Consider the following 144,179-nt stretch of genomic DNA (forward strand, 5'->3'; position numbering starts at 1 on the left):
CATAGGGTTAACAAATCCCCTGGACCGACTTGATTACCCATCCTCGGGTTATGGTTGGGTCTGCAGACGATGTTGTGATGCAGTTGTCTTTACCTAATGAGTATGGTAAAGATGGTAGCGGTGATAAATGGGGCAAGCATCTTGTCGATCTTTTCCTTGTAATCCACGAACACCGTAGATTGCTTGCTCAGCTTTTAAGAAGCCAGTGTCAACCATTTCTTCAAACAAACACACATAATGCCCTTGAAGAGATATAGCCCTTTGAAAGAGGCGACTTGTTGTTTGAGCATCTATCTGTTGATTTGGATTGAAGCTGAGGTTGGGCAAATGGTCGTCAATGGTGAGGGACACTCCAGGATGACTGCTGAGGTGCTTCACTGTATCTTGCACTTTCCTTGAGTGTTTTGTCATAACTGCTTTGCATAATTGATACATGTTTGTCCAAGGCTCTGATGAGTGTTTCTTGGCTTTTCCATTTGATTTTAGAGTTTCTATTGATTAACGGCCAATTGCGAGGAGCATATGCATTATCTGGATCATGATGATTGGCATCCCACCGGTAGCGACGGGGCACCGCATCAAATGTGGGATGCATGTGAAAGGAAGATGGAGCCTGCATGTATTCGAGGAGGTACTTTTCATTGAGCAGCTTTGGTCTACACCAAGCAGGCTATGGCTCCAATTTCATGCTGATGTTTGGAGTGATTTGTGCTTGGCAGATACTCATTGAAATTCCGGAGAGGTCCCATCCTCCTCTTGACTACATGTTTGGGTATTGCCTCCAAAAAGCACCAATGGGATTACCGCGCATGGGAATCCTATCTGTATCTTGTTGCAACTTCCTTGTGGGTGTGTGAATTGGATTATCAAATTCATTCCTCTTGCAGATCCCTGTCACTTCTGGTAGGCATTGACAGCTTTAATTTTGGATTCTTCTAGGAGTTGTATCACGAGGAAGTTGCTAGTGATTATTGCAATAAAGGTAGGAGTCTGGCTACTACCCGAAGAGGGGGGCTTCCCATCAAGCATTTATATAGTAGTATTGCATTAACCTTAGCCATATGAGATTTGCATGCACTGAGAGATAGAACACATTCCTCTCATCTCTTCATCCATGTGCTGGCATAGATCTCAGAGAGTCTTTGTGCTTACTGGTCTGGTCCAATCAAGACCATATACTGCATGTAACATTTTGATTTGCAAGTGTTTCCAGAGTATGCGTATTCTTCCTTCAAGGTGATCCTTTTGCTAGAGGTCTGCAACAAGCTCTTGATATATTGTAGTGATGCCTTGTAGCAAAAGATCTTGTGGTAACCCCTCCACATCGTCATCGGCTTGACCCAGTAGTTGAATTTCCAACTTGGAAATTATTGCTTTTTTATTTTGCCACTCCATGCACTTATCTTTATACTTACCTAATGTGGAGGTGTATGGCTTTAGACTATTGAATTGTTGAGTTGCTTTTGGATGCCCTAGAAATTGATAATTAAGCATGCGGAGTTGGACTATCTCTTGTTTTTGGGCATCCAATTCTGCTTTGGTGTGCACAAGTATCTCTCTTGATGCCATGCATTCCTTCTCTAATGCTTGAAGTTGACATTCACCCTCTTTGAGACTGTTCTGCAACTCATTATTTGTGTCTAATGTGGCATGGAGTTGATCCTCTTTAAGTAGTAATCTTTCATTTTAATTGCACCAATTCCTTCTTGATATCATCACAAGTGGCTTGCATATGGGAGAGGGATAACTCAACATTTTCCTTTTGGTTCAAGGCATCAGATAGCTGTAGGTGTTTATCTTGGAGAGAAACCGTGGCTTGTAGGGCATCCTTTCTACTTTCTGCTAGAGCATTTTGTGTAAGGAGCTGTTCCTGCATTTGTTCTGCCATGCTTTCCTTGAGCTTCATAATTTCAGTCTCGGCACTTTGGATATTATCGCCAGAATGGGAATTAGACCCTCCACCTACTCTCAATGTGGATAGTATGGAAGGGCAACAATCCGAACAAACTCCAGATAATGACAGTGTGGAACTCTGCCAAAGAATACTGCAACTCAGCTCAGTCTTGCTCCCACAACAGAAGGACTCGAGCGTGGAAATCCAAGAGGATACCATTCCACATAATGACTTTGCAAGAGAGCCAAATAGCATACCTCTCCAGGAATCACAAGTCGCCAATGTTGACGACTCCACGACTCTAGAGTCACAATCCCCAAATGTCTCTAGTGGCACCATACAATAGACTGTTCTTCAAGAAATAGATCAAAATTCCACATGGGCACATGGGAGTCAACTGTATGTCCAATACAAGCAAGGCCATAGCACATTGCAGATCATACAACATCACAACCAACAGTTACAACAATGGTCTCTATTATTTGACCATGAGCAGGAAAGAGAAATGGAAAGACATATGCTCCCTCCTCCTTTCTACACCCCATCTCCCCTTTTCCCCCTCCACCTCCACCTCCACCTCCACCTCCACCCCCCATCTCCACCATCTCTCTACCTCTCTATACACCCCATCTCCCCTTTTCCTCCTCTATCCCCCACCTCCTCCACCCCCCATCTCCATCACCCTCCACTCTACCATCCCTCCACCTCTCTCTATACGCCATCCCCCCTTTTTCTCCTCCACCCCCCACCTTTCCCCATCACCTGCACCTCCACCCCCTCCTTCTCCACCTACCCCCTCCACCCCCCACCCCCTCCACCTACCATCTCTCTACCCCCCCATCTCCATCCCCCCCCTCCACCCCGACCCCCCCCTCCATCTCCCCCTCCAACCCCCCCCCCTCCATCCCCCCCTCCAACCCCCCCCCCTCCCTCTCCCTTCTCTCTCCTTCCCCCCCCCCCTCTCTCTCTCTCTCTCTCTCTCTCTCTCTCTCTCTCTCTCTCCCCCCTCTCTCTTTTTCTCTCTTCTCCCCCCCCCCCCCCTCTCTCTCTCTCTCTCTCTCTCTCTCTCTCTCTCTCTCTCTCTTCTCTCTCTCTTTCTCGTTCTTTGTCTTTTCCCCCTTCTCTCTCTCTCTCTTCCCTCTTTCCCCCTTCTCTCTCTTTCCCCCTTCTCTATTTCTCTCTCTTCCCCCCTCCTCTCTCTCTCTCTCTCTCTCTCTCTCTCTCTCTCTCTCTCTCTCCCCCCCCCCCCACCCCCTCTCCCCCTTCTATCTATAAGGCCTTTGAAGGTCTTGGCTGCCCTGCCAGCCAAGTGCAGCACCCGCATAGAGGCAATACCTGCCAACCGCAGCAGCGACGGTTGCTTCACCAATAATGCGACGACGATGCCCGCCAACAGAGGCGGCACTCGCCCGTTGCCTGGCCACCTGCTCTACTAAGGGTCTTAAGGCCCCATAATCCTCCCCCCTCCCCCCCTTCTCCACTGCTACCCCCCCCTCCCCTCTCTCAAAAAAAGGAAAGAGTATAAATTAACCTTTAAAAACTAACTTTAGTTAGGTTAACTTAGTTTAGGTTAGTTGACCACTGGTTAGGTTAGTTGTCCATAGGTTAGGTTAAGTTAACTATGGATCAGTTATAGTAATTAACTTTAGTTAGTTGGACTAACTATAGTTACACTAACTGATATAGTTAGATAATTAAGGATTAGTTATAGTAACTGAGTCTCAACTAGTAGTTAGCTCACAATCCTAGTTAGGACAAAGGTTTAGGATCATTCACACTTGGACCTAAGGACAAAAAGGCCCCTAAATCTTGCCCGTTTGGGACCTAAATTGGATCCAGATTGAACCACAACTTCACACATGGAACCATTGAGCTACGAGAACTTTTTCCAGCCAATCCCACATGATTTAGGTATCCATAAAACATGTCAATTTGTGCCCTCGTGTGGACCCCTTTTTTGTACTAATTCACTCATAAGATTTCGTCGAGACCTCTGATAGACAAACCATCTGCACCGGCACATTTTCCCACTCACGTGGAACAATCCTATGCATGTTTTTAACACAACAGTCCCTACGACACTAACGCATCTCTAACCCCCCTTATAATTTTTAAGTCTTTTTACCATCGTTTTCAAACTCTGATAGTCGCCTCACATAGGCACTAATTTCGACCCGCCGCTTGCTTATTTTTGACCATTTTTAGGTCCACATCACTGATAAGGCTTCAGAATGGTACCTTGACCTTCTCATAGAGGAGAGAGCCACATGGGCACTACTATCTGACCAATTCTGAAGAAGATTCCAAACAGAAAGGCTGCACGATGACCCCACATTACAACTCGGTAATATATATATGCGCAAGAAAGAAAAGGTCTGAACATACATGGGAAGAATGAAAAGATTAATAGCGAAATGTGATCCCCATTCCCTCATAGCATGGTTCATCTTTGGCCTGAAGAAATCAATTCACAAGGACATGTAAAAAGCCAGCAATTATGCACATTTCAACGACGCTCATGAAACTACAATTGACATTGAGGATGGCATGATCGATTCTGACAGCGATAGTGATAGCTATAAATTAAGTCAACACGACAAGAAATCCTCAACGAAGGGAAGCACTTCTCACCACAAAGATCACACCACTGAGGATAGAGTGGAAGCCATGGCCCTAAGAGTAAAATATGAAATGATGCAGGCCATTAAGCAAAAGCTACGTGTCTCTCAACCACCACAGTACCTGCGGAGAGAAAATGTTTGGTGCCCACACTGTATGGCCAACCATACATCCAATGAATGCCCAATCTTATGGAACATACTAAACCCACCAGAAGTGGCTCAGCCCCCATGCTTATGGTGCCCCATTTGCAATGCTGCACGGCATGATGTAAATACTTGTTTACACAATATGAGGGTAGCACAACCCCGGCCCCAACAATACCAACAATCGCCGTAAATCCCAGTGTACAGACAACTGGGACTAGCACCTAATGCACAAGTGCCACATCTTAACCCACTCCCGGTGAGAACACAAGTGCCTCAACTAATGAGGAATCTCAATCCTCCGCAATATCCACGGGATCCCAATCTTGCTTCAGTAGTTCCGGTGCAACAACTCCAAACTGAAGAGCTGGAACCTCACTATGAGTAAGAAACAGAGTACCCTATGTACTACATGGATGGTACCAAAGGACTAGTCCCGGTGTATGCTAATCAAGTAAGGCCCACCACATATCGAACATCCATCAAGTGTTTTGGTTGTGGAGAAAACCACCGCATAGCAGAATGCCCACACAAGGGTAACCCCATAGGGAATGCGGAGTTGGGCATGCTTGCATGGATTGCCCACCACTAAGAACAAAGCCTCAACCAACCACGGAAGTAAAACCTGAAGTACCCCTGGGGATGATAAGTGTGGAAAATCACAGTGTGGCAACACAGATGTGGAATCACACCCAGTCTTGATCATAACAAGACAACAAAAAGAAGTGGCATGGCAAAAACTCATATTCGCTCAAAAAGCAAAGAGTCCTCTAGCAAAACAAGCCATGCCAATCCCACAACACAGTGAGACATGCCTAGCACATCCACGAAAAGTGTCACCCATGGAGCCATGGAAGAATACCCCAATGCTGAAACTGAAAAGACGCGCTACCAAGCCTTGAAGCAATGGGTTCAACAAGAACAAGAAAAATTTGAGGCAGACAAAATGGCAACAACATAGGTCAGAGCACCATCAGCACCTAGCATTGACACAGTGATTGATCCCAACAACTTCCAAGAGATAATAGGGCAACATGCAAAACATCCCCAATTGGGTGGCACCACACTAGCAAGCTTGATAAGCTGCCCAGTCATGATGCCAATTGGGACCTTACTAAGAAACTGCCCTACAGTGTGGGAAAGTTTCAAGGGATGGATCCAATCTTCACAATACTTCCCCCCACCTGAAGAAGAGGAAAAGGTAATTTTGGTAAAATTCGGTGCTCGTGATGACAAAAAATGTAACCATCCTGTTGGAGCATAAAGCCTTTGGTCAATACCCGGCAATAATGGACGGTGGAGCCAGAGTAGACATTCTAGCAAGAGAGCTATATGAAGAATTGGGCCTACCTCCAATGTAGAAGGCCACATTTATTATCCGCCTAGTTGACCACACGAAAATGAAGCCATTGGGTATTATCAACAATGTGTCAACAAAAATTGCTGGAGTAAGATTCACACTCAAGTTTACTATCTTGGATCTTCCCAAGGGTACTACAGCATACCAGATATTGTTGGGAAGACCATGGCTTCAGGAAGCGTCGGTACTTCGCACCGATAGGATCAATAGAGAAACCGCTGTCAAGATAAATCTGGCAACAGGGGAAATCAAACCCACTATTCCTAGAAATGTTGAAGACACTTTTTCCACTACACCCATCCCCTATACCTACCAATGCACTAAAGCCCATAGAAGGGGATACACAAAGTGACATCAACAATTTGATACAGACGTTGGCTACAATAGACAATTGTAAAACAACACATCTAATGTTGCCAGATGTGGATGCCCAAATGATACAACTAGAAGCACCAATGTGGGACGATGAATCAGAAGTAGTGGAAATGCCAGTCTTCATGATAGGCGTCGAATGGGATAGTGACCCTGAGTCCATAATAGAAGGCTACGGTGCCAACATAGAGTGGGATCTGGAAATAAAAGCTAATAATGCAACCTTAGAAGGCCAAGTATTTGACAATGACTTGGTAATCCTACCGGCACTCATCGCCATTGAATATCCCAAGGTCGACCCTCCAGCACAATCCAATAGCAATCGGTCCAGGAAAAAGAAGGAGGGTGTACAGCGCCAAAAGGCCAAGATAGAGCACTTCAACGAATTTGAAAGAATGCAGACCAGAGTGGTTGAATTGTAGTTAACTAAGCCCACAAAAGCACTTGAGTCCCCAAATTTTAAATGGGATCCTAAAGGGATTGAAGGTGTTTGTATGGCTGAAGAACCACTCCTTGGGGGTGAGACTCCTATTGAAAATCCATCACTAGTCTCACAAAGCAAAAAGCTTAGAAAGTTCAAACCCAATGTGAGAATGAAGAGTGAAATGATGAATAGTGACAAAAAAGAAGAACAAGGGAACACATGCGAATTGGACCAAATATCTTCAACTGGAGCTAGCAGCCAAGCAAGCACCTTAAAGTGCCATGAAGGCCTAAGAGAAGTTCCCGATTACTTCAAAAACTGCACTAGAGGAGAAGCAACAATAGCAATGCCTAGACCAGTCAGGGAATCAGAGCTCAAAGAAACAGAGAATATTGAGGATACCCTAGTTTATGAAGGACCAGCCAAGACAAGGAAACTGAATCTTGCCTTGGACGGTGAAGAAGAAAAACCTGTGTACATCGGTGAACAGCTCACTGTAGAAGAAGAAAATGAATTGAAAGCGTTGCTCATGAAATATAGAGATTGCATGGCTTGGTCCTACAAAGAAATGAAAGGGATTTCCCCAGAAGTTGCAGTACATACCATACCAATAAGGGAAGGATCCAAACCAAAGGTATGTTGACCTCATAGGACAAATCCCAAGTATGGCACCCATGTCTATGAAGAACTAGAAAAACTACTAGAGGTTGGTTTCATTTATGAGATCGAGCATACCGATTGGGTGTCACCAATTGTGATTGTTCCTAAGAAAAACAAGAAGCTCAGAATATGTGTGAATCTCAAGAACGTCAATGTAGCAACAATCAGAGATCATTATCCCCTACCATTGATCGAAACAATTTTAGAAAGGTAGATTAGCACAAACCCCGCACAGCTCATGTGGGTTATGGTACCTATTAGATTGGAGGTATGATGACCTCCTTCTAGATATCCTACAAAATTCCTATATTATTAGTGCATTAGCTTCTGGAGGGGGCTATTGTTACTCTATAGAGTGGCTCCTATTTATTGCCATAATGAATGATAGGTATGGCTCTTTTCACCAAGTGTTTTACCCACAACATTTGGTCTCACCCGATGTCCATTTACGATGCAAGAATTGCATTCCTTCTCGAAAATCTACCTCCAGTTATTCCTCTGCTGAATCTAGTTGCCTTGCTGGTTCCAGTTCCGTTGCTGGCCCCAGTTTCCTTGTTGCCGCTATTGTTGGTATTGTTGTTCAGCCTCTGCTGCGTTTGCAACAATAGCGAATGAATTGGCTCGCATTTTACCGAATTCCACTGCACCGCTTGGTCCTAATTCATACAGGCATTGGGATTGTACCAACATACCTCAATTGGTTGACTTTTCTTGCAGATTCCACACTACAACTGTGGCCAGTTCTCATCATCCCCAAACTTTGCAGCTGCTCCTCCATGAGCTTCTTGACTTTCGATGATGTAGAAGTCGTTGTCAGCCTTTTGGCTTCCTTCTTGGCCTTCTTCACTACTTTCTTCTTCTTTTTTATTTTCCTCTTCTTATCCTCATCATCCGAGTCACTATCGAACTTTTCGTATTCATTGTTTGTCGGAAGCCATCTCAACTTTTTTCTTCTTTCATTTTGATGACCCAATACTTCTCTCAATGTGCTTGGCTAAATCTATCAAGGAATTAAATTTGTTTGCACCTACATGCAAGTTTATGTCCCCAACAACTATTCGAATATTTGGTTTCAACCCTTTGCATAAATATCTGTAAAAATTTATCATGTCATTTTGATCATCAACCTTGAATTAGGCCTTAAACCCCACAAGATCATCAGTGTTACCGGGGTTCAAGAGTCCGACATTCTGTTTGGGTATTTTGTCTTATGCTAGCTCAATAATTACTTACCCATAAAGGGAGTATCTGAAGCTTCCCATTATTCCAATTCATTTTTTAGCTATGAATTTCTTTAAGAAATTTTATTCAAAGGATTCCTTCTCAAAAATCTTGCCACTATTTTCTAAAGTCATCCAACATAATAGGATTTACTTCCCAAAATAGGATAACTTCAATAACTTGCAACCCTAGTGGAAATTCCTTCAATTATGATAAATTTTTTTCTGCTTCTAGAGGAAGGTGTGCTCAAGACACCTATATCCATATCTTCCTCTTTGTTGTTGCACGTAAGAGCTTTAAAGTACTCGAAAAAGTTCTCTTTTTTTTATATTTTTAACATAGGTCTCAAAAAAATAAAAATCCATGGAAATAAGAATTGAACCATAAAGTAGATTTGGTATCTAAAGTTATGAAATTTGATGAGGACGTAGGAGGTGACTTGGAATGCCACAATCTAACCTCCACTTTCTAATCTTCTTTAAGTCATCTAATGAATCCTCCAATCATATGACACCTCGTAATATTAGCTTTCTTTATAGTTTGTCATGTGCTAGTTCAACAGATGTTTATCCATAACGGTAGTATCCGAAGCTTCACATGCATTTTTAAATTTACTTTTGCTTAACCAAATTTATTCAAAGACTCCCTTCTCAAGGATCTTAACAATATTTTCCGAAGTCATCCAATTCTAATGGAAGTTCTAGAGGAAAGTGTGCTCAAGGCACCTCATCCATATCTTTCTTTTTGTTGTCGCACATAAGAGGTCTAAAATCCTTGAAAAAGTAGTCACTTTCAGATATCTTTATTGTAGACCCCTCAAAGAGAGAAATCAATGGAAATAAGTATTGAACCATAAAATATATTTCTTATCTAGGGTCATGGGGAGGGGGGGGAGGCTTTGTGGATGCAACCCATGTCTCATTGCCACTTCATGGTCGTTTGATTGGCCCAAACTTTATCCTGAGACATGAAACTCATTTAAGTCGTTAAAGAGATGATATATCAATACCGCTTTTTGGTTCATACATATCCTAGAGCATACAACAATGACACAAGGTCTCTCTAAAAGGAACCCATCAAAATCACACTTGAGTTCACGTAGATCTGTTATATGTGGCACACAACTATATGTGCTAAGGGAGAAGAAAGGAAATTCCTTTCTTGTCGGGCATATAAGGAGATTTCTATAGTGTTCAGCATGCTTGGTGACATCTCCCTCAGCTATGCCTTTCTCGTAGGGCATATAAGGGAGATGTCTATAGCGATCAGCATGCTTGGTGACATCTACAAAGGAATCATTGTAGACATCTCCCTTCTTATTCACAGGTTCAAAGCCCCCCCCCCCCCCCCCCCTCTCTCTCTCTCTCTCTCTCTCTCTCTCTCGCTCTCGCTCTCGTATAATAAATGCTCCCTCATCCCCCTCCCCCTTTAAGATGTCCTTTCCTCTTAAATGCGTGATCCCTCCCCAATCCTCAATCCCATGTCCCTCCTTTCATGCCCCTATCCTCCATAATTCATTGTTTTATCCGTCCCCCTTTATACCATAGTTTAATCATGGCCTTGGCCTCTTCCTTTTCAACCCTCTTCCTTTCTCCAAAACTAATTAATAGCAATTTCCCATTTTCATATGATGGGACACCTATTTGGTTCGCAACACTATCAGATTTTTCGTATTATCTCTGCTATGATGTGTGCAAAGGCTCTATATCTTAGGAGTACATGATGTTCAATTTCTACCTCCCCTATAGAGCATATTTTGAAGGATCTTTCACTGTTGGGGAAAGAACGAGAGAGAGAGAGAGAGAGAGAGAGAGAGAGAGAGGGGGGGGGGGGGGGGGACAGAGAAGGGTATAAAGCAAAGGAAAAGGGAGGATTACGAGAGGGGAGGCAAGTAGAGAGAGAACAAAGGAAAAGGCAAGATTAAGAGAGAGTGCAAAAAAAGTGTTAGATTTTTTTTCACTCCTAGTCACAGTTCAAAATTTTTGCTTTAGGGTTCATTTTTTGAATTCCTACATTCTCTAAACTTGTTGTTGTTAACAAGTTATCCATCACCTGCACTCCTTCAATAGCATTATGGAGCATATGCGGTTTGTGTGCGGCAACAAGGACTTGTTTGTCAAGGTTGGAGAAGAAACACATTCCAAAGCGAGAGTGTGCTATGCTCGGCATTTTCTTTGACAATGCATAGTGTTAGGGTAGCTCACAACATTGCTCAACGAAGCTCAAGTCCTTCTCTTATGATACCATGCAAGGAGATATAATATAAAAACAAAGTGCTTTATTGTTGAGCATTCTTTGTCCTTGCAAATGCAAGTAGAAGGTGAAAAGGAGGTGGGTCACGGTAAACAAAAGATTTATGACTTAGAAGATGATTCAAATCATGATGTGAAGGACCATTCCAAGAAATCTAGTTGCCTTGCTATCGTACAATTAGAAAAAAACAAGCCTGGCAAGTTGGATGCTAGTTTGGCATCTCATTTGTGGGGTAGCTTTTAGTTATAAAAATGTGAAATTTTTGTTGAAGTAAGTCTCCTTTCAAATTTGTTTGGATGACGAAATTCAATTTTGTAGGCTATCAAGGGCGGGCTTTATTAACTCTAGAATTTGTCTCTACAAGTGTATTGCTTTTGGCATGCATTGCTTTTGGCGTGTGTTGCTTTGGGTTGGAAATAAAAATGCAGGACTCACAACAAACTTTTATGAAATCCTACTATTTGTGGAGTTGAAGAGGGGAGCAATGTTCGATTATGTTTAGGGTGAATGTATAGCTAGCCACTAGGTATATTTTTATAGGATTAAAAACTCGCAACAAAAAAAGTGGCAAAGTGCCAAGGCCCCAAAGAAATGACCACCAAGAAGCAAGTACAGCAAAGTTGATAAATATTTTGCTAATTTTAAATACACAAAATCCTATGCAATCTACTACAAAGTTCAAGGGGAAGCTATCACCATTCAACAAGTATGTAGATGATCTAATATTCATAGGAAGGAAACAATACTTCATTAAAAATTGAAACCCAGATCTACTTTCATATTTTAAAAGGAAATCTTCTTATGCATTATTGTCTCAGAATAGAATTTGGAGAGATGTAGAAATAACCTTCTTGAGTCAATACAAATATGTGGAAAATCTGAAATTCCATATGTAAGATACAAGATTCTAGCTACACCTATTAAATAAAATTTGAAATTTACAAGATACAAGATTGCAGGTATGACTCTCAAAATAGGAGCATTAGAAGCTATATGGCTTAGAAGAATTTTGTCAAAAATAGAATATTGTGATGAAACAAAGCCAACTACTATATACTGTGATAATTTTAGTCATCTCAAGCCCTAGCAAAGAATCCAGTATATCACTCAAGGACAAAGTATATTGATTTTAGAGAGCATTTCATTCATGAAATAATGCTCAATTGAGATATCACATTGCAACACAGTGAAAGCAAAGATAATGTTGCATACATTTTTACCAAATCACTTGGAAAAGGGCTTTTTAAGAAAAGTTGGCGATAAGCTCTTGGTTTGACTCAAAGGAAGGACATCCCCATAAAGGGGTCATGAGGAAAAGTGTTGAGGAACAATCTCAACATTATGGCTTATATTGTGGATAAGCACTAACCCATAGAGTGCCATGAAGGATTCAAAATCCTAACCCTAAAGGGTTTGTATATATTCATTCTTTACAACTATTCTAACGTACAATTAGTCATTTGTAGTATGTCCTCTCTCTCTCTCTCTCTCTCTCTCTCTCTCTCTCTCTCTCTCTCTCTATATATATATATATATATATATATATGAGATAGAGAGAGAGAGAGATGAGCAATAGGTGTAGAATTCTATTGGAATAGTCAATCTTATGATCTCATGTACCATTGTCACATTATACGCAGGTTGTTAGTATGTTAGTAGCATGGTCGACAAAAGACTCACACTCTGTCTCTGTGCCCTGGCCTCCTCAATGACAACCTTGAGTGTAAGTGATCAAGAGTCCATCGATCACACAAAAAATGAGCCTATCCCACAACCCTGAGCCCTTGCTTCTTGGCAAATTGCCTAGCCTTTGTATCAAACACCGATGCATAGATCATGGACATGGCATGCCCAATCATAATGGTCCTATAGTTTTTTGGACTCATGGAGTCCTTTTCCTTGTGAATGGGAGTTGATGGTATTAATAGTCCATGTGTGGGGAAAGCCTAAGCACATTGCTTCATTAAAAATATTTTCCAGGATCGGGGCCAAGGTTCTATTTCATGGGCAATAAATTCATTGCACATTAGGGGAATCTTGGACTCAAAAAGGTCCTCTTGGATTAGGGGCTTAAAATTTTGAATTAAGCTCTAGGCCAATGAGAAGACTCAAGCATTGAAAAAATGGGGTTTTCTTCCCTCTCCTCATTGGTGGAAACAAATGGTCCCCACTCCAAATTACTTGAATTACCAACATTAAGGGGTTTTTTAACCCTTAGGAGACCTCATGGTTTTGTGTACATCATTGGATAAGATCTAATCCAATGGTTGTAGATGGTTTAGGAGCACATGGGTAGGTACCACTAATGGTGGCTGGCGCTTGGCGGCTAGCATATAGCATGATCGTTGGATCGATAGAAGATCTCGTAGCTCAAATTCGGTGCTATGCGATGGCCGTGCGATGTATATCTCCATCCGATGGTGGAAAATCAGCGTGAAGCACACACCGTTGGATCAAGGCTAGATGGCGCATGCCCTTTCAAAGCCCTCAAGTTGCCATGGCCATCGTGTGTGCAAAACTCATTGGACCATTAGATCTAAACTATAGATCTACTGGCTACAGATAGGCACATTATGCAAGCCATTAGATGTGGATTGTGATCTATGGCTCAATATAGGCGCTACTCATCGACCTTTAGATGGAGCTCTTGATCGAACGGTGATGCATTTGATTCCTTATCCACCATCCGATTTTTCAATGAGTCCATCTACACCGTTCATAATTTCAACAATGCATTTAATAGAGCTTACCATGAAAATTTTCCCCTAGATAAGGCTCAAGCTTAAGGACATTACCCATTCCTTAATCACTCCCTTATGAGGCCCCTTTTGAGCCCAAAGTTCCCCTAATGTAATCCCTCACAATCTTTAGCTTGGCCATTATGAAGCTTCATGGCTACATGCTTGACACCACTGGCTATGAAAAGAGAGCAAGAGATAGGACAAGGCACGTGCAAAAGATCATGGCTAGTGAGAAATATCCTACAATGTGCACACATATGCGTACCATAGTCTAGGTGTCTATGAGAAAGAAAGAAAGAAAGAAAGTTTATTAAAGTCTTCGAAAGACCGATGGGTCTATGAGACTGTGAAAATCCTGATACAACAAGCTGTGGTAGTGGAGCTACTAAACAAGTGTCCATACCGATGCAAAATGGCAGTACTAAGTCCTAAGTACAACATAGTCATGTCAATGGTTGACTATATATCAATCTCATCATCGTCATCAATATCATCATCATCGACAGCAGCAAGATATCAAGATGGATGAGGCAGTGGAGGCATGAAGTTGGCAATAGAGTGTTGTCGGCCACTCAAAGGTGCGGTCCTGGCACGTCTCTTGGTTGTAGCTCTGCATCTGACAAGGGCTACTGTGGCCCCCGTCAGTCAAGCTCCAAAGCTTATCACTCAAGGACCTTCTACCAGAAGCCTTTGGAGCCATTACTGAACAAAATGTTTATTAAGTCCTCGTTCTTGCAGACGAAATCTTGCTTCCTCTTATTACGAACAAGATGACGACACTCGCGCATCATCTCTGACTCACTCAAACTCTTATACTTAGTCTCAACGAATAAGAGTTGGTAGCAGCAACAAAGAGCCTTACACTCATCATCATATTAGCTATTGTAGGGTACAGAACTAAGAGGCGTTAGGTGGGTCGAGCGAATCATGTATGTGAATGTGTGAAGGATAGCCTCATGAACCAAGCGGGTCATCAAGGCACTTCAATCCTCCAAGAGTGGTAACTAACATCAGTATACATGAGTAGTGTAGAAGGTTGAGTGAGAGACTACATTCGAAATGAATATTATGATAAGTGGTGTGAGTAAGTGGTGTCGTGGGTTGTGTCATGGGGCAAGGGATGGATATAATAAAAAAGTAAGTGTGATCTATTCCCAAAGGGGGTGAATGTAGGGGATCCCATGCAGTAGTCAACTGCGCTGAAGCCCCCACCATGTGGAAAACAAGTCCGTCCACCTGAGGAGGGCCATCGATCTAGACCATTACCTATGATAAGTGTTGGAATATGAAGCCAAAGTGAGTCTAAAATGAGTATTCTAGGTGGTCTAGGTGTGTTTTATAGTCTAGTGAGTCCTAGACATGCCACATGTCATATTGGGAGCTATCCCATATACACTATGGCTTTCTAGAGTCTAGTGTCACACTATATAGTGTTATACTTGTCTATGGTCTATTATATCACTCAACATTAAGCTATCTACATGTGAGTATTTTGGTTATCTTTGCCTAGCACTTGTTCTTTTATTTTCCTTTCTATTTTGCCTTTCATTATGCTTTCCATATTTCCATTCCGTTCCTAGCTAGCTACTAGGTCTCTTCATATGGTATCAGAGCTAGCTTTCCTCAAGGAATGAGGAGGCCTTGAAGCCCATCTTAGACCTATGGAGAGGCTACTCTAGTTCCACTCTCTCTCCTTGTGAGTTCCGTGAGCTCTTCTCCTCCACCTTGAGCTCTTCTTCATCAATGTCCTACTTCTCTTCTGCTCGCCATTCTTCATCTCCGTTTGCTCGTCAATCAACTTGTTGCTAGCTGTCAGCGCCTCTGCTCCATCTGCCTATGCAACAGCCCGCCTGCCTACGCCTCTCTTCTTCTTGCCTACGCTACCTCATTTCCTTGCCCGCTGCCTACTCTTCTGCACACACCTGCCAGTTGCCTTCTCTTCTACCCGTTGCCTTCTCGCTGCCTTGTCTCTTCCTGCTACTCCATGCTGCCCACGCACATCCTGTTGCTCTTCTGCCTGCCTCTCTGCCCACCATCCTGCTGCTCCTCTGCCCACCTTCTCTCCGTATGGTCAGCTTCCCTCCGCTGGCCAGCAACAACCCACGCAGCTCTAGCTCTAGTAGTTTCGCCATCAATAGAAGCCATTCCCGCTTGTTGAGCTCTCAGCGAGGGGCATCTCTTCTTCAATTCAACTTGTCTATAGCCGAGGTGAATCTCCACTTTCTACTATTGAATTGCAAGTGAAGATGCTTCCAACATGATGTAAGCACTCTGACACTACTCCAACACACTACACTATAGTGACTTCTCCGATTGGTGCATTGCTTCGAGCTTGATGTGAGCCCCGATTACTCCTTAACTTCTTTGATCACCTCTCCGAGTGCTCGTGGTGCCCGTGGTACACACTGATTGGCTCCTTGAAGTGCTTGTGACACCTCCGACCTCTACATCGACTTTTAGGTGACTCTATCTTCTATTTTGAGAGTCATGCAATGACCACTCCATGCAGCTACCCCATGGACTTCACCGACACATCTTTTGGGGCATTCCTACCTAGCGCTTCATCGACATCGTCATCGACTCGCACGGATGTGCACACATGTGCATTAGCTACTTAGAGGACATCTCTTACTCCTAGGAGATCTATTTTTATTATTCCTACAACTTGATGTATTTTGGGGTCCTCTGCCATGGGTAGTCTCCCTAAAATGATATGTATTGAGTGTTTGGTTTTCATTGAGTCTAAAGGTCCTCTGCCTTGGATAGTCCTCCTAAAAAGATGTATTGGTTTTTTCATATTTAAGTGTGTAGCTTCCTAACGTGTCCTGTTATGAAGCCAAGGGGGGATGTACTTTGGGAGCCATATGTATTGGCTTTGATAGGTCTCGTTATCAGGCCTGGCCAAGTTTCAGGTTGTTGATGTATTCCTAGACCTATGAGCTCGTCATGTAGCCATGCTATAACGTGAGCCTCTAAGCATGTTGAGTTTCAAGCCATGAGAGTGCTTGGATCAACCTCTGAACACGCTCAGACTTTAGCATCTAAGTTACATGGGGTGCACAGTTTGATGACTGTCATTGTCATGTTATGTTCTTGGTTCCATTTCAGTAGTCTCTCACCTTGCCTTCATCGGGGGGTGTTGAAATATGAAGCCAAAGTGAGTCTAAAATGAGTGTTCTAGGTGGTCTAGATGTGTTTAATAGTCTAGTGAGTCCTAAACATGCCATGTGTCATATTGGGAGTCATCCCATATACACTATGGCTTTCTAGAGTCTAGTGTCACACTATATAGTGTTGTACTTATCTATTGTCTATTATCTCAGTCAACATCAAGCTATCTACATGCGAGTATTTTTATTATCTTTTTCTAGCACTTGTTCTTTCATTTTCCTTTCTATTTTGCCTTTCATTATGCTTTCCATATTTCCGTTCCGTTCTTAGCTAGCTACTAGGTCTCTTCAATAAGATCATGTATCCTACCCATGTCCAAGAATGCATGTCCATATGATGTGACACCTATCTGCAAAAATTCGGGACATACCTCTTCCATCTAGATCAACCTCTGCTAGTAGGATATAATTATCACGAAAATCCAAAAGTGATACCTGACATGTACTTGTCCTCGTGTTGAAGTCACCACCAAGGAGAAATTTCCCACGGCTTGAGAAATCCATGATGTTGGGTATAGGGTTGTGTATGATGATGTCGCACTCTCTAAAATGTGATTTCTAAGGGGAAAGTAGCATACTACGATGAACAAGTCTTGTTGAGAGGCATAGAGGATCTGAATCATAAAAATCTAGAATGTATGTGTGTCTCTCTACAAAGATTGTCCTAATGAGTATAGTACTGCCACTCCTCTTAACCCACTTACTCCATCTATCTCCCTCATCTCATCCATGTATGCTCATCTTTGTATGTCAACTCCCATGTGTATATCCACTAACAACCGGTAAAGGGCGCTCTGAGCTCTGGTGTCTCTGTATAAAATGCTATGTCTTGTCCAGTGTAAACTCCAAGAAATTCCCTGAATCTAACCATAAGGTACCATCATCGTTCTAGATAGTAGAAGACAAGGTCTCGAGTTGAGTCTTATAGACCTCTACCTGGGGGACTACCAGATGCCTAGCTAGGGCCTGTAAGGAGTTCCCCACTACGAACCACTGCCCACTTATCCTTCTTTGATGACCCACGTCTCACAGCTGTATCAAGGTATGCCTCTCCTCCACCTAAAAGGGTATGCTAGAAACATCAAATTCTCCACCATATTTTGCAAGAAGTTAAGTGACACGTCTACTTAGAGCACCTACCTTATCAAAAGCCCAAAAAAGTAGAAATATACCGATTTCGCTCAAGGGAACCAAAATGAGCTCTAAATTTTCCTAATGAATGCGGGGTTGCTCAATTAGGATCCCCCCCCTACATGCCAAGCCCCCTCAATCCCATGCTCTGGGGACCCCAAAATGGAGGCCACAAAACTAGTCGCATCATCAACCAATGTACTATATATGCAAGGAATTCTTGCACTTTGATGTTGAGAGACTTGTTGACTTTCTATTGCTATTCCAAATGGTGGCCTTTACAAGATTCTATTTTTCGATAATCCAAATCTGGATGTTCTACAATGGCTGACTTCGTAGAGGCTGTCTGGGCCTCTACCTTTGATTCACTGCTCGAGGCCATCGCTAGGACCTAGACTATGTATGACGCAGCTCCAATGTAAAGCGAGTCAGCTCCGTCTCACTTGTACTTAAGCGGTGAAACTCTAGCATGATGAACTCCCAGGTGTCGAAGGGGATTGCGTGCGCTTGAAGGGATGCGAATGGAGCTCGTATGAATGGGGGCTAAGCAACGAGGGGTGGCTAAATAAAATAAGGGAGGATGTGGATACAATGGCATGAGGTACGGTGTCGCTCTCATGAACGGCTTGCAAGGCGAGTCCAATAGTGGAGGGGAATGGTGGTTGGTTGAGGCTTAGAGGTGACGAGAAAGGGGCATACTATTGGGAAGTACGAGATGCCACCCCCAAAGATTGTGACATTAATGGTAATATGCACAGGTTGAAGATGGTGTCGTGGTTGTCAAGGTAGATGTGGTGGTACTTCCCTTTGGCATCATCGTGCTATCAACTTGAAACTGGCTAATGGTTACTGCATTTGTTCAAGCCATCAAGTCATAGTATTTTTGTTTCTTCTATTTCTTAAGCTTCTCTTGTTCTTAGCTTCATCCCCTTTAGTCATCTTGTTTGTCATCTCTATTCACCCCCTTATCGCCCTATGGAGGGCAATAGGACACACAACCCTTTGTGTCATCCATTTTGAGTCGCTGAAATTGCTTTATATTTTTTCCTCTTGCTAACTTAATCTTATGACATGTTTGCTTTGAAGAATAGGTGCTAGGACTTCTAAGCTAAGGTGGTTTCAAATGTAGGAGCTAACCAACGCCGCTAAATCAAGTACTAGAAGTCGCAACCAAAGCAACCTATTAGCGTTGCTAGAATGCTTCGACCAAGGGTATACACGTTGAAGCACTATTTTGTACGAGCTATAAAGGTCATGGGCTAGAGTAGGTGCTGTGACTAGAGCGAGAGTTCAAGTAGACTACCATGTGTGTCAATGATCATATGGCAAGTTCGTGATGTGGCACTGGCAAATTGGTGACATGATACTGCCACATGTCAATGATGCTATGCCAAACACGTAGATGATGTGGTGCTTCCATGTGATGATGTTGTAGGAGATGATGTGGCCCTACCACAAGGGCAAGTCGAAGACCGTGACAAACAGAGCGAGCAACAAGGGGGAACGAAGCTAGGATAACACACACATGATGTGGTAGGTGATGATGTCACCTTACCACAAGGGCAAGTCAAAGACTGTGACGAACGGAGTGAACAAAGAAGGGGGAATGAAGCTAGAAACACACACACACACCCACCACAAGGGCAAGTCGAAGACCGTGACGAACGAAGCAAACAAAGAGGGGGGAATGAAGCTAGGAAAACACACACGCGTTGCACAAAGTTTAACGTGATATGATGGGTAAGTTCAAAAGTTTGAGACATGTAATCAAATTCATAGCACCCACCTTCTTAGAGCAAGCAACCTTCAGTATGAACAACCTAAATGTAATGTGTGAGCTCTTGTGAGAGGCTTGGATAGTGTGAAAAGTAGTAGTTACTCTTGGATAGGTACCCAAGTACATACACATGTAAAAAGAGTAATTGAGAAAGAAGAAGTGGTATATGCACTTGCTGAAACATAGAGACCACAATCAAGTAAGAGCAAGTTGTTGCAAGTGCATTTATGGCACTAAATCTATTCTAAATATGGCAATGGGTCATCAAATGCAAAATGAGTTGGAGGAAATAACCCATGACAAAGAATTCTATTCTCAAAGGTTCTACACGATATGAAGGCATATGGAGATGTTAACCTAAGCTACCAAATAGTTCAACTCAGACATTTGATATATCAATTCAAGAGCATCTATCCATATAATGTTCAAAAAATATTCATTTAGGTCAATCAAAACATTGGAAAAACCCTAGAACATCTATAGTTGTGATGATAGGTATAGAGGATATCATTGTACCACATTGTACATAACTAGTATATATGTTGAGTCATTGATCAAATAATCAAGATTCTCTTTGATAAAAGAGACACATAATGTTAAATCAAGATGGTGTGAGAGATAGTACATTATACAAGCTAGCAATGATGTAACCTGGCAAGACGATATGTACAATTCCTCTTAGTGAAGCAAATTTGCAACATCAAAGTCTTGGACATAAATTTCCAAGTCCATGTGATTCAACAAACCCAAGGGCCTTATTTAAAAACACTACCATAAGTACTTCACCTAACTTTCTCACCAACTTGTGACATGTCAAAAACTGTTAATGTTAGTGGATCAATGTTGGCCCCTTTACAAATGTGGCCCCTCAAGCGTGAAAAGATCTACTAGCTACTTGCCCTTCTTCCTTTAAATGTTTAACCTTACTAAAATTGATCATTGACCTCTTTTGCCAACTCATGGTGATGGTAGCATATTGATATGATTTCATTACCTTATGCTTCTTGTTTGTCCATACCTAGGTTCACAACTTTAGCTTCTCAGTCAAAACTCTTGGGCAAGACTGGGGGCTCTACCTTGCACGCTTCATGAAGCAATTCACAACATTTCTTATCAAAAGCTATTGCTGTAAAGCATGTTGTTACACTTCCACTATACCACATTGAGGAGTCCTCACAAGCTTGAGATCTCAAACTTCCTTTAGCATCCTAAAGTACCCTCCTCTTCATGTTACTAATTCTCTCCAACTTTAATACTACTCAATACATCTCATCCTTACTCGTATTGCATACATCACAAAATATGCCTCTCAAATAGCCTTCAATACTAACTTGTGATGTGTCTTACTCAACCCTTCCCTTGCTTTTTGCTTAGTGCCAATCATAGTTGAAGCCATGTTGAGCCTTTTCCATGCGTGCAAAAGGATAAAACGAAGGCATTGTTTGCAAAGAACTACAATTGCAAAGCCATAAGATTAACATGTTAGTGTATTCTACCATGACATCAACTTATATAATACTCTACTCTACTCTACTCTACTTTACTCTTCCTTTATGCAAATAAATCTCCAACTTCCAAAACCAATAAAACTTCATTTTAGAAAATTTCAACAAATGATTTTAAAACAAATGCAAATACTTATCAAAGTGGATGATGACAACACCACCACCAATCATCTAATAGTTTTGCACCATATTTTTTGTGCTCCAACATACCATAGAGGTAAAATCTAACACATTCAATGCCACATGATTTCATTATTTACTAATCATGCATATTTGCTTTTAGCCCATAAGATTTAAGCCTTTAATCCTCTAAGTTTACATATGATAGCCTATATTTTATAAGTTGATATACTTACAACAAATCCTTACATCATCTCCAATATAAGTGTCTTGCTTGCAGGGTTTGCTAGAAGTCAATTAATTGAAACTTTGAGACAGCATTTCAAAATTTTCTTTACAATGAAGAAAACCCCATACGCTACCATAAATAGAATTATTTACCTGAAAGCTTCGCAAGGTTTAGAGGTAACATTCAAAAAAGAGCAACAAAATTAACATGTAGATGGCAACCATGGGCAACCAACACAATCAAAAAAAGCTACTTAAATACATGGGCAACGAAGAAACACATGCCACAAACTACAAGGTTCTTGCCCAAGGTGAGTCTATGGTTTTAGATGATAAATCCACTAAAGTTCACATTTTAAACAAATTTGTAACATAGCATATGAAGTGTGCAAAGGAAAGGAACATAATAGGGTTCTAGCAAGACATTATAAAAGAAAAGGGACCTCTGGTAGTTAAGACATGAAGGCATCAAACTAACTAAAGCTAGAAGATCTTGGGAGGAAGAAATCTTGACAAAGGTAGAGGCCTATTGGTTATATAATATACAAACCCATTCATTTGAGAAGTGTGAGAAGTAGAGAAAATTTGGGAAGAAAAGTTGAGACTTTGAGCAAATTAAGCTAAAGGGAGCAAAAGCTGGATCCAAACTTTAGAGGGTCAAGGGGGGGATAGGCGCTCCAAGGTCTTCTTCAAGATTAATAGCATAAACAAAAGCACACCATGATAAATTAACTGAATAATCAAGAGGGTTCTGTAATTGAAGGGGATATAGAATTTGTGAAAGTTTGTAAATAGAACATTTTACGCCCTAAAATAGAGAACTAAAGCGAAGATCAAATGCCATGAATCAATGTATTGATTCTATATTCTCACAATTACAAAGGATTATAATAAGACCACATGCTCTCCAATGAAACTAGAGAATATCAAAGAAACCTCGCTATACTCAATAATGGCAAAGCCCTAAGGGCCAATGGCCTCCTCCAAGAATTCTATACCAATTGCTACAATTTTGTTGGGATGGGCCTAACCAACATAGACAATGTCACCTAATGCAAGGGAATCAACAAACAAAAAGTGAATAAAGGGATCATCACCTTGATACCTAAACACAATAACCAAAATCTCAGTCCCAACATCTACAAAACAATAGCAAAAAACATCTCCCTAAGAATGTCCCATGTCCTCAAAATATTAGTAGGAAGTCTCGATCCCAAAACAGATTTCTTAAGTGCCATATCTTAGACAATGTCTTTTTTGGTTTGGATGGAATTAACTAGGCCTTAGAAACCAAATAGAAAATTTCTTTTATAAAGAAAGATTTATGTATTATGTAACCCCACGATCGGCTCACAAGACCAATGAGCATTTTTCAAGGGTTAAAAAGGCTGAAAACAAATGAAGAAGAGGTGTGGTAGCAACATGAGAAAGACCTAGTCCTAACTTAGAAATGGAAAGGTAGATGGGGTTCAAAGACCATGCTAGCTTACTCAAAAACATATGGTGGACAACGTGAAGCAAGAAGCACAATCTCCACAAATAAGTGCATTGAGAGAACAATCAATAAAGTCACGAGTCAACAAGATGTCAGTAGAAATGGATGCACATGATTAAACCTCTATGTTAAAGCAAAATAGAAGATAATGTAGCCCATAGGCAAACTACAAATTGAGGACTTCACATCTCAGCTGAGACAATGTGAGACAATGTGAAACTGCATGTAGTGATGATGCAAGCACAATACTGGCCCTAAAAATACATATATAAGAGCCTTCAACAACGATATATGCTAGTTCATCAAATCCCACTAACAAATCAAACACTATCAGACCCCATCCATAATTGAATGCTGAAGTTCTGTTGTTAGGAACTATTGTTGAAATATCACTAGATAGTCTCATCTAAGGTCACAGGGCAAATTGAATGGCAATACGCTCATTGGCCTTGATCAAGTGAGATAAACTTTATGTAGCCTCAATAATGAAGCCATTGCTTTTAATCATTCACTCGTTCAGATGCATACCTATATGTAGTGCTACCTCGCACATCTTCCCTAACCTAAGAAGCTAAAAGCCATGAATGTTACCAAATCTAATGCAACGGTCAACCAAACAATTTCTTAGCAATAATTATTGAACAAATCTTTGACACGATGCCATTCCATCAAGCATAAATCTTGTTTTTTTCTTAGTTCTTTGTAAACGATCTCCTTTAGCCTACCACACAATTATGCAGCACTTGATGCCATTTCCACTACCTAAATATATAATCATTCCAACCCTGCTTTGATCATAGTCACTGCAGCATTAATATTGAAAGTGTTAATAGACTCAGAATTTTGGTTGATGTTATTTTTAAACCATATGCTTTCATTGAAATCGTATGATTTGTCAGCTGAAAGAAAAATAATGGTAGCACAGTTATGTTTGCCTGCAATTTGAAAACTCATGCAAACGTAAATACCTACTAAAATTTTACACTCAACCAGAATCCTAATTCTAGTCAATCTAGATTTTGAATGCATGGGTTGTTTTACACCTCTTGAGGTGGAACAGCCGGAAAACCATGTGTACGTTTTAATAAGGATGTAATATCAGGCAAATTATGTACACATGAAGCATGAATAGACAGATCCCCAACACATTATATCGTACCATCAAGAGAACAGAGAAAAGCAAGACCAAAACACACATACCTTTTCCACAAGCTGTGTCTGACTTGTCAGCACGTTATAAACCTTGCCCTGCCAAGTGACCATTTACTTGGGAGAATCATATGCAGAAGTAATTCCACCATCGATAACCAGGCTTGCACCTGTCATAAAGGAGCTATCAGATGAAGCAAGGAAGAGGGCTGCTTTAGCCACCTCTGCCGCCTCACCAAACCTCCCCATAGGAATGTATTCCAATAGTCTCTGAATCTTCTCATTGGTGTCTAAGTGCTACAGTCAACACAACACAATTAGTTCCCCAGTATCATCAGAAGTATGGGAAATGTAAACATTGCTACAAGAACAAGAAACCTAACACTCCAAACACTACACAACCTGCATCAGGAGATTAGTCAGCAGTGGCCCAGGGCAAAGTGCATTTACACGGACCCCTTCACGTGCATGAAACACAGCCAATTCACGAGTAAGAGATAGTATAGCCCCCTTACTGGCGGTGTATGCAATCTGCAGAACACAATAAACTGCATTAAGATCATTCTGTTTCAAGGGAAAACATATACCTTTGTAAGACTATAATATATCCAATAGTACAAATTTAGATTTTTTGTTGTTCTAAAGTCCAAATCCCTACACAGAAAATAAAAGGAAAGAGCATAAAAAAGAGGTAACAAAAAATTTTGAAAGACAAAAGGAAGGCATACTTAGCAAGCAAAGCAACACTTATGTCATCATTAGTGCCCAAGCATAAGCAGCTATACTGGGAAAACACTGTTAAGTGGCTTTCTTAATATTACCAACCTTCTAGCCTCAACCTACAGAGGCAAATTCAAGAAATGAAGGCATGCATTTCATTATTGCTACATCCCTGGCATTCCCTGCCATAATGCGATAGCTCTCTCTCTCTCTCTCTCTCTCTCTCTCTCTCTCTCTCTCTCTCTCTCTCTCTCGCGCACGCGCGCGCATCTCGGAGGAGGGATTCATCATCAGGCCCTAGTATCTCGAGGACAGAGGACTCTCACATGCATTGAGGATCGCTATTGGGCAGATGCGGGTTTCATCCCATCAGTTGAGGATTGAGACAGGGAGAGCAGCACGTATACCCAGAGAGCAGCGAATATGCATGCTATGCACACTGGGAGTGACTGAGACAGAGGAGCACTTTCTCTGCGCCTGCCCAGCCTACTACGAGATCCGAGGGCGATACCACTGTCTCTAAGGGTCCACTATCACAATTGATCCACTTCCATGACCAGGTCTACGTTGGGCTTTCCCTGCTTGAGATGCGCCGACATAGGGAGACCTTGCTACAACAGATCAAAGAGCAGCAGGAGGCAATCGAACCATAGGACATAGAGGCTGACCAAACACAGCGGCAGGTCACAGATTTCTATGTCTTTGAGCCACCTCCAGAACACAGTGGGATGGAGGAGGGGGAGGAGCTCAACGATATGCGGGCAGTCTGGATTTCTGAGAGAGTGATGCAGAGGCCACCAACAACACGGAGGGTGACTAGAGCACCCTCTATTGAGGTCAGACCTAATTACATCTTTCCTCAGAGGAGACTGCCCGAGACGAGGGGTCACTCTGAACATAGCTCAGCGAGTTCATAGATGGAGACCACGCCCCTCCCCCCGGCACCACAGCATGAGACCACCTGATAGGCGCAGATCCGAGACATTTTCGCCGCTCATAGGCGTGCCACCACAGCGCCGGGTTTTGGATTATGAGTCCCAGGTCTAGTCTCAGCCTAGCCCCGGTTTCCGCCATCTCCGTGATATATATTCTGTATTGGATTTTTCTTCAGCTATTGAGCTTTTTTTTAATTCAGCATAGTACTCAGCAAGGGCCTTAGCGTGCCCTTTGCTCCAGCCCTTTGTGGCTTGTATGGGTTTCTTCCCTTTCATGAGTTTTGCACTTTGTCCCATAGGCCCGCGAGGCCTTCCGCGGATGTTAAAATCAATCTCTCTCTCTCCCTCTCTCTCTCTCTCTCTCTCTCTCCAGCACCCTTATGGGGGAGTGATCTCTCAGCGGCAGCTTACAGCTGGTATACCAGACTTGCTTGGACTGCCCTTGGCTGCAACAACACCTACAAATAATCACAATGGGAGCTGATTGGATGATTAGTTAAAGCTGCTAAGAGGACGAGACGAGGACGAGACAGGTAAACCAGTAAACGGCTACTGTTATTGGGAGCTGTTGACCAGGAGAGCTGTTGATTTAATTGCTGTAAGAGACTAAGACAGATGTTTACTCCTAGAAGGACCCCCCATGGGACATTTTGTCCCACTATCCCAGTTCAACAGGTCATCAAAAGAGCAGATATATGAGCCAATGCTCAAATTGCCGAATGAAAACCCACTACTAATCTAAGAGGTTAGTCAGTTGAAGGACAGCATGAGGGAGATGTCGTAGAAAATGCAAGCCACGGTAAGTAAAATAGAAATCGGATACGACAAGATCAGTAGCATGGAAAGAATAAAGAGCAGAAAATGCAAGAGCAAAAAGTGCAGGGGGAGTCAGATCAGATGCAACCCCATAAATGACAAAAAACAAGATATCCACAATACTATTGATGATATAGTCAACAGCAAAATGGATGAGATAACCTTCATGCTGAGAGAGCAGCAGGAGCAGCAGGAAAAAGCCCTCAACCTCAGAACTGTGGGGGCAGAGGAGAGCGAGGACAAGGACATGGAAAAGGGCTCACCCATATCTATAAAAAGGCAATGCATATTTCTGCAACAAAGTGGCAGGATGCCTTCAAAAAGGGGACAAACCAAGGCACATAATTGTTCAGACACAGTCCCGCATCAAAGTGTTGAACCATCAGCACCACCTCAAGTGGCACTCTATCTGGATAAATGAGGATCTCACACGAAGCCAATATGCCCACAAGCTCAAGGATCTTGAGAAAATAAAAAATGCAAAAAAAGGGAGGAGAATGCATACATTAAGGGTGGGAAAGGGGAAAGCTATCATCACGCAAAGAGGCAAGGGGGGAGGGAAGCATACATAGGAACTCCAGACCCCCAAAGTATGGAACATGGGAGGATAGACATTGGACAAGGCCATCGCATGGAAGAGGAAATAACAAAACTGACATACTTATAGTTTTCGAGACCTGCAAACATGAAGGAAACAAAACTAGAAAATAGAAGGTTTTCTAAGAACATCAATATGGAACACCAAGAGACATAGCAGGACGAGGATTTAGGGGGATAGCATGCTACAGCACCGCATCAGGAAAGACAGCTAAGATCATAAAGGACGATCCACACTAGCAATATATGTGGTTAGCGAGAGTGACAAAGGAAGGAAACATTAGATTGGTAACATGCTATTTTGCACCCCTACAATCACCCATCTACAAACACAATAATCATATATCAGAAGAAGTACCTCTCATGCATTTGAGGGAGGACATAGCCACGTTTTCAAAAGACCATCCAATTATTTTAGCAGGGGATTTCAATGCAAGTATGGGCTCAATGCAAGGCATCATCACAATGGAGGGAAGAGACCCCATATGGACGGAAGAGATACAATATGAGAATGAGGAAAGGAGGGGCTGGAAAAGGGCATCAAGAGGCACATGGGGAGACTAATCCTCACCCTATGCGGTTGCTTTGGGTTGCAAATATGCAATGGCACATCATTTTTCAAAGACACGGGAGATTATATATGCAAGAGTCAACCGTAATTGACTACGTGATAATAAGCCAAGATGCAAGACATACATTGGAACACCTCAAGATTGAGGAGGACAATTTGGAGTTCCACCACAAAGCAATATCACTAAGCCTCAAAAGAACAAAGTCAGCTGCAGAAAACCAGAACAATATTGCACAACATATTAAAAGCCTCACATCTATGAACATAAATTAGAAATAGAAATCTCACAATTATAGATGTCTTCTACACGCCAAACAATGGACAAATTTATAACAGAAACACTACAGAAAACAGCCTATAAATGCTTTACAAAAAGCAAAGGAGGAACAAAGGCATGCCTAGGATGCAAAATAGCAAATAAAGCATGGATAAAAGCAAACACAGCTGAGAAAGAGGGTAAAGCTAGAGCTTACCGACAGAACCAAGAAAAGAAGTTTTCTCAAGAGCAAACGACTTGAGAGTGTCAAAGAGCTTAAACAGAAGCCCAGAAAGTTTTTCAGAAGAGGAAAGCGTCATGGGGTGTCACCACAATGTAAATATCCTAAGTCAAAGTACAGTTGACCATTTATTTGATCTTAATTAAAGAATGTTATATGTGTTAATTACGGTCAAAGAGTTATTTTAATGGTCAAAGGATTGACTACGGTCAAAGATACTTGACTCCAGTCAAGTAAACCTGACTACGGTCAGAGAATGTTGACTTTGGTCAACAAGACTTGGCATGCGCCAAGAGGGTTAACCCCGGTTAACCAAGATGTGCCAACTCCGGTTGGAGAGACTTGGCTATAATTAAAGCGCCTTGACCTTTGGTCGAAGCTCTTTAATTATAATCAAGAGTGTTGACCTCGGTCAACCAGAGAAAATATATATATTTATTTATTTATATATATATTTGTTTAGATGTGCACATGTGTTCAGTGGGGACGCCCACCGTGACTAGGATTAGTCTACAGTGTGTTATTTGCATGCAAAGCGCTAACAATTAATGGGTACCATGGTGGTGCGCTTTAATTAATTGTTGCAGGTACTAGGAAGGATTATTTTCCTAAGCGAGATGGGAGCCTGACAAGCACCTAGGAAGCGGTTCGTGTGACCGAGAGCCTGGAAGACTCCAGAATGGCCCTAAGTGGCTTGTAATAAGAGTTAGTCTAGATTTTAGACAAGTGGCATGTTGCCAATTTGAATGGGGCTTGAAGCTCTTGTAAGAAAGAGAGTTCTTTTGACGTTTTATGAGTGAGACTTACGAGACAGCTTGAAGCTGAACTTTTGTAACAGTTTTTCTGAAAGAAATAAAGACCTTCGGGGGGGTCCAGCCCGACAGTTTGTCCTGGGCCCTAGTGTTTGTTCAGAGAGAGAGAGAGAGGGAGAGCTTTTGGAGAGTTAATTTCAGTCGTGGAAATACAGTCAAAGCTGTTTCGTCAGTTCGGATTGTATAAGCCATAGATATTGTATCACCCTTCGTCGAATACGGGTTGTATTGCTGGTTTTAGTGGTATCAGAGCGAAGGTTCATAACCTTCTCAGGTTGTGACGATTCAGCACGAGAGAGAAGATCCAACGTTGCCCCGAAGAAAGGATGGCGTTGCCCAGAGAGGTGGCAGTTGGCAGGCTTGGGGCTTCAAATTGGACGGGGCAAGACCAGACATCGATGAACGGATTACAGGGACTGATCTCTGTACATCGACTTTCACGCAAAGCATGAAGGTGGACACGCCTTCGCGATGGGGGATTCCGAGTTTGTGGTAAATGTGTACGCCCCTGTTGCGCCACTATCGGGGGTCCCGTGAACATCCGACGGACGGACAACGTGAGGTATCATCCGCTGTCTAACAGAGCTGTCGACGAAGACCTTCAGCGCATTTCGTGAAGGCTTAGATCGATCAACAAGGCGCAGGCGCGACGCGCGAGGATTTCCTGCATAGCCAAGGTTTGAAACCTTTGGCTGTGCTGACGTGGCCAGGGTGCCACCTAGGCAGACACGTGGCAGGCACGCGTGGGTGCTGACGTGGCAGCATATGCATGGTGATGACGTGGCAGTACACGTGGCCTCCAGCTCAGAGCTGACGTGGCGCTGACGTGGCGCAGGACATGTGGTGCAGGACACGTGGCAGAGGTCTTGCAAGATGCTGACGTGGCAGCCAGCCTGGCAGACCCGTGGTTAAGTTAACCCGGGTACAGTTAAACGCTGGTTAAGTTAATCGCAGTCAGTTAACTCTGGTTAGCTGAACCAGTATCTAGCTAGTTCAACTCTGGTCCAGTTAATCTGGCCTAACCAGATCAGTTTGCTTGGTGTAACCAGAACCAGTTAGTCTGGTTAGACTAACTAGCAGTCACTCCATCTGGTTACTGTTTTCACAAAAAAAAAAAAAAAAAAAAGAGACAGTTGCAGAGACAGTTTTGGCTATCAATTTTCTCCTGCCTGTCAGGTTTTTACTGTCAGAAAAGTAGCAGAAAACCAGAGAAAAGCAGAGAAAACAGAGATTTGCAGAAAAAGGAGAATGCATGCCTTTGAGCAGTAAAAAGAGGGAAAAACAGATGCCTTTTGAAGCCATCTGCAGCAGCCAGAAAAGGGCAACATAGTTGATGATGCTTTGGCAACTGTGTGGGTACATGCCTTGAACTGACAGCCAGTACTGGCATAGATTGTGAATGCAAAACACCTCTTGTTGAGGTACCTTTTCTGTTGGAAAAGCAAAGGTAGTGTGCATCAGTTACTTGCACTGTGTGAGAAATCTGCAGATCTCAGAATATGGATCAATCACCTATCCAGTGGGATTTTCAAGATAGGGATGTGCATCCAAGACAGAGGAATGTGCTGCAAACTCAACAAGAATTTGAACAAATGGTACGCACTCGTATACAAGAGCTGGAAAATCTTAAAAGGGATCCCAGGGCTCAGCATTTGTTTCCAGCAGAGGCTATGCCTAATCCAGTATATGACGTGCCAATGCCAGAGGCACACTCCCGTGTACAGTCTGAGAGAGAGAGATCTCATAGATCTCATAGGAGACGGTCCCATAGTAAAAAGAGATCGAGGCATCGTCACCGATCTCCTAGTCCATCACCGTCTACCTCGAGTTCGACTTCTGTGTCTTCTTCTTCCTTATCAGATAAACCATCCAGGAAAAGAAGGAAACACGAGAAGTCTGGGAAGAGAAAGTCTTCCAAAGCGACCAAGGAATTTAAAGAGGGAGGAAAATCTGTCAAGTTTATGACCTACAATGGACAGTATGGTCATACAGACAAAGCATTGCAGTTTATCAGACAGTTTGATGCTGCATTTGGTACAGAGAAATTTTCAGAATCCTCCAAATTAAGAATGGTCAGCTTACACTTAACAGCAATGGCTAGTGCATGGTGGAGTGCACTGACTACAGATGGGTCAGCCCCAAGAAAGTGGAAGGGCTTCAAGAAAGCCTTCTACCAGCAGTTCATGCCTAAACAGTTTAGAGACCATGTTCTTCAAGACTGGGACAGCTTGCACATGGATGCAGGAGATACAGCGGATGGGTACAACCAAAAGTTCTGGGATGCTTATTTGCAGGTTGCACCGTTCAAAAAGATCTCCAAAGGTACCCAGATGAGGAAGTACAGAGCAGGTCTCACTCCAAGAATTCAGGCAGTAGTGAATGCTTTGGGGGCAAAGAATATTCAAGATCTTATGCATTCAGCCTCAGTAGCGAGTCTTGTACCGCTACAAGATCCATCTACAGTGCCATCCTTGCATGCAGGACGTGCTGATAAAAAGAAATCTGATTTTCAAAAATCAGAAAAGAAAGAGTCCCCTAAGGCTGAAAAGAAAGGGTTTCAGTCTCAGAAGCCGAGGGGTACTCAGTTCTCAAAGACCTATAAAGGCAAATCTAATTTTACCCCTGAACAGATAGCGGAATTCCGTAGAGATGGGAAATGCTTCAGGTGCGGTAAAGAGGGGCATGTGGCTGCCCAGTGCCCAGAAAAGCCTTCATCATCGAAGGGAAAAGAGGCAGAGAAGCCACGAGGACCGCAAAAGCCAATGGCGGGGGGTATTCCTGATATACTGGGTCATGCTTTGAACCCAGAAGAACGAGAATTGCTGCTATCATGGGGCAAAGTTAGAGACCAGCAAGCGCTGATTTTATTTGATCCAGGGGCTACTGATAATTTCATATCAGAGGATCTAGCCCTGAGGCTGGGAATAAAGACGGAAGAGCTAGGCAGGGCTTTGGATGCCGATCAAATGTTTTGTGGGAATCCTGTGCCAGTTACTCCCTTGATAGGGAAGCTCCGTCTTCATATTCAGAGTTATGTGGATCAGGAAGACTTCTTCATTTCTCCACTGAAACATTATGATGTAGTTTTGGGGATGCCTTGGTTTCATCGCAAGGCAGTGAAGTTGACTCTTCCTGAAAGAGTGCTGGAATTTGTACATAGGGGGAAAAATCAGCGTGTAATTGCCAGGAATAAAGGGGACACTATCCCCATTGTATCTGATGTTTCATGCGGTAAAGCAATAAAGTCTGCAATTTCTGCGTACATGGTTTTTGTAAAAGAAAAAGAGACTGATATGCATGCTGAAATGAATGATGCAGACAAAGATAAGTTTCAGTTTTTGGTAAACTTTAAAGATTGCTTTTCTGATGTTTTGCCAGGGGAGTTACCCCCAGAGAGACCAGAAGATCATCAGATAGAGTTAATGCCTGGTAGTGAGCCACCAAACAGACCCCCTTATAGAGTCAGTGCGACTCAGAGAGAGGAGATTATGGCTCAAGTACAGGACTTGCTGTCCAAAGGCTTGATTCAGCCCAGCTCGTCTCCTTTTTGTTCCCCTGTACTGTTAGTACAGAAGAAAGATGGTTCATTCCGTATGTGTGTTGATTATCGCGCACTGAACAAAATGACCATCAAGAATAGATTCCCTATTCCGCGTATTGATGATGTCTTGGATCAGTTAAATGGAGCTTCTGTTTTCAGCAGGATAGACTTGAAGAGTGGCTACCACCAAGTGAGGATACAGCCTCAGGATGTGCATAAGACAGCATTCCGCACAACATTTGGGTTGTATGAATACTTAGTGATGCCTTTTGGATTGACAAATGCTCCAGCCACATTCAATAGAATGATGGATCGCATCTTCCGGAAGTACAGGCATTTTACGGGTACTTTCTTTGACGATATCTTAGTTTTTTCTAAGACAGAGGAAGACCACAGAGAACATCTTGCTATAGTGTTTCAAGAGCTGAGAAATCATCAGCTCTATGCAAACAGCAAGAAAAGTGAGTTCTTCTTGGAAGACATCCATTATCTGGGGCATATAATATCCAAGAATGGGATACAAATGGATCCAGCGAAGATCCGTGCCATTCAAGAATGGCCAGAGCTGAAAACTGTGCATGAAGTTCGAAGCTTTTTAGGCTTGTGTTCTTACTACAGAAGATTTATCAGACATTTTGCTGATATCGCAGCTCCATTACATGACCTCACTAAGAAAAATGCAGCTTTCACATGGGGATTATCACAGAAGAAAGCATTCAATACACTCAAGGAAAAGTTGACTACAGAGCCTATTCTGGTAGTTCCGGATCTGTACCAGTCTTTTGATGTGGATTGTGATGCTTGTGGAGAATGTGTTGGGGCTGCATTGCATCAGAATGGTCATGTAGTAGCCTATGAAAGCAGACGACTTCGGGATGCGGAAAGATATTTAGGAATCTATGAGAAAGAGTTATTGGCTGTAATTCATGCTATCCATACATGGAAACACTATCTTTTGGGTGCAGATTTTACTGTCAAAACAGATCACCAAAGTCTGAAATACTTTTTGACTCAGACCAAGCTTTCAGAGAAGCATATGAAATGGGCAAACATGCTGTCAATGTATCATTTTCAGATTGTCCATACTCCAGGAATTCGGAACAGAGTGGCAGATGCCTTGTCCCGAAGACCCCAGGTCAATAATGTAACTATTGCTTATCATCAGGACCTGGAAGGCATGAGGGAACAATATGTTCATGATTCTGATTTTGGTGAAATTTTACAGCAGATGCAAGAAGGGCAATCCACCAGTCACTATTCCCTGAAAGATGGGTATTTAATGAAAGATGATTGCCTATGCATCACCCAGGAGATGAGGAAAAAGATTTTGGAGGAATGCCATGCACCTCCCTATGCTGGACACAGAGGAATTACAGCAACAACTCTAGCTCTAGAGAGGTATTTCTTTTGGCCAGGAATGCGGAAAGATATACATCAGTTTGTTACTGAATGCCTTACGTGTCAGAAAATGAAGTATGATAGACAGAAGGCACCTGGCCTACTTATGCCTCTTCCCGTGCCTCAGGCACCATGGGAAAATATTACAATGGACTTTATTTTTGATTTGCTGAGATCAAAGTCAGGGAATGATGGGATTTGGACTATCATTGATAGATTCAGCAAGCAAGCTCATTTCCTTCCGGTTCGCAAAACCATAAAGGCAGATCATATGGCTAAGTTGTTTATGGCACAGATCTTTAAACATCATGGTATGCCTAAGTCCATTGTTAGTGATCGAGATCCCAGAATGACCAGTCTATTCTGGAGAGCTTTATTTGATAACATGGGGACGAATCTGAATTTTTCTTCTTCTTTCCATCCCCAGACAGATGGTCAAAGTGAAGTAGCAAATTCTACCATTTTGGATATGCTGAAATGCTACGTGGGTGACCAAAGTTCAGACTGGGAAAAGTACCTACCGTTAGTAGAGTTTGCTTACAATAATACAGTACATAGCTCTACAGGGAAAGCCCCTTTTGAAGTCATATATGGGAAGGTGATTTTGCCACCTATATTGAGGACTAAAGATGAAATATTTGCCGCTGATCAGTTTGTAAGAGACCTCCAGACAGCTTACAGCCAAGTCCGGACAGCAATTGAAAGGTCTCAAGAGAAACATAAAAGGGCTGCAGATAAACATAGGAGACAGTTGGATCTCAAGGAAGGGGACTGGGTACTTTTAAAGTTTGAAAAAGCTAGGCTCCGCAAGTTTAAAGGCAAACAGAAAGTGTATGCAAAGTTATCTCCCAGATACTATGGCCCTTTTAGGGTTACAGAAAGAATAAATGAGGTTGCATACAGATTAACATTGCCAGAGCATTGGAGGATTCACAATGCATTTCATGTGAGTCTTCTCAAGAAATTTCAAGGACCAGAGCCTACAGAACCAGTATCAGAAGATCCACCAGAAGTGGATGAGCTGGAGGAAGTCCTTCAGCCAGAGCAAATTGTGTACCATACTGTACGTAAAGGCCCTCAGGGTAAGGAATTTTACAGGTATCTTGTAAAATTCAAGAATTATACGGCATTAGATGCCAAGTGGATGGACGAAGACATGTTATCCGATCATCCACAGCTTTTGGATGTTTACAAGGAAGCTTTTCAGTTGAGGTCAACTGAATAGAAGCCGAGGGGATGTCACCACAATGTAAATATCCTAAGTCAAAGTACAGTTGACCATTTATTTGATCTTAATTAAAGAATGTTATATGTGTTAATTACGGTCAAAGAGTTATTTTAATGGTCAAAGGATTGACTACGGTCAAAGATACTTGACTCCAGTCAAGTAAACCTGACTACGGTCAGAGAATGTTGACTTTGGTCAACAAGACTTGGCATGCGCCAAGAGGGTTAACCCCGGTTAACCAAGATGTGCCAACTCCGGTTGGAGAGACTTGGCTATAATTAAAGCGCCTTGACCTTTGGTCGAAGCTCTTTAATTATAATCAAGAGTGTTGACCTCGGTCAACCAGAGAAAATATATATATTTATTTATTTATATATATATTTGTTTAGATGTGCACATGTGTTCAGTGGGGACGCCCACCGTGACTAGGATTAGTCTACAGTGTGTTATTTGCATGCAAAGCGCTAACAATTAATGGGTACCATGGTGGTGCGCTTTAATTAATTGTTGCAGGTACTAGGAAGGATTATTTTCCTAAGCGAGATGGGAGCCTGACAAGCACCTAGGAAGCGGTTCGTGTGACCGAGAGCCTGGAAGACTCCAGAATGGCCCTAAGTGGCTTGTAATAAGAGTTAGTCTAGATTTTAGACAAGTGGCATGTTGCCAATTTGAATGGGGCTTGAAGCTCTTGTAAGAAAGAGAGTTCTTTTGACGTTTTATGAGTGAGACTTACGAGACAGCTTGAAGCTGAACTTTTGTAACAGTTTTTCTGAAAGAAATAAAGACCTTCGGGGGGGTCCAGCCCGACAGTTTGTCCTGGGCCCTAGTGTTTGTTCAGAGAGAGAGAGAGAGGGAGAGCTTTTGGAGAGTTAATTTCAGTCGTGGAAATACAGTCAAAGCTGTTTCGTCAGTTCGGATTGTATAAGCCATAGATATTGTATCACCCTTCGTCGAATACGGGTTGTATTGCTGGTTTTATGGGGATACATGATACAATTTGTCAAGGACCTCTATGAAAGAGATGGGGCAGAGAATGTCAGCCATGATTTCTAACCAAAGCAACAAAGGACATCATAATAGAACAAGATGTGGAAAGAGATCTGAATAAGCTAGCAAACGAGAAGACCCCAGACACGCAAGGATTAGTGGCTGAGATTATAAAATGGGGTGCAGAGTTTACCTTCATGCCATAACGCTTGAATCCTATGTGCCTAGACTTGAGTCTCTAAAAAACAGGTACCATATGGCATAGTGTTTTCACCCTCACCCTATGAAGAAAGTAAACAGGAGTCTCCCTTGGATCCAAAACAAAAACTTGCGAATCTTTGCATAAGCTGGTGTAGGCAGAGCATTCCAAGGAGGCATATTGTGGCATTTCTACATCTGGTGGGGATGGGCACTTACAGGTGGACAATTGCATTTATGGAATAGCTGGGATTAGAAAAGCTGCTGTTGAGGAATCATAGAAATTGGAAGAATTGCATCAATTTGACACATGATATCTATCTTCCAGTTTCTTCACTGCAAACATGAGTTGATTTGAAATACGGGAGCCAGTCTTCCTACTATGAATGCCATTCAAAGGATTGAAGTATAATGTCCGAATGGAGGCATGTGAAACTGATAAATCATATTTGTAGCTAGGAACTAGTCATGAGCAGTGTAGAAAACAGCTGATGGATGTGTCACCTCTATAAACAAAAACAATTCTTGTTATAATTTCACAAAATATTTTTGAAACTAGAGTAGCATCATTTGATGGGTTTAATTATGGAAAAACCAATAATGAAACAGAAACGTATTGGCCATACAAACACAGCTTCCATCTCAGGCTTGCAGCCATTTGCAAACAGTTATATGCTCGGTTGAAAGCCCATTGCAGCAGGTCTACATGCTCAGATAGCAGCCTTGTGCAGCCAACTCCTATGCTGAGCCAGCAGCCAGTTGCAATCAACACCCATGCTGAGCTAGCAGCTAGTTGCAGCCCACTACCATGCTCAGTGGCAGCCAGTTGTAACCAGCTGTATGCTCCACCAAATTCAAGCTCAGTTTGCTGCTAGATCCTCTCTGCTTTGCAACATCCAGTCCACATGCTGAGCGAATGTTAGCCCAACTTTAGCTCAGTTAGCAGCCCAGCATTCAGCTCAATTGGCACAACAGTTGGAAGATGCCAAAGTTGAAATGTGTAAGAATGGAATCTCTTAGTTTGCATATGAATGAGTAGAAAAATTCATGCTTGTGTTTTTCTCCAGAATTTTGAACATTCTTGCACAACCCATGTACTTGCTTAGAGAGACTATAGGCTAAGACTAGATAGCCGAATGCAGTTAGAGGAAGGTTGGCTTTGGGTTGGAGGAAGGTTGACCAGACTTGGCATGGAAGTGTAGCAAATTTAGTGAAGAGAAAATGGGGTAATGAGTGATTGGCCTGTACATTTTGAAGTGTGTGTGCACGCGCGCAAGAGAGAGAGAGAAGAAAGAAGAAAGAAAGCTTAATATATCAAAGGCTTAAAAAGACCAAAGGGTCTTACTGAGAGAGGGAGAGAAGGAGAGAGGAAGAGAGGAAGAGAGTCAGAAGACAAAAACGGGTCTATGAGACTAAAAGAAGCTCATACAATGAGCTGAGGGGTGGAGCCACAAAGCAGGCATCAGCACCCACAATGAATACAAAAGAAAATCCATAATCCTGATCATAATGGCGTCGGCGCATAAAGAGAAAACTCTCTGAGCCCATGAAGTGGAAGCCAACAAGAGTGTCAACCCTAGGAGGGGGGCGTCGCTGTGTGTGGCTGCTGTCGAGGCATAAACCCAATGATAGAGCGCCGGTGGCTGTCAACATGTGCAGCCCGCTGTAGTCTCCTAGCTGTAGCCCTGCGGCAAACAAATGCCACAATCACTACTGTGGGGCATGCATCTGGTACAATGAGCATGGAAGGAAGGTCCCCTAATGTGCTTTGTGCCTTAGTACACTGACGGGTCTAGTGTGTCTCTGACTCTAGCCCGGGTCCTCGCAACCACCGCCTCCATGAGTCTTGCTGGTCAGTGCTGTCTGGCTCTAAAAACTCAGTGATCATGCTCTGAGTGGAGTCTCACTATGTATCCTGATCTTCCCTACATGCCCTGAGCAACCGCTCCCTTTGTCGCACGGCCTTATGGAGAAAGGCTGCCAAGCATCTCTGGTTTGGGTAGTTAGGAAGCTGGGTAGGGATTTGAAACCATCTGTGAAAGGCAGTGATACCAACCTCTAATCTCGTAGTACACAGGGCATCTAAAAGCCAAATGCACCTATGACTCGATCTCTCAGGCATCACAAAAGGCCCAGATCTCTGTGGGTATGCCCTCCGCCCGACCTCTCAATACGCAAACGGTGTAATGAGACTCCAAACTGCCCAATTGAAATAATCATGGAGTGGGGGAGGTGGATTCGTGTGTATCCTAGTGGGTCGATGAAGCCCTCCATTGAAATTCGTAGGTAGTGGTCGCTATAGAAGCTTAGCTTCATAGGGAGCTCACGAGGTGCCAACCAAGTGAATGTGTGTAACTGTAGGAGATCCTCTCGGATGACCTAGTTCACCTCATGATATGTGAGCGGGATAGAGGGTGCCTCAACACCATACTAGAAGGGAGGTAGCATGTCTATGTGAAGCCCCAGGCTCATTAAACCATCTACATATGCGTGCATACCAACACCTTAGGTCACCCTCTGCTACTAGTGCCATGGAGGAGGATAAAGCCAACCAAGGAAGCCTACGCCGCCTTGTGGTGCAAGATCCATACTGCCTAATGCGGAAGAGATATTTGATGACCTGGAATACTACACCGAATGGTAGTGGGGATGCCCCGAACTCAGCCAAAACTATCTGATGTGGGACCAAAGGCTTCCTGCAAATCATCCATGAAAGCATGAGAGCCTAAAGCCTCTAAACTCGAGCCCACTCTATCTCTGGTAGATTTGGTCCCCAACAAGGGCTGCCATACATGCTTGCTGGTCGAGCCAGAGTCCAAGAGAAGAGTCTGAGGGGCCTGAAGGGGGAAGAAGAGCTTGAGGGAGAGAGTGAGAGAGAGAGAAGACTCAAGGTGTGCGGGTGTGAAGTGATGAGCCACACCACAAACTCATTAGTTTTATTAGGATTAGGTTTTACCCTATGACTGTCTTAAGACAGTCATAGGTGTCCTATCTTTAATAAAGGGGTGGCAATGTGCCTTTACCCCAACAACCTCCCACCTAAAGGCCAATGTGCCTAAAGGGGAGAAAAGAATAAAAATTACAGCAATATACAGTTACTGTATACAAGACCATAAAATAAGAATGGTCTCATCCTAATCCCATGATGTGGCGGCAATGTGCAAACCGCTCTGTAGGCAAGCTCTTAGTGAGCAAATCTGCAGGATTATCATCAGTATGCACTTTCACAAGCTCAAGTCGCTTGTCTTCCAGTACCTCCCTGATGAAATGATATTTCACATCTATGTGCTTGGTCTTCTGATGAAAGACCGGATTCTTTGCCAACATGATAGCACTCTGACTATCACAATGCAAAACTGGCATATCTCCTGTAATGCCCAAATCTCCCACCAGCCAAGTAAGCCATATTGCTTCCTTGCAAGCCTCAGTGGCTGCAACATATTCAGCTTCAGTGGTTGACAGTGCAATGCATTTCTGCAACCGAGACACCCATGATATAGCACCTCCTGCAAATGTGAAAATATAACCAGTAGTAGACTTCCGGTTATCTGCATTCCCTGCATAGTCTGAATCTGTAAAACCATGCACCAATGCATCCTGCCTACCATAGCATATGCACAAGTCTTTGGTACCCTTGAGATACCTCAAGACACCTTTCACTGCTTCCCAGTGCCTCTTGCCTGGATTTGCCATATACCTGCTGATGACTCCCACCGCAAAAGCAATATCCGGACGAGTGGCAACCATGGCATACATCAAAGAACCAACTGCAGATGCATACGGAATTTTGGCCATTTCAGCCTTATCATCATCTGATCTGGGGCTGTCCTTACTGCTGAGTTTTAAATGTGGAGGCAACGGGGTACTAATAGACTTCCCCCCCTCCATTTTAAACCTCTGCAGTACTTTGTCAATGTACTCCTTTTGTGACAGAAACAAAAGTCCCTTGGACCTGTCACGAGTAATCCGCATACCAAGAATATGATTTGCATCACCCAAGTCTTTCATGTCAAAAGACTTATGCAGTTGTTTCTTCAAAGCACTAATCTCATGCTGAGATTTACTGGCAATAAGCATGTCATCCACATATAGAATGAGTAGCATCAAACTGCCATCCTTTGCCCGTTTGGTGTACAAGCAATGATCGGTCTCACACCTATGATACCCTTGGGACTGCATGAAGGCATCAAACTTCTTGTACCATTCTCTTGGCGCCTGCTTGAGTCCATACAAGCTCCTCTTGAGCTTACACACAAGCTGCTCTTTCCCTTTAACAGCATATCCCTCTGGCTGACTCATATAGATCTCATCATGGAGATCTCCGTGAAGAAAAGCTGTCTTCACATCCATCTAAAATAAATCCATGTCGTCATGAGCAACAAGAGCTAACACTGCTCTCAAAGTAGTCATCTTGACTACAGGGGAAAAGATCTCATCAAAGTCAATGCCCTTCTCCTGCTTAAATCCCTTGGCAACCAATCTGGCCTTATACCTCGGTAAAGCATTTGAATCCACTTTGACTTTGTAAACCCACTTGCATGGCAAAACCTTTCTGCCTGCAGGTAGCTGCACCAAGTCCCATGTATCATTTTGAAGTAGGGAGTCCATTTCTGACTGCATGGCTTTCTCCCACTTCTTTTTCTCTGTTCTTCCCATAGCTTCCTTGAAGCTGGAAGGCTCACCACAATCTGTCAGCATGATAAAATCAGCCACATTATTGGCTCCTGGAACAAACCTAGCAGGAGGCCGTTGTACACGGGTGCTCCTCCTAACAAAATGTTCCGGATTAGGCTGCTGTCCAGCCTGTTCGTCATACATGACGGGTGGCTGTACCACCATATCTGGCTGTTCTACAGCCCCATCTGCTGGCATATCCAGTGGTGCATCATTGGCAAAATTATCTGGCTGATTTTCAGCCTGTATACCCTCTTGAACAGGGTTATCTGCAGCAGGCTGCTGCTGCTGCATATAAATGGGCATTCTTTGCTGTCCAACATCATCATAAATAACCCTCCTGTATTCCACAGGTTGCATGGGTTCCTTGTGTACACTATCCTCTTTAAAGATGACATCATTGCTGCGTATAATCTTCCGTTTAACGGGATCCCATAACCTGTACCCCATTTCACCTTCGTCACCATAACCCATAAAGATGCATCTGATAGACTTTGGATCCAGTTTGGTGCGCAGTTCTTTGCGTACATGAGCAAAGCACTCGCAGCCAAATACACGTAAGTGCTTGTATGAGGGTGGCTTGCCAGACCACACCTCCTCTGGCACTTTCAACTCCAAAGCCTTGTTTGGCGACCTGTTAATAATGTGAACTGCTGTTTGCACGGCTTCTGCCCAAAAGCCATGGGGTAATGCAGCATAAGACAACATACATCGAACCTTCTCCTGAATAGTTCGATTCATACGCTCACTTGCACCATTTTGAGATGCATTATGAGGGGCTGTGAGTTCCTGTTTGATGCCCTTAGCTTGGCAAAACTGCACAAAAGCATGTGACACATACTCACCCCCATTATCGGATCTGAGGCATTTCAGCATGCGACCTGTCCGATTCTCAACCTGAGCCACAAACTTCTTGAAAGCATCTAAGGCGTCGCCCTTATGCTTCAAGACATAGACCCACACTTTGCGTGTGGCATCATCAATGAAAGTAATAAAATATTTTGCACCCCCTAGTGATAACTGTGGCATCTCACACAAATCAGTGTGCACTAGATCAAGCGGTGCTCTATTCTGGGGAGTTCTCCTCTTATGAGGAGTCACAGAATGCTTGCCAAATATGCAATGATCACAAGTAGGCAAATCTGAAAAAGAAAGAGATGGCAAATAACCCAAACGTGATAGTTCTTGCATTCCTTTAACAGACATGTGTCCCAACCGGCTATGCCACAATGAAACCTTTGGCAGCTCGGTTATGGCAACAACATGATTACCCACACTGGAAACATAAAGAGGGTACAAGGTATCACTCTTAAAACCCTCAGCCACTACAGCCTGGCCATCAGTAATCACCCATTTGGAATCCCCAAATGTGGTGTGGTAACCACTGTCATCCAATAAGCCAGTGCTAATCAGATTTTTCTTGATTTGCGGCACATGGCGGACACCATCAAGCATGAATATGCGTCCATCAGGAAATACTATTTGTATACTGCCAATCCCTGCAATCTGACATGCATAGTTGTTCCCAAGATGAACAACTCCATGAGTACCTGTGTAGGAAGTAAACCACTCCCTATGAGGAGTAACATGAAAAGAAGCACCTGAATCCAAGAGCTAGGTGTGCATGTCATGACCATCAATAACCAAGGCATGTGCTGTTACAGCAGAAGAGCATAAAACATCATGTATGTCACTGTCACTGTCCTCTGCTGCAACATTCACTGCATCCAAGTCATCTGCCTTGGCCTTGCCTTTGCCTTTGCTTCCATTGCCTGCATCCTTTGTTTCAGCCTTCTTGGCTTTCTGATCCCGTATGAACTTGAAGCACTTAGACTTCACATGTCCCTTCTTGCCACAATAAAAGCATTCAATATCCTTTTTGCCACGGGACTAACTGCGGGATTTGGACTTACTAGCAGATCTCCCCTTCTGCTGAGTCCTGCCTCTATCCTGTACCTGCAAAGCATTTGAAGACTTGCTGCCCGCATTATTCTTCCTGCTCATCTCCTCCATAAGGAGAGAGCTCTCTACATCAGCATAAATAAGAGTGACATTCGAATTTGACAGGGTGGTCTTGAAAGTGTCCCAACTCTCAGGGAGGGTACACAGCAAGAAAGTAGCCTTGAACTCCTCATCAAGGTTCAACCCCTGTGCAATCAGCTGTGTAAAGATGGCATTGAACTCACTCAAGTGTGAGGTCATAGCTGTACCTTCCTTCATGCGAAGATCAACCAGCTTCTTCAACCAATAAACCTTACTGGCTGAGCTCTTTTGGGCATACAATTCTTCTAGCCTTTGCCATAGACCATAAGAGGTCTTTTCAGCCTGAACATTGAACACAAGAGTGTCTGAAATAGTGAGCATGATAGCTGCCCTTGCGGACAAATCAAGCTCTTCCCAGTCATCAGCTGCCATGTCAGATGGCTTGACACCCTTCACCCTTATGGGCTTAGCAATCTTCTTTAACAGAAGTACATTCAAGCACTGTTCTGCCCATAATGCATAGTTGTGTGCTCCTTCCAGTTTCTTTATGTTCAGAATTGAAGAATCACTTCCCCCTGATGCCATATCAGATAAGGAAAGTACCTGACTCCCTGGAAGTAAAAAAAGGACTGAATAAAAATTCTGATTTCTCAGAAAAAACCTGCTCTATCAAGAGCCAGAAGCACTCTCAATGGTGCTGTTTTTTTACTGTCAGGAAAATCTGCAGCAAAACAGTAAATGACCCTGCAAATACTGTACCTTCTGACACACTGTACCGTGCTCAAAGAGGCATAAAAACAGTAATTTCAGACTGCTGCAGCTGCTCAACAAGTGCTTAACAGTGCATAATCATCTGACAAAGCACAAAAACTGCTGTAAACACTGCTGTACTGACTGTACTGATCACTTCTCCCACCTCAGATGAGGTATTGCACTGAGTTAATATGCATAAACCACTTGGCAAACACCCAAAAAAAAAATGACACTTCAGCCTGTCACAAAACCTGCAACAGAAAATGGGATAAATCCCAAGCAATCACCCTTCTGCCAAGGGGATAAAATGCATCTGAAGATCTCTGTCGGTGACCCAAGTGCTATCAAACAGAATCTGGGCAAAAGCCCCTTGATCTGACACCTGAACCAAGTGAAGAACACCTCAACACTGAGGTAGCATGCAATATGAAAATCTCTCTGACAAAATCATCCACCAGTGTAATGCATATACTGCCCTGTGTAGAAATGACATACACAAATCCCAACGTACAAACACTCAATGAGGAACCTTTTGAGCACTGTCAACGATGGACAGTTAGGGACCGAGTAAACTCGATGCGCCCTGGCCAAGCATGGCTCAACTGAGGTTGTCTGAGTGTTGCACAAGAAATGTGACCTGCAAGAAAATGTCACCTCGACACTGCGGAAATCGAGGCAAATGTGTGCTCTCTGGCACCACACTACCTCAAGGCATACAAAGCATCCACTGTCAGGCAAAAGCCCTATGATCTGCTCACCCAAAAACTGAGATTCAAGCCCAGTAAAAGCATAAAAGTCCTCTGCAAAATCAAGGCATTTCCTTCACGAAAAACAGATAACTGTGCAATCAACCACACACTGTGGTTCTCTTCACCTCAAGCATGAGGTGAATGAAAGTACTTGCTGTACTTTCAGGATAACACAGTTTTGTGAACTGAAAAAATGACCCTGAATCAAGAGGAATGAAGAGCAGAGTGCTCTTTCTCCTCTCTTTCTTCCCCAAACAAAAAATGTACCTGTTGTACTTTCGTACTTGCTGTACTTGTGCAAAAGCAAGATCCAAGGAGAAAAGTATCCTTTGACACAGATCCCAAAAAAATATGTACCTCCCTACTGCAAAAAAAAAAAAAGGAAGCAGCTCCCTGTACCTGCGCTGTGGAGATCCGTACGGATGTACGGTTCCTGTACGGAATCCGTACAACAGGTACGGATGACCGTACCTGAGCGCGCGCTGCGCGCTCTGGTTCCGCGCAGCCTGGTGCTGTGCACAGGCTGCCCCTGCGCAGACTAGCAGCTAGCAGCTGCTATACAAGGCAAATGCCCGCGCTCAGCTCGATGCCCGCGCCCTAGCCCGTGACCTGATCCGTGCCCGCGCCCGTGCCGTTGCGACCTGTGCTGCGCGATGCGCAGCCGCCCTGCCTGCAGATCTGCGAAGCTCGTCCGTACGGATGTACGGACGACGTACGGCACTGTACGGCGCTGTCACCTGCTCTAGGTAGAGGTCGAGGGTGGTTAGGCTAGGGTAGGGAGTGGAGTAGGAGAGGTAGGCTCTGATACCAGTTGAAGGGCCTGAAGGGGGAAGAAGAGCTTGAGGGAGAGAGTGAGAGAGAGAGAAGACTCAAGGTGTGCGGGTGTGAAGTGATGAGCCACACCACAAACTCATTAGTTTTATTAGGATTAGGTTTTACCCTATGACTGTCTTAAGACAGTCATAGGTGTCCTATCTTTAATAAAGGGGTGGCAATGTGCCTTTACCCCAACAGAGTCTTGCTCTAAGGGTCCAGGAAGTGAGAATGAAAGCACTGTAGCTCGAGTCTACCTAGCACAGTGTACCCTTGCTCAAACGAGCCAGTAATGCTGGTTGCATCGTAAAGCGAGCCTTAGAGCAGGACCCCTAGGTATGTGTAGGATGCAACTACCTCCACTGGCAACCCATCCAAGGTAAAGTGCTCTCTCTATGCATGGCTACCCGGGATGTGTTGAAGATCATAACCTTGGTTTTACCAAGGTTGGCCTTCAAGTCATGTGTATCCCAAAAGGACTCTAGTGTGTCTCTGTGTAAAAGATTATGTCTCGACATGTGTAAGATTCTAAGAATCTGACCATAAAGTACTCTTGCAGCTTCAAACACTGCAAGTCAAGCTCTCGGAGCTCTGAATCTCATAGACCCCGCCCCCCATGAGGGAGGGCCACTAGATGCGCCAGGTGCACAGAATCGAGGGCGTCTCTAAAGTGAACGATGACATTGGGGTTCATCCCAATGCACCACCAGGACCCGAAGAATGGAAGTCATGAAGCCAATCCCGTCATCCATGAAGTGGTGGCTGTTCAAGGTATCCCACGTACTCTAACATTGAGAGCCTTACTAGCCCTCTAATGCTGCTCCAAAATGGTGGCTGAATCCACCCACCTAGAAGTCTCTACAATGGCTATTTGCATGGTGGCTATCTATGTCTCAATGGCCTCTATTGCTGGCCCACTCCACACGGCTATCGCTGCGGCTGTTGTCTCCTTCCGGAGATGTGATATCTCCTGGCTCAGGCTATCAATGAGATGGCCTTGCTCTACCTCTCGTCTACGAAGGCAGTGTATCTCTAGGAGAACATCCCAGGTTTCTGATGGGATCAAGTGGCCATGAAGTGTATATGGGTGTTGTGTGAAAGGGGGCTGGACGATGGGGGCGGAAATAGAGAATGATGAGGGAAAACCAGGAGTGTGGGTGTGGTGGAACTGACTGAGGGGAAAGGTGGCTGAATGAGGGCTAAGAGTGACAGAAATGAGCATAGTGAGACGGACTGAGAGGGGCTCCCCCTGATCCAAATACTGATGATGACAATGATGTTGCAAACTCTCACGCTGCCCCTAACATTGTCAATAGCCGCGCAATCACTGCTGCAGAGGATATCGGTGATGACGAAGGTGATCCTGAGGATGATGATGGTGATGTAGAGCCTGATGTGGAGGCTGATGTGGAGTATGAAAATGTTTGGGAAGAAGTTTTGTTGTCTGCCCTTTGTGTGGGTGTGTTGTCAACGTGTAGGCCACTACGGTTGCTACATTTGTTCCGATGATATGATGCGATTGTATTAAAGCCCTTTTGAGACCCTTCAGGATCTATTGGACTTCTGACCACTATTAATTAATAGTGGTATTTTACATCCAATGAAAGAAATCTTTGCAAACTTTCTATGTTGTGAGTACTTGCTTGGCTAGCTTGTGTGCTAGCTCGAGGACTTTGAGACCACTAACAAGAGCACACACAATAGAGGCCCAGCCGATTGCTACTCTACTCAAAGGAGACCATCCGAGACGAGGTGTCACCCTTGACATGGCCCACAGGATACAAAGACCACGCCCCCGCCTCAATGAGAGACGGCTCGCCAAACGCAGATACGAGACATTTTCACATCTCATATGTATTTGGAGCACTAGGTTTGCATGCCTAAGTTTTGAGATTAATAGCTTAGCTTGGTACTCATCAAGGACCGGGCTTGTATGAGTTTACTTTCTTGATTGTACTTGGTGTCATAGGCCCGCGAGGCCTTCTGAAGATGTTAATACAACTCTTCTCTCTCTCTCTCTCTCTCTCTCATACACACACAAACGCCAGACACACACATATCAGACATGTATGTGCTCATGTGCAGTGCATGCAGATAGTGCATATTTGGAAGAAGAAAACCGAGCATCTAAGAGAACCTGAGGTGAAGCAGACCCAACAAGAGCAACAATTGAAGACACGTTGATAACTGAACCACCACCAGCTCTCTTGATAGCAGGGATGCCATATCTACATCCATAAATCGTTCCCTGGAATAAACAGAACAAGGAATCATCAGCAGCTCTCAACTCATCAAAGCAGTAAGAAAATTAAGCTCTCATGCTGCCATCATTAAGCAATCCATACCCCCTTCCCCTCTTGAAACCACAGGAAAAGCGAAGGACCCCTAATCTGATCAGTTTGAAGCACAAGAAGCTTTTTGGAATTTCACACATTCTACATGCTATTTGCCAGACTCAATGGTAACTAAAGAAATGAGGAAAGAAGAGAATAAAAAAAGAATACAAGGAGAAACAGGGCATAAGAGAGAAAATAAAATGCCATGATTCATTAATATCCTGAGGCTGAAAAGAACCTATGGGTCAGCCAAAAATATGGCCTACAATAATTTAAAAAAGTTATAGAAGAACTGCTTTTCTACCTCATACATGATTCACATACGTATGTCCAGTGATGGACTACACACCTAGTTAGTTCTTTTGTCACGGGCATCCACATGACCGTGGCCATGCTAGCTAGTGCCAGCGCAGGCAGCCAGGTCAACAGCCACGCAGGATCACGGTTCCTGCCACAGCAGTACCTAGACAAGCTCCAGAGTCAGTTCTACAAGCTACGCCAGGGAGACACCGAGACAGTGAATCATTATGCCAATAAGTTCACTCAGGTGTTTATACGGTTGCAGTTGGAGGATAGTCAGAAGCTGAGCAAATTTCTCCATGGGCTGCCTACAGACATCCAGTGGTATGTCAGAAGTTTCAGGCCACGGGATTATGAGTGTGCATACGAGCTTGCTCAGAATTTTCAGCTCATGCACAAGGGTCAAGGATCCAAGCAGGTCAACAATAAGAAGTCCCACGATTCCATGCCAAGTGATGGTGGGAATGGGCAGCAGAAGAAGAGCTATATAGCAAAGGACAGAAACGGCTATGGCGGGTACTTGGATACAATGACGAGCACTCTATGCCAAGGAGAACCGATGCTTCCATTGTCATGTGCCGGGCCACAATAAGAAAGATTGCCCACATTACGAGATGCTTTTAACAGCAAGAGCTGCATCAAGTGGTTCAGCAACAACTTCAACAACCTCAATAGTCATTGAGGAGCTTGATGAACAGCTGACTATAGGGACAACCTCAGTAGTCATCCAGGAGCTCGAAGCTCAATAGAAGGGGGAGCCTCGTCAATTTCCCAATATGTTTCAATTTTATGGACAGGTCGGTGGTAAGAATGTCCTTATCCTGGCAAACTCAGGCAGTTCCGAGGACATCATCTCCCACCAAAGCAACTCAGAAGGCTCAGTTGCCTCTTACGCCAACGGAACCAATGACCTTAATGTGCATTTCCAGGGCAGCACATAGAGAGCAACATGCAGGTAGCTTCATCCACTTTGAAGATCTCAGGGTGGGTACACAGTCGACCACTCAGGGTCGCACCTACTCAGGCAGTGGACGTCATCTTGGGAGCACGATAGTGGCACCAGTTTGAAGTCCGACCAGATTATCAACACCAAGGCTTGGATGTCGAAATCCCAAGCCATGGGTCCAAGTTCAACTATTGGAGTAAGGGTGTTCCACCTCGACCTTTGATATCAATCATTCAAGGGGTTCGAGATGGATTATAGCAATACAGTATATTACAGCAAGGCACAGTATTACAGCAGGATACAGTAATAGGATATAGTATTGCAGCAGGCAACAGGGTTACACCAAGACCGGGATGCCTCTCTCAAACCCAATCTTTCTCGGTCCCTATCACCTATATGCACCGAGGAAAACCATAGGGAGCCTCATACTGGAATATTAACCCACTACAAATATCTGTACTAGAAGTTAGCACCAAATCTAGGCATTCAGTACCTGCAAATCAGGATTCATGAGTTCAGCAACCATTTTCGGATTCATGAACTAGGTATTCGGATCAGGATTTATCATCCAGGTATACCATAGACAGTCACCTCCGTCAACACGATAGGAAGCCCTTTTATACCCTAGTTCGAGATTCAGAAGAAGGGGATGTCACGGGCATCCACACGCCCATGGCCATGCTAGCTAGTGCCAAGGCAGGCAGCCAGGTCAATGGCCACATAGGCGTCCGTACAGCCATGCAGGCAACCCTGCGCAATCAGCAATCAGCACACAGCCAACGGACAGTCAATGCCACATCATCGCAGGTTTAAAAAACACAGTTGACTTTTTGGTTAAAAGTCAACACGCGCTGACTTTTTGGCCGCCATTGACTTTTTGGCCATCTTGGCAACCGGCGTTGACCAGCCGACCAAGGTCAAAGGTCAGCATTGACCAACTCGGCCACGCTGACCTATCAGCCTATAAAAGGGCAGCCTTTGGCCCTCATTGATCATCCACTCCTTAGGCCTTCAAGCCTTTAGAGCAGAGAGTCGGGCCTCCCCGCAGCAGACCAGCAGGGTAGCCTCAGCCTCTTCAGGGATCTAGTGAGGATTCACCTCCTCTAGGTAGTCTAGTCTTCCAATTTTGCAGTGAGGGTTTCAGCCCCTTCATAGAGTTGTATTCAGCCCTTTGGGCATTCATTATTCAGTTGTATCTATTTTCCTCTTCGGAGGTCCACTACATTCTCTCCCTCTGATTCTATCACTCACATCCACAGCATCACTTTGTGTATTGAATGCATCTTTGCAGTTGCAGTTAGTATTGAGCAGGAGAAAGAAAGTGAGGATAGTCTATCTCCCGCTACATCTTTACTCCAAAGTAACTCTTAAATACTTACTACCAATGCCAGTCCTTCAGTAGATGTCTAGCCAACTCTGCCAAACTTGCTAAGAGTAGTGTATATCCACTCATTAGACACTTGCAGTCCCGGTTTATCCGACAGGGTTTTGTATTGGCAAAGTATCAAAACCTATTTTGAATCCACAAAAAGCAGTAGAGTGCATTCTCTTTGCTCCTTCTGGTAAGGCTCTCAACAGCAAGGTAAATCATGACTCTTGAATGTTGCGATAGTAGGCCAAAGTTTGAGCCAAGTTAGTGAGGCTAAAACTAATATGGCTAAGGGTTTTTCTGGGCCTAGAGAGGGCTTAAAAGAATACGGGGAGAGGACTATAAAGCGCAATTCACTTCTTCTTACAAGCATCTCCATCATATCGTTGTTCAGCCACATAGCACAACTTGGAGCAGCATACACGTCTCCAGATCCAAATAGAGAAGAGATAGTGTTCTTTACAGGCAACAACAGCTGCCCTGTTTATAATGGGGAGTACTGAACGTTGTCCAAGCAGAGTAAAAAGTAAGAAAGACAGACGAGAAGTTTTATTCCCGCCTTCGAAAAACTTAAGGATCTATAAGACTGACAGAGAGCCAGAGAGGAAGACAAAAATAACTACCCCTTGTCCATCGGGACCTGCAACATGTCCAGTGTTCCATACATCATGGAATGCAAGTGCATGAAAAGCTAGGCATTGAGCAGTAGCCTAAGAATGCATTCATGCTGTAGCTTTGTCAAGCAAGTTTGCACCTCCATTGCCTCTTGGTCACAAGCCAACAAGCCTTTTGTTCCTCTAGCATCACACTTCAACTGAATGCTGGCCATATAATTGGTTAATCCTATTTGAGACCCCCGTCATCCCCACATGAAAACTTCATCGTGAACTATGGGCATACAATGGGTGACTGTTGAGAAATGAGAAACCGTGCAGTGGATAAAATCAAATTGCAGAGCCTCGCAGTTGAAGAGCATGTACTGCCAAAACTTAATTCTTATTTATACATTAAAATCTCAGACGTCAAAAGGTTCTGGTTGAATGTGTGCACTGTGGGACATGTAACTGAAAGACAAAATTACTAACAAAAAACAAAGATGCCTATTATGATCGTTTTGAAGAGCGATGCTGTAAGCAAGATGATGCCTGGAGACTGATGGCATAGTAATAATGATGACAGAAAGCCCGTGACAAAGTATTCTCATATTACCATGCCCAGCAATATACATGTGGACAGCTCAGAAAGAATGCTACGCATGATGATGCTACATCTGGGCAAGTGTGGCACCAAAGTGCACTCATGCATGGAAATTTTTTGCAATATGCAAGCGATACATGGCAGGATGTTGGCTACACCACGAAATACAACATTCAGTCCTTCAAAAATCTGTTAGTGACCAGCTCAGCTTGCCTTTGGGTACCTGTAATCAGCTGCCAGATAAACTTTATCGATGAAAGGCAACCTAGAGTTGCAGCCTTCCGTAGATGTTTTTTTTAAAGAGCCTTTCTGTTTGACACTTATACCCCAACTCTATTTCAGCAAGGTGTCTATCAGAAAGCTTGGCCTCAAACTGAGACAGACAAGATGCACTACACAGGGTCTAGATGCAACACCTTGCCAGTGCTGGACTGAGGACAGATATCTGGTAGACATCTAAAAGACATGTTGACAATCTGTAACTTGAATCATTTGGCTCATAAGATTGGAATATAGCTTCAGCTCATATAAAAAAGAACATGAGGGCGATATCATGTATTATTGGAATGCACTTGGATGATTATGCCCACACTTGGTGTGAAAAAATGAGTTCACCATGCAAAACCATGGTGTCCAATTTTGTGCCTCTCCTTGTTTTGATGGTTACCTACAGCGATGACTTGCATCGATATGGACAGAAGCATTCCTAGCGTGCAACCGCCTGTCCTGGATACTTGGGGACACATAAAGAACTGCTAAACCTTCTGTACCCAAATACAGAAGACACAATGAAATTTTTAACTAGCTGCCATGGGAAATGCATCAAAAAATAATCAATGCTTCCAAAATGGTTCAAAATGGGGAACGATTGACAAGGGGAATTGCAAACCCTCCAAGAAGACCTCTAAGCAGCAGCAATAAACAAGGCTTGGCTGACGCTTTTTACATTCTACAACTTGACGAATCCATTGGTTGTATATCCACCAAACTGGTTGCTGGCACCTGCTATGCAGTTAAATTCCTTACTATTGTCTGAAGACAGCTCACTGCTTTTGGATGAACTCTGATGATGTACAAAGGTTACTCAAGATAATATAATATATCTTTTTCCTGCCCCCCCAAAAAAAAAAAAACTTACTACAATTTCTCTCCAACTCCAAACACTTGAGGAGTCTCTTGACAATTTTCCTAACAAAGTTCGTTTTACCACCACGAGCCCACAGCATAATATGGCTGAATCTTGCTTATCACCTCCTAGCAAGAGGAGGATGAGGACGGAGAAGGGGGCGAGGATGGAACCACACATGACAGGCAAAACAGGATCATTGTGTAGGCTCCGTGGACCAGCGTGCTCTCTATCTCTCTCTCTCTCTCACACACACACACACACACAAAATAAATTACAAAAAAACCACTAAAATTCTTTCTCACTCCTCTCCCCCTCCTCCCTTCTCTCCTCTTCTACTAGTAAAGCTCTTGTCTCTCACCTACCCCTTCCCCTCCATTACAAATGTATCACTATATGAAAATCTAACAGAATCCAGTCAAAGTCAAACACACAATCAGGTTTCTTAGAAAAGCTCATTATGGTATGTAAACTATAAACCAGAACTTTGAATGAAAAGAATGAGCTTTCCACAATATATTGAATATTCTTACAATGTTCATTTACATGAATATTGAGAAGTAGCTGAGAGTGCTAAATATGGCCAACTACAACAATTAATTTATACGGACCACGAATTCGATCAAAATGAACAACTCCAATCACATGATTTGAAGAATTTCTCGCCACACCTTGAGATTTACAGCTAGTGTCTTGTCTATAACGTCATCAGGTGTAGTGATTGAATCGTGGTCCATCTTGTCCAAGATAGCAGCATTATTAAATACAATATGAAGTGCTCCAAATGTATCCTGTACAACAAAAATTCAAATAGCATTATTAAATACAATATGAAGTGCTCCAAATGTGTCCTGTACAACAAAAAGATATATTCAAAAAATAAGAGTTTCTATGTCTCATATCCGCATAAAATAGCAACAAAATATGTAGCAAACATGAATATCATCTCTTTGGGAGATACAAGTATCAACGTCCAAAGAAACAAGAAACAAGGACTCTTGCAAAATGAAACATGGACATGAACATGATGTTGCATCTTTTGTCATTATTGACAAGAATGGCTTCCTTCTTTTTGTGACAATGTGGATGTGTGTGTGTGTGTGTGTGTGTGTGTGTGTTGTTTAGGGGGGCCGGGGGGAGTCCGCACAAGTGTATTCATCTCAACCCAAAGGAGTGCAAACTTTACAGAACAAGTTGAAACATCCTTTACCAAAACAATACAAGGCAAAGGAAAAGCTCAACTCCGCCAATTAGACCAATGACCTAGCAAAAGGGAGGAATTAGTCAAAAGGAAGGTGGCAAGACACCAATCTCAAAGGACCTTAGAGAAAGACTCTCAAATCGTACTCCATGAATAATTTCTGGAACTGTCCAAGGTTGGAGTTGAAAAGTCAAACAATCTGCAAAAAGAAGACCCACATACAACCTATGGAGATTTAAGCAACAGCAACTTGCAGAATTCGAAGCAAAATTAGCAGGCGTCGAGTCTCGACCACATTTGTGAGGCGTACACATGCATGTCCAAAGAGGATGCAACACATCTTAGTTGCTGAAAAACAGTGCCAGGTGCTGGAATCTGCAAGAAAATACTAAGGAAATCAAAGAAAATAATCATCTTTTGTCACATGTAAATTCCACACTTTTTTTTCCCCTTTCTTGAAATAGACTTCTATTAAGTATGAAAGAGACAACCGAGACTGGAAACTCAAGGCATATATCTAGATGAATCCAGGAACATGCCCAAACTCATCCTCTAAAAACACAACATAGTGCAGTTTCAATCTCATGATAGTCACTCATTAGGTTGAAAACCATAAACTCCATCACGCACAGCAGGGACTAGCTACTATGACATCCCCACTGACAAGAAACTCAAGGCATAGATGCATCATGCAGGGCATGAAAACCCCATGGTAATACACCACTCAGAAATCCTGAGCAAACGAGAAACCTGGTAAGGGCAAAGATTGTGGCTGGAAATGCTACCCTGCCTGTGACGATCTTAGAAAAGAATTCTCCTAGCCGAAGCAGGCCTAGATGATCCGTGCATCCTCAACCAAATAGCTATCAAGATGTGTACAGTATCTGTTCAGATACTGAACGTGGTATAAGTGTGTGGACCTGGATGCCATCAATAGCCTCTGTGCATCTATGGGCCAGGCGCTGATGCTCACTATAATGTAGAGGCATCTATGGGCCAGGCGTTGATGCTCACTATAATGTGTCCATTGATGCATGTGCATGTCTGTACTAAGAGGCATGAAGTCGACAGAACTATACGCAATGGTACCAGAACCATGATAGCCCAAACGGAATCCCGACTCTCATAAAATGCCTTAAGGCCAATAATTGAAGCCAGGCCATGAACCCCCATGCAATGAGCAGAGTGGAGAAGCAAAACCTGCCCATAAGTTATGCTATCCTGGTCTAAATTATCCTGACCTATCTGCACTTCCAAAGGCAAGACTGAATAGACTCATCAAATGATAAGCATCATGGACAAGAGGGATCAGCTCCAAAAATACTCCGCCGATTTATTGCAATCCTCCATGAATGGAGAGCCAAAAGAAAACTTTTATATTCCTAAGTGACTGGTCTTTTCTAGGTCAGCGCCAGTGGAGTACCTTGTGTTAGGGTTAGTGTTTTTTACTCTGATGATCAAATCATGCTTCAACGACCAGATGGCTCCCTTTTCTAACAAAGAATTGAAATTGCAGGACGTTAGGATCAAGTGTCAAGTTTGCAGACTCTTTGGGCATTTTGCTCATAGAAAAAGAGAGGCCCAAGACGAATAAAAGGAATGCTCCTCCCTCTTCTCAACAAGGTCCTTCTATGGCTCCTGCTCCTCCTTGTCAGAGATGGAGGATAATCAAAGATGACAGGTTTGTTGTTCCTGCTCCTACAGATCGAGAGAGACTCCTTACCTCAGAAAGGTGCACAAACCAAGAGGTCAGCTAATCTTGGAACAGCAGAGCATCAGTTTGTGAGAGTATATGGCTTTGCAAAATACTTGCTGATTTCAGATCCAGCAAACATCCCTACTCAGAATCTTTGTGATAATCAGAGTTGTATTGTAGTAACCATGCTTGTACCAAACACATTGATATTCAGCATCGCTTCAGCAGAGAGAAGGAAAAGGATGGACAAGTACAGATAGAATTTTGTCCTATACAGGACAATCCAACAGATATCTTCACAAAAACTCTACCAAGAAAAAGATTTACACAAATAAGGATAATGTAATATCTCTGCACAAATTTTGTCTCACACAAATAAGGATAATGTAATATCTCTGCACATTTTATTGCATATCATTTACGACGATAGTCTCGCATTCAGAGCATGACTTTTCATGATTCTCAGTTGTAATTGTATACATCTGAATTGATGGCTGGATAACCCTTTTAGAGAGCTTTCATTTGATATGCATATTGTACCTTGCATCATTAGGGCTTGGCACCTACTGCCACGTGTCAGTAGGAGATACATCCTAGATGAGGGTTTTCATTTCAGCCCACTATAAAAGGATGAATCCACATTTTATAATCATTCTACCATTTGCACTTTGGGAATCCAATTAATCACTCTTCCATCACCACTTGTGCTCATTCATTTTTAGGATTTCATGTTCTAAGATTCTATAGCATGCTCATCCTCATTTAAGGAAGAGTTTGGAAACTTTGCACATGAATGATAAGATGGAGTGATCATTTTAGGTTGACTCTTCAGATAGTAGCCTTTTTATTATTGTGTGTTTTCCAGACATGATGACATCAGTCTAGAGTATAGACTTGTCATTCTATACTCTAGTATCTACTATTGTGCGTTTGAGTCTCGACAGTAAATGTGACATTGTTACATATTAATGGCATATGATATATCTCCACACTTATGATTCAAAGATTTGAGATTTATTTATCCAATATCATGTAACATGTTGTAGCTAGTAGCTTCTAGCTTCTATGACATGTGTATGCTGCCATTATGCATAACGCATGCAGCATGCTTCATTATTATCATTTATGAAATTTTATCATATATGTATATACCTTTGTAAGACTAGAATAAGTCCAATCATACAAATTTAGAATTTTTGTTGTTCTAAAGATCAAAAATCTACAAAGAAAATAAAAGAGAAAATGAAAGAGAAGAAAAAAGCGGTAAACAAAAACTTTTATGAAAAGCAAAAGGAAGACATACTTAGCAAGCAAAGCAACACTTATGTCGTCATCAGTGCCCAAGCATAAGCAGCTATACTGGGTTTCTAGATATATGTATAGTTTTTGGAAAGAAATTTTTATAAATACCAATCGCACATCCCTAACGTACCTTATACAGCACCAGTACCTGTACTGGTGCCATACAAAATGTTCCATTCAGATCATGCAATCATGGTTAGAATTAGCAACCAAAGCAAACAACCTGTATGACGTTGGGACACGAAAGATCAAAATAAGCAGAGATCTTCTCTTTAGAAAGAGCATACTTTCATTCTCTTTAGCAACCATCTGCTTTTAGGGTAGATGACACTGAGTCACTTAGCTCACAATTTGATACCTAAATAAGTAAATAGGCTTATGGAACTACATCATGGACGTCTAATGGCTTAAGGCTCTAATACTCTTATTATGAAATGGCTATCAATCTTCAGCAAGCCAGTTCTCTTTTCCAGAAATTCAGCAACCCCATTCTAACCATTGAATAAGCAATTCAACTTTCTAGTAACAAAACACTTTCTGGCTTTGCAGTAGGTTTGCCAATAGCCATCATACAAGCACAAGTACATGTTTTGCAAAACAAACTTACTGCATAAGCTTAAGCCACAAGTTACACTAAAGCAATGAGCTACGCATATTGTCAATGCACTATGTGACCTCATATGGACCATTTTTGTCGATACACATACTTGCAATGAGCATGTTGATTGATCAGTCATCTTGGCATAGGCTAGGACCACGTGTAGACATTTCATGGCCATGTATAGCAGGTAGATAGGCAAAAAGGCAATTCATGTTGGATATGGCTACAGATAGTGAAGTTGAACATTTCAGTCAGCCTTGCCAAAGCTTCTTTTGCCTTTATTTGAGCCTGTGTAAGAAAACCTCATTACCATAATTATATTTCCTTGAATCTAACCATATGCCTTCATCAGGGAGGAGCTACAATATCTCCTGTTAACATTTTTCATCTTGTAGATTGCAGTTGCTCGACTATGCAAAGACCATTTGTAGCATGATGGGCCTACTTTAAAATATTACACAGCTGGAAAAAGGAGCTAAGTGCCATGCCATGGAACTATTTATGGGCCCCCACATCACGGAAAATATTCAATGTAAACCAACCTATTGCTATTATCCTCCCCTTGATCAAATTCCATGTCATAGAAAATCAAGTGAGTTTTATATAAAAGATCATAATAACACACTGATATGTGTATCGTACGTGCATGTGCATGTGCATGAGGCTATGCACGTGCGCAAGTGTCTGAATGTGTGTGTGCGCACGTGCGCACACACATGCGCACGCGTGTGCATGCATACATCAATTTCTATATGCCCATAAACTTCCTCAACAATCTATACAGTAAGAATCAATGACAAAGCATCCCATTCCACAAACTTGAAGCAGAATCAAAAACATCACATCTAAAAATATGCTCAAGCCTATCAAATCAATTATGGAAATTATCGCATGAGTACCTCGGCCTTTGAAACCATAGCTGCCACATCTTCTGGTACTGCTACATCACCACAAAAACCCACACATTTGCCACCAAATTCCTTCACTGCATCTGCTGCCTTTGCAACAGCTGAAATGCTACTATCTGCAACCACTATCGAAGCTCCTTCTTGTGCGAAAAGGAAGGCAGTATGCCGTCCAATGCCACTGCAAATACATCATTATATTAATGCTCTCTCTCTCTCTCTCTCTCTCTCTCTCTCTCTCTCTCTCTCTCTCCTCCCTAGGTGGAGAGGGTTCAATTCTGGCTGACCTGATGGCGCAGATACTGCTGTACGCAGATGACATAGTCTTCATATCATCCTCCGCAGAGGGATTGCAGAAACATCTAGAGGCTTTGGAGATGTTCTGCACAGAGAGAGAGATGACAATTAACCTTGGGAAAACCAAGAATATGATCTTCAACACCTCGCAAGCAATGTCCCGTCGCCATAGCTTCACATACCGAGACAAGCCAGTGGAGATATGCAGTCTTACACATATTTGGGGGTAGTGTTCACCGGACCAGGTTTTAAGATGATCCATGCAAGTACGGCACAACTCACACGAGGACCGGGTGCTCTGGCCCGACTATAGAAGCGGTGCTTCCAGGCACACTTCCATGACCCTCCAACGGTTGGCTTTTTGACACACTAGTGAGACCGACTGCCATGTATGCAGCACTTTTCTGGGGGACTGACATTTCAGCGACAGAGTGGAAGAAAGAAAAAGAAAGAAAGAAATTTTATTAGAGTCTTCGGAAGACCGATGGGTCTATGAGACTGAAAGAAAACCTGATACAAATCACAGTAAGGGTGGAGCTACTGAAACGAGCATCATCACCCGTGTTGAATCCTAAGTCTGATCATACATAATCATATACATCTGGATGTAACAATGAAAAGAAAAGGACTGAAGCGGAGCGGAATCCTCCGTATGTCATGTCGCCCTGGCTGGTGCATAGCCGGTGATGGGACGCTGGTGCCCGTCAAGGGGTGTCGTGCGTCTCGGTCTCCTGGACGAGGCTCGACGCAAGACCAGAGCCACCGTGACTCCCATGGGACGTATCCCGGGTCTAAACAATGACGGGAGGTCCCCCAGGGTGATCTGTGTGTCCCCTCGATGTCTCGTGTGTCGTGCTGCGATCGTCGGGTCAGGGACTCTATCACCTCTGCGGCTAGAGACTAAACGATCAATGTCACTAGATGGGAAGAACTCTGTGATCTTGCTCTGAGAGGTGTCTGATGATGTGGCCAAGCCCCGTCGCCTGAGTAAGTACTCTCTATGTCGGACTCCCTCGTGAATGAAGGCCACGAGGCATCTCTGATCTGGGTAGGCGAGGAATCTGGAAAGGAGCTCGGAGCCGTCTCTGAAGAGGCAATGGTAGCGACCTCAGATTCGTAGTACACTGGGCACCTAAAAATAAAATGCTCCTCCGACTCAACCTCCTAACAATCGCACAATATGCATAAGCGATGCTCCCTAGGAATCCCCTCTGCTCTGCCGCTCTCTATGCGGAGGCGGTGTGATGATACCCGAAACTGTCCGATGCCGTAGTGAGTGAGGCATATGAAGCTCATTGTACCCCAGTGGTGTGATGAATCCCTCCTCCGAAATGCTAAGACAATAATCTCTATAGAAACTCAGCTTCACTGGAAGCTCCCTCGGCTCCAACCAGGTCCTAAAGGGGTGTAGCTGCAGGAGATCCTCTTGAATGACCTAGTTGGTATGTGGCCCAATCGGGATGGTGGGTGGAAGTATCGGAGGGGCATCTAAACTGTACTGAAAAGGAGGTATCCTATCGATGTGGAACCCTAGTCTCACAAACCATATGTGAGTCCGTGCATACCAGCATCGCTCGTCTCCCTCTGCTGCCAACTTCATGGAGGAATCGAGAGCCAACCATGGCAACCTTTGTCTCCCTGATGTGTAGTCCCCATATGATCTAACCCGGTGTAGATATGTGATGGTCTGAAAGGCTGCATCTAGCTGGAGTGGAGAAGCACCAATGGAGAAGCACCAAACTCGGCCTAAATGATGTGATGTGGTACAGACGGTTTCCCCCGGATCATCTGTGAGAGCATGAGGATCTGCAAGCGCTCCACTCGTGTCCACTCTATCTCTGACATGTCAGGCCCCCAACAAGGGCTGCCATACATACCGGCTGGTCGGACCAAGGAGTCGAAGAGAAGAGCCTTGGTCCGAGGGTCCTGGAAGTGGGAGTGAAAGCACTGTCTCTCTAGCCGAGCCAGTGAGGCGTATCCCCTGCTCAGTCTAGCCTGCATCGCTGGTCTCATCGTGAAGATCGGGCCGGAGAAGATGACCCCCAAGTAAGTGTATGAGGATACAATCTCAACTGGTGACCCACCCAAAGTAAAAGTAAACTGCTTCCGTTGCATGTTTGCTCGAGAGGTGTTAAAGATCATGACCTTGGTCTTGCCAAGGTTGACCTCCAAATCATGGGATAAACAAAAAGCCTGCAGTGCATCCAGGTGTCGCTGGAGCCCCTCAGGTGTGGACGACAAGAGTGCCACGTCATCTGCATAAAGAAGAATCCTGATGATGATCCCGGCAAGTGAGCAATTGGTCCCTCCGAACGTCCCCATGAAAGTCTCAAGCTCATCGATGTAGAGGCCAAACGGGGTCGGTGATAAGGGACAACCCTGTTTGACCCCTATGGTACTCAGGATCTCATCTGTCCAACCTGCGCCTGTACGAACTCGGCCTGAGACTCTCTCATACAGTGCCATGACTGCCCAGATGATCTCCTGATCAAATCCCAGTGTCTGTAGGCGTGTGATAAGACGAGCTCGAGGTACTGTGTCAAAGGCTTTGCAGAAATCCACAAAGCAACAGTCTACCCTCTCCTTACGTGAACTGGCCTCCTCAATGACACTCCTGAGTGTGAGTATGTGATCCATAGTCCCATGGTCTCGCCTGAAGCTGGCCTGACCCTCTGCTCTGAGCCCTCTCATCTCTGCGAACAGGCTAACCGATGCATCCAATACAGCTGCATAGATCTTGGACATCACATGTCCAATCATGATAATCCTGTAGTTACTCGGGTCCATGGGATCCCCTACCTTGTGGATGGGGGTGATGGTATTGAGTGTCCAAGTGCGGGGGAAGCCAAGGCAAGCAGCGTCAACTACAGGTGATTATGGGATCTAGGATGATTCGAAGTAAGCCCTCGGTCCCCCATCAGATTATACAGGCAGAGTTCGCCATGACCACTCTCCAGGTGGATACCATCTTTCAGACAGTGACTTTCCTCCACATAGTCTAGGCCTTACCCCAGTGGAGATTACCAAGACTAGCATTGGAGTCTTCTAGGCGATTGGTAGAGACTGGTGTTGATACAGCATGGTACGCACGGGTATCCACATGGTTTGGTAGTCACGGCATTCAGATGGGCAGACTTCCCCCCTTCCAATACAGAATGCACCACCCGAGTTGAGATCAACTGTATCATACGGTTGGACGTCCTCCAGCTCCATACGTCTAAGGCTTGGGGGGGAGAGGAGTTCCCCACCAAGATCCAATTCTACCATGACCTTTTCTTGAGGGTCTCGGAGTATGGTCTCATCATCAAACCGCGATACCTCAAGGATAGGAAAGTCTCACATGCATTGAGGATCGCCATCGGGCAGTTGCATGTCTCATCACATCAACTGAGGATTGAGGCAGGGAGAGCTGTAGGCATACCCAAGGAGAAGAGGATCTGCAGACTATGCCAAATGGGGGAGGTCGAGACAGAGGAACACTTTCTATGTGTCTGCCCAGTCTACTATGAGATCCGAGGGTGATATCACTGCCTCTTTCAGGAGGGGCATGGCTTTGGTCCACTTACACAATTGATCCATTTCACGACTAGGTTTGTGTTGGGCTCTATCTGATTGAGATGTCACAACAGAGAGATATATTGATGCAACAGACCAAAGAGCAGCAGGAGACGATGCCACAGGCCACCGAGGTCGACAGAGTAAAGACGCGTGTTACAGATTTCTATGCATCCGAGTCAGCTACCAGGGAGGCTGAGGGAGAGGAGCTTGATGAGATGAGAGCATCATGGAGTGAAAGTCTACGCCATGATGCTCCCAGAAGACAGACACACACTCCACATGCGACACGGAGAGGGACCAAAGCAAGCACGATCGAGGTCTGGTCTATTTCAGCCCTCCTCAGAGGTGACCACCAAAGACAAGGCATCACCCTTGACATAGCCCATCGGATACAAAGCTTGAGGAGACCACGCCCTCCATCGCATAATTGAGAGACAGCTCGATAGACACAGATAGGAGGGCTCCTCACATCCCATCAGAGAACCTAGGCTATACTAGGAGTATTAGTTCTGCTATTTTGCTACTCTTCTATTTTGTTCACTGGTTTAGCACTTTAGCTTTCAGGAAGGGCCTTAGTAAGCCCTTTGCTTCAGCCCATAGCGGCTTGTATGAGTTACTTTTTGGTTTTGCACTTTGTCTCGTAGGCCTGCGAGGCCTCCTGAATAGAGTGCTGTCGGCCACTCAGAGGTGCGGTCCTGGCACGTCTCTTGGTCGTAGCTCTGCGTCTAACCAGGGCTACTATGACCCACGTCGATCGGGCTCCGACTCTAAATAAGGAGGGGATGTCCCTAAGTGTGATCTATGTGTCAACTCTCTGTCTAAGATATCGGGTCACAGTCATGTCGAGGCCTCGTCTCGTGGAGGTCCATGTGATCTAGCTAAAAGAACTCCGTGATAGAGCTCTGAGAGGAATCAGCCGAGGAAGAAGTCTGCTCATGTCTCCGTGCTCGGAGTATCCTCTCACGGTGTCTAAGTGCCTCATGAATGAAACCTGCCAAACACCACTGGTCTAGGGAGGAGAGAAAACAGGCCAAAATCCCATAACTATCCCTGAAGAGGCAGTGGAAACGCCCTCGGATCTCATAGTACACAGGACATCTGAAGATGAAATGCTCCTCTATCTCAACCTCTTGCATGGCACACAGTGTGCATATGCGCCTCTCCCTGGGTAGTCGCTCTGCTCTGCCGCTCTCAATACGAAGTCTGTGTGAAGAGACCCAGAACTGCCCAAGAGAGATCCTCAACGAGTGGGGTAGGTGAATCTACATGTATCCAGGTGGGTCAATGAAACCCTCCGCTGTGATATGTAAGAAGTGATCTCTGTAGAAGCTAAGCTTCTCTGGGAGTTCACTCGTCCCAACCAGGTCCGCAATGTGTGTAGCTCTAGTAGATCCTCACGGATAACCTGGTTGACCTCGTGTGATAAGAGGGGAGAAAACGGAGCATCCATGCTGTACTAGAAGGGAGGTAGTCTATCCATGTGAAGCCCCAATCTCTCAATCCATCTCTCTGTACGTGCATACCAGCACCTCTGGTCTCCTCCTGCTGCAAGTGCCATAGAAGAGGATAGAGCTATCCATGGTAGCCTGAAACGCCCCGAGGTATAATCCCCATATTCCCTAACTTAGTACAGATACGTGATGACCTGAAATGCAGCATCTAGCTGTAAAGGAGGTGACCCAAACTCAGCCTGAATGATCTGGTGAGGAACGGATGACTTATCACGAATCATCCGTGATAACATGAGAACCTGTAGCCGCTCCACACAGGCCCACTCTGTATCCGGCAAGTCTGGCCCCCAACAAGGGCTGCCGTACATCCCCGCTGATCGAACCAAGGAGTCAAAAGCAACCCCTTGGTGCATGGATCCTGAAAGTGCTAACGGAAGCACTACCTCTCTAGTCTGGCCAATGAAGCATACCCTCTACTCAAGCGTGCCTGCATCGCGGGTCTCATAGTGCAGATGGGTCCGGAGAAGATAACCCCAGGATAAGTGTATGATGAAACTATCTCAACAGATGACCCCACAAATGTGAACTGCTCTTGACGCATGATGGCTCGAGATGTATTGAAGATCATGACCTTGGTTTTACCCAGGTTGACTTTCAAATCATGAGACTCACAAAAGGACTGTAGTGCATCTAGGTGTCTCTGAAGCCCCTCTGCTAAGGAGACAAGAGAGCCACGTCATCTACGTAGAGCAAAATCTGGATTAGCGTGCCCGCAAGAGAGCAACCTACACCCCCCTATGTCTGCATCACTGTCTCAAGCTCGTCAATGTAGAGGCCAAACAAGGTAGGCGACAAAGGACACCCTTGTTTGACCCCGATGGTGCTCATGATCTCGTCTGTCCATCCGGATCCTGCCCGAACTCTGCCTAAAACTCTCGTAAAGTGCCATGACAGCCCAAATGATCTCTTGGTCATAACCCAAGTCCTGTAGGCGCCGTATGAGGCGGGCTCTCAGAATCGTGTCAAATGCCTTGTGGAAATCCACAAAGCAACAATAAACCCTCTGCTTCCGTGATCTCACCTCCTCGATGATACATCTGAGCGTGAGAATGTGGTCCATGGTTCCATGATCACGCCGAAATCGGCCTGTCCTACTGCTCTAAGTCCTCGACACTCTACAAGTCTGCTAACCTCGGAGTCAAGTACTGATGCATAAATCTTGGACATGACATGCCCAATCATAATGGTCCTGTAGTTCTCCGGGCTCATGGGATCCCCTGCCTTGTGGATGGGTGAGATAGTGTTAATGGTCCAAGTGTGTGGAAATCCCAAACAAACAGCTTCATTAAAAAGCTTTGCTAAGATCGGGGCTAGGAGGTTAATCCCATATGCAATGAACTCAATGCATAGCCCCTCATGATCCTTCGCTTGGCCATTATGAAGTTTCATTACGGCATCCTTCCCCATCCTCTAGTGAAGAGGGTGCAGGATGTGGGACAAGGCATGTGTGAGAGGTTAGGGACTGGCTGATTTGGGATGTCATAAAGTGTGCGTGCATAATCAAACTAGATCTGAGTGTCAGTGAGTGGTGGAGGGGACCGTCCTTCTAGAAATCTCCCCCAGAAGTCCTTAGAGTTGTTACTAAACAAAATTTCAGTAGCTCCTCCTCGTTCCGACGAACGAAGTCTAGTTTCTTCCTCCGTACCAGTCTACCGTATTCACGTAGCGTATCTGGTGCGCTCGGAAGACTATTTTTGGTTTTGAATCTGAGTTGACGGTGTAAAGCCTTACACCCATCATCGTACCAACTATTACAGGGTACGGTTCCAGGGGGTGGTGGGCAGGTGGAGCGGGTGGTGTAGGGGAAAGCGTGAATGGCAGCCTCATGTAGTGAGCGGGTGACAAGGGCAGCACGGTCCTCTAAAAAGGGTATGAAGTCAATATAAGCGAGAAGTATGTACAGACGGCCAGAGTAAGAAGGTGAGTGATCCCGATCAAAGCGTATATCGTGGTAGGTGAAGTAAGCACTGAGTGGGGTGGAAGGTGATGTGCGAAGGGAGGTGGAGATGCTAAAGAAAAGGTATACATGATCAGCCCCTGGGGGGAGAGGTGCTACAGTGAAGTCAGTAATGCGAGATGTGAAGACAGGGGATCCCATGATGTAATCAACAACACTGGAGCCCCCCCTCATGTCGAAAGCATGTGAAACCACCTGAAGCGGGCCATCTGTCAAGACCATTATAGATGATGAGATCATGTATCCTGCCAAGGTCTAATAGGGCCTACCCATAAGATGAGAATGGAACTCGCCTGTCAGCCAAAACCCGTAGCATACCTGCCTCCTCAAGGTCAATATCTGGCAGTAGAGTGGAATCATCTCTAAAGTCAAGAAGTGCTACCTGACGGGTCCTTGTCCTCGCGTTGAAGTCCCCCACTAGGAGGACTTCTCCGCGGCTAGAGAAGTCAACAATGGACTGATAAAGGGCAGCAAATGGGGATGTCTCATCATCACCTCGGATATCTCTGGCAAAGTGGGAGGTCTCAGGGGGGAATAGCAAACTGCGACAAACAAATCCCGGCTGTCCATGTGTCGAATCCGGATCCAAAGAAATCTGGAATGTGTATCTCTCTGCTCTACTGAAATGGTCCCCCGAAGTGTGGATCTGAAAAGGACTGCAACTCCACCTGAACCTTGAACTCCTCTTGTACCCCTCGTCTCATCTCTTTTTTTTTTTTTGCCGAAAAAACAGTGCTGATTATATTACTTCGAAAACAAGATACATGAGGTCAGCTTTGCAACTGACGGGACTGCGTTCACAAATCGGACGCAGCTAAAAGGAAACAAAATATAAAGCTCTCTCTCACGGAGGGATCAGGCGAGTGTGAATGAACAGCCAGAGAGGTGGTGAATAGCGCCACTGAAGGCCCTGCGAAGTATGCTCGAAGAAGAGGCCCTGCGTATCCCAATCACGGAGGAAACGTCTCCGCTTCTCCCGGCCAGCCCGGGAATCTCCCTGTATCTGAAACCGGCCTCTAATCACTCAGAGGGCAGTGGAACTAAACCTTTAATCACTTCAGCACTTATTTACAGCTCACAAAGCATATATCACAACCATTAACCATTGCATGATCACCATTTGGCATTTACCCATTTGTTCACAAACAAAACCACTGAAAAAGGGATGGAGGCTAGAATGCCCCTGCTCAACAGACATGGACAAGTGCACCCGATTGGCCCCAAACACCGTGGCGCCCCTTTCGGTATTTCTTTATATTTCACAGTGAAATGATTACAAGTTGCATCTGGGAGACCTTCCCTGCAACTGAGCACGCAGCCCCAATTCACTAAGCCTTCGCAAGGCTTTCAAGCATATAACACCATCACATAAGTGCACTTAACCCGTAGGCTCAACCCAAAGGCATTCTCTTTTCCGAGTGCAATTCCATTGGCTGTCCAGATGCAATCACACTGCACCCCAGCTGCACTCTCCTTGAGTGGTTTCCAGATGGCATTCACAAAGCTTTTCAAAGCTCCGAAATAAAATCAGCAAAGTACCCAACCGAAGAATGACTCATGTAGCACTGCCTGGGCACCTGTGAGCCAAGAAAGAGGCGGCACACGAGGCCAACCAATAGCTTATGACAAAAAGAAATTGCAGTAGCAAAATCACAACTCACCAAGCCCTGAAGACTCGAACCAAGTCCTCAATCGCCAAGAGGACATAGTAGCCAATGCCCAATTGCATTCTCAGCCAAAGAGGAGTGCAAAGGCATGAAGAAAGAGCATTTACAAGAGCCGACCAGCAAGAATTCCACTGAAAAATGCGAAAAGAAACACTTCTGTCGCGAAGAAGTGGGAGTTCTTGGGCTCAAAAGAAGCGTGCTTCAGAGAGGAATGCATTGAGAAGGTTTTGGAGAAGTTTCATCGCCGGAAAGTCCTCCAAAACTGAGAAAAACCAGTCAACCAGCACGTCGGACCACTCGAAATTCAACAGAAAGCTGTAGCTTTGCAAGAGGAGAGGCCCAGGAGGCGGTAGAAGCAAAAAGGTCCAGAAAAAGCCACTTTTGCAAATTCGTCCAGCAAAAGAAGTGCTCAGCTCTGCCCGTTCTACCAAACGCACGGAGGGAAAAGCATATCACTACGAAGGGGAGGCAGAGGGGAAGCCATCGGGCCAAACGGAAGTCGAGGAATCCAAACGGGTGAGGAGTTATGAAGAAAAACGGAATTCAGCTGAAGGAGGCTGAAAAACCAGTCCAAAATCTCAACAAAGGGAGAAGATGAGAGAGAAAACCACACATGTGAAGTTTAGAAGGCCCAGGAAGGTCCAGGAATGGCAAAGGAGCATGTAGAAGGCACTAGAGCCACCTGGAACTCTAGGGGGGCCACTGAAGGTACATGGCCCTCTAGGGGGCCCATTAAAAATGCCACGTCATCATTTCCCAACAACCACTCTTTTAATTCCTTGGAATGCCTTTGGGCCTAGGGATTAATTACGCTTATGTGCTAGGCACCATGCCGCGTTTAATTACACATTATTAAGCCCACGCTTGGACTTTTAAAACCAAAGTTGTCACGGTCTTGTAGTACATTAAAGTACCTAGAATTTCACGCCCCCGTGACATACCCCTCTCTTGAAACAGCAAACCACAGTTTGCTGCCCCAAAACACAGGAGCGAGCATGAAATATAGCATAAAAGAGTATACAAGAAAGCCGCAGCTATAGTATACAGAGACAGTGAAAATATGGCTAGGAGAGGCATGCATCCATCCATATATACTGCTCAAAATCTATGTGATCCTCGGCGATCAATAGTGAAGATGCATCAATATCATGAAGTCTCACAGCAGAAATACTGTCAGCTCAGTATCTCAGATGAAACATACAGTGTCATCAAGCGACCTCATGAAATCACGGTGAGCCCGTCTGTACTGAGGGAGTGGAGGTGCTACCCCCCTCTCGAACATCAGGTAATGCTCCAGACGCTCGCTCTGCTGAACTACCTGTAGGAGCCCGGACCGCAGTCGGCTCTAATTGGAAAGCATCAAGGTAAAGCTGCAATATCCCAGGTGAATCTGCCAGTTCACCTTCCTCCATCCATTTCGCATCAAGTGATGGGTAATTTTGAAATTTTACCAAGTAGCGACGGATAACTTTACCCTTGAGCTTTCTATCTCTGTGTGCCAGAATCTGCTCTGGGACCAGAAGTTCATCCTGTTCTTCCACTTCAGGCTGCACCTCATCAGGTACATCCTCGGGAATATCTCCATGATATTGCTTTAATAAGCTCACATGAAAGGCATTATGTATCTTCCAATGCGGAGGCAACTTCAGCCTGTAAGCTACCTCGTTTATCTTTTCAGAAACCTGGAAAGGACCATAGTAACGCATGTTCAGCTTTGTGTACAACCTTTCCTTGCCTTTCTTATTTTTCAGCCTTGCCTTCTGAAAACGCAGCAAAACCCAATCACCTTCTGTGAATACCAATTCCCTGCGGTGCTTATCTGCTGCTCTTTTCTGCTTGTCTTGACTTCTTTGCAAGGCATATTTGATCTTCTTGTAAGCCTCTTCAAGGCTTTCCACAAAACGATCAGCTTCGAAGATTTTCTCTTTTGTATGCAAAATGGGAGGTATCTTCCTGGCACCTTCCACTATTTCAAAAGGTGCTTTACCTGTGGATGTGTGCACCGTATTATTGTAAGCATATTCCAGCAAAGGCAAATAATGCTCCCATTTGCTTTTGTGGTCTGAGACATAGCATTTAAACATATCCAAGATGGTAGAGTTTTCCTGCTCCGATTGTCCATCAGACTGAGGGTGAAAAGATGACGAAAAATTCAGCGTAGTGCCCATATTTTCAAACAGTCCTCTCCAAAAGAGGCTGGTCATCCTCGGATCTCTATCACTGATTATGGATTCAGGCATCCCATGATACTTGAAGACATGCTGCAAAAACAATCTGGCCATTTGATCTGCTGTAATTTTCTTTCTTACTGGCACAAAGTGGGCTTGTTTGCTAAACCTGCAAATTATTGTCCACAATCCATCATGTCCAGTAGGAGTACGTGGAAGATCAAACACAAAATCCATAGCTATGCTTTGCCATGGTCTATCAGGAATTGGCAAAGGGTGTAACAACCCAGGTGCCTTCTGCCTGTCAAACTTTACTTTCTGACAAACCATGCATGTTCTCACATATTCTTCCACATCTTTCCTCAAAGATGGCCAATAAAAGTATTGCTCCACTGCTGTAATTGTTGCTGTAATTCCCCTATGTCCTGCATATGGAGGAGCATGACTTTCCATTATGACTTTCTGTCGCATCTGATCAGTGACACAAAGTCGTCCATGCATCAAAATGAAACCCTCTTTCAACATATAGTGATCATGCCTTTGACCATCAGAAAGCTGATCATAAATAGTTGAAAAATCAGCATCATTAACATACTGATCTTTCATCACATCTAACACATTGTTGTAAGCAATGCTCACTGCTGAAACACTGGGTTTCTTGGAGACTGCTTCAGGCTGTGGTTTCCTGGAAAGTGCATCAGCCACGACATTTTTGTTACCCGGCACATGTACAATTTGAAAATGAAACATTGAGAGGAAGTTAGCCCATCTCATGTGCTTTTCAGATAATTTTCTCTGCGTGAGAAAATATCTAAGTGATTGATGATCTGTCTGCACATAAAAATCAGCTCCAAGAAGGTAATGTTTCCATGTGGTCAAAGCATGTATCACTGCTAACATTTCCTTCTCATATATCTGCAAGTACAATTCAGCATCTTTGAGAACTCTACTCTCATATGCAACCACTCTGCCATCCTGCATCAAAGTGCCTCCTATGCTGTTTCCACATGCATCACAAGTTACAGCAAAGGGTTTTGCAAGATCTGGCAAGATAATAACGGGTTCAGAACACAATTTTTGCTTCAGCTCTTCAAAAGCTGCATTTTCCTTTGGTCCCCACCGAAACGGTACAGCTTTCTTTTGTAAAGCATGCAAGGGAGAAGCAATTTCTGCAAAGTACTTTATAAACCTCCGATAGTATGAACACAACCCAAGAAAGCTTCTGACTTCATGCAGATTTTTCAAAATTGGCCAACTCCTTATGGCCTCAACTTTTGCAGGATCCATCTTGACTCCATCCTTTGACACTATATGACCGAGAAAATGAATCTCATGCATAAAGAATTCACTTTTCTTGGTGTTTATTAATAGCTTGTGTCTTTTCAACTCTTGAAACACAATAGTGAGGTGTTTCCTGTGCTCCTGCTCATTTTTAGAGAACACAATGATGTCATCAAAGAAAGTGCCCACAAACTTTCTGTGTGCTCTAAAAATTCTGTCCATCATTCTATTGAAAGTGGCAGGTGCATTAGTCAAACCAAAAGGCATCACAAGGAACTCATATAAGCCAAATGAAGTGCGGAAGGCAGTCTTGTAGACATCTTCAGGCCGTATCCTTATCTGATGGTATCCACTTTTAAGGTCAATACGACTGAACATTGAAGAACCTTCCAACCGATCCAATATATCATCAATGCGTGGAATTGGAAAACGGTTCTTAATTGTGACTTTATTCAAAGCCCTATAATCAATACACATTCTCCAACTGCCATCCTTCTTTTGCACAAGCAACACAGGGGAACAGTAAGGAGAATTACTTGGCTGTATTAATTCCTTTTCCAAGAGTTCCTTCACTTGTGACATTATCTCTTCCTGTTGTGCCTTACTGACACGATAGGGAGGTATATTAGGCGGTGAGCTTCCTGGAATTATATCAATTTGATGATCCTCGGGCCTCTTGGGAGGTAATTCTTGAGGAAGTGCATCTGAGAAACAATCTTGAAAATCTGAAATAAAAGCAGCCCTTTCTCTATCTAAAGCAGAAAGAGTAGAGCCTTCTTGAAGTGGTTGGCTGTCCTCTTTGACAAAAATCAAGTACGCTGAAATATGACGCTTTATTACATTGGAAATACAAGAAGCTGAAACTATAGGGATGGACTCCCCTTTCAACTTTACATCAAGTACATGATTTTTGCCTCTATGAGTTAAAGAAATCTTCTTGTTTCTCATCTGCACATCAGCCCCCACCCTGTACATCCAAGGCATCCCAAGCAAAGCATCACACTCTGGCAAAGGCATAATGTAGAAGTCCTCTGCATCCTGATATCCCTGGATATGCATCCTCAACTTGCCAATGATAGGAGTGACAGGTGTGTTGAGTTCAGGGTTGGCCATATCACACATGTCGGATGGCCCCATTTCCTCAGGCTCGATGCCAAGCCTTCCTGCCATATCAGGAGTTATGAAATTTGCCTTTGCCCCAGAATCAAAGAAAAACAAACAATTCTGATTTCTGATTTTTCCCCATGCTCTGCACATCTCAGTCTTTTTCATTTCCTCTTCATCATGTGCATGTGGCAAACTCCCAATCACATCTGGAAGAAGTCCTGCAGAAGGTTTAGGCTTTTTGCCCTTCCGATCAGCCTGTTTATCACCATTCTTATCATCATCTGACCTGTCTCTTTTCTTGAATGGGCAATCATAAGAGCGGTGTCCCTCTTCTTTGCATATAAAACATTTGTTTTGCTCCATGAGTGACTTTTTCTCTTCATCAGATAACTTGGTACGGGGCTGTTTATTAGGCTGTCCACGCCTTTGACCAGCTTTGAATTGGGCTTTTCCTCCCTTTTGAAACGGTCGTTTGCCATAATTTTTATTTTCAGATTTGATGTCCTTATCCTGGTGTTTGGCAGCCCGTTTGTTGTCTTCTTTCTTGCTGTCCATAAAGCCCAAATTCTTCTCCTGCATCCATGCATATGCTGTCCTTGCATTCTCAATTAATTGAGTCATAGAACCCACCTTGGTTTTGATGCAATAATCACGTAGCTCACTAGGCAATCCACAACAGTACCTCTCTATTTGCTCTTTCAAAGAAACATGCCTGTAAGAGCTCAATGGCAGCAAAACATCCCAAAACCTCTGGGTGTAATCATCAAGATTCTTGCAAAGTTTGTATGACAAGTCATGCCAGTGTGAAAGTACTTCAACTTCAAAAGTTGGAGTAAGCCAAGTAGAAGAGAACACTTGCTTAAATTCCAGCCAAGTAGCAGGTGCATCTCCATGAAGCATAAGGTTAGTGTACCACTTAAGTGCATTGCCTTTCAAAAATGTGGCAACCTTCCTCATCTTGGATGCTTCTGTAAACAAACCCCCAAGAAATGCAGCATCAAACTGTTGAAGGAATGTGAGGGCTTTGTACCTGTCCTGTACTCCATTATATGTATCAAACTTGACATGAGAACCACCATCCTTAAATTCTTTATATACATTTGATATTGGCTGTCCCAAAGATGGCTGTATATTTGCAGCATTCCCTTCACTAGGGAGAGCCATGCTTGGCTGAACATTAGGCATGGGAGCATATGCTGTGGCTTGCATGCCTGGCTGCATTCCCACATTGTCATACATGGCTTGTTTTCTATGCCCAATTGGCGGTGAAATCAACATAGCATCAAAGATAGAATCTGTACCAAAATATTCAGGTTGCTGCCTCAAATATGGCTGAGGTGGTTGAGCCACATTTATGGACTGCACATTATTATTTTGAGGAGTAGAAATACCCAAACCAAGGCCTTGTGCTGGCTGCTCATACTGTTGCACTGGATGTACTTTTTGTACCTCTTTCTCAAGTGCTCTTTTGGGCGATTCCTCTCTCTTGGAAGTCACTTTCTGAGTCATTTTTGATGGTTGTCCCTCATGGGAAACTGATGCATGAGTGTGCGGTCCGCCATGAGAAGCTGATGCATGTGTGTACTCACTCTTTCCGTGCTTGTGCTTTCTTGATTTCTTCTTCTTCTTGGCATTTGTTTGCACAATCTGAGCCAAATTTTGAGTCAGCTGAGTCAAAGCAGTCACTGCACTTGCAAGCTGTGCATTCAACATAGTAGCATCATCTGACTCACTGCTAGAACTAGTATCACCGTTGAGCTCAGTTGTAGATTCATGTGTGGCCTGCTCAAAAGGCATTTGTTGTGCTTCCTGCAGCTGTATACTAGCTGGATCATTAAGGCTTTCCTGCCTTCTCCTTTGAGGAGTTGTGGAGCTCTCTTGCTCATGGGTACTCACCATGTTTATGGTTGTAATATTCAGCTGTCAAAAAGTGCAGCAAAGATATCCTTCCACCAAACTACCGAGGCCCACCTCTTGAGAAAGAGTGTGTGGTATCCCGGCAATGGAACCAATGAAACCGGCCTCTAATCACTCAGAGGGCAGTGGAACTAAACCTTTAATCACTTCAGCACTTATTTACAGCTCACAAAGCATATATCACAACCATTAACCATTGCATGATCACCATTTGGCATTTACCCATTTGTTCACAAACAAAACCACTGAAAAAGGGATGGAGGCTAGAATGCCCCTGCTCAACAGACATGGACAAGTGCACCCGATTGGCCCCAAACACCGTGGCGCCCCTTTCGGTATTTCTTTATATTTCACAGTGAAATGATTACAAGTTGCATCTGGGAGACCTTCCCTGCAACTGAGCACGCAGCCCCAATTCACTAAGCCTTCGCAAGGCTTTCAAGCATATAACACCATCACATAAGTGCACTTAACCCGTAGGCTCAACCCAAAGGCATTCTCTTTTCCGAGTGCAATTCCATTGGCTGTCCAGATGCAATCACACTGCACCCCAGCTGCACTCTCCTTGAGTGGTTTCCAGATGGCATTCACAAAGCTTTTCAAAGCTCCGAAATAAAATCAGCAAAGTACCCAACCGAAGAATGACTCATGTAGCACTGCCTGGGCACCTGTGAGCCAAGAAAGAGGCGGCACACGAGGCCAACCAATAGCTTATGACAAAAAGAAATTGCAGTAGCAAAATCACAACTCACCAAGCCCTGAAGACTCGAACCAAGTCCTCAATCGCCAAGAGGACATAGTAGCCAATGCCCAATTGCATTCTCAGCCAAAGAGGAGTGCAAAGGCATGAAGAAAGAGCATTTACAAGAGCCGACCAGCAAGAATTCCACTGAAAAATGCGAAAAGAAACACTTCTGTCGCGAAGAAGTGGGAGTTCTTGGGCTCAAAAGAAGCGTGCTTCAGAGAGGAATGCATTGAGAAGGTTTTGGAGAAGTTTCATCGCCGGAAAGTCCTCCAAAACTGAGAAAAACCAGTCAACCAGCACGTCGGACCACTCGAAATTCAACAGAAAGCTGTAGCTTTGCAAGAGGAGAGGCCCAGGAGGCGGTAGAAGCAAAAAGGTCCAGAAAAAGCCACTTTTGCAAATTCGTCCAGCAAAAGAAGTGCTCAGCTCTGCCCGTTCTACCAAACGCACGGAGGGAAAAGCATATCACTACGAAGGGGAGGCAGAGGGGAAGCCATCGGGCCAAACGGAAGTCGAGGAATCCAAACGGGTGAGGAGTTATGAAGAAAAACGGAATTCAGCTGAAGGAGGCTGAAAAACCAGTCCAAAATCTCAACAAAGGGAGAAGATGAGAGAGAAAACCACACATGTGAAGTTTAGAAGGCCCAGGAAGGTCCAGGAATGGCAAAGGAGCATGTAGAAGGCACTAGAGCCACCTGGAACTCTAGGGGGGCCACTGAAGGTACATGGCCCTCTAGGGGGCCCATTAAAAATGCCACGTCATCATTTCCCAACAACCACTCTTTTAATTCCTTGGAATGCCTTTGGGCCTAGGGATTAATTACGCTTATGTGCTAGGCACCATGCCGCGTTTAATTACACATTATTAAGCCCACGCTTGGACTTTTAAAACCAAAGTTGTCACGGTCTTGTAGTACATTAAAGTACCTAGAATTTCACGCCCCCGTGACAGTATCTGGTCCCACTGGCCTCTGAGTGTGTGTATAATCTCACTCCAGATGTCGGTCATGACCTGGGCAGTCGAAAGAGAGGTGCCACCGAGGATCTGCGCGCAGCGCGAGATTCAGATGTGCCATCTAGCGATGCTGCTAATAATCTCCCAGACTGGTTGCCTCTCCTGAGATCCTGTGTCAGCCTCTGCCAAGTGCGGCGGAATGCCCTCAAGCGGCCCCCAAGTCCCCTGTGTGATAAGGAACGTGGGGTCCTGCGGGCCTGCCTCGAACAACTGATGAAAGCCAGGTGCGGTGCTGCACCAACAGAATGCGCCCAAGTGATCAAACCTAGCTCCGGTGCTGCGCGAGTAAGGATCCCGAAGGTCCACCTCCACACTTCCTGGGCGCGAGTGCAGCTCCACAGGCAGTGTTTTGGTGACTCCTCGTCCTCATGACAGATCTCACAACGCCCATCCTGACCAACCTGCCGCAACCAGCTCCCCACTGGAAGACCCTTGTGGGCGAGTAGCCAAAGGAAGTAGGAGATCTTCCGCGGCCGCCAGCTCTCCCACAAGGCCTTCCAGAAGGCCTGCAAAAATAGCCTAGAGATACCCTGAGCATACCAACTGGGCCACTGGGTGGGCGGGCGGCTCTGCATCCTCCCAAGAACTCTCCTGCCCAATGTCGTGCTGTAAGCGAAGAGAGAGGTCGGCCCCTGGCCTATCACAACCTCTGGCCATCTCCACTCTCCTGGGTCCCAATCAAGCTCTGACAAGGCCCGCCTCTCCCAAAGCCAGAGTCGCCATAACTGCAGCTGATCCTGCTCTATACTAGGATCGGTCTGCCAAACCTTCCCCACGAGGCCTACGACCCGAACCCTCTGCCATGGGAGGAGGGGGTCGATGAGCACATCCTCTCTCCTGAGTCGGCCGTCCCCCAAAACCGCGAAGAAGGAAACAGAGGTGTCGTCCATCCGACCTGCAACCACCAGTGGGATGCCACGGGGGGTGAACTGTCCCAACCAACGGTCATCACCAGGCATGAGGATCTGCATCTCGGGTGGAACCAACCAACCAACCGGCTGGAATCGCTCCGTCTATCTCTGTGTGTCTCGCCTGAGCTCCACGGGCACCTCCAGCTGCGGCTGCAACGGTCTCCAAGTGTCTGTACGTGTCCCTCCAAACTCGAAAGGACCGGGCTGGCCCCCGCATCCAACCGTCCCACATGATATGTGATCTCTCCCCCAGCTGAAGGCCCAAGGCATCTCTGACCTGATCGTTCCAAATGAGCGGTTGGCGGTCGATCTCCTCCTGACAGGACTGTGTGAGACTGAGGCGGAGCCGCCTCCAAACCATGAGAAGGCTACGAATGAGCGGGGAGTGGGGTGAGTGAGCGCCTCGTCTCATCTCTATAGGCAGACTCCCGTGTATATCTGCTGACTATTGGAAGATTCCGAGAAGTTTCCTAGTTCTGACCATAAGGTACCATTATAGTTCCAAATGGTGCAGGACAAGGTCTCGGATATCTGAGTCTCATAGACCCCGCTTCCCTATGTAGGGGAGGGGGCAGGTGCCCTACGGGGGCCTGTAAGAAGTCGTCCCTCTCGTACCACTGCCCACTTCCCCTCCTTCCGCGCCTGATCCCACTACTGCAACAAAGAGCGCCTCTCCTCAACCTGTAGAGGTGTGAGGTCCTTATCCATAGAAATCGCTGGCTGATCTCGAAGGACTGACCTACGTCGTAGAGCTAAAAGCGTAGAGCTAAAAGTCGTGCCTGAGACCGTATGATCAGGGGTTTCTCTCGGTTGGGATCTCTCCCCACCCGCCATGCCTTCTCTGGTTGAGGCTCTGGTTCATGTCGTGGTGTGTGTGTGTGTGTTCGATCCCGGATAAGCCTGTTAAGGCTTCTTGGCATTGTTGCTACGAAGTAAAAAACTCCTCTCTCTCTCGTGTATAAGCCATCCTTCCCCACCAAGTTTCGTAAAACCCGCGTGGGTCTTGGTGGTTGAGGCTCTGGTTCATGTCCTGGTGTGTGTGTGTGTTCAATCCTTGCGGATCGCTTCGGATAAGCCTGTTAAGGCTTCTTGGCATTGTTGCTACGCAGTAAAAAACTCCTCTCTCTCTCTCTCTCTCTCTCTCTCTCATGTGCTCAGCCACACCCAGGGTAGCGGCCACGAACACAGTCGCATCTACCATCGGTGTAGCCTCAGTGCGTGGGATTCCACGTACTCTGATGTTGAGAGCCTTACTGGCTCTTTGCTGTTGTTGCTCCATGAGGGTAGCCAAAACGGTTACCCTTGCGGGTTCCCGTTTGGCTAGGTCAACCCATCTGGAAGTCTACGCGATAGCAGATTGCATGCTCGCAATCTGTGCCGCGACCACTGGGGTACTCCATGGGACAGTGTGTATGGCTGTGACCTCCTATCGGAGCTGTATGATATCCTGTCTGAGTCCCTAAATAAGACCCGCTTGCTTCCGAATGGCCCTGTATGATGCGGCTCTGCTCCTGGTTGAAGCGGACCTGCTCCCGTACGAAGCGAATCAGTTCCATCTCACACTCACGAAAATAATGTATCTCCATGAGCAAGGTCTCACGGGCCTCTGGTGTATCGGCCTACCCATGTCCATGCTGAAACTGTGGTGACTGTGGCATGAACGTGTGGGACTGAGTTCGAAAACTGGACGGTGACTAGGTGAACTGGGTAAGGAACGGAGATGACAGTGGAACGGATGAGGCAGTCCCAACGGGGTGTGGGAGCGTGGGCTAACTAAGAGGGAGAGGGGAGAGTGAAGCGTAATGCGGAACAGTGTATGACACCTCCGAAGTAGGGGTCATAAGCGGTGCGAGGGCAGAAATGGGCTCAAGGGGGATCAAATGGCTCTGATACCATGTTGGAACACTGAAAGGAAAGAGTAGAGTTGACACAAAATCAGAGTACTTGCTTATAGAATGAAGAAGAAAGAGGTCCTTAAGTAGGCACCTCATACAAGGTCACTGACATCACTGATGACCTCAAAGCTCCACAATCATCTCCTCAATCTGCTCCTAGATTCTCTCAATCATCCTATGTGGCTTTTCCACCACCTAACTGTGCTTGTGGGCACCTAACTGTGCCTCTAGCACTCACACATAGAAACATAAGGTGTGCCTGAGGCATACACCTTGAGATATCCCAACATGAACGTAGGGAGCGTGAGCAGGCAAGCACGTAGCAGCAACTATGGCAAGCAGGAGTAGCTGGAGCAAGACGAAACGAGCTGGAGCAAGAGCTGGAACGAGCTGGAGAGGCGATGGAGAGGGAGTCCTTGACAGAGAAGTTGATGAATGGATGGAGCTACAACGGGATGGCTACGAACGGAACAATAGGAGAGGCATGGAGCGATAGGCTATGGCGATGGAGCGATAGGCTATGGCGATGGAGCAGGAGCGATAGGCTATGGCGATGGAGCAAGAGCAATAGGCTATGGCGATGGAGCGATAGGCTATGGCGATGGAGAGGATATGGTGCCGCTGGAATGAATATAGGTTTCTTATGATTTTCATGCACCTTCCAAGCTGGACAAAGAGTTTACGCAAGAGTCTTTCCAACGCCTATTGCAAGAAAGAAGGGATCAAAAGACAATTAACTAAAACACACACATCCAGAGCACAACCGACAAGGGTTACCACAGCCCTTGTCAGATGCAAAGCCATCGCCAGGAGGCCACAACAAACCGCATCCACAAAAACCACCATTGTTCTATCGTTGATCTCATACCAGCACAACCCCCCACCGGGTCCTTCATGATCTCCCCTTTGGCGGCCTCCACTCATATACATGTTGTATCTGACTAGACATGGCAGCGGATCTGATTTGATATTATGATGATGATGATCATGTTACGACTATGTAGTACTTAGAATTTAGCATGGGTGATGATGCTCATTTAGTAGCTCGACCCTTTCAGCTTATTGTATCAAGTTTCTCACATCATAGACCCATTAGTTTTCCGAGGACGACAATAAACTCTCTCTCTCTCTCTCTCTCTCTCTCGCTCTCTCTCTCTCTCTCTCTCTCTCTCTCTCGCGCGTGCGCCATACTCTAGCCAAGATTTATGGATCAATTTTAGAGCAGCCACACTGAGGCTCGGGGGCAACGGGCACTAGGGCAAGCAGGATTCCAGAGACAGCACTCTACCCTAGATCACATTTTCACTCTGAGGGCTATCATTGAGGAGGCAATGTCCAGACACCAAAAAGTCTACGCATGCTTTGTAGACTTTTGGAAGGCTTTTGACACTGTCCCCACAATCCCGCATGATCAGGAGACTATAGGAGCTACACATTCCAGAGACACTGATATGGTGAGTGATGAGCCCATATGAGTCAGTCAGAGGCAGAGTTCGTGCTCCAGGTGGTCTATCGGATTGGGTCGAGAGTACGATCGGAGTGAAGCAAGGCTGCCCCCTCTCACCGACCCTCTTTGGGCTTTACATTACCTTCATAGACCGCCTAGGAGGCGAAGGATCACTACTAGCCGATCTCATGATACAAATATTGCTATCCGCCGATGACATAGTCCTTATCTCATCCTCAGCAGAGGGACTGCAGAGACATTTGGAGGCCCTAGAGGTGTTCTGCACAGAGAGAGACCTGACAATCAACCTTGGGAAGACCAAGGTTATGGTCTTCAACACCTCACATGCTTTGCTCTGTCGACTACGGTTAACCAAGATGTGCCAACTTCGGTTGGAGAGACTTGACTATAGTTAAGGCGCCTCGACCCTTGGTCAAAGCCTCTTAATTATAATCAAGAGTGTTGACTCCGGTCAACTAGAGAATAAATATATATTTTTATATTTGTTATGTGTGCACATGTGTTCAGTGGGGACGCCCACCGTGACTAGAATTAGTCCACAATGTGTTATTTGCGTGCAAAGCGCTAACAATTAATGGGTACCGTGGTGGTGCGCTTTAATTAATTGTTGCAGGTACTAGGAAGAGTGATTTTCCTAAGCACAATGGAGCCTAACAAAGAGTCTAGGAGGCGGTTCGTGTTGTCAAGAGTAGCAGCGGAAGATGTAAGCAAACTGAAGCTACAGAATCACACAGAGAATACTAGAGACAACAAGATGTGCCACAAACAGATCTGCTGTAACTTAGCCCATAAACCAGGGCAGCAACTGTAATACAAGGAGTCCTGAACAGGATGAGAAACAGGAGCTGCAGAAGGGGCTGAACTGGAGCAGAGGATCTGGGCACAAGGAGGCTGGAGCCTGAGAGCACGGAGGCTGGAGGAGCCTGGAACGAGGAGCCTGGATGAGCCTGGAGCGAGGAGGCAGAAGCCTGAGGCGAGGAGGCTGGAGCCTGGAGCAAGAAGGCTGGAGGGGCCTGCAGCGAGGAGGCAGGAGGAGCCTGGAGCAAGAAGGCTGGAGGGGCCTGCAACGAGGAGGCAGGAGGAGCCTGGAGCGAGGAGGCTGGAGGAGCTGCACCAGAAGATCTGCAGAGGGAGCGTGGGCAGCCAACAGAACAGCTGAAGGGAGGCTCCGGTGAAGATGGCCAGGAGCAGGCTGAAGACAAGAGCCTTGAGGAGCTGCTGGAAGAAGTGCACAAATGAGGAAGGGGGGAAGACCCTTTTATAGGGAAGGCCAGGAGGGTCGGCCAGATTGCCTAGACCGACCAGCCTGGTCGGTCAGCCAGCTGGGCCTACCCCCTCTGGCCCCCCTTGCTGCGTGGGAGCTGGTCGGCCAGCCACCCCTGGAGATGCCTATTCTCAACACCCCCTCTCAGCTCCAGGGTGTGGCACAAGACCCAGAGAGCTGGTATGACGTTGGAGAAGGGGAGGAGAAACAGGTTTGGTAAATATGTCGGCGACGTTGTCGGAAGTGGTGCTGAATAGGAGCACAATGGTACCGTCAAGAACCTTCTCTCGCGTGTAGTGGTACTGAATTTCAATGTGTTTTGTCCGAGCATGGAAAACCGGATTGCGAGCAAGGGCAATACAGCTTTGATTGTCACAAAAAATGTGGTAGGAGCGGGTTGCTGAAAACCACAATCGAGAAGAAGGCGCCGAAGCCACACAGCCTCACAAGTGGCACTACACATAGCCCGATACTCAGCCTCGGTGGAAGATAGGGCGACCGTGGGTTGGCGTTTACTGGACCAGGAGATAGCCGCAGAGCCAAAGAAGAAAACATAGCCCGTGGTAGAGCGGCGAGAATCGGGGTCGCCAGCCCAATCGGAGTCACTCCAACCTCGGAGAGTGAGCGGGGAAGAAGAGGAACCACCGGCAGTATATAAGAGCCCGAAAGTAGAGGTCCCCTGAAGATGGCGGAGGAGACGTTGAGCAGCTTGCCAATGAGAAAGCGGAGGGGTTTGCATGAAGGTACTGAGGGTGCCGACAGAAAAGCCGAGATCCAGTCGAGTGTTAAGTAGCCAGAGAAGAGAAACCGGTAGATGGGAACCTGTACGAGAGAGTAAATGGAGAAGAGGATGTCTGTCCCCCTCTGAAACTGCGACGATGTTATCCGTCCAGGTGTCATAGTTAGTACCATCAAACTTCTGAGTTTCGGAGAAGTGGGGAAGGATTGGGATCTGTATCTGGGTGTGGAAATCCATACTTTTTAGACAGGACTCATGATTTCTTGAGTGGCTGAAGCCCCCCCCATGTGTTTCAATACCAAACAGAGAACAATCGAACCCAAAGATCAAGAGCCAATAAGTTCTACCAGAAACCCCTGAATAAAGTCGTACGGGTGAAGACGGGAGCCGACCCGATGCGCGATGAAGGAAGGGGGGGAGAGGCTCTTGATGAAGCAGTAGGCTGCTATTGATAGTCCGGGTACTGGGAACAAAATTTCAAAATAAATTCACAAAAGATCCGACTGGTGCCTGGCAATTCACAAAAGATCCGACTGGTGCCTGGCTTCGGGACAGGAACAAAATTTCAAAATAAATTCACAAAAGATCCGGGCAATTCACAAAAGATCCGACTAGTGCCTGGCTTCGGGACAGGATGGATGCCGACCAAAAATTGGTGCACAAGAGGTACTGCCGACCAACCAGACATGTGCCTAGGAAGATGCCGACCAGCAAACTAGGAGCCTGCAGTGATGCCAACCAGAGGGAGAAGTGACCAAGGTGCTGATCTCGGGCAGGAGAAACATAGGCTGCCGACCAGCAGAAAATCACCCAGGTGTTGGTGGAAGCTTCAGTAAACAAGAGGATGGGGAGCACCTAGTGCTCTGATACCATGTCAAGAGTAGCAGCGGAAGATGTAAGCAAACTGAAGCTATAGAATCACACAGAGAATACTAGAGACAACAAGATGTGCCACAAATAGATCTGCTGTAACTTAGCCCATAAACCAAGGCAGCAACTGTAATACAAGGAGTCCTGAACAGGATGAGAAACAGGAGCTGCAGAAGGGGCTGAACTGGAGCAGAGGATCTGGGCACAAGGAGGCTGGAGCCTGAGAGCACGGAGGCTGGAGGAGCCTGGAACGAGGAGCCTGGATGAGCCTGGAGCGAGGAGGCAGAAGCCTGAGGCGAGGAGGCTGGAGCCTGGAGCAAGAAGGCTGGAGGGGCCTGCAGCGAGGAGGCAGGAGGAGCCTGGAGCAAGAAGGCTGGAGGGGCCTGCAACGAGGAGGCAGGAGGAGCCTGGAGCGAGGAGGCTGGAGGAACTGCACCAGAAGATCTGCAGAGGGAGCGTGGGCAGCCAACAGAACAGCTGAAGGGAGGCTCCGGTGAAGATGGCCAGGAGCAAGCTGAAGACAAGAGCCTTGAGGAGCTGCTGGAAGAAGTGCACAAATGAGGAAGGGGGGAAGACCCTTTTATAGGGAAGGCCAGGAGGGTCGGCCAGATTGCCTAGACCGACCAGCCTGGTCGGTCAGCCAACTGGGCCGACCAGCTGGTCGGCCAAAGCCGGGCTGGTCGGCCAGCCTACCCCCTCTGGCCCCCCTTGCTACGTGGGAGCTGGTCGGCCAGCCACCCCTGGAGATGCCTATTCTCAACACGTGTGACCAAGTGCTTCGAAGACTCCAGAGTTTCCCTTAGTGGCATGTAATTAGGAAAGTAATGTAGAAAATTGACAAGTGGCTTGTTGCCAAGAAAGAGAGCCTAAGAGCTCATGTAATGATTCATTCACGTTTGGATGTTTTTTTAGAGGAACAACTTCCACATTGAACTCTTGTACTCAGTTTTCTCTCAAGTAATAAAACCTTCGGGGGGGTCCAGCCCGACGATTGTCATGGGCCCTAGTGTATCTGTTGAGAGAGGGAGAGAGGGAGAGCAAATGAGAGTATTTTGCTGTCTTTCATGAGTAAGATTACATTGGTATCAGAGCCTAGGCTCATAGCCTTTTAAGGCTGTGACAATTTTAGCAAAGGGAAAGAAAGCAGAGACCCACCGTGACCACGTAAAGCATCGTGCAATGTATAGCCTGTTGGCAAATGCAAAGCGTGGTGATTAAATGTTTGCAGACGAAAAGCTTAGGCGGTGAGTGATTGGGTGTATGTAACAGTCCGTGAAGGTAACAAAGCGTGGTCACGAGGCGTTTGCAGGCGACGCGAGCGTCCTTTCCGAGAACTGGCTCTGGCATTGGGAGATCACGGGGAGCTAAAGAGCCATCATACATTCTAGGCTTGGTGCGGTATCAAAGACAGACGGAACTAGAGCATCAGATCGGTGCTAGGCACGCCAAAAACCAAGCGGAACCATCGACGGACAACGCAAGCTCCATAAAGCTTCTGCTATACGGCACGTTGTGATGCGAAAGCTCCTGCAGCTGGAACTCGTCCAGGCATGAATTGACGGAGAATAGATGGGCCAACTACGTTGAGCGCTGACAGGATTTCCAAGTTCCGTCGTCGATTCCTTGCGCAGGCACTAGGTGTTGCAGAAGAAAACACGGCGCTGGCGCGACGCCGACTAACCAGCCAAGGTCTCAAACCTTAGGCTGATGTGGCAGACCTGACACGTGGCAGGGGTAGTCTTCACAAGTTAGCAAACACATGGCACACAGGTGACGTGGCGGCCACACATGCTAGCTGACTTGGCAGACACGTGTGGATGCTGATGTGGCAGTGGGAGCTAATGCTGACATGGCAGCACATGCAGGGAGGGTGATGACATGGCAGGACACGTGGCAGCCAGGTGGCAGACCTGGGTCAGAGCAACCCCTGTCAAGATTAACTACAGTTAGTCAACCATGGTTTTGTTGACCTTGATTAAAGGTCCAGCCAATTTGATCTAACCAGACCAATCTGGTTAAGGGAACTAAATCCCACTCACTTAGACTCTGGTTAGAGTCTAGTCCAGTTGACTAGACTGGTCCAGCTAACCACAATCTCAGTCTGGTTCAGTTAGCCAGATTCCAGTCTGGTTCAACTACTTCAGAATCTAGTTAATCTAGTTAGAGGTCTAGTTACAGACCAACCAGACCAGAACCAGTCAGTCTGGTTAGAGTAACCAGTAGTTACCCATCTGGTTACTGTCCCCAAAAAAAAAAAAGAGACAGTTGCAGAGACTGTTTCTGCTAGCAGTTTTCACCTATTTGAGAGAGTATTTACTGTCAGAAAAAGCAGAAAAAGAAATATGCATGCCTTTGAGTAATGAAAAAGGGGAAAAACAGATGCTTTTTGAAGTCATTTGCAGCAGCCAGAAAAGGGGCACACAGCTTTGAGTTTATGCCTTGAGTTGACAGCCCGGCACTGGCATAAGTTGTGAATGCAAGACACCTCTTGTTGAGGTAATTTTCTCTCTGAAAAGCAAAGACTGCTTACAATAGTTGCATACACAGTGTGTGTAAGAAACTTGCAGATCCCAGACGAGTTGTAAGAAAATGGCTCAATCACCTATCTAGAGGGATTCACAAGATAGGGATGCACATCCAAGACAGAGAAGTGTGCAGCAAAATCAGCAAGAATTTGAGCAGATGGTACGCACTGGTATGCAAGAGATGGATAATCTCAAAAAGGATCCAAAAGCTCAGCATTTGTTTCAAGCAGAAACTATGCCTAATGCAGCTTATGATGTGCCAATGCTAGAGGCACACTCTCGTGTACAGCCAAAGAGAGAGATCTCATAGGGGACGGTCTCATAACAGGAAGAAATCGAGGCATTATCACCGATCTCCCAGTCCTTCACCGTCTACCTCAAGCTCGACTTCTGTGTCTTCTTCTTTATCAGATAAACCATCCAGGAAAAGAAGGAAAAACAAGAAGTCTACGAAGAGAGTCTTCCATAGAAACCAAGGAATTCAAAGAGGGAGGTAAATCTGTCAAGTTTATGACCTACAATGGACAATATGGTCATACAGACAAAGCATTGCAGTTCATCAGGCAATTTGATGCTGCATTCGATACAGAAAAGTTTTCAAAATCCTCCAAGTTAAGAATGGTCAGTTTGCACTTGACAGCGACAACTAGTGCATGGTGGAGTGCACAGACCACACATGGGTCAGCCCCAAAGAGGTGGAAGGACTTCAAGAAAGCCTTCTATCAGCAGTTTATGCCTAAACAGTTTAGAGATCATGTTCTTCAAGATTGGGACAGTTTGCATGTGGATGCAAGAGATACAGTGGATGTGTACAACCAAAAGTTTTGGGATGCTTATTTGCAGGTTGCACCTTTCAAAAAGATCTCCAAAGGAACCCAAATGAGAAAGTACAGAGCAGGTCTCAGTCCAAGAATTCAAGTAGTAGTGAATGCTTTGGGGGCAAAGAACATTCAAGACCTTATGCATTCAGCTTCAATAGCTAGGCTTGTGCCGTTACAAGATCCATCTACAGTACTATCCTTGCATGCACGACGTGCTGAAAGGAAGAAAACTGATTTTTCAAAATCAGAAAAGAAAGAGTATCCCAAGGTTGAAAAGAAAGGGTTTCAGCCTCCGAAGCCGAGGGGTACTCAATTTTCAAAGACATATAAAGGCAAATCCCCATTCACTCCTGAACAAATAGCTGCGTTTCACAGAGATGGGAAATGCTTAAAGTGTGGCAAAGAGGGGCATGTGGCTACCCAGTGCTCAGAAAAGCCTTCAACTTTGAAGGGAAAAGAGGCAGAGAAGCCACCGGGACCGCAAAAGCCAATGGCAGGAGGAATTTCTGAGATACTGGGTCATGTTTCAAAACCAGAAGAACGAGAATTGCTGCTATCATGGGGCAAAGTCAGAGACCAGCAAGCGCAGATTTTATTTGATCCAGGGGCTACTGATAATTTCATATCAGAGGACCTAGCCCTAAGACTGGGAATAAAGACGGAGGAGCTGGGCAGGGCTTTGGATGCCGATCAGATGTTCTGTGGGAATCCTGTGCCAGTCACTCCCTTGATAGGGAAGCTCCATCTTCATGTACAGAGTTATGTGGATCAAGAAGACTTCTTCATTTCTCCACTGAAACATCATGATGTAGTCTTGGGTATGCCTTGGTTTCATCGCAAGGCAGTGAAGTTGACTCTTCCTGAAAGAGTGCTGGAGTTTGTACATAGGGGCAAAGTACATCGTGTGGTTGCTAGGAATAGAGGGGAAACTATTCCCATTGTATCAAATAGTTCTGTTGGAAAAGAAATAAAGTCTACAGTTTCAGCTTACATGATTTTTGTAAAAGAGAGAGATGTGGAAATGCATGCTGAAATAAGTGAGGCAGATCAGAATAAATTTCAGTTTCTTGAAAATTTTAAAGATTGCTTTTCTGACGCTTTGCCAGGGGAGCTACCCCATGAGAGACCTGAGGATCATGGCATAGAACTCATTCCTGGCAACGAGCCACCCAATAGGCTCCCATACAAAGTTAGTGCAACTCAGCGAGAAGAGATTATGACTCAGGTGTAGGACTTGTTGTCCAAGGGGTTGATTCAGCCCAGTTCTTCTCCTTTTTGTTCCCCTGTACTGCTAGTACAGAAGAAAGATGGTTCATTCCGTATGTGCATTGATTACCGCGCACTTAACAAAATGACCATCAAGAATAGATTCCCTATTCCGCGCATTGATGATGTGCTGGATCAGTTAAATGGAGCTTCAATTTTCAGCAGGATAGACTTAAAGAGTGGCTATCACCAAGTGAGGATACAGCCTCAAGATGTGCACAAGACAACGTTCCGCACTACTTTTGGGTTGTATGAATATCTGGTGATGCCTTTTGGACAAATGCCCCAACTACTTTCAATAGGATGATGGATCGTATCTTCCGACCCTACAGACAGTTCACTGGTACCTTCTTCGATGACATAATTGTCTTTTCTAAATCCGAAGAAGAGCACAAGGAACATCTTGCTATAGTGTTTCAAGAGCTGAGAAATCATCAGCTCTATGCAAACAGCAAGAAAAGTGAATTCTTCCTCGAAGAAATCCATTACTTGGGGCATATAATATCCAAAGATGGGATACGGATGGATCCAGCAAAGATTCGTGCCATTCACGAATGGCCAGAGCTGAAAACTGTCCATGAAGTTTCAAGTTTCCTAGGCCTGTGTTCTTACTACAGAAGATTTATCAAGCATTTTGCGGATATAGCCGCTCCGCTCCACGATCTTACTAAGAAAAATGCAGCTTTTAGATGGCGAATCCCTCAAAAGACAGCCTTCACCACACTCAAAGAGAAGCTGACCACAGAGCCAATCTTAATAGTTCCAAATTTGTATCAGCCATTTAATGTGGATTGTGATGCTTGTGGGGAATGTGTTGGGGCTGCATTGCATCAGAATGGTCATGTAGTGGCCTATGAGAGCAGGAGACTCCGGGATGCAGAGAGATATCTGGGAATCTATGAGAAAGAGTTATTGGCTGTAATCCATGCCATCCATACATGGAAGCATTATCTTTTGGGTGCATATTTTACAATTAAAACAGATCACCAAAGTCTAAGATACTTTTTGACTCAGACAAAGCTTTCCGAGAAGCATATGAAATGGGCAAATATGCTGTTGATGTATCATTTTCAGATTGTCCATACCCCAAGAATTCGGAACAGAGTGGCAGAGGCCTTGTCCCGAAGACCCCAAGTCAACAATGTGACTATTGCTTATCATCAAGACCTGGAAGGCATGAGGGAGCAATATGCTAATGATGCAGATTTTGGTGAGATTTTACAGCAAATGCAAGAGGGGCAGTCCACCAATCACTATTCCCTGAAAGATGGGTATCTAATGAAATATGACTGCCTATGCGTCACCCAGGAAATGAGGAAAAAAATTTTGGAGGAATGCCATGCACCTCCTTATGCTGGACATAGAGGAATTACAGCAACAACTCTAGCACTAGAGAGGTATTTCTTTTGGCCAGGGATGCGGAAAGATATACATCAGTTTGTTACTGAATGCCTTACGTGTCAGAAAGTGAAGTATGATAGACAGAAGGCACTTGGCCTACTTATGCCTCTTCCCGTGCCTCAAGCACCGTGGGAAAGTATTACAATGGACTTCATTTTTTATTTGCCAAGATCAAAGTCAGGGAATGATGGGATTTGGACTATCATTGATAGATTCAGCAAGCAAGCTCATTTCATTCCGGTTCGCAAAACCATAAAGGCAGATCATATGGCTAAGCTTTTCATGGCACGGATCCTTTTTTTTTTTTTTTGGGCAAAAAGAGACTTCTATTAAGTATTAAAGAAAAACCGTTAGAGCAAGCTCCATACGGGATACAACATGCAATGCACGAAAAGCTCAAGAGCCAAAAAGAAAGGATTGAGGCTGATGGTGCCATCTCAATCCGGTAGAAACCTCCGAGAAAAAGGGAGAACCTCTCCAAACTCGAAGAAATATAGTCCTTCTAGAAGAGGCTGCCCATGAAGGGCCCTGCATGCTAGCCCATATGGCTATCAAAGTGTGAACCGTGTCAGACCAAATACCCGTGAAAACCTGTAATGGGTGTATTTGGGTGCCATCCAAGGCCTCTGTACATCTAGCTCTCCAAATATGCCAAGAGGAAATGCTAGCCAAAATCTCCCAAGAGGTGTCCACTGAAACATGAGAAGCTCTGAAGGGAGTAAGTGGTACATCCTGTAGAGAGCAGGGCTCTATCACCTGCCGGCGGACCGAGAGTGCCCAAGAAGAAGGCTCACCCTCATAAAACACCTGGGGCCCGGTAAGAGATAACCATGCGACCGAGCCCCAAGTCATGAAGAAAGGGGAAGTGTGAAAGATACTGAGTATCCGAGCAACCCCTTTCCAAACAGTCCTCGCCTAACAGCAGTCCCAAAGGCAATGTCGCACTGACTCCTCTGCAGAATGGCATCGAGGACAAGTGCGATCAGCCCCAAATCGTGATCTCCACAGGTTCACTACAATCCCTCCATGAATAAAAAGCCAAAAGAAAAGAGTGATCTTTCTATTTTTGAGGGATTTCCAAAGCCTCCTCCAGAAATTTCTACACAAGTCTGCGGTGATGAAGAAGCTTTTCCAATGGGGGGCTCTGGAGGGAATCCAACCCCTACTGTTCAGCTGAGACCTCCTGGCATTACATGGCACAGATCTTTAAGCACCATGGTTTGCCTAAATCCATTGTCGGTGATCGAGATCCCAGAATGACCAGTCTATTCTGGAGAGCTTTATTTGATAATATGGAGACGAATCTGAATTTTTCTTCTTCTTTTCATTCCTAGACAGATGGTCAAAGTGAAGTAGCAAATTCTACAGCATTGGATATGCTGAAATGCTACGTGGGTGACCAAGGTTCAGACTGGGAAAAGTACCTACCATTGGTAGAGTTTGCTTACAATAATACAGTACACAGCTCTACAAGGAAAGCCCCCTTTGAGGTCATTTATGGGAAGGTGATTCTGCCACCTATTCTGAGGACCAAGGATGAGTGGATGAGCTAGAGGAAGTCCTTCAGCTAGAGCAGATTGTGTACCATACTGTACGCAAAGGCCCTCAAGGCAAGGAGTTATACAAGTATCTTGTAAAATTCAAGAACTATACTGCATTAGATGCCAAGTGGATGGATGAAGACATGTTGTCCGATCATCCACAGCTTTTGGATGTTTACAAGGAAGCTTTTCAGTTGAGGTCAACTGAACAGAAGCCGAGGGGATGTCATCACAATGCAAATATCCTAAGTCAAAGTACAGTTGACCATTTATGTGATCATAATTAAAGAGTTTTCCAAGTTCTTTTAATGGTTAGAGAATTGACTACGGTCAAAGATACTTGACTCTGGTCAAGTAAACCTGACTTCGGTCGGGGAGACTTGGTTTCTTACCAAGAATTAACTGCGGTTAACCAGAGAACCACAGAGTTGACTACGGTCAGAGAGTGTTGACTTCCGTCAATGAGACTTGGCATGCGCCAAGAGGGTTAACTACAGTTAACCAAGATGTGCCAACTTCGGTTGGAGAGTTGTGCCAACTTCGGTTGGAGAGTTGTGCCAACTTCAGTTGGAGAGACTTGACTATAGTTAAGGCGCCTCGACCCTTGGTCAAAGCCTCTTAATTATAATCAAGAGTGTTGACTCCCGTCAACCAGAGAATAAATATATATTTTTATATTTATTATGTGTGCCCATGTGTTCAATGGGGACGCCCACCGTGACTAGAATTAGTCCACAATGTGTTATTTGCATGCTAAGCGCTAACAATTAATGGGTACCATGGTGGTGCGCTTTAATTAATTGTTGCAGGTACTAGGAAGAGTGATTTTCCTAAGCACAATGGAGCCTAACAAGAGTCTAGGAGGCGGTTCGTGTGACCAAGTGCTTCGAAGACTCCAGAGTTTCCCTTAGTGACATGTAATTAGGAAAGTAACGTAGAAAATTGACAAGTGGCTTGTTGCCAAGAAAGAGAGCCTAAGAGCTCATGTAATGATTCATTTTTTTTTTAGATAAACAGCTTCCACGCTGAACTCTTGTACTCAGTTTTCTCTCAAGTAATAAAACCTTCGGGGAGGTCCAGCCCGACGATTGTCCTAGGCCCTAGTGTATTTGTTGAGAGAGGGAGAGAGGGAGAGCAAATGAGAGTATTTTGCTGTCTTTCACGAGTAAGATTACACACACGAGCGAGGTGCTCTAACCTAATTGGAGAGAGAGTGCTTCCAAGCATACTTTTAGGATCCACCGACAAAGTGTTGGCTCTTCGCTACGCTAGTGCGACTGACTGCCATGTATGCAGCACCCTTTTGGGGATGTGACCTACCAATAGCAAAGTGGAGGAGATTCGAGCAGCTACAGGTGACCATAGGATCTAGGATGATTCAGAGCAAGCCCTCAGTCCCGCATGAGATAGTACAGGCAGAGTTCGCCATGACACCACTACAGATTGATGGCATCTTCCAAACAGTGACATTCATTCACAGAGTCTAGGACTTAACCCAGTGGAGACTACCGAGGCTGGCTCTGGAGTCATCCAGACAACTAGCTGAGAGCGGAGCAGACACATGGTATGCACGTATATCCACCTAGTTTGCCAAACACAAGATTTAGATGGACAAGCTCTCTCCCTTTCAGTACAATATGGATGCAACCCCTGAGTTGATCCCACGAGATGAGCTTAACCGTATCATACGGTTAGACCTCCTCCAACTCCACACATCTCGGGCTTGCGGGGGAGATCAGGAGCTCCCCACCAAGACCCAGTTCTACCGTGATCATTTCCTGAGAGTCTCAAAGAAAGGATTCATCATCAGACCCCAGTATCTAAAGGATAGAGGAGTCTCACACACACTGTGCATCGACATTGGGCAAATGCGGGTTTCATCCCATCAGCTGAGGATTGAGACAAGGAGAGCAGCACGTATGCCCAAAGAGCAGCGGATCTGCATGCTATGCACACTAGGAGAGATTGAGATAGAGGAGCACTTTCTCTGTTTCTGCCCAACCTACTACGAGATTAGAGGGCAATACCACTGTCTCTATCAGGAGGGGAGTGGGTTCGGCCCACCATCGCCACTTCTATGATCAGGTCTACATTAGGCTTTATTACTTGAGATGCACTGACACATGGAGACCCTGCTACGACAGATCAGGGAGCAACAGGAGGGGACCAAACCACAGGATACAGAGGCTGACCAGACACGCGGCATGCCTATTCCATATGGAAGGTTTGGCATACCCATGCAGGTGTGTAATTTCATTTCTTTCATGCTCAAACGATTCACCAACCATATTTACCATTTTTGACGTAGCTATTAAGGGCTTACCTAGACGAATCACTCCATAATGCATTGCTGACCTTTTTTTCTAATAACATCCTGATTTTCCTGATAGACAAGCCACGACATTCGGGTTTATCTAACATTCATTCTAACTACTTTGCGCGAAAAGACCTTTAAAAGAGCGGTGGAGCATGCGATCGTCAGGCCCCCTTCTTTTCTTGCGAATTGATGGCAAACCGTCACAGAAGACGATGAATAGTTTATTGCAGATGCAGCTGAGGAGGACAGATTATCAAAACGAAGACGATTGAATTTTCGACATACCAAACCAGCTCTTGGTGAAAAGATGTGTACTCAGAAACGTAATGATAAAAAGAGAGATAGACCTGCCTGCCAGCTCCAGTTATGAGAGCAGTCTTGCCCAGCAACTTTCCAGGGCCATAGTGTGAGTGTAAACCTGCCATGTAGTCGCCTGTGCCACTCCCTGGATGTTGGCCTCCACCTGAGGATGCACCAGAAGAGCTGAAAGGCGATATAGAACCGCACTTTAAGAGAGGGTTCGAGAGGAAGCAACGGAAAGAATGAGACCATATGCCGCCTACGGCTGCTGCCGCTGATCCCCTCCTTCCTCCTCTCATGCTTGGAGCGAGCTTTTTCGCTCACGATGCTAAGCTTTCGGACTTCATTCTATTGCGCAAAAATGCTGCTTCTGGTAGTTCCACAATCCTTTTCTGTTGCACGGATTGCCCCTCTAAAGCTCGCTAATTGACAGCTACAAACCTGGCTACATCCTCAGCTTTTTGGTGAACAAAAGAGCATTTGGTCTCCTGAGGTTATCGCTGGATGATCCAATTCAAATGGCAAACTGTGTAAGTGCAATAATTGCCGTCGAAACAGGGCAATGCAGCTCACGGCAACCTAAATTACTGCTCGAAAGCCTGATGAAGGATCGAATGGCTAGGAGTTGACCTAGCACCACCTGTTCCATCTGTTCCACGTAGCCCAAGCTCCAAATGCGCCACTAGGAACATCTGTTTCCACGTAGCCCAAGCTCCAAGTGCTCCACCTGTTCCATCTGTTTCCACGTAGCCCAAGCTCCAAATGCGCCACCTGTTGGCGCATTTGGACAAGGATTGCGTGACAGGTGGTGCATTTGGACAAGGAATGCGCCACGCACATGCGTGCGCCACCTGTTCCATCTGTTTCCACATAGTCCAAGCTCCAAGTGCGCCACCTGTTCCATCTGTCCCTCGTACCTTCACCAACGCAGACTCAATCAAGTGCTCTCCGAACCTACGAGGTGGTTGCCCATACACGGCTCTCTGACCCAAGTTGCCTGGCATCGCTACCGTGCAGCTACCCGCGAGTTATGTGCTGGTTCCCGGAACTCCGAGTGTGCTGGTGGCTACCCGGCTCTTGCCTAGTGTCTACTGGTACCGAGGGACAGATGGAACAGGTAGCGCACTTGGAGCTTGGACTATGTGGAAATAGATGGAACAGGTGGTGCACGCACGTGCGTAGCGCATTTGGAGCTTCGACTACATGGAAACAGATGGAACAGGTGGTGCTAAGTCAACTCCTAAGGTTGACTCATGTGGCATTTGGGTGACTCCGTCGGTCCCCCCCATGTGAAGTGGTCGTCACAGCATCATGTCCTTGTAGAAATTGGATCCACTGAAGTTTTGTGGACTCGTTTTGCCAACACAACTGCCCGACACCCACGCTCAGCACCTCCCTATGTGGAAACAGGCCCTCAGAGTTACAAAGTCTCAAAAGGCTTGTACCTTGCCTTCCGAAAAACAGAACAATGACCACCTCTGAGTTACAAGTTTGTACCTTGCCCGAGAACAATGACCTTTCTGCCTTTGCCTTATCCAAATGAACTTGCCATGTCCTCCATAAATTCAATGCTTGGTTATCTTTATCCAACCCTAAGACATCACTTAAAAGCCTTCCTTCTGCCATCACCTGACTTTGCCTTATCCAAAGATCACTCACATGAACTTGTCCATAAATTTAATGCTTGGTTATCTTCATCCAACCGTAAGACATCACTTAAAAGCCTTCCTTTGTAAGACATATTGTTGTTTTACCTATCAAGTAGAACTTTATTATTGTACTAGTCAAACTTTGGAATTGAATTACCAAAATATAAATGTTATGCATGTTATGCTAGCATTGACATCACGAACAAGTAACCGAGTCTTTCTTAAACCTTAGCAGGCCCAAGGTAGGGTGGCACTTGATTGGAGCATTTTTTCTACTAAGTATACTCCCTTGTTCTTGCTCACAAGCCATAGGTGTGAAGTCTAAAATGAAAGATGGTGCTTAGCTTAGCGCCAATATGCTTAAATAGTATCCTCACGACTATGCTTATGAGTGCACGTAGCATACACCAAAATTTGTAAAACAAGCTTAAGCGCAGGAGAATCTTCAAGGATTATTGAGCCCATCGTCTATTAAAATGTTGCAAAGGTTGCTAGCACATGGGCCTTATCATTTTCAAACTTTAACAAGACATAAGGGCTCTAGTTTGAAAAATATATGTTAATTAGTTCTCTAGCATTGACCTAATTAAAGCTACCTCTTCCCCTAAAAATCAAAATTTCGAGTCCCCCTCGCCATCTCTCCCCCCCCTTTTGCCATCTCTCTCCCCCGTTTGCCATATCTCTCTCTCCCCACCTCCACGCCTTCGCATCTCTCTGTCACCTCCCCTTCTCAGCCCCCCCACCTTCCTTGATGTCTCTCTCTCTGCTCACCCTCTCTCCCTCCCTCTACTTAGCCTTCTCTCCCTCCCCCTCCACTCATCCTCTCTCTCCCTTCCTCCACTCTCAACCTGCCTCTCTATCCCTCTGCTCAGCTTGCCTTTCCCTCCTCCACTCAGCCTGCCTCTCTATCTAGCTCTTTGTCTGTATCTCCCTCCCTCCACTTATCTTGCCCCTCTGTCTACCTCTCCCTCCCTGCGCTCAGCCTACCTCTTTGTCCCTCTCTCCCTCCCTCCGCTCAACCTGCCTGTTTGCCCCTCTCTCCCTCCCTTAGCTTCGCCTACCTCGAATTACTTCCGATTTTCTATCAATTTGGAAATTTAGACAACTCTTCATCTCTTGTGGACCCATTCCCATGACTTGTGAAGACCCTCATCGCAATAACATCACCCTTGAGGTTGAGAGGTTCAACACCATCGGCAATGTAAAGACCAGGATCTCCCCCTAGTCATCTCTCCCTTCGCTCAGTCGCCTCTCTATCTATCTCTCCCTCGTAGCTACTAGGCGTAATAGAAATTAAGCACCTGATGTAACGTAACCTAATGAAGGAGGGAGGGAGGAAGGGAGGGAGGACAAGGCAAGAGGGAGCAGGGAGGGAGCGAGGGAAAGGCGAGAGGGAGTAGTGTGAAAGGGGAGAGGGAGCAGCGGGGGAAAGGGGAGAGGGATGACTAGGGAGAGAACGAGGGAGGGGATATTGATTCTCACCCTCATGCTCATCGGAGATGGACGAAGCCAGATGTAGGTAATTTTTTCATTGCACAGGGAGATATTTCTTGCAAACACACCGAGGTATTGTAGTAAGGAGCAATGGGGATGGGTGGCAATGATGATGAGGGACCTTAGGCTAATTTTTTAGGGAGCTTAATTTTTTTGTTTTTGGGTGGGGGTGATCTAACTTAAGCTTAATTGATAGATATCGTCAGGTGATGAGAGAGTAATTAATATAATTTTCAATTTCTTGTTCACTAGGGACACAAATTGGGTGCATTAAAATTAACGACGACTAAAAGTGCTCCCATGGTCCTATAGCTTAGTAGAAATGGCAGTTGTGCTTTTTCTTTAAAAAATAAAAATGGTAGTTGTGCATGTTTTGGGATATTTGAGCTGCAATTCGTTGTCAATAGAGACTCAAAGTCATGGGCACAATTGAGCCCCTTTAAAGATATCATGAATAAAGAAGTATGGTAGATGCCATCAATATACTCCTTAACACATAAACATGATCGACTTTCGCATTTATGCAATGGGAACATGGCATAAACACATAAAATAAGTAGGAAGGTGCAACCATTTTGAAGCACCACTCTATCATGCTACCGTGTATGAATGTATGTCCGTAGGCATGTACCCCTGTATGTATGTATGTATGTATGTATGTATGCATGTTCACATGTATGAATGTAAGTATATTTGTATATATGTACGCATGTATGTATATATACACATACACACATGTATGTAAGTATGTATGTACATATGTACACACGTATTTATGTATGTATATACTTACATATGTGCACACACATATGTATGTGTGTGTATGTACACACATGTACATGTATGTATGTATGTAAACACAAGCATGCATGTATGTATGTACATACATAAATGTAGATATGCACACACACACACGTGTGCATAGAAGAACGTTTGGATTTAATTAATTCAATGTACGACTGATATCACCCATAGTGTGGCAGCTAGAAGCAATGAGAAAGCACTTCTAAAATATGCAAAGAAATGTCATCTATATGATTGGCATCAGATAGGGATGTATGCAAAGAATGCCTTGAAAATGCATATATATCTAAGGAGGCATGGGAGAATATATGATTATTTCTGTCATACGAGATAGCCTAGTATGCAATAAATTGAAACCACAAAAACACTCTGAAATAGCCAAAACTGCTTGGAAAAATGATGCGACGAGAAAAGAATCTGGAGGTCAGCTAACAATGTCACAAGGAGATGCCTGGTAGCTAAATAGTTCCATGAGAGATGGCTAATATGTCTCTAGGACAAGAGGAACACAAACAATGCGAAGGTGCAATATAGCATTTGGCCAATGTGCCCCCCATATAGACGACCCCTAGCAAACATTTCCACATCAAAATATTTTGCATTAAAGGAAGACCATTCTTCCATATGCAACGTAGGCATTGAGTCCCCCATCTGAGAGGTTTATCTAACCTCAAAGCTAAGTGGCAAAATGAGGATATGATGCACTAATATGATGCACAAATCCACACTACATTTGGTTTAGCATGCATAACGATGAAATGGAAGCACTACTCAATCAATGGAGATAATTTATGGAGTGATCCATATGCCTTATTACAAGGAATAATTCCATTGGAGGAGACTAGAGTTATTCTTGCAAAGAACAAAGCACTATGATGCAAATTTACCCTGAGCAGTCAAGTAAAAATTTGGAGATAATCAAGTCAACTGAGGCACTTGTCTAATCTTTAAAGAAACAAGGAAATTATTCAGCATCAAATACTTAGAGTCTTTCAGGCCAAAATGAGTTGAGTCACTAGCATTCGTATTGGACAGAAATACAGAGATAGATGTGGAAGAAGCAGAGCAATGCCTTTCACCACATAAATATTGTGGTAGGAAGGGTGACAAACCCTTACCAAAGTTTGATATATGTTGCAGTTTGGGGATCTGATCTAGATTCAGGGTTGGATGACCAAGGTGGTCCAATTTGGGTGTCAAAGGTTGCTAAGATAGTAAGGGATAACAATGAAATTCCCATAACATTCACAGCTTTATGGTATGAAGCAAAGCCATTCAAAAGTCTCCAAAAAAGATAGACAATAAAGCAACTCTACGAGGGTTGCTTGCAAAAGAAATGTGAATGGATTCCAAATAAAGAGGGTCTCACAGAGGTGGAGGTAAGTAGCATTATCTATTTATGGAAATTGAAGACTTGAAACCATAAAAAGAAGCATGGCTATGATGTTGAAAAATGTATCACAATCTCGGATCCTAGTCGTGCCCATATTAGATATTACTTGGCTAGACTTGACCCATCAGGTGCAAATATAGTACAAGAATTTGCTGACTCTGAACGAGATTCCGATGCATAAGATGATGTATTGTTGCCTTGTTCTTCCAAAATGATGTATCTATACATGACCTATATGTTGAATTCAACAAACTCTTTCCATACGTTGTCATATTTTCACTATCATATCATACCATATTGCATCATATTTGTGTCCTGTGTTGTTGCAATTTTAACCATCATGATGTACGGAGTGGAGGTCACCCCTTACAACTTTGAGAAATTTTTAGCTTTTTTAGGCCATATTTGTGTAGACGTGACCCATTTAGTGCTTCAAAAAACCCAATTTTAGAGTTCACCAACTCATATTGAGTGGAGGGGATAAGCTTTAAAAAAAGTCCAATCCAACAGAAAAAGTCCAAATCTTTTTAATATTGTGTTCAAAGTAGTTAATTAGAGAATGCAATGTTGGGATAGGTATTGGTTGGATACTATATATTCCTAACCAATCCTTAATATTGGGTTGAGTCTATTGGTTGAGAGTGATAGCTATCATGTGTATCTTGGCCTCATAGACCTCCATTGTAGTGAGTGCCACCTTGTAATTTTCTCCATCTAAAATCTTCTATGTTGAGGATCAAGGATAGAGAGAGACAAGAAGGCACAAGAGATAGCTAACCATAGACTAAATTGCATTGATCATAATATTGAATATATACATGAGAATCCCTTAGGGTTAGTGTTAGGATTTAAGCCTATGCCCTTATGGTATGCTACAATTTACACCATCCTTAACACCCCCTTTTAAATTACACTGGTAAGTAGAGTGTGCATGTAGAAGATCTTTTTTTGTTTTTATGCAATGCTTGGTGTAGCTAAGAGTACGTGATTCAATAGGTTGTGATAAACAAGTGTGTCACCAACCCAAAGGAGCTGATGGCACTATATAAGGGATGCTACAATAGAGTAATCTCTGTTAATAAGGTTGTACAAGACTACATAGTTGGTAAGAGTGATCAAGGGGATACACAAATGCTAGGGCCAACAAGTATGATGCATAGCTATGCTCTATTAAAGAAGAGGCCCCATCAAATTCACCAGGTATGGCAACTAGTCACTCCTACATGCTCAACTATCATTGAGCTAAAGGTCTATGATGTAAAGGTTGGCATCGTAAATTAGTGGATACGATTTGGCAAGAAATGATTGAAGGAGACTCTATTTCCACTCATGTATCTCATTCAAATACATGATTGGTGTATCATCACTATGATATGAGGGTATGGCTCCATGCTAGTGGATGTTTGTCGCTCTATGCTAGAGGCTTACATATGTACCATTACGAGTGTCTACCCATGAGAAATATGTGTAAGATTTGTCATTGTGGGGCTTATGATTGACTGCTAATCTATGAACCAAATTATTATGCCAAATATCAAGCTTGCAATATGTCAAGAATAGCCAAGAGGTTGTACAAGGTTGATGTATGTGTAGTGGAACCAATGCAAAACATAGTCGACTTATGTGACTATACATGGGTGGCATGTGTGTGAAAGATGTATGTTAAAGGGAAACCAAGACCTTTTCTTATAGATTCTAGGATGCTAACATAAAGAGCTACCAACTTTAGTAATGCCGAATTGTAGAGTTATAAAGAATAATAGACATTCGTAGTTAAGGACAACTAAGAATTAGAACTATAGAGATCTCATTAAAAGGAATAGAAGAATTCTATGACAAGAGATACAAAACCATCATTAAGAAGTTACCAAACTATATTCAAATTGGAAACATGTCTAGACATATAGCTATAGAGTTAGTTCTTGTAGCATATTCTTGGACAACTATTAGGAAGTTATTTGGACTGTTTGGCTTTTGACAGTTTTTGACTCTGCCTTTACATATTTTTGGCATATTTAGTATAAATAAAGATGTAATTTATGCATAGTCCTAATGCTTGGCACACTTGGTAAGTAGGATTAGAAAATCATGACCTAAACCCATGCATTACAAGAAGAAAGTTTAGTCCAAATTCCACTTTTAGAGAAACAAACCATTGGAATAATAGTTTATCAGCAAAATAAAAGCAAAATTTTGGAAAACAAATTTGTCTGTAATAGAAGGAAATGTTCAGAAGAAAACATTTGGATGCAATGTTTCTGTAACCTCATGCAAACTATTGGAACAATAGAAGCAAGCTATTGGAATAATAGTTTGTTAGCAATAGAAGCAAATGTTTTAGAAGAAACATTTAGGTGCAATGTTTTCGTAACCTCATATTGAGGTTTTCTTGCAATTGATCAAGAAGATAACTCTATTCTTAGCCTTACTGCCATTTGATTTTGGTAGTTCACTAGTTCTTTTGCTAGCATACTGTCAAACTCAAGGTTCAATTCTTGTAAAGTTTCTCCAATCACTATTGTAAATTCTTGCTATTGATTCTACTTCGTAATGTCATGAAAGGAAGATACTATTTGTTTTAGCTCAAATAAATTTTATAGAATCAATCCAATTCTTCTTCAACCTAATTCACTTTAATACGAAACCTGAGTCACTTTAATAAGCAACCAACCTTTTTCTACGTCATTGTTATTCTATGCACATACCTCAAAAAACCTGCTAGCCACCTATACTTGTTATCCTATCTAGATGAAAGTATCCTTCATTTCTTGTAGCTCCACATTTGTTATAAAAGCACTATTCACATTGATTTCTTGAACATCCACCATATCATGCAATTTTTTCTTAACATCTATGAGCACTATTAATTGTTTCATTAGAAGAATATGTTTGTATGGAGAGGACAATTATGCCATGGACGCATATCCAATTGAACAAAATTTGTTAGTGCATCTCATCAGACCAACATTTCTTAATGGTATTTTACCGTGAATTTTAATTTCTATATCTACAGGTGCTATTGTTGTAGTTGCTTCGTCTTTTTATGTACCTTAGAGGTATCTTTATTATTTAAATGTTATTGTACAAAAGTATATCAAGGTAGCCAAGGCATTTGTGGCTCTACCAATGCTTACTTCCTCCACTATAGAACTAGACATCTTGATTTAAAAAGAGGGTAAAGAATGGAATTTATCAAATTCTATAGAAGGTAAAGAATCTCTCATCTTCAAATTCAATTTTGTTGGCCTTTAGCCTGTGGTTTGAAAAGGATGTTCCATTGGAGTAGTTTTTTTTTACTTGAAAATAGGATCTAACCACATTATTCAAATAGATGATTGCTTTGTATAGTTGCTTCATTGTGCTTTAGGGACTAAGTAACCTAGCTTATGAATATCTATGAAGATAGATATTAGATCATTGGTAGGTGATCGTTAATTTCACCTAAGCTATCAGCTATGGCTATTGATTTTAAGGGGGTCATCTGAACATATGTATTGGGACTCTAAAAAGTAAAAAGAGCTTGCAAAAGCAGAGCTAATCTTGAATTTTGTGGGGACTTTCTTTTTTTGTAACCCAAAATTTCTTCCATTGCATATATGGGTAACTTTCTTGACTCGTAACTCATGCATTTCTCAATGGAACTTGACAAACTTGGTGTCTAAATCTACATGTTATAAAATTGAATATGAGATAAGAGCATTACACATTTGGCATCTTGAATGAGACTATAAACTATTGCAAATGCTATAATGTCTATGAAGCATGCATCTTGGACTAATTGATGATGAATGTAGACATTTTTTGTGAAGTCTAGGGAATATATTGCATATATGGGTATCTTGCTCAACTCGCAACTTATGCATTTCTCAATGGAACTTGAAAAATTTAGTGTCTAAAGTAATCTACACATTATAAAATTGAATCTAAGATCTGAACATGACACAATTGGCATCTTGAATGAGACCATAAACTATTGCAAATTCTATAATGTCTATGAAGCATGCATCTTGGACTATACATCAACTCATTGTTCTACAAATATATGGAAGAAAATTTTCATTTGAAAATGCACTATTTGAGCTTACCACAAACCAAAGGATGCAATCGATTGAGAAGCTTTGATATGGTGTAATGGGTGTCCAATACTATGCTACATTTGTTATGAATACATATGAGGACACACTCAATAAATTTTTATGATTTGTTTGGAAAGGCAAATTTTTTGAAAAAATGGACTCCATACTTATGGAGCTAGTTGTGGTTTTAAGATTTTGATTTTTGGTGATATTTCTAGCTTATCTCACCCATGAATGGATGCACAAGGAAAAACTCAGTCAATACATATGTAAGTCCTTTGAATAAAGCTAACATTATTTATAATTTTGCATGGTTTTTATTTAAAGTCACTACCTTGCAATGAGGCCTAGAATGATGTGGGGTCGAAGAAGACTGTATAGTCCCTGTAGACAGAGTTATCTAGGGGCTGAAAAATATGGGGCCAAAGGTGCATGTATGATACTCTGCTCTGCTGAAGAAGAGGCCCTAAAACTAACAAGTTATTGCAACCTGTCAAACTATATGCTCAATTGTCATGAGCTGAAGGTCATCTGATGTGTGCATAGCTAAACATCCATCGGCATGGTATGTAACATTTATCATAGTCTCATCAAGAAGGTCATCTGATGTGAGCTGAAGGTCATCTGATGTGTGCATAGCTAAACATCCATCGGCATGGTATGTAACATTTATCATAGTCTCATCAAGAAGGAGCTAACAGTATAAAGGCTTAGAAGCATGGAATAAAATTGAGAATGCATAAGATATCCCTGAGGCATATGCGGTGTCGAATGCTGATGTTGAGATAGATTTGAAGTCTTGGATCCAACCACTAATTAGCATCAAGTATGGACCGTATATGGCAGCCATAAGTGGACATTGAAACACTAGCATTCCCCAGGTTGCGCTATGGCTGAACCTGATGTCCACTGCACTGGTTGGGGCAGGACTGCACTGATGCATAAATATCCTCATGTTGAGGCATGATTTTCTGATTGAAAGAGGTGGTGATAACTAGATGCAAGGATGGTGCAATATGGCATGACTAAACCAAGGATGGAATGTCCTGAAGACTAATTTGCCGATCTAAACTGCTCATGGAAACCATGTCCAAGGTATGCTCCATATTAGAGGTGAAAGCATTAGTGATGGATGCTAGAATGGAGTCACTTGAAGAGTTGAATGCACTGTGGCATGTATCTCCACATGTTGCTCAAGATGTGAGTGCCTCATATTGAGGACTTACATGCTGTAAAACTACGTGATCATAATTGTTGAACTCCTTTTGCATATCTACATCGGGTGTGATAGTAAATGGAGTCGAATCCATGCATGAAACTGATCATGGCTGTACATCACTAGAATCGAACTATGTTGATGTCAATGGGAGTGCCTCATTCTGAGGGCTTACCATCAAATGTGCCTCATGATGAGGGCTTACAAAAAAATTTTCTTGATCAAAGTGTGTGTGCTTATCCAAGCTAATATCTGAAACATTGATACCAAATGGTTCTATCAACAGCAGATGAGTTGCTACTCCTCCTCGGCTGCTCCATTGGCTACTCCCTAGCTCTCCCCTACCTCTAGCCTCTGCCCTCAGCCTTCCCCTCCACTACCTTCCCCCTCCGTCAGCCTCTCTCTCCATCAGCCAACTCCTCCTCCTCGTCGGCCTGCTCCTCCCTCTCCCATTGTCCCTCCTCTCCCCATCGGTTTGCTTCCCCTCACCCAGCTTGCTCCTCCCTCCCCCATTAGCCTTCTCTTCCCTCCAGCCAGCTCCTCCCTCCCCTGCAGGCCCTCTTCTCCCTTGCGGCACCTCCCTTATGGCACTTCTGTCTCCCCTGCGGGTCTCCTCCTCCCATGCATAACTTCTACCCCCCGAAGGCCTTCTCTCCCCCCCCTCAAGTTGTCTCCTCCTCCTCTCCCTCCTTGCCCAGCTCTCCTCCTCTCCCTCCTTGCCTAGCCCCTCCTCCCCTCATCCTCTCTACTCCTACCTCCTCGCCTAGCCCCTGCCCCCCTCCTCGTCTCTACTCCTACCCCATCCTAGCCTCTCTTCTCATCCTCTCTCTACTCCTACCCTCTATTTTAGCCTCTTCCCCCTTCCAACTCTCTTCTTCTACCCCTAGTCCTCTCCTCTCTCCCCCTCCCTTAGCATTCTTCATCCCCTTATCTCCCTTCAGCCTTCACCCCATCCTCGGACACAACATTTTTAGTTGGACTGAGCTCAATAGTGTTTGAGTCGGCTTTCCCACCTCGATTGACGATGGCTCAGCCTTCATCCAATCCTCTCCCGCTTCCACTAGCCATGAAAACCATCATATTCTCAAAAGGTGAGCTAAAGCAGCTCAAAAAGGATATAGAGCAAGAGAGTTTGACATCGCTCTTTGCTCGCATCCATGGGTCCCACCCTTCCAGGTTAGTTGGATGCTCACCGCTCTGCCTGGAGACCTCGCAGGGCACCTCACAGATGTTCATTTGCTTGGGCGAGGTTTCATCTAGATTGTTTTTGACTCCTCGGAGGTAGCATGTATAGTGCTTTAGGCCAGCCCGCTAGCACTAAGCTCCAGAAGGATTTTACCCCTTTTTCATTGGGTTTGATCCTATCAAGGAGGCCATGAAGATTCACACCAAGGCCATGTAGCATGCCGAGTTCTTGCAGCACCCCCCTCCCTCTCCTGCACGTCTGTCTACATTTGACAAAGGTAAGGGGGTTATTGGCTCCACTCCTCCTTCCACAGGGGTCCTTCACACTCCTGTGCTAGAGGTACTAAGAAGGAACTCTTTTTCTATTCTAGCAGACTTGGTTGAGTTTGAGGCAGAGGAGGAGTTTGTACCCTATACACTCAGGGAGCACATCCGTGGATAGAGTTTCCCCCTCAGAAGGTGTGGGTGTGCTATCCCTGGTTGATTTCCCTCCTCTTGATAGGAGGAACTTTTCACAGGAGAGGGCTTTCTCCACTACTAGGTTAGGTGGGATCTTCCATCTGGCCTCCTCCTCTCGCAGATGAGGATTGTGAGTTGGAATGTTTAGGGCCTCAGGGGTGTACCTCACTGTCGTTGTAGGCAGCTGATTTATAACCAATGTCATCCAGGTGTTACTAGGGGACCCATGGATATTCTGATGATTCAGGAACACAAATTGGATGTCAGGGATTGTGCCAAAACGGGTAAGCTTCTTTCAAGCCATACTTTTTGGTCACCCACCTTGGGTGCCAGGGGAGGTACTTGCATCTCTCTTTCTTCTTCTATACTCCCCTTAGTGATTGGACACATGATCATAGTCCCTTCCAAAGCTTAGTGGATTATACTTTCGATTGGTGGGCATACGGTTGGTCTTTTAAACCTTTATGCTCCCAATTCTAGAGGGGATCGTGTCCTTCTTTGGAAAGAGCTGCTCTCTTGGTCACAAATTGCAAATGCTTGGATTATAGGGGCGATTTCAACATGGTTGAAATGCCCTCAGACAAAATTGGTGGTAGGGAAGGTGGTATTTACTCCCTAGAGAGAGCAGCTTGGGATGCCTTCCTTTTTTAGTACAGGGGGAGGGATGCTTGGCACGATGTGGAGGAGTATGGAGTCAAAAGGAATCCTTCTAGAATTCCTATGTGGAATAAGGAGGATGTGGACATATGGAAAAGAGAGGGTCCCTATGGGCATGTGGGGAGACTCTTGACTTTCTCAATATTTTAAGAGTCTTGAGCATCTTTTTATGGGACACATGGCAAGAGTGCCAAAAAGGACATGGATGGTGACATACAGGCTTATGTGATTGATGGGGAAAGGAATCTACAGGGAGCAATTGTAAATGGGTGAAGGAGGGTGACAAAATCTCTATAAAAGGAGCCCTCCTCTCCCTTTTTCATCATCTCTTCCACCATTAGGCCTCATGTTGCCGTAGCTCTAGTCTCTTTGTTGAGAGTTCACACTCAACATCATGTGATCATGTGTGCATAGCACCATCACGTGATCATATGTGCATAGCACTAACCTTATAGAGTGCTATAAAGGAAAGGGTTAGAACCCCTAACCCTAACCCTAAAAGGGTTTGTATATATTCTATTTTTTCAACTAAATCTAGTGTACAGTTAGTCATTTGTGGTGTGCTCTGTAGTTGTGCCCTCTCTCCTCATCTCCACTCTTATCCTCTCTCCTCTTCATATTTTGTCATGGTATCAGAGCTCCCTTGCCTTGCGCTGAGGCATTACGATTCTTAAGAGTGTGAGAGAGATTGTGAGATTGAGAGTCCTCTTGAGTGATTGTGAGATCCTTCCCTTGATTTCCATTGAGAGAAATTTCCATCCATTTGAGAGAATTTCCGTTCTCTTGTGAAAGTTCATTCCTTTTTAGAGATCTAGTTTGTGAGACAGGTTTGTGAGGAGTTGTTGTTGTTCTTCTTCTTAGAGAGAGAGATAGGTATTTCTGAGAGAAAGAGAGACCTGATAGTTTTTTGAGAGAGAGAGAGACTTGTGTTCCTTGAGAGAGTTTCAAAGGTCCATACTTCAACGACTCTCAAGCCATAGTGGACTGCAGTGATCGCCTTACACAGAGTCTCCAACGGCTATAGCCCAGCACTAGCTCTTCCAGTAGCCCTTGACTCAATGCTCATGGCCTGATGATTGGCCTCTCCAACTGACCTGGCACTCCAAACGAATAGCCGACGCTTTAATGCAAGGCCTTCAATGCTCCAAATAGCCCACGTGACCTCTCTGTAGCACCTCGCTCAAAGCTGCCATCAATGATTTCTGACGCCGTTTTTGCTCTAGAGCCGGATCTCCAACAAACTGCAGCAAGCTCGCAGCTCCAGTGACCCATGCAAAGCAGCAAGAGGCTTCTCGATTGAGGCATCGAGACTGAGGCATGGCTCCTCATCTATAGAACAGTAGCAACCTCCCAACTGAGGCATGGATCTACCATCCACAGATTTTACCTATCTGAATAACTACGACTCTACAGAGTGGCTCAACGACCGTTTCCAATACTTCCTGCATCAACAAAGGCTCCCGCACTTAGGGATCTCCAAGCCAGTAGCTCACGCACCAAGCATCTCCAAGTCCTCCGCCAACGACAGCCTCTACACGATGGAATTCTCAGAGACGAAGTGACGGAATCTCCAGAAGGTTCTGATTCTGGAGCGACACGTGGCAAGAACCTTATCCCCGGGTGACCTCACACCCTTGGGCTTGGTCATGAAGATGCCACATCATCATCTTATCTGGTTAAGTTAACTCGGGTACCGTAACCCTAGTTAGAGAGTGGATAAGGTTGGTTAACTTAACCATAGGTCAAGTTTACCATGGGTCAATGAACCATGGTTAAGCTACCTTAACTCAATCCTTATCTGCCACCTCAGTGGTGCCACCTTAGTCAGTGCCACCTCAGTAGTGCCACCTCAGTAGTGCCACCTCAGCTATCCAGTCAGCACTGACCCTCTGCAGGCACAGTCCCTTGTCAGGCACACTGTGCACACACTGCATGTGCACATAGTTACCACCTCAGCACAGGGCTTCATAAGCACACCTCTTGCTAGGCACAGTGCCACATCATCATTGCATGTGACTCACAGTGACACATCATCATTGAGCACATTTGCACTCCTTTTGCCCCTCCACTTAGATCAAGTCCTATCTCTGGATCCAGGAAGAATCTGAAGGCGCTTTTGAGCCTCGCCGACAAAACCACTTCCTTCACGCACATTTGCCTCTACATCGATGCATCTGACCTAGCACTTAAAAAGAACAAAAGAAAAGGAATTATTTGCTGTTCTTTCATCGATCGACGGTTGGTTTAGATCTAGATGAAAGTAGACTAGTTCACCATAGAGGGGATGCTTTGAATTTCCCCAAGTTGCCAATCTAAGCCATGCCCGAAATTCCCGACTAGTACCTAATCAGTCCATACGCTCACATATAGTTTCACATCATTACATTACCTGAAACCTTATGTTCATCAGTTCAGTGAGCAGACTTCAGAGTTCAGAGGCATTGCAGATTGTTTCAGTGGGTAGATAGCATTTGATTTCACACACACATGCCACCATTGTAAAGCCTATTCGGCTATTTCACGGCATCGTGCACATCATTTCAGCCTTGTAAAGCCTCTTGGCTATTCCCAGCATCATTGCCACAAGCCTTGTAATACAGATCAGATTTTATATATTGCAGATCTATCTTCACCGACGATACAGAGATTTCACTTGGCATATTTAGTGTATTTGCAGTTGATTCATACAGAGATCTTCACGATACTTTTGAGTACATTTCTTGCACCATGTCGACTAGCAACCTCAATCAGGAGGCATCTGCTAAGTTAGACAACTCCAATTACGGTACATGGAAATATCGAATGGAGACCATTCTTGTACTTTAGGACAAATGGGAGTATGTCAATGGGTCTACACCTAGACCATTGGCCGGATCCAGCTACCAGTAACTCTACTCCATCTGTTGTCACAGCACTAGCAACGGGATCTACATCTACACAAACAATTTCTGCACCAGTAGCAGATCCTGCCATTGCTCGAGCTCAAGCAGAATGGGATAAGAAAGACAAGTATGCCTATCACTTGATCAAGCAAAATGTGCAAGATGTCATGCTAGGACAGCTCAACACAGTCAAGACATCAAAAGAAGCATGGGATATGTTCGCAGCTCTCTACGAGTCCAAGAACACATCCAAGATTCTCACCCTGAGAAACCAGATCAACCAGAGTTTTCACAACAGCAGTGAAACCGGTCATGCTTATGTACTCCGCATAAAAGACTACAACAATCAACTTGTAGCAGTAGAGAGACTATGAACCCTACAGAAATGGTTCAAGTAATCTTGAATGGACTAGGAGAGGGATACGAGAATCTAGTCTAGAGTATTGCCATCCAACGGCAAATTTCGACACTGGAAGAACTTCAGTTAGTCCTACTTGGTGAAGAACTCAGGACTCAGGCCATTCAAGCACGTAAAGGTCATTCTAATGATAAGGCATTCACAGCTTCAGATAAAAGTAGAGGCAAAGGTAGAGGCAGAGGTAGATCATACCAGAAAAGTGGTCATCATCAAGAAAATCAAAGTCAGCATCAACATCAGCATCAGCATCAGCATCATCCTCAGCAACATCAGAATCAGCAAAGAGGAAATCATTCCAATCGAGGAAGATTCCAAGGACGAGGGAATGCATCCACCAATGTGTCAAACATTTAGTGCAACTACTGTCACAAGTTTGGACACTATGAAAGAGATTGCCGCAAGAAGCAATACGACTAAGGCGATCAATCTAGCAGTAATCGAGGGAATTCCTGAGGCAGAGAAAATCTCGTGGTGGACATTCTAGTCACAGTCATTTTGCAAATGAACATGGAAATATGTTTCTTGCAAGCGAGAAATTGCATCAGACTGATACAATGTACCTAGACACTGATTTCAATCCCAAAGAGGATTACAACTATCAAGTCGACCAAGTGGAACAGGATCCTTTGTACATCGACAACAGTGCATCATCTCATATGACAAATCATCAAGAATGGTTCACAGAAATGAAGCCATTAGAAGGATAGAAAAATGTCATCTACACAGCAGACAATACACCAAATCCAGTTCAAGGGATAGGTATTATCCCTATGAACAATTTCAGTGGTATGAAAGGATTGGTCAAAGATGTGCTCTATGTTCCGAAGCTCAATAAGAACCTTTTATCAGTAGGTCAAATGACAGAACATAATTACAAAGTCATCTTCGACGGTGATGAATGCACTATCAGAGACAAATCCAAAAGATGTCAGCTAGTAGCAAAAGGTGTCAAGGAAGGATGCTTATAAAGAATGCTAGCTACAATACTAGATAAGCATGCCATGTTAGCTCAAATGCAACAAATGCCACTATCTGCAAAATGGCATGAGATATGGTCATGTCAATTTCAAGTACTTGTTAGAACTCAGGAATCAGAATATGGCAATTGGGATTCCAAAGCTACAGTTTCTTGAAAAAGTTTGTGAAGCATGTTGCTTCGGCAAACAAAAGCGAATCAACTTTGTCAGAAGTACCTCTCATGCATGAGGTATTCTTGATTTGATACATACAGATGTATGGGGTTATGCCCAGACCCGCAGCATCAATGGTTCACTTTACTACTTGACCTTCATCAACGACTACAACAGATATTGTTGGGTCTACTTTCTAAAAGAGAAATCTGAAGTGTTTTCCAGATTTCAAGAATTCAAAGCCATGGTAGAAAACAGACAGGCAGAAAGATCAGTCATGAGATTAGACAAAGGAGGTGAATACATGTCTTCAGCATTCATGAACTTTTGCAAAAATCATGGCATTCGAAGACAATTCACATGTGCAGATACTCCTCAGCAGAATGCAAGAGCTGAAAGGAAGAATGGGACTTTAGTAGACAGTGCTAGAGCAATGCTTAGTGAAAAGTATCTTTCGAATCAGTATTGGGCAGAAGCAATAGCTACAACTAACTACTTGCTTAATCGGCTTCCTACTGAACCGATATAGGGTATGACTCCTTATGAAGCATTCACTGGACACAAGCCACACATTTGGCATCTCCGCATATTTGGTTGCATAGCATATGCCCACATACATGATGATCAGCGTAGGAAATTGGATCCAAAGTCACACAAATGCATCATGGTTGGCTATAGTGAAGAAAGCAAAGCATACAAATTGTATGATCCCATCAACCGCAAGGTCATTATCTCCAGAGATGTAATCTTTGATGAGGAATCAAAATGGAAAACCTCACCTACACAGGAGATAGAAGCATCGACTTCACAGTCATCTACAGAATAGGTTGATGAAGAAGAGCAAGAATTGCCAGCAACACCCCAAGTAGAGCCACAGTAGCTCAGACGGTCTACTAGGGAAAGTAGACCTCCAGCCAGATTGACATATGCTCAGAAAGGCAAAGTAATTTAGGTGGAAACCACCAACTATGCTCTTATGACTACCATCATGGCTATAGAAGAGCCACTGTACTTTGAAGACGCAGTAGACAAGCCAGAATGGCAAACTGCTATGAATGAAGAAATGGATGCTTTGTATAAGAATAATACTTGGGAACTATGCAGCCTTCCACCAGGAAAGAAGGCCATAGCAAACAAATGGGTATACAAAGTGAAGTATAATCCAAATGGAAGTATTCAGAGATACAAAACCAGATTAGTTGCAAAAGGATTTGCACAACAATATGGTCAAGACTATGATGAGACTTATGCTCCAGTAGCAAAGATGGATTCCATACAGTTCTTGATATCACTAGCGACACTCAGTAAATGGAATGTGTCTCAGTTTGATGTCAAGAATGCATTTCTCAATGGTTATCTAGACGAGGAAGTCTACATGCAACAACCAGCAGGTTATGTTGAACCAGGAAAGGAGAATAAGGTTTACTATCTAAAGAAAAGTCTCTACGACTTAAAGCAAGCACCCAGAAGTTGGTACAGCAGAATTGACAAGTATTTTGCTGATCTGGGATACATGAAGTCCAATGCAGATCATACTCTCTACTACAAAGTTCAAGGGGAAGACATTACTATTGCACTTTTGTACGTAGATGATTTGATTATGATAGGAAGCAAGGATAGCTTCATCAAAAAATTGATGGGATACCTCAAGTGTATGCCTCAGCACACCTTGGTTTCTATGTGTGAATGATAGAGGCACAGTTAGGTGCCCACAAGCACGATTAGGTGGTGGAGAGCCACATAGGATGATTGAGAGAATCTAGGAGCAGATTGAGGAGATGATTGAGGAGCTCTGAAGTCATCAATGATGTCAGTGAGCATGTATGAGGTGCCTACTTAAGGATCTCACTCTTCTTCATTCCATAATGCAAGTATTCTGAGTTTGTGTCCACTCTTTCCTTTCCTTTCAGTTTACCAACATGGTATCAGAGCCCTTTGATCCCCCTTGAGCCCATTTCTGCCACATCATCTTCTTCTTCTTCATCTTCTTCTTCCCCATTTTCCTCCTTCTTCCCAAAATCTTTGAGAGCTTGGTTCTCTGCCTACAAACGACCATTGCCCAAACCCTCTGAGCTGTAAACTCCTCTAGTATGGGCAAACTTCCACCTGTAAGTAATTGAAAAAAAAACGTCTCTGTTGGCTGCCATTCTCCAAATAGCGCATTTTTTCACCATTCTTCTATTGCTCAATACTCCCTACCTGGTTCGCCATTGCTTGAGCCCTATTAGGAGTAGATGGAAGACCTCAAGACAAAGATTTTGAGTCATTTTTCAGCTCATTTGGTTTAGTAATGAAGGAGAAATCGTCAAAACTCAGGTTCAGCCTACAGCAACTCCCCCGGGCAATAGCGCGTGCCATTTCATCCAACCTCTATGCTGGATCCTCTCTGGTATATGAGCTTTCTTTTGCTTCAAAAAGCCCTCTTTTCCTTGCTTTGAAGAGTGAGCTATAAGCCCTCCAAGTTCAGCCTTTTGGTTTTGACAGTTTTGGACAAGTTTTTGAAGATGATGCTACATAAAATGCTACTCTAGCACTTCTGAGTTTTTGAAGTTTTCAATAGCATCAGTACAAGTGTGGCTTTAGTTTTTCTTTGAATTGCTAGACCTGGTTTTGATTGGAAAGTATTCATTTTAGCCACCTCTATGAAGCATGTAAGAAGAAGCATCATTGATTGAATATTGGTCACTAGTCTTTGCTACATCAAGTGCTTATATTTTGGAAGTCTTTCAGTTATTTTTTGCCTTGTAAGAGAGAAAGACACTGCCCAATATCTAGGTTAGACCCTCTCATGGCTACCCTATTGAATCTAGAGAAGTTCAATGGAAAGGGCTTCCACACATGGCAGATGAAGGTGAAATTTGCATTGATGAGGGAGAACCTCTGGGGACTTGTCAAATCGACTCCAACCGCTTCTTCTACAACCTCCAATGCTGGAGAATCCTCAACTCCAACACGACTGGCAAGGGATCCCACTAGAGAGGAAAAAGCATATGTTATCATTGCTCTTGCTTTAGGAGATGATTTTTAGGAGATGATTATATTCACCACATCTCTGACTTAGAGTCTCCTTCAGAAGCTTGGCAGAAGCTTGACATGATTTTTGGTGCTAGCTCTCACATCTCTAAATTATCACTTAAAATCTCTTTCTTTGAATTGAAGGTGGTTAGTGGTACTACTTTGGCAGCTCATGTCAACTATATGTGGAGTCTTATGACTCAATTAGCTTCTATCAACTCTCCTATTACTCCAAATGATGCTAAGCAGTCTTGCGAACATGTGGAATATTTTGTCCAAACATGACCATCAGCATTCTGTTCCATGGCTGTGGGCCAAATGGAGACCGTAGATTAGTTGCTCTGTTTTGTGCACTGGTTCTATCGTATGGTCCGTGGCCTACCGACCCCCAGTCGACCATTTTGGGTGGACTGGTTGGCCACCCAATTGAGCCTAACTAACTATGACTGGTGGCTATATAAGAGCAAGCCCGTGAAGCCCATTTCATCACTGGCTATAATAACCTTGATTCCTTAGCATTCAGTCTTTGTCTTCTACTGTTTCTAGCATGCCATCGAAGCTTCTTTCATAGGAGCGCACGGCTGGGAAGCAGTGTTAGTGATTTCGTCATGGCGTTAATTCAACATGTCACCACAACCGAGGAGGCATGGACGGTCTTGAAAAATCAGTACGAGACCACGAATTAGACACGGATTTAGAATCTGGAGACTCAACTTGTGAATGAAAAGTTGTCTGAGTCTGAAGCGGCAGAGAAGTTCATCACCAGGGTGAAGAATCTGTGCGATCAGATGACTGTGATTGGCATTACCATCACCAGTGAGAATCTAGTACGAAGGTGCATACGGATTCTCCCACCAAAGTACGATGCTTCCTTCTAGTACCGCCGCCAACAGCAGACCAAGACCAGGATATCCATCCAGTACCGCCGCCAACAGCAGACCAAACTCCCCCAACGGTGCATGGGAGGATTCAAGACAAAGAAGATAAAGAAGAGCCTGCAGAACCACAACGGCAACGGCCATTCCCAAAGTGCATAAAGCAGCTTTTGGATGGCAGAGAACCTCCAGCAATTGAGGAGGAACCATCCGAACACCGCTGGTCCAAGAGATTAGAGGAGCAAAGAAGGGCGCAGGAACACTTGGTCAACTATGCTTTGATGACAGAAGTGATCCGTGCTGATGAACCCAAGTGTCTTGAAGAGGCACAAGGCGATGATAGGTGGATGGAGACTATGCAGTCGGAGTATGGCTCCATAATGAAGAACAACACTTGGGACCTTGTGGATCGACCACCAAAGCGTAAGGTAATCGAAACCAAGTGGGTGTACAAGATCAAGTACAAGTCCCACAACACGTTGGATAAGTACAAGGCTCGGCTCGTGGCAAAAGGATTTGCACAGGTACATGGTTTTGATTATCAAGATACTTTTGCTCCCACAACTCAACTAACCACAATTCATAGTGTTTTGGCTTTAGCTGCCCAGGGAAAGTTGGCCTGTGTTTCAGATGGATGTGAAATTCACCTTTCTGAATGGAGATCTCAAGGAGGAGGTATACATGGAACAACCACTAGGTTTTGAGATCCTCGGTTCAGAAGGTAAAGTCTGCAAACTAAAGAAGGCACTTTACGAGTTGAAACAGGCCCCACGAGCATGGTACCAACGAATTGATGCCTACTTTTTGCAAAACGGGTTCAAGAGGAGCCCATCTGATGCAAATTTGTATGTCTTCAGAAGGAGGTAAGTGTATGATCGTGGTCCTTTATGTGGACGACCTTGTCATAATAGGGAACCATGAAGAGAAGATCTCGCAGACGAAGCATTTGCTAGGAAGGTAGTTTGAAATGACAGACCTCGGACTGATGCATTTCTATTTGGGGATTGAAGTTTGGCAGGAGCCGAAACAGATCTTCATTTCATAGCTGAAATATGCTAGAGAGATACTGAAAGCATTTGGCATGGCTGAGTGCAAAACAGTTGGTACCCCTATGGAGGTTGACGCGAAGCTCTCAAACGAGGATTCATCACCACTGGTGGACGAAGCGAAGTACAGAAGGCTTGTGAGCAGCTTGATCTACCTGTGCAACACACGGCCGGCCATCAGCTTTGCGACTGGTGTACTAAGCAGGTTTTCCAATAAGCCCCGGGAGAACCATTGGAGGGCAGGGATGCGGGTGCTGAAATACATCAAAGGCACACTTGATTACGGCATCACCTATACCAAGGGCAACATCTTGATCGAATTCTATGACTCGGATTGGGTAGGAGACGTGGACAGTAGTAGATCAGTGACAGGGTACTATTTTTCACTTGGATTTGGAGTTGTGTCATGGGTCAGCAAGAAGCAACTCACAGTTACTCTTTCTTCTACCGAGGCCGAGTACAAATCTGCATGCTTTGCTTCTTGCGAGGCAGTGTGGCTGAGGAGGATTTTAGGGGACATGGGTGCAGTGCAGAACAAGCCTACGCAGTTATCATGTGACAATCAGAGTTGCATGGCGATTGCAAAGAACCCAGTGTTCCACGCTCGCACAAAACACATTGAGATTTAATATCACTTTGTATGCGAGCTGATCATGGATGGAGAGGTCGACTTGGTGTACTGTTCGACTATAAAGAATGCTGCGGACATCTTCACGAAGGCTCTTGGAAGAGACCTGCTGGAGAGGCATCTTCATCGACTTGGCATTGGGCCGAAAAAGTAAGTTCACTTGTGGGTGGACATTGAGGGGGGGGTGTTACAAAAGACTATTGTTGAAAACAGATTACTTTGAAGAGTCAAAGCCAACAACAATATACTGTGATAATTAATCAGCTCAAGCATTGGCCAAAAATCCAATATATCACTCACATTGATGTCAGAGAGCACTTCATTAGAGAAAGAGTGTTACTTGGTGACATCACACTATAGCATTGTGATAGCAAAGAAAATGTTGCAGACATCTTTACCAAACCAATGTAAAGAGCTTTTTGAGAAACACTGATTAGCTCTTGGTATGATGCAGAGGAAAGACATTCCCATTAAAGGGGTGTGATGGAATGTAATGCTCAGTCCTTCTTCGATTCCCCAGAATCATCATCTTGAGGGAAGGCCTACTTCATGATGTTGATCTTGAGGGAAGGTGTTGAGAGTTCATGCTCAACATCATGTGATCATGTGTGCATATCACCATCATGTGATCATATATGCATAGCACTAACCTTATCGAGTGCTATAAAGGAAAGGGTTAGATCCCCTAACCCTAACCCTAAAAGGGTTTGTATATATTCTATTTTTTCAACTAAATCTAATGTACAGTTAGTCATTTGTGGTGTGCTCTCTAGCTATGCCCTCTCTCCTCATCTCCACTCTTCTCCTCTCCCCTCTTCATATTTTGTCACTCTTCAAGCCTTTTCCATGAGCCTTCTCTCCCTCTTGTAGATATTCTCTTATGTAGACTCTTGAGTCCATCTCTCTCTAATTCATTCTCTCTCTATGAGTAGTCTTGGAGCTTCCGCTTCCTCTTGTATGTATGAAACCTCTTCTTCTCCTTTGTGTTTGTAGTATTTTGAGTTGCATTATAGTGGAGTCTCACTCTATTAACAATGAAGATCACTTCATATTCCCTCTCTTGAGTCTCTCTTCGCTTTTCTTTCTTTCAAAGCCTTAAAAGTTCTTTCTATTCGGCCGCTCATTGCACACACATGGTCAATCCATTTCCCAAGCCACCAAGGGAGTTACTTACCCTCTTCTAGGCAAAATCTATGAGTGGTGGATCGTTGATGAAGGTGGAGTCTTGAGGGAGAATCGTGCTTAGGCGAAATTAGCATGGGTGGAGGGCAGTGTTTATGATAGTTTGACCCCCTGTTAGTGTTTTGCTCAGAACTTTCGGCTTGATAGTCCGATTTTGATGAAACTTATATCAGCATGAAGCTCTCTTTAAGGCACATTTCTCTTGTGATTAGAAATTGAATCAAATACTACATTAAAAATGTATGAGTCTTTGTGTTTGATAGTTTGTTTTCATGATAGTTTTTTACCCCCATCTAGTAAACTGCCCATAACTTTCTGGTCACTTCTTTGTTTCTTACGAAATGTATATCAGTGTGAAGCCCACATGTCAAATGCATCTCTCTATGTGTTTGAATCTTTGATATCATGTCTCTATTGAAAGTTATAGGCCTTTGTGTCTAATGATAATTTGTAGAGTGTTTTGAGCTAATTGTAAAGGTATCTATGAAGGAGTTGCAATGTTTCCTCAGAACCTACCCATCCGACCCAATCAGCCCCTTCAAACTCCTTGATATATATCAGTTCATGTCATGTTGAGCTTCAAGATCTTCTTTCAACAATGTATCACTCTTCTCTTTGGCACAGACCGGCTTGCTGAGATTATGGCCTCTGCTGATCCTTTCCTTCTTCCTATGCTTGAGTACAACATCACTTGGGATGTTACCATCTTCATTCTCATCTGAGGGAGGAAAGTATGGTGTGGTATCTTTGCATAAAAGCTTCTTTCTAACGTCTCTTTCTCAGTGATAAATATCTTTGTCACTCTGTTTAAAAGCAATAGGAAGTGAAGAGGTGCGTGAAGTTTATTACCTCCAATTTCATGTCATAGCACTCTACAGGTCAGCCCACACCCAGGTTCTTATTGGTGGAGTCAGGGGGGACATATTTGAGATTACCAAATCAGTTTGCCAGGGATGCCCCTTAGCCCCCTTTCTATTCCTATTTGTGGCTAAAGCTATGAGCTATTACATTAGAGATGGTATTGTAGGGCTCATGCTTCCTTTGAGGTAGGAGGATGAGCTCTTGGACAGTGAGTGCAGATGATACGGCTATTGTTTTGGATGCCACTTCATAGACACTAACTTCATTTAGGATGGTGTCGGATTTTTTTTGCATTGCAGTAGATGCACACATTAACGGGAACAGATCCAATCGCTTTTGGATCAGTTGATGAGGACACTCGAGACTGGGGGAACGACATAGGATTCACCTAGATTCAGAGGGGAGTTTTCATTAGATATTTGGGATGCTAGGTTGGGGTGGGCATCTTGCTGGCACAGTAGTTTGCTCCCGTATTGGAGAGTATTAGGAGGAAACTCATCTTTTGGAGTTCTGCTAGACTTAACCTTACATCCAAGGTTGTGGTTTTTGTGAACTAGGTGTTATTGGCCACTACCTGGTTCATTTACTCATGTTGGTGCAGATCTAGAGGTTGTATCGCTCAGCTCATGAGACCTATCAGGAACTTCCTATGGAGCAGTTTAGATGGCACCTCAGATGTTGTAGCTAGGGTGGCTTGGGAGACCCTCATTCTCCCCACAGAAGGAGGTCTCAATATATTGACCCAAACTTGCAGTGTATGGCCTTGCTTTGCAAGTTTGTAGTACGTGGATTGATGCTTGGACAGGAGCCCTGGAAAGATTTTTTCTCATGCAACATTCATTCTTGTACTCCATCTCATTGGGGAGATTGAATGGACAGCATCAGATGGATCTTCACTTCAGCCCATCTCAAATCTCCCCCTTCCCCTCTCATGGATGCTATTCTGAAAGCTTGGGGCAACTTCAGAAACACTCTTTGCAGAGTTCCACCCACCTCTCGTGAAGAAATTCATAGGCAGCCAGTCATGTGGAATGAATCGATTTTGGATGATCATGGCACGCCACTTGGAGTGTCACATTATATGCAGTGGTCTAGATGGGAGAGGGGACTTACTTCTACAGTAGGTGCTTGGTAGGCCTTTAGGAGACTTCCAGAGGATCAGATACTTTTAGAAGTTGGGCACCTCAGAGGGAGTGTAGGTAGGATAGACCAGATAGAGGAAGCCATTCGGCTAGATTGGATTGACACAGATGACATGCCGATCATAGAGTTCACTTGGTGGGGAGCATTCTCAGGGACGGGCATTCCCTAATAGCTTTATTGCCCTACAGGATAGACATGAGGATACCCTAGTTTTTGATGTTCAGTCCGAATGTTCAGTCCGAAGGCAGACTTACCAGATCTTCTGAGGATATTCTTTTGGAGGTTGCCTTTCAGCCTATCAGGATTGCAGGTTTCATGGAGTCGGGCAAGGACTCATAGTGGTATCTTGACCTTGATCCTCTTCTCCTTGCATTGGGGTCTTGGAGCCTCTAGTTATATGGTGGTTCCCCTATTAGGTTCTTGCAGTGGGACCTAGGGAAGTGGGAATGGATTGATGAGGGGCACCGAGAGAAGAGCTTCCCCTTCTTTTGCTATACAGTTAGAAATGCTCGGATATTTCAGCTCAGTAATAGAGGTTGGAGGCCCTTCAAAGCACCTCATTGGGATAGTTTTTAGATTTCCGCAGTTGTCCTAAAAAACTTTTGGCATAGCTCTGGAAATCCCTTAGGAATAGAAAGATCACTCTTTTCTTTTGGCTTTCTATTCATGGAGGGATTGCCCTGAACCTGTGGAGATCTAGGTTCGAGGCTGACCCTACTTGCCCTCATTGTCACATTGTAGTTGAGTTAGCACACCATTGCCTTTGGGAGTGTAGATAGGTGAGGACAATCTGGAAAGGTGTTGCTAGGGTCATCAACAGCAGTAGTAGCTGGCTGACTTGAGGTGAGGTTGAGGATAAGGGTGATCTCCCTCTTTGCTACATGGGTATTCTAAAATCCATAGAGATTCTGAAAGAATCTCTTAAGATCATTGGAATGAAGCATCATTGGAGGAGGCTTGTGCATCGGCATGGGGTTGCAGATGTAGCTTGATGGAAGGTCATAGAAGTGTTGGAGTTGTGCTGGTTATTGGAAGCATTCGTTGCCGTCGCTTGCTGCTTTGAAGTTGGGTAATTTTGCTGGAGCTATAGAGATCGTGAAGCTCATGGAGATTGCATTGTGGTTGGCTGAGTCATGAGCATTGTATATAGTGTGGAGCTTGGAGGCATAGCTGCTTGGAGTCACCTTGGCTATGTGAGGATTCTATTAGCCATTTGGAGCTTGGATGTGTTGAAGGTAGTAGGCATCTTTTACGGGTCACTTGTGGAGATTGTGGGCATCATGTTGTTGATGAGTCTGTTGTTTGTTTATGAGCATAGCTATGGTAGCTCATAGGGCATGAGATCATTGAAGTCCTTCTTGTTGTAGGCATCCAATATGGAAGCTCCTGAGGGCCATTGTAGGAGCCTGGTTGGTGCTAGTCAACTTGTGAGGTTGCTTGGGCACTGGACATGAGCACCTGGTGCGGCATTGGCCATAAAGCTCATTGAAGCTTGTTTTGGCATTAGAGGACTGGTGACCTATGTGTAGGAGCTTATTGAGGCTTGGTGGCTAAAGGTGAAGCACTGCACGTTGAGCTATTAAGGGAGCTAAGTTGAGACTATAGTCATTGTAGAGCCTTAGGCAGACTGTACTCTTGTAGCTCTTGCAGTTGCGTGGTCTTTTTGCGATGAGACAGCTAGCTATCTGCTGCTCTTCAATAGAGTTCAAGCCGCCTTACTTTGTTGTAATCAACCTCTCTCTAGAGGCTATCAATTTACTATATGAAGCCAAGTCACTATATCATGGAAGTCATTAGCTTCTTAGCAGTATGGGCTCACCATTCATAAGTAAGATGCCCACCTCACATCTTTGCTTGTAGTAGAATGTCATAGGTGGTAGCTACCTTACTAGTTTGCTATTGCTGTAGGCGACTTTGTAGAAGCTTCCTTGCTTGTGACTTGCTAAGCCTTAGTCTAGTGGTAGAACTGTAGGCTAGTTGTTGTGTGGAATATGGTCCAGTTGGGAAGAAAGCTTGCTGAGAGTATGGATCTTGCTTTGAGGTGTGACCAGACAAGTAGAGGCATCTCTCCAACATCAAGAATACCCTTGAACAAAAGTGATGATCAGTCTAGAGCTCTTGAACATGCTCCCAAACTGAAAGCATTAGAAAGGGACTATACATTTCTTTCTCTAAGATCTCATGAAATAAACTTCACTCAAGAGACTATATCTCAAGCTCCGAGAAGTGGATTCCTAAGCTTTTTTAAAATGGATATGGAGAAGAGCTCTATAATGAGAGCTAAAGATGACGAAGAAGATGTTGAGATATCGAGCTCCACTCGTGATATGCTAGGGTGACCATTGTGCATTTATGTCACTGACTTGTTAGCTGCAGATGCGGTTGGTACACTGCCCACGAATAATAGCTGGATGACAACTACCCTTATCTACTCTAGTTTGTGTCTCAGTTAGTATGCCACCTTAGTTAGTTGAGTTTGGTTTGAGACCCACATATAGGTTTCTTCTATTTTCTTTGTACTAGAGTTCTTTTTGGCTTTCACAACTAAGAAGAGGAAAACTGTTTTCAGCCTCCACCTGTGTGTGTATTCCCCCATTGTGTATGTGAGAAAGCCGCAAGTGAGACTCCTTCCCTCTCTCCTACTATCTTCACATGGTATCAGAGCCTTGTTTGTGGTAAGGAGCTCAAGAAAGCAAACCAAGTTCGCGGTGTCCTGGCAAGAGGACCACTGTTGCTTTCCTTTTTCGAGTTTGGGAGCAAATCTCTACAGGTAGCACAGGCAGAAGTGCAAGAGTGCATTGTCTCAGATTGAGACGCCCTTCGTGGTGTGGCGAGAGGGTAGTATATGTTGTGCGAAAGCCCTTGGTGACTTTATTTTTCTGATTCTTTCTGATTCAAGGCCATTTTGGGGCCCGTTTTGAAGGCAGAAGTTCTTTGCAGACACTCAGAAAAAGGCCCTTTTTTTGCTGTGCGACCACTGCTCGGCTGGTCGGTGAAAAGTTACCGCAGAAATTGCATCGTATGCCTGTGTCCAGAGATATTGGAAGTTGCAAAATCATGCTTGTTGCCTGTTGATGCAAAATCGTCACTAGGAAGTGACTGTGTGGTCAAATATCACTTTTGTCAGTTTTGCAGATCTGCCTGTGTGAGGCAAAAGCTGTGTTTTTCACAGTGACAGAATATTTTGCAGTGTTCTATAATGGTGTCTGATTCTCTTTCACAGATTGTCACAGAAAAGCTTGGCAAGAACAACTTCCAGGCATGGAAGTTTAGAATGACGAATTTCCTAATGGGAAAAGGCTATTGGGAGTTTATTATAGGAAATGAAGAAGAACCAGTCTTCCTAATGTTCCCAATCAACAAGAAATGTAGGCATTTAAAGGATGGCATGAGAGAGCTAGAAAAGTTATGTACTGGCTGTCTATCAGTATTTCGGATTCTATGATTGTGCATATTCAGGATGCAAGTATGCCAAAGGAGGCATGGGATACTTTGGGAAAAATGTACAGCACAAATATGCAAGCCAAGAAAATGCAGCTCAAACAAGAGTTGCACAATGTGCAGAGAGAAAATTTGAGCATAAATGACTACCACATGAAGGTGAAGAAAATTGCAGATGCACTTGCTTCCATTGGGTCGCCAGTGGAAGATGATGATCTAGTTTTTGTGACCTTGAATGGTCTAGGAAAGGATTATGCACAGTTCCGGACATCCATTGCCGTCCGTGAAAAATTTCCTAATTTTGAAGAGTTGTTTGCTCTTCTAATTTTTGAAGAGCAGAGAAACAGGGGTGCATCTTCTTCAGGAGGAACTTCAAAAGAAACTATCTTCTACTCAAATGCTGGAAGAGGTAGAGGTAGAGGTAGAGGAGGCCGACGATCTGCAGGCTATGGTAGAAATCAAAATATGCAGCAAACTCAAGAAAACTAGTCCTATGGAGGAGGACGTGGTAACTCTAGAGGCAGGGGGAGCCAAAGAGGCCGTGGTGGATTGCAGAGAGGACAAAATGCAAACAACAATGTTGAATGCTACTACTGTGGTAAAATGGGTCATATGGCTGGCTGCTACAAAAAGCAGAATGACATTATGAATGGAAAATTGCAGCAAGGCAATTATGCATCTTCTAGTAGACAGGGTGATGATAGAAATGAGCATTTATTTATGTTACAGCATATGACAAATTCTGTGACAAGTGCAGAAGAACGAAATGATGTGTGGTATGTTGACTTAGGTGCGTCAAACCACATGACAGGTCATGTAGAATGGATGCAAGATGCAAGGAAAATGGAAAAACCAGGATTTGTGGAGATTGGTGATGATATTGCACATCCTATTGTGTAGATTGGTAAAATTCCTACGTCTTTATTGGTTATTCTTTACAGCAGAAAGGGTATAGATGCTATAACCCTTCTACTCGTAAGTTTACAGTGAGCAGAGATGTTGTTTTTGATGAGATGAGCAGTTGGTATAAACCAGTAAATGTGATGCTTGATGTAGATGCACAAAATGGTAATGCTGCACAGAATTCACAGCAGCAATCACAAAATATTAGTGGACCTGTAGTGTCCTCTAGCAGTGGATCACATACTTCGCCATGGACAGGTAGATTGAGATTAGGAGAATCTCCTCAAAGCAATGCAGATAGTGGTACACAGGTATCACAAAAAGGAAAAGAGAAGGTAGATCAACCCATGTTTGATGTGAATGCAGGTCACTCTTATGTGGATGGTGAATCCAGTGGCTCAGAACAGAGCATTAATGATGAGTTCGGTATTCCTTCTGTTGTTACACCTAGAGTAAGGAAGACCAGGGATGTTTTGAGAGCACCTAGAAGTGAGCCTATTTTGCGCAGGTCTACTAGAGCTAGGTATCTTGTGGATAGGCTGAAATATGATGGATTTACAGCCATTCACTATGCCTATATGGTCAAAGTGATACAGGAACTAGAACCCACTTCTTTTGAGCAAGCCATGGGAAATGAAAAACGGGAGAAAGCCATGGATGAAGAAATGGATGCCTTGGAAGCAAATGCTACATGGGAATTGGTGCCTTTGCCTAAAGACAAGAATGCAATTGGCTGTAAGTGGGTTTATAAGATCAAGCACAATGCAGATGGTTCTGTAAATAGATACAAGGCAAGATTAGTTGTCAAGGGGTATGCACAGACATATGGCATTGATTATGAAGAAACATTCAGTCCGGTTGCAAGGATGGCAACTGTAAGAGCAATCATTGCTATGACTGCATCAAAGGGATGGTCTTTACATCAGATGGATGTAAAGAATGCCTTCTTGCATTGGTGATTTGCAAGAAGAGGTCTTTATGGAGCAGCCAGTAGGTTATGTTCATGCTATTCATCCTGAGTTTGTTTGCAGGTTGAAGAAAGCCTTGTATGGCTTGAAGCAAGCACCTAGAGCATGGTATAACAAGATAGGATAGTATCTTGTCACTATTGGCTTTCAGATTTCCAAGGCAGATTTCTCACTCTGTGTGAGAAAAACAGAGAAAGGGATTATGCTGCTTGTCATTTATGTTGATGATTTGATCATCACAGGTGATAGTGATGAAGATATCCTTCATGTGAAAATGCTATTGAAGCAGAAGTTTGAGATGAAGGATTTGGGAGAGTTGCATTATTTCTTGGGCATTGAGGTGATTAGATCACCAAGTGGGATACAGCTCTTGCAGAGGCAGTATGGATTGGACATGCTATCCAAATATGGGATGACAGGCTGTAAGCCTATTTCAGTTCCTTTGGAGCAGAATGTGAAGCTGAGCACAGATGCAGGTGAGCTTCTGGAAGACCCTACTATGTACAGACGCATAGTAGGAAGTTTGATTTATATGACTATTACCAGGCCAGATTTAAGCTATGCTGTTGGATTGGTAAGTCAGTTTATGCAGGCTCCAAGGAAACCGCATTTGGATGCGGCTAGATGCATACTCAGGTATGTGAAGTCCACATTGCAGTATGGACTATTTTATGAGGCTGGGGTTCAGATACAGTTGCATGGATACACTGATTCTGATTGGGCTGGTAGTATTTCTGATAGACGATCTACCAGTGGATATGTGTTCTCTTTTGGGAGTGCTGCAGTCACCTGGAGCAACAAGAAATAGCCTACAGTTGCCTTGTCGAGCACAGAGGCTGAGTACAGGGGTTTAGCAATGGCTGCATGTGAGGTAGCTTGGTTGCATAAGCTACTTTATGATATGCATCAGTCTACAGATGGGCCAGTTGTCATTTATTGTGACAACATGAGTAGTATACACTTGGCAAATAACCCAGAACAAAGCACATTGAGGTGCATTATCACTATGTGCGGGAGAAGGTTTTACCAGGTCTTATTGATCTAGTTTATGTCAACACAGAGGATCAGGTAGCTGACATATTCACAAAGGCATTGGGCACAGAGAAGCTGTGCAAGTTCAGAGACTTGCTTGGTGTGCAAGAATTGGGATTGAGCTCGAGGGGGAGTGTTGAGATATCGAGCTCCACTCCTGATATGCCAGGGTGACCGTTGTGCATTTATGTCACCGACTTGTTAGCTGCAGATGTGGTTGGTACACCGCCCACGAATAATAGCTGGATGATAGCTATCCTTCTCTACTCTAGTTTGTGGCTCAGTTAGTATGCCACCTTACTTAGTTGAGTTTGGTTTGAGACCCACATATAGGGTTCTTCTATTTCTTTGTACTAGAGTTCTTTTTGGCTTTCACAACTAAGAAGAGAAAAACTATTTTCAGCATCCACCTATGTGTGTATTCCCCCATTGTGTATGTGAGAAAGCTGCAAGTGAGACTCCTTCCCTCTCTCCCACTATCAGAAGGAGGGCTTGTGCCTTGATGAAATAGGGGCTTGATGCCCTCTCTCTCACAACAAAAACTCTTTCTCACAGAGGATGCCTCACACAAGGAGGGCTTAAAAGTCATGAAGGGAGGAGTGGGAGCACCATTGGCTCTAATACCATGACAAATTGGGGGGGGAGAGAGAGAGAGAGAGAGAGAGAGAGAGAGAGAGAGAGAGAGAGAGAGAGAGAGAAAGGAGTGCATTCGATATAGCTATGTGTACACTATGTAATAGAACATAAACATGAATAAATACATGAGTAACCCTTAGGGTTAGGGTTAGGGTTTTCCCTATGAACCCTATCTAGGTAGTGCAATTTACACTATCCTCAACACTAACTTGAGAGATGGACTCAAAAATGTGAAAGGGGGGCAAAGCTTAGGTCAGCTAGCTACAAAGAATGAGACATTAGCTATGCTATTTTTCTCTAAAACAAACATGAAATAGCTTAGGTATGCCATCAAGAATGTTGTCCACTAGAAGGACAAACATTATTCTATTGATTGGTTGTCTAGTGGAAGCAATGCAACCCAAATGAGAAACTTGTGGGTATTGACTCAAGAAAGGTAAAGGATAGACAGCCTAAGTGAGGAAGTCATCTCTACAGTGACACTATTTTGGTATAATAACACGAGAGTTTCTCTAAACAAGGACAACAAGCCTACGCAGTTATCATGTGACAATCAGAGTTGCATGGCGATTGCAAAGAACCCGATGTTCCACGCTCGCACAAAACACATTGAGATTCAATATCACTTTGTACGCGAGCTGATCATGGATGGAGAGGTCGACTTGGTGTACTGTGTGACTATAGAGAATGCTGCGAACATCTTCATGAAGGCTCTTGGAAGGGTGCGTACATATTATGAGCGGAAACCCTTGAGCGGATTATCCGAGCAACACTCAATGGAGTTATACTTGAATGAATGTTTTTTTATGGAATATCTTTTTTTAAAAACCTCAATCGACAGCTCTCATATTAGCTGCATGCATGTACCAAGGTACAAAGAGCCAAAGACATATACCCTTGGTTTGAATGCTCTCATGATGCAATTGTGTGTATTATATTTGCACATTCATTGTATTTTCTATAAGCCTCAACATGCCAACAAAATTAGGACTAGTGGCATTGTTCACTTTTAAGTAGATATGCTTATTAATACCTCCCCTCAAGCTTGTGAGATTGCCAACAATTATTTGTTTTTAGTCTTTCGAAACTCAATAGAGGGACGGATATATATTTTAACAATCAAAGATGTAAACTATGAATTCACCTAAAAATTCAAACCTAAAAATTACAACTTGCCATACATTTCCAAAACAACTATGACATGTTCATATTATTAGGTCAAAGAACATTAAAATCACATGATTCAGAAGCCATAATCTATCAATCCATAAGAAGTTAAGGTTTGCATAAGAAGGTAATGGCTATCCATCCATAAGAAACCAGGTCTACATGAGATGATAATGAAAACATGAGAAATTAAGTTTTGCATCAATCCATAAAAAGCCAGGACATGCTCTCTAGACCTCATCAGCCCAGTCATCTATGTAGTCTAGATGCCCATGATGCCTCTCCACCAACTCATAATCGAATGTGCTATCTCCTGCCATTTGGGTAGCCACATCTTCTGCATAGCAAGGTAGAACACTAAGCTCAATTAGTCAGTATCTAACCATGCTTAAATTATACACATAGATCAAATAAATTACTCACTAATCAAGAGGTGCATCAAAGTCATAGTCTGTCTCCTCATCATCTATCATGAGGACTGCTTGATTCACACTTGAAGGCCCTGCCTCTGTGAAGTTGTCTCTAAGCATGCCTTCTAAGTATCCTGTGCAAATCTCTTTGTCATTGTCCACTGCCATGCATGGACGTCCTGAGTGAATTGCTGCTTTCATCCCAGGTGCTGTACTTGCACCAAGCTCAAGCACAGAGCCTCCAATCGGACACAACAACTCCATGAACATCAACATCATGGAGCTCCTATTCTCCAACCCACCATGCCACTGTCCACCCTTTCCCTATTTTATGCACCGTCGTACACTTGAAGGCAAGTAATGAGTGATGAAATAATTGTCCATGCACATCTTAAGGGATTGGGAAACTTTATTTGCCCTATCAAGATAGTGATGTGCCTTCTTGCCAATCCTAGAGAACAATAGGATTTGAAAGGCAGTAATCTACATAAAACATAGATTGAAAAAGTTAATCGAGAATACTAAAATACGAACAAACAAGAACATGACAATCATGTAAATAGCCAAATGACATACCTTGACACCAAAGCCAACATTATCCGCAACATCAATGCAATCTCCCGTCTCCACGATCCATCTACATGTACTAACTATAAGATACCAATAGCTGAATGCAATTCACATAAACAGACCTTATCAACTGTGATATATTGCTCACCTACAAGAAACCTCTAGTCTCATTTGTCTTGCCAAACGCTCAACGAATGAAGTGGATACAGGTGAACACATCACCAATGTCCATCCATAATCATCCATCACAGATGAAGCAATAGCAAGTGAGCATGAGATATGCTCCTCATTTAGAATGTTCCATCCAGGGATTCCACCCTTGATTCCACTCACTATTGATCCTGTATGAAGGTCAATCAAGCAAAAATCCACACTCCATGCAACATTTTTTCCATTGCGTGACTTCTTCATGCCACCAAGTTCATGGTAAAAATTTCTTATGATTTGAAAAGCCCCATCATACTTGTATTGCTTAACTTCTTTTCCAAGTGATACATAATCATACTCCCAAACTTTGTAGTTTTCTTGTGAGATACGAGTTACAAATGATGAGAAAGTGGACAAAGGAACATAAACCATATCCGTATTACACACTTTCTTACTAAGAAGAGACTCCTCCTTTCGTGGATCATTGTCTACAATAACAAAGAATCCTAAATTAAATTTGTAGGAAGCTTCTAATCACTTTGAAACATGAAAGAAAGAGTTATAAGAAAATAGACCTGTGTTAGAAGTGCCCGTTGGTTTAGGTCTTCCACCTCGTTTGTTATTTGGAGTCACATGAGTTGCCTTTTGCTTTTCTACTATTGCTTTTTGCTCCTCTTCAAGCCTCTTCTTTTGTGCCTCATCCATGTTGCTCGACGAACCCGAGTTTGACTTGCACTCACCTTTTAAATGGCGATCATAAGTTTCCTTCTCTTCCTCGATACATGTTCCAGCCTTCATCTCGATCCACCAAGGGCAATGCTTCCTTTCCCACTCCGTAAGCAATATATGACCATCCTTATGCTTATTCTCTCTAAAAATATGAGAGGTGTACATGCAATAAGTAGCAGGTGCAAGCATAGTCCAAGCCTTGCAAATGGATGGTACCACCTTAAGACTCTTATTTGCAGCCAGATAATGGAGATACCTAAATGATTTTTAGGATAATATAAGAGAATGCAAGGTATTACAAAGATATCTTTCCATTGAAAACGAAAGCCAAAACGCACCTGTAAACCAATCGTCTGCTGGCATTTGTAAGATCAACTTGCTTGGATGGAACAACAGCAACTGTCATCAATGAAGCAAAAGGCTCAAACAAAAAAGGCCTGTGTCTCACTATAATGCCATCAAAGTATTCCAGAATAGAAGGACTGTCTGGAAGTGTAGCTGCACCCTCAATGCTTGATGATTTCATCACTTGGTCAAGCAATCGCCCAGCATCTGCCAACACATGGTCCATCCATACTTCTTTTGCAAGCCAAGGTATGAAACCATGGTCAGTCATAGGCATCCCATAACTCTCCTTTAGATTGTCATCTGCACCAAGAAGAGAAAGAATAGATAGTTGCTTTGCCTTGGAACAGGTTGCAATTGATACTTGGTAAAGCTTCTCCAAAGTGATCTTCATTGATGTATCCTCAAATGGTAAATTCCAAAGGATATTAAACCACTCCTTGCCATGGGAAGGATTGACTATTGAAAGCATCTGCCAAATAGTAAAGTTTTAGAAGAGACTTTGATACACACAACAAACCATATATTAAGGTTTTCAAAGTACAAACTAAAAATTTGCAAGTTGTAACTATAGATTTATAATTTTCAAATCATATATTATGGTTTATGAGTTGTAAAATTAGAATTTGAAAACTATAAATTCAAATTTGCAAACTATAAATTCAAATATCTGAGATATAAAACGTAGAATTTTGTGGACTACAAATTCAAATTTGTGATCTATAAATACAAAATTTGGTAAATTGAAAACTTACCCGTGTAATTTTTCTTCGATATGTTGCTCCCACAGTCTTTTTAATCTCATGAATCTTGGACTCTCTCTCATCCTTTGGCATGGAAGAATGCAATTTCTTGCATTGAGCCTCAAAATCTGATTTCCATTTCCCCTTTCAACATAAACAGATAATCTCATCATAATGTTATTGGAACACAAAGCAAAGTCACAAAAAAAGAAAATATATAAACTAAAGAACTAATACTTACAGCAAATACCATCCTCCCAAGAATAGTTTGGGTGAGGGGATACCACACCCTTCGTCCACTTCCAACCTCTTTCTGTCTTGCCAACTCAATAGCTTTTTTCTCCTCCTCACTAAAATCCCGAGTAAAATATTGAGCATCACAGGATACGAGTGTGCTTGTGTGGTACAAATAATCCTTGAGATTAGTAACAACAATTGCATCTTCATTAAGCCTGCAACCATTGACTTAAATGGATCAAAATTGGTTTCATTTACAAGCACTTACCATCTCAATATAGAAAACATAAACAACAAGGCTTACAAGTTAAATCTTTGTAGAGCAGCAACAAGCTTAAGCTCATCCTTTGCTTCCGGTTCAATAACTTGTGCTTGCACTCTAATGTGTCTAGACTTGATATTTGTGTAAAGCTCTTCTATGCTTTCCATCCAAGATGCCATACGATGATTTCCTTCCCACACGAAGAACATTTTGTTTGATAGAAAGCTCCATGGTGTGCCAATTATCTCTGATTCAAACTCATCATTAACTAAGCTCCAATTCTTGTCCCAACATTCTCTTGTGACATCATCAACATCCTTCGAAGACCCATCAGGCATTTTGATAGATAGAATAAAAGATCCTTTTGTCGGAATGTATCCCTCTATTTCAAATGCTCTTTTCAAAATGGTCAAATCATTCCTAATTTGACGCACAACTGGGTTTATGAGACAACGACACAAGGGAATTCGAGGAGGTGGAATTTCTTTAGTTACTGTAAGAAGCTCTAAAATATCTGCACCTGAAGGTCTCTCAACACACTCTGGAATGATATCCTCCACATCATCTTTAACTCCTACTTTGTTGGATGGATCATCTATAGTTTTATCCTTGTTGTCCTCAGGATCCTCAATATCATTTTCAATGTCAACTTGCTCAAGCTCCTTCAGTTCATTCTTGACCTCTGACTCTTGCTTCTTCCTTTTGCCACCTTTCAACAGAAGAAAGCATGGAACTTCAGACTGATTCCCAAATTTCGTATTGTTGCCCTTTCTTTAGTGATGCTTATTCGAAGGCCAGAGATGCATATGTTCGCATGATGCTGGCTAGCCTGTCCCAAGTCTGGGCTCCGTTTGGCTCTGGGCTGAGCTGTTTGCGCTCTGCACAAATGGCCCTGTCTTCCCCTCGCCAAACTATCCATATATGGCATTTGGTCCTTCCAACACTCTTTTGCGCCCAGCGCAAAGGCTTGTCAAGCCTCCAAAGGGAGAAGGGGCCATTCGGTTCTGCCAATTTGCGCTCAGCGCAAATGGAGAGTCGAGCCACTACATGGCCTTTTGGCTCTACCAGGAGACATTTGTGCCCAGCGCAAATGGGCAGTGCTTCTGGCACTCTGTCCCTCTCCAAATCAAAGTGCCGCGAGTAACCATTGTATACAAAGAAGCAAAGCAAAGAAGCAAAGAAGCAAAGAAGGAGGAGGAGATCAGGTCACGATTCCTCCTAAAAAACAAAGCAATCCGAGCGAGAAATTGGTGTAACAGAGACATTATACCTACGCGAACCAAGTCGAGACCGAATTCGAAGACGATGCGAGTGAGCTCGCAGCCGAGTCCAAGCAGTTTTGATAGAGATGACAGCAGGGTCACCACGCTTCTTACCGAGGTGGATGGAGACAGTCTCGTCGGTGAGGGCGCCGAGGTCGGCCACTCTACTGCCATGAGGAGAATCCGAGAGCTTGGGTAAGGAAGCAGAGGAGGGAAGTTGGAGAAGCAAAAGCAACTGGTAGTATTTCTCTGTGATATTCTGAGGGTAGAAGCAAGCTATTTGTAATCCTCTGTAATATAGACAGACTCTCGAGAAAGGATTGTGGAGAAACAAGCTCTCTGTATCCCTCCTCCTCTGCTAACTAGCCACAAGGTAGGAGCCAGTGAAGTGAAGGCAAAGATGTCTTGCAAGCGTAAGGAAGCCAAGGCTATGGTAGAGGAAACAGAAGCGTAAGGAAGCCAAGGCTATGGTGAGTGGAGAAGCGTAAGGAAGCCACAACAACAGAAGCGTAAGGAAGTGAGTGGAGAAGCGAAAAAAGAGCATGCAAGCGAAAAAAGAGCATGCAAGAAGCTTGGCGAAAAAAGAACTAGCGTTGATTAATTTCTTTGCGTTGTTGATTAGCTTGGACAGAGAGACAGGCAAAAAGGAGCCTTGGTGGTTAGCGTGGATGGAGAGATAGGTGGAAGCGAGCCTTGGAAGGAGAGGGAAGGAGAGAGACAGGAAGGACGAGTGATGAAGGGAGCATGGAGAGAGAGGAAGGACCGAGTGATGAAGGGAGCATGGAGGAAGAGGAAGGACGAGTGATGAAGGGAGTATGGAGGGAGAGAGAGGAAGGAACGAGTGATGAAGGGAGCATGGAGGAAGAGGAAGGACTGAGTGATGAAGAGGAAGAGGAAGGACTGAGTGATGAAGGCGGCAGCCAGAGGGAGACAACGAGAGAACACTAGTGAACACTAGTTTCGCTGGCGAAACTAGTTCGCCACTAGTTTTCGACACAGCACCAGCACTAGTTTCCATTCCTAACTCTTTAGCTTCTCTTCTCTGTAGTAGAGGGCGCGTCGGATTCGGTTTTTCAGCTGGGTCGCTCCTCCAGACGCACCTCGTGATTTGACGGCACGTCCATTCCAACTTCCGTGCTGAGCTTCCGGTATGTTTCAATCTCCTTCCGATTGGGCCTTGTTGCCATCGTTTTGCCTTTCAATTCGATCGTCTGCAATACTTTTAGACCGGCAGTCTGAAGCTCGCTTGAAATGTCATGCGTCAACTGATCCGAACACGATCTACTGCTTGAATTCTTCGTTTGCGCACACTCGCTCTAGTCCGCTAGAGTTCATAAGCCAACTGTTCTCTTCTTGCTCTTTGCGATTGATTTGGATTATTCAAAACAAGCTCACTGTGCAACCCCTTCTCCAGCGCTGTATACCACAGGTGCTAGTCCTTCGACCTCGATAGGAGGTTTTCTGCAGCTCTTTGATTGGTTTGAAATTATCTTTTCCTTGGGATTCGGTAGTATGAACTGGGCGTTCATGTTTTGAAGTATTTTTCAGGCTACTTAATTCAGAGAGCTTCAGCCTTGCTGATTCGAAGGACATTGCAAAGATGGAGCCTTCGCAAGGCTTTGAAAGTGGTCCACAAACGCGACTGGCCAGGACATTCACTGCTGGTGCTGTGTCGGATGTCGGCAGCCAGAGGGAGACAACGAGAGAACACTAGTGAACACTAGTTTCGCTGGCAAAACTAGTTCGCCACTAGTTTCCGCCAGCGAAACTAGTGTTCACTAGTTTCGCTGGCGAAACTCGTTCGCCACTAGTTTCAGTGGCGAACTAGTTTCGCCAGCGAAACTAGTGAACACTAGTTTCAGTGGCGAACTAGTTTCGCCAGCGAAACTAGTGAACACTAGTTTCGCTGGCAGAAACTAGTGGTGAACTAGTTTCGCCAGCGAAACTAGAAGGCGTAGGTGTGGGCGTAGGCGTAAGCGTGGGTGTAGGCGTGGGCGTGGGCGTAGGCATGGGCGTAGGCATAGGCATGAGCAAAACTAGTGCCAACGAAACTAGGCGTGGGCGTGGGCATGGGCGTAGGCATAGGCATAGGCGTGTTCACTAGTTTCGCCAGCGAAACTAGTGCCAACGAAACTAGTCTTCTCTACCTCTTTCTCTGGCTCTCCCTCTCCACCCTCCTTTCTTCCACTTCCGTTTCCCTTCGACCTTCCTCCTTCGCTTAGTTTCGTTTTTGCCGCCCCGTTTAGTTTTGCCAGCGAAACTATAGTTGTGAACTCCAAATGAAATGGCCTCCAATAGTGTTTCGCCAGCGAAACTATGATGTCTTTACTTTTTCCTACCACCTTCAATCCATTAACCTTCTTGAGCTCTATTATTTCATTAGAACTAATGATGGCATCATGTCCATGATTTTTCTCTCGCAACTATTCCATCCTTTGGTATGATTGTTTTTAGAGTAAAAATTATACTAGGGATACACACCCATTTAAGGCCTCTTCTGCAAAGATTATATGAGTAGATTCTTCTGAATTGGCGGTTACAAGGACTTGTGTGCTTGGGACGTGGCGGTGGCAATGAATGTGGTTATATTATGAGTTTGATCATCTAGCTGATTTAGTATCAAAGAACAATGATGGCCTCTTTCTATGCTTTTGCACTACAAGTGCATAGAGTTCGAAAGGAGACAAGTGCGTGAACTACTGTTGCTCACATGCTTACTCACTTGTGCCTCGTTTGCTAGCAATAGATCTCAAAACTGGTAATGACTAATTTTCCTTTCACTTGAAGGAAGGGAGATTGTGTTCCACAAGCTCCATGGATTTTGCAATTGTGTCCAATGACAATAGGTCGAAGACACTGCAAGTTGCAACAACTAATGGTGTTGCACGCATTAGTAGGGAATACCTTCACTTAGCATTTGGACTTTCATCGAGCTCAATCTCTTTGCATCAACTACTTGATAGCAAGTGTGACGACTTGTCCTTTGAGGTTCCCTTTGTAGGTGAGGAGTCCTTGTTTCATCTTGACACTCAGTTTGGAACCACCTTCATTGTTAGAGGTGTAAAGCTTTTGACAGAAATCAGTAAGGAAGTGTCGGATAAAAAACAAGTAGATGAACAATCCGATAAGACCATGAGTTTGGTTCCTCTCTTGAAAGACCTTCCTGCAAGAAGTGCACTCAAAAAAGCTATGGACATTGTAACAACAATACAAGAAGTTGATGCACTTCCAGTAAAGTATGATGGCAATATTTTGTTTGAGCTTCCCGCTTCGGACCTCCCTAACCGTGCTGAGGGGATAGAAACCAAATACGACAGCCATGTTTGGACGGATGATATAACAAGTAATATGACAGGATTTGATGGTTTAGTTAGAATTCGAAGATGTGGTGGGCATCTACAATGCAAAAACATATTTTGTCCTTACTTGGAGAGAACCAAAGAGGCCAATGAGAAGCATTGGCAAGGGAGACTTTCATGAGTGTGTCCTCAAAGATCATATGTTGGCGAAAATAGTACTCTTAAGTGTTTGCATTGTGGTGCTCGTCCTTTCTGCAAGCAAGAGTGCCCATGTAGGCTATTCTTATGTTACCCACACCCCAAGGGTGATACACAATTTAAGAGTTGTGTTATACACTCAGGGTATCATTTGCATCCCGTTGGTGAAGGAAGTTCTAGAGGTGCTGTGAAGGAAGTTAAGGCTAGGTTGACTAAGCTCATACAAATAGATGGGATGGGAAGACCTAAAGCCTTGCAAAAAACATTAGCAAAAAAAATAATATTGGATGCCGTCATTCAAGATGATCCGAAAGCCATGAGTGATGTTGAATTGACATCATTACTAGAGAAGATTACTCCAACTTTGGACAAGAGAAGGTATGTGCATACTTGTCCTTTTAATGTGATTAAAAGTACTCAAGTTTTTATGAAAAATAAGTAATGGGATTTTGATGCTACATGTTCTTAACTGTAGGCTCGCACGTTGGAAAAGGGAGGCCCAAATTGAAAGTGGATCCTTTGCAGATGGTTATGATGCTCTTTTACAACTGAAAAGAAAGTGTGTATATGATTATTTTCAGAGCATGGTGTTCCCTGGACAACTTGAATTTTCTTCATTTGAAAGATGTCATGTTTTCAAGATGTCTACCAAGGGACATGGTAGTGGTGTTGATCTAGTGAACAAGATGAGGCCAGGTGGAGAGTTAGGATCGTGCTGGGTTTGCTTTGATTTTGTCAAACGTATGCATGATTGGAATACAATGGCATGCCATGTTTACAACCCTTTTGTTCAAGAGCTACAGACTATTGCTATTGGGGATTTCAAGGTTGAGGATACAGAAGCCCAGATCCTTTTTTGGGAAATGTTAAATAGAGTCATGGAGAAGGAGGGATTCCCAAAGCCTCAATTTAAAGGGTTTATGGCTGATGAGGCACAAGCAAATTGGCGTGCAATTAGAATGGTATTCAATGGTGATGCCAATAAGGTGCTCAAAGAAAAAGAGAGATCTTGCTTATTCCATTGGGAGCAAAGCTTGGAAAACCATGCTAAGTTCCTTCCATCATTTGATCGTGAGGAGTTCAAGCTAAGGTGTAGACAGTGGAAGAATGCTCCATCTCAAGAAGCTGCAGACATCGAGTTGAAAAACCTCCATTCGTGGTTCAAGCATCATGCACATAAGAAGAACATCTCCATTTTAGAAACATGGATTGAGTGGTGGCATGCAAGAGTGGCTCATTGGGGAGAATACATTATCAAGGTAGGTCTATTGTTATTTCATTCACAACTTTATTGTTTTTTGATTATTGGAAACTAATCTATGTTGTGGCACAGGGCATGGAGGGATCTGACTAGTTTTTAGTTCCTAGAGCCAACCTTGCAGAGTCAGTCCATGGAAGTTGGTTGGCATCAAATGACGGAGTGAAATATGTCACACTAAAAAATGCTTGTGAGACAGATATGACGGGTGCTTTGCTGCAAACTGCAAGATACACAGAATATCTAAAGGGACTACACTTGGGTTGTGGACCTAGTTTGGAAAAGCTATCTCGAAGGCACTCTTATGGGGACATAGGGAGCAACTCATGCAAGTTCATTGATCTCAGTAATGAGGTGGCTAGTAAGGTGGATGCAACTATTGGAGGTCAAGATTGTATGGGTGATTTGAAGACTGTGAGAAGGAAGCGGTCAAAATCTTTCTCAGAAGCAGTGTATGCAAATGATTCACATCGTCCAGAATACCAGTATGTAAATCAGCCAAGAAAGAGAAAACAAAATACCACACCAATCTTGAAAACAAATCAATATGTTGAAGAAGAGGTAGTACACAAGACTATGTGGGCTATAAGAAGAACTAATGCAGGTAGTGAGGTGAGGTGTCAAGGATACTTAGAGGACAAAGGAATCAAATGCCACAAATTGATAGATCACAAGGGTAGGATGGGAAAGAGAGGTGTTCCTGCACCTAGCTTTTTTGGGAGAATCAACACCAAAGCAGGCATTCGAAGGCAATTGATTTGGTTTTGTGGGGATAACATGGACCACACATGGACACCATCAAATTGCATTGAAGGAAAACCACCTGAGGTGCCGAGGGAGTGGCCTATTGAGAAGGGGACAAGCCTGGATGAGGAAGAAATGAGGTTATTAGTAGCTGGAGGATTTAGATTAAAAAAGCAATGCACTAGGGCCAAATCTGCTGATTTAACAAGTAGACCGAGCACGAGGGATGGCATCGTTGTGGAATGGGTAACTGAGGTGACATGTGAAATGAGAACAAGGATAGCTAAGTCTATTTCCTTGGAATGTGTTGTTCACAATGTTAATATAGTTGTCCCTAGAGAGCATGTGGAGTACCTAGTTTCCACTCCAGGATCACGTAGAAAAGGGAGCAAGTACAATGTTGTGGTTTCAGTGTTTCCATCATGCACATGTCTGGACTTTATGGGCCATTCTCAAGGGCAAAACAGATATATCCCATGCAAACATCTGTATTACATTTATATGCAATACTTGGGTCTAGATGAGAAGATACACATGTTCATTCACCAATCTGCACTAAGTAGGCAAGAACTCTACCAAGCTCTACCTGCTTGCTAAGAAGGGCGTTTATCTCTACTTGTGGTTATATTAAAGGAACTTGCATAGCTGCATACAAATATTGTATGACCATTGTAGCTTGTGTTGACTTTTTGGGTGCATTTTGATAGTCATTTGCTTGACACAATATAGCTATATGTATGTAAACAGTATTTTGTTGCCCACAGCTTCTTTAAGAGTTGTGTATGAACAATGTATTACTCACCACACTATAGTTTTCGGTGACCTTTTGGTGTGTTTGAATGGTCCTTTTATAGAAATCTATCCATGTCTCTCAATTCAATCTTCCTGAGATTCTAGACCATTTGACTATAAATTGTTTGGAAGAAATATTATTTTTACTTTATTTTTTTGCACATGATGTTTATTGAAAAAATATATATATTGAAGGTATCAAATTAGACTTAACTAAAGGTCCACTGCTCAGATCGCTCGTACGTTTTTGCTCGGAAAATGCTCGTCCCCTTCTTGGAAAAGACTTGCTGGAGAGGCATCTTCATCGACTTGGCATTGGGCCAAAAAAGTAAGTTCACTTGCGGGTGGACATTGAGGGGGGGTGTTAGATATTAATGCTCCACTCTCATGTAACTACGCAGGAACCAGCTAACTCTACTTGTAAGCCCCCCATATGAGGAGAAGGCATTTGAGTAGGTCGGTTATCCGGTAGGTCGTGGTTTGGACACCAGATGGGGGCCATGTGTGGCCTGATGGCTAGACAGCTTCAGATAGAGTTGGCACACCACCAACTAGGCTACATGCAAGTGCGGGAAGGCATCCCTTGACTGACCGCACTGAGGGTAGATAGAGCATTTCCCAGGGCAGCCCACTCTTGGGTTGCGGGGCCCGTTTGGAGCCTCAGATGATCCCGGATGGCTGTGGGTGAAACGGTAACCGTAGGTTAGTTGCTCTGTTTTACGCACTGGTTCTATCGTATGGTCGGTGGCCTATTTCGGGACCGACCCCTGGTCAACCATTTTGGGCAAACTGGGTCGGCCACCCAATTGAGCCTAATTGACTACGACTAGTGGCTATATAAGAGCAAGCTCGTGAAGCCCATTTCATCACTGGCTATAGCAACCTTGATTCCTTAGCATTCGGCCTCCGTCTTCTACTGTTTCTAGCATGCCATCGAAGTTTCTTTCATAGGAGCGCACGGCTGGGAGGCAGCGCCATCTATTGTATCAGTTCTACAGTAATCAAATTTTTGATTCTCCATACTATCTTGTTTTCTCTCTTGCTTTCGAGATCCTGTTATCTGTTGAGCACAGACGTTGTATTATTTTCTTACAGTTACTAGGTCAAAAGAGGTCAAAAGGATTAGTTGCAACCAGTATAGATATGGGTTCTTCAAAGAGGGACATTAATTAGGAGGCTTAAAAAAAATTTGTTGCTAAAATTGCAAGGGAATTAAAGGGGAAAGCATTGACAGTGGAGATGCCTAAAGAACAGATTCAACTATCCATTACTGAGCAAGGGGAATCCTCAAAATCTAAGGCAAATGCATCAGAATTGAGCGTTTCACCAGAATGTAGTGCAAAAGTAGCCAAAAACATGGGAAATATTCAAGAATATGCAAGTCAGTCTAACATTTGCTAAGTTGATGCAAATAGCACCATATTTTCAAGATTTCTTTGCCCAATAAGAGATTAGAATCATCTAAGCAATCAAAAGATGTAGATTCTCGAGTCAATATGCCTATCATTGACATTGAGTAGGTTGATGAGGAAGTACCAGTGAGATCACCATCAAAGTTAAGAAACAGGCTATACTGGGAGCGATAGGAGATGGTGGTTCTAGGCTTGGTTCTAGGCTCAACATTATTTTGAAGAAATTGCTAAGAGGTTGAAGTTTAAGACTTTCAAACCATCACCTTTCTGGGTATGCATGACAGATCAATGGCCAATTGACCCAAAAGGTATGCTACAGGATGTTGTCATCTCTATAGGTGGTATCTATAATACATTTAGTTTTATTGTAATTGCTATGGAGCAACGTGCCTATCCAATATGATTTTAATGACCTTGGCTTAAAACTACCAAAGTACTCCATGATTGGGGTTCAAAAGAGAGGATCACTAAAATAGATAGGCAAGATGTATGCATTCCCACAAATCCGTGGAAGGTTTTGAGTAGTTTTTGGCCAAAGGATTTGGAAGTTACAGATCCATTTCCTCAAGATGTTGATCCACGACTAATGGAATTACAAATACTACCCTATGAATGAGATTGATATTTTCCCAGTGGTTGCAAACATCAAATAAAAATTAAAAGCCAAGCAGATTGCTATAAAAAATCTCTCTTTTTGAGTAACTTCATTGAAGACATTAAAGGGGAATGAGAGTTAGCCAAAATACCAGTGACAATTACGAGACTTGTTATGGAGCAGTTAGTACTAGAGCCAACACAATAACTCAATCTTAGAATAGGAGACAACCCTGCAATGATAATGATAAGTGCCAATCTTTCTTTTGAGCAATTATGAGTTACAAAATATCCATTTGTTAGGTACAAGGATGCTTTTGCGTAGAATTACACTGATCTATGATGAGTTCCTCCCGAGTTATGTCAACATAAGAAAGATTTAGTGCCAGATGCCAAACTAATTTGGCAATAGAGGTATACTATGCTAAACAGGTAAAGCTGAGTTACAACTATTTTTGCATGCTGGTTTTATCTATGCTATTGATCGCTATGATTGGCTATTTCTATTTGTTAAGACTATCTGCACCAGAGGATACTTAGGAGTTATTACTGAACTTCTAGATGCTGAGCTCTTTGTGGTTGACTATTGTGAGCATGAATATGCCGAGTCGATGGATTATTTGTGTAAGGGTACATTTGTTGATACAATGCCTCACGACAAGCATAGACAACTGGCCTTGAAGGCTTGGAAATACACTTTAATTGGTGGAAACCTTTATCAGTGTGCTGATGGAATTCTTTACAAATAGGTTATGCCACACAAGCGGGTCCTTTAGGAAGAAATTTTCAAGGGGAGTTAACTGGCAGAAAGGTATTGCAGGAAGGATTATGGTGGGAAATCTTTTTTAAGGATGCTCACACTAAGTGTATGCATTATGATGTTTGTTAGTACACTGGATGGTTATTGCCCAATTAGTCCATGCCATTGCAGCCTACTCATCCTTGGGAAGCTTTTCAAAGATGGGGTTTGGATTTTGTTGGCCCTTTCAAAATTGCCAGGTGTTGAGGAACAATCTCAACATCATTTGTGATCATATGTGCTTAACAAATATAGTGCTAAAAAGGAAAGGGTTGGAAACCCTAATCCTAACTCTAAAGGGGTTGTATATGTTCTTTATTTTCAACTAAATCTAGTGTACAATTAATCATTTGTGGCATGCTCTCTAGATGTGCCCTCTCTCCTCATCTCCACTCTTATCCTCTCCTCTCTCCATATTTGTTCAGGTATCAGAGCTCTGTTGCCTTGTGCTAAGGCATCATGATTCATGTGGGAGAGCATAGAGATTGAGAGATCAAGAGGTTCTCTTGAGTGTTCTCCGAGTGAGTTCACTTTTGTCGAGAGAAGATTTTCGTTCATTCTTTGAAAATTTCCATCCATCAAAAGTTGAGAGATTTTTGTTATTTGAGAAAGATTCTTGAGAGTTGAGTTCTTCCTTCTTTTCCTTGCATTCTTCAGATTATGAGAGATTTGTGAGAATAGAGATTCTTTGAGAAAGAGAGAGTCTCTTTCTCTGCTCCATGAGATTTTAGTACTAAGAGTGAGATTGTCACTCTGAGAGTCTCCCTATATTCTAAGAATAGGAGAGACTCTATTCTAAGGTTCTACTCAAGCTTCGAGTGAGGACTTCCCTCAAAGATGATGATTATGGAGAATCAACAAAGGACCGAGCATTACATTCCATCACACCTCTTTAATAGGAATGTCCTTCCTGCCTCGTGATAGTTAGATATATAAGAGATCCGATAAGCTACCAATAGTATAAGAGATCTAATGAGCTATCGATAGTACCTGTCCATTGACTGTAGGCTTTTCTAGATCTTTAGTGAGTTTCAAACTTTGTTCCATGGGATTGGCTGCAATCTTGCAATCTGCCATATGAAACTTTTTTAGGAGACTATCCACATATTTCTGCTGGCTCACAAAGGTGCTATCTGAGTCTCTCTAGAATTCAATACCAAGACAATAGTGCATGAGTCCAAGACCTTTCATGTCAAACTCTGTAGATAAGTCTTGTTTCAGCTTGCTATGATGGAGCTATCATGCTTCCTATCACAATCAGATCATCTACATACAAAAGTGCAATAGTAATGTCTTCCTCTTGAATTTTGTAGTAGAGAATATGATTTTCATTGGACTTCATGTATCCCAAATTAGCAAAACACTTTTTGATTCTACTATACCAACTTTCGGGTGCTTGCTTTAGGCCATTGAGACTTTTCCTGAGATGGCAAACCTGATGCTCTTTCCCTAGTTCAACATACCCCACTAGTTGCTACATGTAGACTTCCTTGCCTAGGTAACCATTGAGAAAAGCACTTTTGACATCTAGCTAATACACATTCCATCTACTGAGTGCCGCTAGTGATATAAAAAATCTTATGAAATCCATCTTTGCTACTAGAGCATAAGTCTCATCATAATCTTGACCATATTTTTGTGCAAAACCTTTTGCAACTAGTCTGGCTTTGTATCTTTCAATGCTTCCATCTGGATTGTACTTCACTTTGTAAGTCCAATTTTTTGCTATGGCCTTCTTTCTTGGTGGAAGGTCACCTAAATCCCAAGTATTATTTTTGCCTAAAGCTTCTATTTCTTCATTCATAGAAGTTTGCCATTCGAGCTTGTCAACTACATCTTCAAAGTACATTGGCTCTTCTATGACCATGATGGTAGTCATAAGAGCATAATTTGTGATTTCAATCTGAATTGCTTTCCCTTTCTGTGCATATGTCAACCTTGCTAGTTGTCTGCTTTCTCTGGTAGATTGTCTAAGTTGCTGCTCTTCTTGAGGGTTGTCTTGCAATTCTTGTTCTTCTTGAGAGTTCTCATGCCATTCTTGTTCTTCTTCATCAACCTTTTCTATAGGTGACTAAGTAATCAGTGTGACTATCTCCTATGTATTTGATGTTTTCCATTCCAATTCTTCAACAAAGATTACATCTCTAGAGATAATGACCTTTTGGTTGATGGGATCATACAACTTGTATGCCTTTCTTTCTTCATTGTAGCCAACCATGATGCATTTACGTGGCTTAACATCCAACTTTCTACGATGACTGTCATGTATGTGGACATATGTTATGCAAACAAATATGCAGAGATGCCCAATGCATGGCTTATATCTAGTGAATATCTCATAAGGTGTTATACCCTAGATCAATTTGATCAAAAGCCGATGAAGCAAGCAATTTGTAGTGGCAATTTCTTCCAACCAATATTAATTCAAAAGATGCTTCACACTTAGCATTCCTGTCTACTAAAGTACTATTCTTCCTTTCAGCTATTGCATTCTATCGAGGAGCATCTACACATGTGAATTGTCTTTGAATTCCATTACTTCTACAAAAGTTCATGAATGCTGAAGATTTGTATTCAACTCCTCTATATAATCTCATGACTTTAATCTTTCTCCCTGACAATGGCTTTGAATTCTTGAAATTTGGAAAAGACTTCAAGTTTCTCTTTCAGAAAATAGGCCCAACAATATCTATTGTAGTCGTTGTTGAAAGTCAAGTAGTAAAGTGAACCATTGAGGCTGCAAGTCTATGCATAACCCCATACATTTGTATGAATCAAGTCAAGAATACCTCTTGCTAGAGAGGTTCTTCTGCAAAAATTGGTTCTCTTTTGTTTACCGAAGCAACATGCTTCCCAAACTTTTCCTTAGGAATTCCAATTGCCATATTATAATTTCTTAGCTGCATCAAGGTTTTGAAATCGACATGTCCATATCTTTTATGCCATATTGTGGAAATAGGCATTGGTGTTATTGGGTCAGCTGACATAGCATGTAAGTATGGTACTGAAGCTAGCATTTTGAACAAGCACCCTTCCTTGACTGCTTTTCCTACTAATTGAT

The 144,179-nt window shown here is 43.8% G+C and overlaps 1 protein-coding gene across 5 annotated transcripts; it reads right to left on the bottom strand.

Annotated features, from left to right (window-relative positions):
• Positions 1 to 21,872: 21,872 nt before the first annotated feature.
• Positions 21,873 to 93,705, bottom strand: LOC147894276 (uncharacterized). Of its 5 annotated transcripts, none has more exons than XR_015542141.1 (8): positions 93,105 to 93,705; positions 58,804 to 58,898; positions 58,511 to 58,697; positions 53,483 to 53,602; positions 47,675 to 47,785; positions 24,668 to 24,796; positions 24,317 to 24,562; positions 21,873 to 22,670 (listed from the first exon to the last, which is right to left on the bottom strand). XR_015542141.1 is itself a non-coding variant. In XM_087385254.1 (7 exons), the coding sequence occupies exons 1-7, from the start codon at positions 93,354 to 93,356 to the stop codon at positions 24,380 to 24,382; spliced, it is 1,077 nt and encodes a 358-aa protein (XP_087241380.1). In that variant the 5' UTR covers positions 93,357 to 93,705; the 3' UTR covers positions 24,022 to 24,379. The 5 variants fall into 5 exon arrangements, 2 of the variants coding, with proteins under 2 accessions (XP_087241380.1, XP_087241381.1); XR_015542143.1 differs by lacking the exon at positions 21,873 to 22,670 and adding an exon at positions 23,958 to 24,015; XR_015542142.1 differs by lacking the exon at positions 21,873 to 22,670 and adding an exon at positions 23,959 to 24,051.
• Between the last annotated feature and the right edge of the window lie 50,474 nt (positions 93,706 to 144,179).

This window comes from Dipteris shenzhenensis, chromosome 14 (assembly GCF_047967505.1).
Source record: "Dipteris shenzhenensis isolate YYH24624 ecotype China chromosome 14, Dip_SZ_1.0, whole genome shotgun sequence".
NCBI lineage: Eukaryota > Viridiplantae > Streptophyta > Polypodiopsida > Gleicheniales > Dipteridaceae > Dipteris > Dipteris shenzhenensis.

Bases quoted from the DNA above. Each gene is read 5' to 3' on its own strand.
- LOC147894276 (XM_087385254.1), bottom strand. From the start codon at position 93,356: ATGAGAGGAGGAAGGAGGGGATCAGCGGCAGCAGCCGTAGGCGGCATA. The intron at 58,899-93,104 runs GTCTATCTCTCT...CTCTCTGTGCAG, and splicing joins TAACTGGAGCTGGCAGGCAG to AACATCTCCAAAGCCTCTAG. The intron at 58,698-58,803 runs GTCAGCCAGAAT...ATGTATTTGCAG, and splicing joins AGCAGTATCTGCGCCATCAG to TGGCATTGGACGGCATACTG.